This window comes from Microplitis demolitor, chromosome 4 (assembly GCF_026212275.2).
Source record: "Microplitis demolitor isolate Queensland-Clemson2020A chromosome 4, iyMicDemo2.1a, whole genome shotgun sequence".
Lineage (NCBI taxonomy): Eukaryota > Metazoa > Arthropoda > Insecta > Hymenoptera > Braconidae > Microplitis > Microplitis demolitor.
This window is the reverse complement of record NC_068548.1, coordinates 15,458,818-15,602,996: the sequence shown is the minus strand read 5'-3', so window position 1 is coordinate 15,602,996 and position 144,179 is coordinate 15,458,818. Positions and strand designations below refer to the sequence as shown.

The 144,179-nt window shown below is 29.0% G+C and overlaps 8 protein-coding genes across 14 annotated transcripts; 4 read left to right on the top strand and 4 right to left on the bottom strand.

Annotated features, from left to right (window-relative positions):
- The first annotated feature begins 9,308 nt into the window (after nt 1-9,308).
- LOC103577671 (minor histocompatibility antigen H13) lies at nt 9,309-18,341 on the top strand. Its single transcript, XM_014441499.2, has 5 exons — nt 9,309-9,561; nt 9,702-9,812; nt 9,886-9,968; nt 16,345-16,519; nt 16,593-18,341. The coding sequence occupies exons 1-5, from the start codon at nt 9,370-9,372 to the stop codon at nt 17,244-17,246; spliced, it is 1,215 nt and encodes a 404-aa protein (XP_014296985.1). The 5' UTR covers nt 9,309-9,369; the 3' UTR covers nt 17,247-18,341.
- Nucleotides 18,342-23,878: 5,537 nt separating this feature from the next.
- On the bottom strand, nt 23,879-49,714 carry LOC103577672 (chitin synthase chs-2). Of its 2 annotated transcripts, none has more exons than XM_008558424.2 (13): nt 49,624-49,714; nt 38,369-38,491; nt 37,554-38,302; nt 36,708-37,052; nt 34,819-36,393; nt 34,600-34,754; nt 34,007-34,312; nt 33,638-33,885; nt 32,934-33,249; nt 29,737-29,913; nt 26,831-26,998; nt 26,317-26,545; nt 23,879-24,291 (listed from the first exon to the last, which is right to left on the bottom strand). In XM_008558424.2, the coding sequence occupies exons 2-13, from the start codon at nt 38,473-38,475 to the stop codon at nt 23,975-23,977; spliced, it is 4,692 nt and encodes a 1,563-aa protein (XP_008556646.1). In that variant the 5' UTR covers nt 38,476-38,491; nt 49,624-49,714; the 3' UTR covers nt 23,879-23,974. The 2 variants fall into 2 exon arrangements, with proteins under 2 accessions (XP_008556646.1, XP_008556647.1); XM_008558425.2 differs by lacking the exon at nt 29,737-29,913 and adding an exon at nt 29,371-29,547.
- A 660-nt stretch (nt 49,715-50,374) lies between these two features.
- On the bottom strand, nt 50,375-56,608 carry LOC103577674 (uncharacterized). 2 transcript variants are annotated; one of them, XM_008558427.2, is made up of 4 exons: nt 56,122-56,608; nt 55,819-55,988; nt 53,604-53,852; nt 50,375-51,651 (listed from the first exon to the last, which is right to left on the bottom strand). In XM_008558427.2, exons 2-4 carry the CDS (start codon nt 55,982-55,984, stop codon nt 50,390-50,392), a joined length of 1,677 nt encoding a protein of 558 aa, XP_008556649.1. In that variant the 5' UTR covers nt 55,985-55,988; nt 56,122-56,608; the 3' UTR covers nt 50,375-50,389. The 2 variants fall into 2 exon arrangements, with proteins under 2 accessions (XP_008556649.1, XP_008556648.1); XM_008558426.2 differs by having other exon boundaries at nt 56,072-56,605.
- A 13,444-nt stretch (nt 56,609-70,052) lies between these two features.
- Nucleotides 70,053-77,423, top strand: LOC103577991 (UPF0746 protein DDB_G0281095). Of its 2 annotated transcripts, XM_053738034.1 has the most exons (6): nt 70,053-70,274; nt 70,414-71,250; nt 72,263-72,390; nt 72,490-72,797; nt 74,403-74,569; nt 74,638-77,423. In XM_053738034.1, the coding sequence occupies exons 1-4, from the start codon at nt 70,176-70,178 to the stop codon at nt 72,653-72,655; spliced, it is 1,230 nt and encodes a 409-aa protein (XP_053594009.1). In that variant the 5' UTR covers nt 70,053-70,175; the 3' UTR covers nt 72,656-72,797; nt 74,403-74,569; nt 74,638-77,423. The 2 variants fall into 2 exon arrangements, with proteins under 2 accessions (XP_053594009.1, XP_053594010.1); XM_053738035.1 differs by lacking the exon at nt 74,403-74,569.
- A 1,549-nt stretch (nt 77,424-78,972) lies between these two features.
- On the top strand, nt 78,973-101,619 carry LOC103573039 (transcription termination factor 5, mitochondrial). 3 transcript variants are annotated; one of them, XM_014441513.1, is made up of 7 exons: nt 78,973-79,364; nt 79,445-79,581; nt 81,935-82,256; nt 88,111-88,529; nt 98,007-98,228; nt 101,151-101,437; nt 101,531-101,619. In XM_014441513.1, exons 1-6 carry the CDS (start codon nt 79,110-79,112, stop codon nt 101,434-101,436), a joined length of 1,641 nt encoding a protein of 546 aa, XP_014296999.1. In that variant the 5' UTR covers nt 78,973-79,109; the 3' UTR covers nt 101,437; nt 101,531-101,619. The 3 variants fall into 3 exon arrangements, with proteins under 3 accessions (XP_014296999.1, XP_053594150.1, XP_014297000.1); XM_053738175.1 differs by lacking the exon at nt 101,531-101,619 and having other exon boundaries at nt 101,151-101,445; XM_014441514.2 differs by lacking the exon at nt 101,531-101,619 and having other exon boundaries at nt 79,441-79,581; nt 101,151-101,445.
- On the bottom strand, nt 101,426-103,915 carry LOC106693046 (AF4/FMR2 family member lilli-like). The gene is made up of 3 exons (XM_008551892.3): nt 102,976-103,915; nt 102,815-102,893; nt 101,426-102,734 (listed from the first exon to the last, which is right to left on the bottom strand). The coding sequence occupies exons 1-3, from the start codon at nt 103,415-103,417 to the stop codon at nt 101,852-101,854; spliced, it is 1,404 nt and encodes a 467-aa protein (XP_008550114.1). The 5' UTR covers nt 103,418-103,915; the 3' UTR covers nt 101,426-101,851.
- A 16,983-nt stretch (nt 103,916-120,898) lies between these two features.
- On the top strand, nt 120,899-123,774 carry LOC103573037 (uncharacterized). Of its 2 annotated transcripts, none has more exons than XM_053738261.1 (3): nt 120,899-120,987; nt 123,058-123,272; nt 123,345-123,774. In XM_053738261.1, the coding sequence occupies exons 2-3, from the start codon at nt 123,058-123,060 to the stop codon at nt 123,544-123,546; spliced, it is 417 nt and encodes a 138-aa protein (XP_053594236.1). In that variant the 5' UTR covers nt 120,899-120,987; the 3' UTR covers nt 123,547-123,774. The 2 variants fall into 2 exon arrangements, with proteins under 2 accessions (XP_053594236.1, XP_053594235.1); XM_053738260.1 differs by having other exon boundaries at nt 120,971-121,058.
- Nucleotides 123,775-132,108: 8,334 nt separating this feature from the next.
- On the bottom strand, nt 132,109-137,376 carry LOC103573036 (uncharacterized). The gene is made up of 4 exons (XM_008551888.2): nt 137,275-137,376; nt 136,932-137,185; nt 135,485-135,664; nt 132,109-132,285 (listed from the first exon to the last, which is right to left on the bottom strand). The coding sequence occupies exons 2-4, from the start codon at nt 137,183-137,185 to the stop codon at nt 132,276-132,278; spliced, it is 444 nt and encodes a 147-aa protein (XP_008550110.1). The 5' UTR covers nt 137,275-137,376; the 3' UTR covers nt 132,109-132,275.
- Between the last annotated feature and the right edge of the window lie 6,803 nt (nt 137,377-144,179).

The following is a 144,179-nucleotide window of genomic DNA, read 5'->3' as shown; positions in this document are numbered from 1 at the left end:
TAGCGTCACTAGAATCAATGCTAACGGTAGATGATAAACGAGGCAGCCCTCGTTTATTTTTAATAGGGGTGTGCGTATTATCTATGAGATACGAGTAATTTTCAGGGAATTTTTTTCTCAATATAAACAACAAAATTTTCTTGTGTCGGCTAGAAAAAAAAAATTTCGTTTTAAACGAAGCGGATTCAATTAGGAAATAATAATTCATTTATCGAATATTTTCTGATTAAATTCGACAGACAATTTTCAATCAGTTTCAATCGGATTCAATCGGAAAATATCAATTCAAATAGTATTGATAATTATTAAAATTTGGGCAGATATGAATTTCATTTATCATTAATTCAGCAATTTTTTAAATATCCGAGTATAGAATTTTATCTGTCTTTCGAATTTAATCAATTTTATAAAAAGTTAAAACAAGCATTTCTCAGGATTATATAAAAACTTTTTTTAAAAAACTGTATTGATTGAGCTTAAAACTATCACGAAAATAAAAGGAAACATCAATAAAAAATTATATATATATTAAGTTGGTTAAAAAAAAAAATTTTATTTTTTTTTTGGTATCCAAAAATTGAAAGTCTACCTAAAAATAAAAATTTCGGTACCAATCCAAGCTCTTAATAATAATACTACGGTTTGCGTTAATCAATTTTTCTATTTTCTATTTAAATAACACGGGAAAAAAACTTTTTATTTTTTAGAATTTTCTAACTTACAAGCCAATCAACGAATTATTATGCACGATAGATATTTTTGTAGGATATTGAATGCTCTACAACAAAAATCTCATCATTTTTTGATAAATCTAACTGTTCAAAAGTTATTTGAGCTTAAAGTCAAATTTACAAAAAATTTTGAGATCTTCTTACTTTTCCGACGAAACTATCAGTTTTATCAGAAAATCTCATGGAAACTTTTTTGTAGGTAATTTCATTTCTCAATTATTATTATAATTAAAGTTTTTCAAAATTTCGCTTTTTTTTCTAGTTATTTTCATTTCAATGTCAAGCTCTTAAAAAAATAGTTTTCTGATTGATTTTTTATAAATTCTAAAATATATTTTTTGTATTTTAACTTATATTTTTTAAATAAATTTTTTTCATGGGGGTGTTTAACGCAAGGATTGAGAAAAGATATATGTAGAGGAGAGAAAATTCACCAGTCCTAGGCAATAGCAGTGGGAGTAGTTCAGTGCTCGCCACTAGATAGCACCTACCACTTGTGAAGTGTCTCTGGTAAGAAACATAGTTCAGACGTATTAAATTCCAGACTTGGAAGCAATTCTGACACGAGCACTCCTCTGTTCTTTGACAGAGTGAAAAGTGCCATTTTTGGTGGTAATATAGTACATCCTACATTACTTCATGACATGAAATCTAATTGTCAATATAGATTCAACGTAGATTTTAATATATTTGATTTTTTAATCTATTACCATTTAATAATATATAAAATTATTTTTTCTCGGGAATCGGTAATTTTTGATTAATTTACAATCGAAACCTTCCGGAAATATCTGATTAAATCCGATTAAAACTGATTAAAAGTTAATCGGAAATTTCTGATTAACTTTCAATCGGAATCATTCGGAAGTTTTCGATTGAATCCGATTGAAACTGATTAAAAGTCAATCGGAAATTTCTGATTAACTTTCAATCAGAATCATTCGGAAGTTTCCGATTGAATCCGATTGAAACTGATTGAATGTCAATCAGAAATTTCCGATTAAATCTAATAGGACGTTTTCAATCAGTTTCAATCGGAGTTTTTAATCAGGGTGGCGAACAATTTTGAGAACTGCCTCAATTTTTCGCTAGATAGCGCCTAGTTTAAATCGAAGACAGTGCTTGTTTATTCTTATAGGGTAAACGTCAATTTTTTAAGGCCAGCTTTTTAATCCGAGATTCTTAATCTGCGACTTAATTATTGCTAGTATACTTGTATATTTTCATATGAATGTACGAGCAATAATAATCTAATCACGTATTAATAAAATTTTGTATTGAGAAATTACCCTTGAGTAAACGTGATTACATGTATAGACCGAGTTACTGATATTACATTTCGGATCAGTTTTTCAAACCGAGTTTATTATTAATCCGGGTTTTAATTATTATTACTGGCATGTCTATATATTATTAATACCAGCACTTTAATTCAAACTCGGATTACAACGAACCCAGTTTGAAAAACCTGGTCCTTAATAAAGTCTGCTTAACAAATGCTAAGAACAAATTAATTATACGTATATTCTAAAATATGTATGTATTGATGAAAATGTTTACAATTCATTGTGTATACTCATGTGCTAAGACTCGAAAATATACATACATACATACTAAAATATATATTGATGAAAATATACACAATTCATCAAAAATTAGAGATTTATAAATTTATTAAAATTATCAAAAACAGCGCAAGCAAAAATTTAGAAATTTAAAAATGATAACTCAAATATTAAGCTCAAAGATTTCTCATGGAATTGGTAGAGAATGATGAAAGATTAATAAAGAAATAGATAAATAACAGATTTAATTTATATTTATCTATTATTAATCAATTTAAATACGAGAGAGGTTAAACAGGCATAAAAGACACCGGTATAGAGACACAGTCGATTCGCGCCGCCACGTTCACACATATGTATATATATGTGTTTGAACGTGTACTTGGCGCAAGACACGACCGTGTCTCCGGATGTCTTATAAAATTAATATTTTATGAGATTTTAAAATAGCTTTGTGCTTGTAAAACTTATTAAATCTTATAAATTTCATCATATTTTGGGGTGTATTTGTCCACGTAAATACTCATAAATACTCACAGAATTTGAAATGAAATATTATCCATGATTTCTCATAACTTCTTCATAACTTCTTATGAGCTTATTTTCTTTCAATTTTTCTCATAGAATCTTATAAAACTATTATTTGGTGTTAAATTTACGAATTCCCATGAAATTTCATAAGTACTTATAATTAATGGAATTTCTCATAGAATCGCATAAAAAAAAAAAATATTTTTATGAGACTTTATGAGTTGACTCGCTCCCGATAAAATATTATAGAATTTTTAAGAGATAATTTTCTCATGCTCATACGCATATCAGTGGATCATAAAATCTTATAAAATAATTTTTGTTTTCTATATTAATTCATGAGGTTTTTCCAGCAGGGCTGTGAAGGATTAGAAGAATTAGACTCTTATAAAAATTCGCGAGGTTTATTTGCCAAACTATTCGTTAAAACGAAATGTCCAATAACTTTCTGGAGCATAGCTTTCGAAAAATATAGCAAGATTAGTACCTTAGCACAATCTTTACTAAATATAACAGCATGTACATTTAGATTAAATCAGTGTGATTTAAATAAAAATTTGTCGAATGACATAGCCGCGAAACTCACCCCTCCCGAGTCGAAATTAAAAAAATAATTTGAGCCTTTAAGTCCTAATAGAAGGCAAGGAGGCTAAAATTATTGTTTTAGACTATGATGACCTATACATCAGAACCATAATTTCGGCATAAACTTGGTACTTTTCTCCGCTTTTACCATGTTTAGGTTGAAATTATTGTTCTAAAATTATAAAATAAGCCTCTAGAGCCTAAATTTGTACCGTCAGAAAGATTTTTATTGGTTGATGCGAAATAGGCAACGAGAAGGAAGGGAAAGGGGAAGGAATTCAAACCAAAATGGCTGCCAGGAGCGGGAAAAATTGAAAATAAAAAAGTCATTCTTTTTAATAATTTATTAAAATTTTCAGGAATTACAGTAGAAAATTACTCAAATCATTAATTCACTAGAGTAATTTTTTGTTTATTACTTTCATTAATTTTTATTCAAATTTCTGAGAATTCTCACTATAGTTGTAATTATTGGAGATAATAATAAATAAAATTCTATATTATTTAATGGTTCAAATATTGATTCAATTACGTATTTTTTATTAAAAATCATTTATAATTTACTCATATTTTTTACGTAATGTTTATTTCTCATTTGTTAAAACGAATTTTAAAAAGAATCATAAAGTTCTTTTTTGTGTCAATGATTGAACAATTTTTTTGTATAATTTTAAAAGAATTAATATACAAAAGTGTTAAATTGACACATAAATGTGTCAAATATTTGACACAAAAATTTTTAACACAAAATTTTTTACTGTGCAAGCTGTATTTTTGCTCTATGCCAAATTATTGAAAATTAGAAATTTTGATATTGAATCAATTTAATATGCTAACGTTTATAAAAAATCACATGCTTATTGCTACTCACATGTCATATTTTATGATTCATTAACCAATTTTTGTAACATTAGATGTCTAAATTTAAACTCTATTTAAAAACTTACAATTTCTCAAATTATACCGCTTTAAAAAAATTTCTATAAATTAAGTGGATCTATTTTATAATTTTACTTGATAAAACATAGAAAATTATAATTTGTCACGGTTGGAAAAATTTTTCAAGTCCACTTTTAAACTTCAGAAATATTCAACTATTTCAAAATTTTTCCAAGTCTAAGAATGGACAGAAAATTTTTTCGACTGTGTCTATGTTCTATCAAGTAAAACTGCAAAATTGACCTACTTATTCTCACGGTAGGCTATAGAACCAAAAAAAAATTGTTTTGTGAGCGACGGTAGGCTTCGGAGGCTCAAAATACTGTTCTAAAACACTAATTTACGACTCTATACCCTATTTTAGGACATTGAGAGTTGAAATATTGTTTTACATTCAGCGGTAAGTACAACAACAAAGGAAATGAGTCTTTTGAGGCTCAAATTATTCTAATTTCGACCCGGGCTGTTTCGTACAGTTTAAAGTTTACACTGATAGAAGGATTTGTTTAGGAGTAATAAATTGATTTATTAAATTTTTCTCAACTGACTTTTTTGGATTTAACAAATATTTAGTAATTATTAACAATATTTATTATAATGAAATAAGTAACTTCTTTATTATTAAGAAATATTTTTAATGCTAACAAAGCCTTATTAACATGAAAGAAATATTTGTTAGCACCAAACAAGGCTTGTTAATATTTAATAAATATTTCTTAGACGAATTTGTCGGTAGAGGGCTACACACGAGCCTGTAGTGGTGTACAAGTATTAAAAAAGCTATATGTGTGTGTCGTTGCGACGTCATATTGTTTACTCCGTTCTAGCTTGCATTGTTGGTTAAACGTAACCTACAACTGAAGCTCTCATATACTTAAATAATATTTATATCAGAAGTATTTTGTAAATTGTCATCCATATTATAACTATGAAAATATGGAAGCCTTGTTAATTTTATTCAGTTCAATTTTAATCAAATATAAAACCATTAAAAATACATGTACTATCAAACGGATTTTATGTTATTTCTCAGCGTAGTTTAATATAAGAAATTTTAATTTGTTTATTCTAGTTATAGTGTTAATTACTATGAAATTGTATTTTGAAATTATAAGAACAGAAAATTTTATACGATGGTTGTTTTAGTTATTTTTGTTTATAAATACAAATATTAATGAATGTGTGTAGCTGCATGCAAAAACATACATAGATATATATTCTTGAACTGTGTGATTTTATGAATTAAATTTTAATAAATAAGTTAATAGATAATTTCTTAAATATAAAAAAAAAATTTGTTCAAATAATAAAAAATATATTAAATATAAAATATTCATTTATTAATTATTAAAAAGTGATTCATTAAATGTTAAAAAGTGATTTATTAAATACTAATAAATCATTTTTTAAATGGAAAGAAATCGTTTATTAAATATTAACAAATCGTTTATTAGATGCTAAGAAATATTTATTAAATACAAAAAAATGATGTTTAAGAAATGATTTGTTAAATATTAATAAATATTTCTTAAATAAAGCTCCGTTAAGAAATAATTTGTTAAATATTAACAAATCTTTTTTAATACTAAGAAATCCTTCTATCAGTGTATGAATACGAATCGAATGTGGGTCATTCTCAGTTAAGACGTAAATCGCTTATTGATAAAACGCGGCACGATAAAAAATTTGAAAATTTAATTAAGTTTTATAATGTTTCGACCAAAACAATCATTCTAAACGTGTCTGCAAGGCGGTCAGTCAATTTATTAATTTTATCTTGTTTTATAAGGAACCAGGGGTGATACTCAATCCAGGGGAGAGACTTGATAAACAGAGTAGGATACTTTGAGAACAGGAAAAGGATTTTAATGTTATTTTATGAAAGAAAACAACTTTTCATTTAAGTATTAACTTTATTCAGTCATTTTATAATTTTAATGTCAATCCTTAATTATTACTTAATAATAATTAGTCTTCAAATTTTCAAACAGCCTTCATTATATACTAGTGATAAAGTTTAACTTCAAAATGTAAATTATTATTTGAATTATAATCTTAGCAATAACATGAATTATTTTTGTATTAAAATCTTTAATTATTAATCCTTAATTATTAGTTAATAATAATTAGTCTTTAAATTTTCTGTAAAAAAAACATAATAATCGAGTTTTTTCAATGAACTATATTGTGAATATATTTATACGTTAAATTAAATAACAATATGCAACCTTTAAACGATAAAAAAACAGTAAAAAAAATTCTAGTTTGAAGTTTTCATATCTTCCCTGGATATCGTGTCTTTTCCTTGGAATGTACAAAACAGGGGAGATACACACAGGGGAGATACTTTTTAGTAACAAGAACAGAAGTAACGACAAATGTATTTATTGTACGCGATTAACCAAGAAAACTTAGAATCTATACACAACAAGAAGTAAGTATACAGATGAATTAACATTTTTAGATAAATATTTTAAAAATATAACTTACCAGGGGAGAGATAGAATTTAAAAATTCTATTTTTCAACATTTTATTAACATTTTAGAATAGCAGAAAGTTGACTTGGAACGGGCAACTAAAAGGTAACAAAAAGCTAGACTGGCCACTTGGGGTAAGATGCAGTTGTACAATTTTGTACGTGTCAAAAATCTTTACGATTTGTTAACTTATGTGCTTATGAAAAATGATAGTCTATATAATAAAGTATAATTTCATTTAAATAAAGTTATCATTTTGCTTTTATTCAACTGAAAATAATTGTTAAAATATTTTTGGTTCAATTGACCCTCTTGCCTTTTTTTTTGTTTTTGTATATTTATATACTTCAATTTTACCACTTTATTCTATCCACAATCCCTCCAATTTCCTTAACACTTTGCTAGCATTAAGTCAACATAAAAATATTTAATTTGTTAACATAAAGATTACATTCTGAATGTGATATGTCATATAATAAAAAGTTGTCAATTTGTCACCTTTTCGGTATCAAAAATCTAATTGTTATTTGTCAAAAAAACATTACAAAGTGTTATCAAAAAGTTGACAAATTGTTGTCGTAAAGTTATCATTTTGAAACATTACAACGTTAACTTTTGGTTGAACATAAAGTACATACCCAAGTGGCCAGTCTCGCTTTTTGTTACCTTTTAGTTGCCCGTCCCAAGTCAACGTTCTGCTATTCCAAAATGTTAATAAAATGATGACAAATAGAGTTTTTAAAAAGTTAACTTTTAAAAGTTTTCTTAAAGTTATCAATGAAATGTTAACAAAACGTAACATAAAAAAATGTTAGTAAATATTTATAATAAAATGATGTGATAAATGATAACTATTTGGGAATAAATAAAAGTTACCATTTTAATGCTGACAATTTGTTATCCGAAAATGTCAACTAAATGTTGATTTTTTTACGTTATTTAAAAGATAACATTGAGTTGTCAATATTTTGTCAACTTTTTTAGGTGAACATTTTGTTATATTTTAATGTTAGCTTTATTTTGACAACTGGCAACTGAAAAATGTTGCCATTGTTTATATCATTTTGTTACTTTTTTTTATAACTATCTTATTTACGCTGCTATTTTTTAAATGTTGTGTGTGTGTGTGTGTGTGACTCGTGTGTTCAACATGTCGATCGTTATACATCAAAGTGTGCTCAAGAAAACGATAAATGCCTTAAAATAACTTTTGGCTATATGTAATTTATATAATAAATCATTAAAAATACGTTTAAATATTAAAATTATATAATGTACATATTTGTATAAACCGATAGTAGACAATTAAGAGTTAGTAAATAAATGAAACACTAGTGCATTCCATATCTTATTGTAAAATGAGAAATCGTTTTCGCTTGTTTAATTTATAAAAAAAATTAAATCAAAGTAGTAATTATTTTAGTTTACAATAAAATATGCTAAGTATTTTGTTTTGGTTTATTTACGTACTCTACTACTATTCCACTACTATTTATCTTATCCACAGGCTCTCAAAAATTTAACAATTTGCTAGCATTAAGTCATCATAAATATGTTTAATTTATTAACATAAAGATAACATTCTGAATTTTATATGTCAACATAAAAAAGTAGTCAATTTGTTACCTCTTTAGTACCAAGAAGCTAATTGCTATTTGTCAACAAAATTTTACAAAGTGTTATCAAAAAGTTAGCAAAATGTTGAAAAAAAGTTGACAAATTGTTACCATAAAGTTATCTTTTTGAAGTGTAAAAAAGTTAACTTTTTGCTGGACATTAGTGGTGATATTTGTTGGACAAAATCTGCCTTTTTACATCACAAAATAAGTGCTAACATATTTTTTGTTTACTTTTTCGATACAAAAAAGTTAACATTTGGCCGCTTGAGATATCCTTAACACTTTGCTAGCATTAAGTCACCATAAAAATATTTAATTTGTTATCATAAAGATAACATTCCGAATCTGATGTCATAATAAAAAGTCAATTTGCCACCTTTTTGGTATCAAAAAACTAATTGCTGTTTGTCAACAAAACGTTACAAATTGTTACCAAAAAGTTGACCAATTGTTATCAAACAGTTGACAAATTGTTGTCATAAAGTTATCCATTTTAAAACATTACAAAGTTAACTTTTGGTTCAACATTAAGTATACTTTTGTTTTTGAAAAGTTGACTTTTTGAAACGCAAAATAAAATGTCTATACTTAAAATATCACTGTCTTGTCATCAATAAGTTAACATTTGGTCACTTGGGAGCGCAGTTATATGATTCTCACCTAAAGGTGGATATTTAACTAACCAGATTAGACTGCAATCGTTGCGATTGTAATTTTTTATAAACGAATCTTAGAAACAGACTTGAGTTTATATACGTGGTTTGTACCAGTGCGGCCAGATCGTGGGATATTTTTACCCCCTCCTGGCATTACACTCCATGCTATTTCACCACGAGAAGGGATAAAAATATCCCACGATCTGGCAGCACTGGTCTGTACTTTGCAGTGTTTAGTAACAGTAGTAGCCTAGTAAACTTCAAGATGGATGGAGTTATAGATGAAGTGTTGGCGCAATCCAATGGAAGTGTTGACGAAAATGCAAATGTCACATCAACGAGAGTCCCTTCAACCCCTGAAGGAATGGCTCTTGCATATGGCAGTCTTATAATCATGGCAATATTGCCTATTTTTTTCGGTAGCTATCGATCTGTAAAGCACCATAAGGAACAAAAGGTTAGGAATATTTATTAACATAGTATTTACTTACTATCGATTTAGAGCATACGTGGCATATTTTAATATTTTATTAATTTATTATTGATATCTATAAACATATTTAGCATCAAATTACTTAAAATTTTCTTATTTAACAGAAAGCATTTGAAGCTGGTGGTGAAAAACCAGAGACGATGTCACAAAAAGATGCGGCTATGTTTCCTTTAATTTCCAGCGTTGCACTTTTTGGACTATATATTTTTTTCCAAGTAATTATTATTTTAATTTCTTTTATCTCAATAATAAAATGAACCTTAATAAATATGAAAAATATGTTTTCAGATATTTTCCAAAGAGTACATTAATCTCTTATTAACAGGGTATTTTTTCTTTCTTGGAATATTGGCTCTATGTCATCTAACCAGGTAAATACACTACTGGAAAAAATTAAAGGATCAAAAAAAAATTCCAAATTTTTGGGTGATTTTCAACAGGCCGTAACTTCGAGAGAAATGGTCGTACAAGGAAGAACAAAAAAGGAAATTGTAGCTCTAAGTGTCTATTTTTTGGGTTAGAACTTTAAAAATTTTTAGCGTCAGCTGTTTTTGAGTAATCTTAGAAAAACCAGCGACAAAAAAATTTTCAAATTTTTTTTTTTAGTCTACGAGCGTGGGAAATTTTTTTTTCGCTTAACCACTATAAGGATCGGATAACTTCGTTATTCAGCTTTAATTTCATTCTTATAGACCTTGATACGTCCACTTGTCGCCGAGATATCGGTCTTCAAATGGAAAAGGATCCTTTTGTCTTTGATTATCGATATCTCAGCAACCAATGATCGCACAGAAAGTTAATGGTGGGTTTCAAAAACTTAAATAAATTTTCTTGATTGATTAGCCATTGTTCTTTCGAAAAAAAAATTTTTTCCTTTCATCACATAAATTTGAAAATGCAACAAAAGAAAGGCTTTTGGTGGTTTTTTGGAAAATCAAGCGCTGGATCGAAAATATTGTGGAACTCAAAATGAGTGTGCATTTTACAGTTCAATATGCCCACCAAAACCCTACAAAGAGCCAAAATTATCCAACCAGCCATTTTTTTGTTTCACTCGATCGAATTTTTGAAAAAATTAAAGGATCACGTTTTTTGCTCTGAAAAGCTCATGATCTTTAACAAAATGAAAAAAAAAATTTTCCGAGCTTCGTCCACATTTTCATTTCGAGCAGTGCTTAAATTTTGAAGAAATAAAAAAATTAAAAAAAAAATTTTTTTTTGAAAATTTTTTTTTTTTGAACAACTTTCAGAAATTTAAGAGACCAACGCCTAACCATTTTTAACACGTTTCCTTCGTTGCATTGCGTGGTCTCTCAAATTTCTTAAAGTCGTAAAAAAAAAATTTTTCAAAAAAAAACTTTTTTTTTTTTAATTTTTTTTTTTTGAAAATTTTTTTTTTATTTTTTGAAAATTTGAGCACTGTTTCAAACGAAAATGTGGACGGAGCTCGGAAAAAATTTTTTCTCCCCTCCGGGCGAAAAGCATCAACTTTTTTCCCGCTGTACGAAACGAAGTTGACGCTTTCCGCCTCCGTCGAGGAGAAAAATAGTATTGACACCTTGGGCAGTAAACAAGAAAGCCTCAGATCACATGTTTGTTGACCTCGGCTTCGCCTCGGCCAACAATTACATGAGTTCTGAGACATTTCTTACTTTCCTGCCCGAGGTGTAAAATATACTATTTTTTTCATTTGTTGAAGATTATGAACTTTTCAGAGCAAAAAACGTGATCCTTTCATTTTTTCAAAAATTCGATCGAGTGAAACAAAAAAACGGCTGGTTGGATAATTTTGGCTCTTTGTAGGGTTTTTGTGAGCATATTGAACTGTAAAATGCACACTCAACATTATTGATTTCCACAATATTTTCGATCCAGCGCTTGGTTTTCCAAAAAACCAGCAAAAGCCCTTTTTTTGTTGCATTTTCAAATTTATGTGATGAAAGGAAAAAATTTTTTTTTCGAAAGAACAATGGCTAATCAATCAAGAAAATTTATTTAAGTTTTTGAAACCCACCATTAACTTTCTGTGCGATCATTGGTTGCTGAGATATCGATAATCAAAGACAAAAGGATCCTTTTTCATTTGAAGTCCGATATCTCGGCGACAAGTGGACGTATCAAGGTCTATAAAAATGAAATTAAAGCTGAATAACGAAGTTATCCGATCCTTATAGTGGTTAAGCGAAAAAAAATTTTCCCACGCTCGTAGACTAAAAAAAAAAATTTGAAAATTTTTTTGTCGCTGGTTTTTCTAAGATTACTCAAAAACAGCTGACGCTAAAAATTTTTAAAGTTCTAACCCAAAAAGTAGACACTTGGAGCTACAATTTTCTTTCTTGTTCTTCCTTGTACGACCATTTCTCTCAAAGTTACGGCCTGTTGAAAATCACCTAAAAATTTGGAATTTTTTTTGATCTTTCAATTTTTTTCAGTACTGTATAACAAAATTATTAAGCTTTTGATGGGCATGCGATTACCATTGTCAAAAAAATCCATGGGGGAATCCAGCATAGATTCTTACGTGGTTTCTCATGGGAGTTCGCACTGCGAAAATTCAGATGGGAGCCTAGTTTAGAATCGATTTGGATCTGTGCAAGGTTTACCATGGAAATCCAGAAATTTATAGTTTCCCATATGGATTTCCTATATACTCTACCCTGTTTAGAAAATTTCATAAATTCCGATCAGGGTTGCGAATTCTTTAATGAGAATATTTGCAATTTAAAATTAAATTATTAATCCGTAATTAAAATTATATCGATTAAAATTACGAAATTAATTCTTAATTTAACAACTTGAATTGAAAAATTAATTTTAATTCAGAAACGTCAGATTAAATATCCAAAAATTAATTTTAATCCACGGACGCGGGATTTAAAATTTAAAAATTGATAATTAATTCGGGACGAGAGATTCAAAATTGAAAAATTAATATAAATGTACAGACGTGGGAATAAAAATCGAAAAACTAATTTTTAATCACACAAGTGAGATTAAATATTAAAAAATTAGTTTTTAAATTGATACGTGGGTTTAAAATTTCAAAAATTAATTCTAGTTCAGAAACATGGGATTAAAAATTAAAAAATTAATTGTTTATTCAAACACGTGGGATCAAAAATTGAAAATTACTTTCTTATTTAGATACGGTACGCAATCAGATAAGTAATCAAGACAAAAAATTTGACGGCACATAACAGGAAAGAATACTGTTTTACTTGACCAAGTTTAAATATTTTCAAACTTACTCTTGATCGTCAGATATAATAGAATTTGGAATAGAAAGATCATTCATAGTTGAGACATGTAAAAATTAAATTTTTTATTATATTTTATCATATTTTTTTTTATATTTCATAATCCAAAAACAACAAATTAAAAATGATTTTTTAATTTTTAATTTAATATCTTTGAATTAAAAATAATTTTTTAATTTTTAATCCTACATTTTTTAATTAAAAATTACATTTAAAATTTTTAATTCGTAAAGTAGCGTTAAAATGTAATGGATTAATTTTTTAATTTACGTTTTAAAATAAAACATTAAATGATCAATTTCAATTCGGAAAACCAGATTCAAAAATTTCTTTCTAATCTCAAATTCCATATTTAATAATTGAAAAGTAAATCAAAAATTTTAATTAGCCATAGCTAAAGGGGATTAAAAAACTACATTCCGTTTTTTGAATTTCTATTTTTGTATCAAAAATTGAAAAAAAAATTTTAAACTCCGAACATCGGATTAGTTTTGTTTTAATTTTAAATTCTCTGTTTACACTGAAAATTATTAAAAAAATTTAATTTTTACATGTCTCAACTATGAATGATCTTTCTATTCCAAATTCTATTATATCTGACGATCAAGAGTAAGTTTGAAAATATTTAAACTTGGTCAAGTAAAACAGTATTCTTTCCTGTTATGTGCCGTCAAATTTTTTGTCTTGATTACTTATCTGATTGCGTATCGTATCTAAATAAGAAAGTAATTTTCAATTTTTGATCCCACGTGTTTGAATAAACAATTAATTTTTTAATTTTTAATCCCACGTTTCTGAACTAGAATTAATTTTTGACATTTTAAATCCACGTGTCAATTTAAAAACTAATTTTTTAATTTTTTATTTTACTTAACTGATTAAAAATTAGTTTTTCGATTTCTAATCTCAGCGGTAAAGTAAAATTATTGATTTTTCTCTAAAAACTGTCACCATGTTAGGATGATATGTAAAGTATAATAAATGTAATATAATAATATAATTTAATTGTCCCAATTCTGAATAAAAAAAAAAAAAAAAAACAATAATAATAATAATAGTAATAATAAAAATCAAATAATATTAAAAATAAATAAATATACAAGAAAAAAAAAATTTTTATTTTAATTAATTATTAATGAAATAATTCAAGGCAATATTCCCTTGATTCAGATTACTGATTTTTTTTTACCAATGCAATACAGCAATTTCAAAGAATTCGATTTTTCATTGAATCAATTACAAGGACAGTTTTTATGGACCTACAAAAATATTATATTTAACACTAAAATTCATTAGCTTCGATAAAATTTAGACTTAACTGAAAATCCATGTCTTCAATCACCTCACAATTTACTTTAACCGATATTTTTAATTATTTTATACAAAACAAAAGTCGTTATTGTATCAACAGCATTAATGACTTAAACTAATTTCTATTTTATTTTTAATGAAAAAAGTTATTGAGTTATATCAAATACTATAGAGATAGTTCAAACGACTCGATACCTTTCCTCAAAAATCTGTCAGTAGGAGCAAAATACCCTCATAGCCACTTTAGCTTGAAATTGACGGTAATTTGATGTTGAAATTACCTGAAATTTTCTGCCCGAATTTGCCGACAATTTGACAGCAAAAGTTGAAAATAAAAATTTGCGGTTAATTTTTCTTCAATTTAAAGGTAACTTTTTACGAAAAAAAAAAAGCCGGTAATATTCATTCTTACCATTTCAGAAGGTCAGCAAATTTATACATCAAATTTTCTACTATTTGACGGTAAAAAAATACTTGACCATTTTTCAAGTCAAATTAACAATAAATTGACATAAAATATGCTTGAAAATTGACGACAACTTTCGAAGTAAATTTGCATTCTAATTCGGACTTAAGCCAAACGAATCTGATTTGACGTTAGGAATCTTTTTTTACAGTGTCCGATAGTTTCGCCTTGAAATATGAAGACTGAAAGAAAAAAACATAGGAACTATTTTGTAGGAAATCAAATTCTTGACAAGAAAGGTCATGGTCATTTTTGTTATAAAATGTGTATTTACGAAGATATTTAAAAAAAACTTTTTTAGATCTTATCAATTGAGCATTTAAAGAATTACGAATGTTAAAAATGATCGTTTTTTCTTAAATATCGACAACTTCGTAAATCGTAACATATCAATTATTAATTCTTGTTGTAGTTTCTATATACTTAGAAAAATGTTATTTTCAAAATTTGTAATCCTTAAAACGCTCAATTCATAAGATCTAAAAAAAGTTTTTTAAAAAACATCTTCATCAATACCCATTTTATAAAAAAAATGAATATGACCTTTTTTGTCAAGAATTTAATTTCCTACAAAATTTCCTGTGATTTTTTCCTCTAATCTGCATATTTCATGAGATATTTAAAAACAACCGCGATTGTATCGAAAAATGAACTTTGACCGTCCTGAGGCACGTGTTATTTTTACTTATGAAAAAAATCAAATTCCCCACGTATTTTTCACTAAACAGAACCTTTTTTGGGGCGCCTGAGAAATTTAATTTTTAACGACCACCTTAGGATATACGCAGTTTTAAACGTATGATTGAAAACTTAAAATTCAAAAATCTCGATTAAAAACTCTTCAAATATTTGTTTTGTATTTTTTTTCTGTAAAAGCCATCTAAAAACTAAAATTTCGAGAAAAAAAAAACATTGAATTTCGACCATTTTTACGAAAGTTATGATTAAAAAACCTAGTAAGAACGATGTTATTGAAAATTCGATATTTTTTGAACCATTAAACTTACCAGGAATCCTCTTCTGAGAGGTACTAAAAAGTACCAAAAAATGAAAAAAATCAGCAACAACAATTTTTTAAGCCGTCCGATTTGGCGTGGAATGTCCCATATGTATTAAAATACCCTGATCGTATATCAATTAAGGTACCGGCGGGTATTAAGGCTTAGCTAAGGGAGATTTTGAATAGAATCGAAAATATTGCATTTAATTATCGAAATCATTAATCTTTATTTCAATACATTAGCCATAAAGTGTAATGAAGTAATAGTAATATTTACCATAAACAAACAAAAAATTATACTTTTACAAAAACCATATAAGGCCTTATTTTACTACGGTAGGGTAATAAGGCCTACGGGTTAAACAAACTGAAATAGTTTAACTATACTTAATAAAATTGGTATTAGAGATGAATCATCACTTAAATTTAGCAACAATATTTTTCAAGAATCAGAAGACTAGATTGTTTTTTATAATTTCTTCTGCGCTACGACCGCATATGATGGATCATGAAATATAGAAGACAGGGAACGTAGTATCGGGACTCCATAAATTTATCGTAACATCTCTATGCAAGACCCTTCTACTAGAGTAACCTTTAGCGGAGGCGATTATTTTAAATATCATTTCTGTCACTTATGCCTTATTACCCGTGGGTACCTTAATTTAAAAATTAATACCATTAAATCCTAATTTTTATGTGAAATTTTCTAGCCCAATAATCTCGTCTCTGGTACCAGCCGCAATACCAAAAACCCAGTATCATATTCAATTTACTGAAGGTGAAGGAGATAAACTTGAGAGCATTATTGACTACAAATTTAATCTCCATGACATTGTATGTCTAATCTGCTGTTCTATGATTGGAGCGTGGTACTTATTTCAAAAAGTAAGTAGGACAATCATAATTAACACTTATAAAATTATTACTTAATACTAATTATGAAAAACAATTTTTTCAGCACTGGATTGCAAACAATCTCTTCGGTATAGCATTTGCTATTAATGCAGTAGAACTATTACACCTCAATAATATTGTGACTGGATGTATTCTTCTTGGGGGTCTTTTTGTATATGACATTTTTTGGGTGTTTGGCACAAACGTCATGGTAACTGTGGCAAAATCCTTCGAAGCCCCTATTAAACTTGTATTTCCACAAGATATGTTAGAACAAGGATTCAGTGCTAAAAATTTTGCCATGTTAGGCTTAGGTGATATTGTTGTCCCGGGTATTTTTATCGCACTACTGCTCAGATTTGACCATAGTTTAAGTCGAAGATCTAACACATATTTCTACTCGACATTCTTTGCATATTTTATGGGATTACTCACAACAATGTTAATCATGCATTTATTCAATCACGCACAACCTGCGCTTCTATATTTGGTACCTGCGTGTTTAGGAACTCCTTTATTGGTGGCATTGATTAAAGGAGATATAAAAACACTTTTTCTGTATGAAGATCATCCATCTAATGCATCAAATGATAAAGAAATTGTAACACAACCAATCGAGAGCTCGAATTTACTAGATAAATCGAAAAGAAAAGGAAAAAATACCGTTAAGACATCTGAAGAAAACGATAATCAAATTTATATGAAAAAAGATCAATAAATATTTAGTATATTCAATTTGTAAAAAAATCTATTTCGAGAATTAGGTAAAAATTTGTTTCGTTAGTTTTTTTTTTATGCGCAACCAGAGCAAAATCATTCCCAATTTAATTAATGTATTAATATGTTTGATTTCACATGAATATTTTTGCTTTTTTTTTTTGGCTTGTGAAAAACTAGTCATTAATCGTCGTGATTAATAAAAACAAAAAAATCGATTCATGTGCTAAAATCACCAGGTTTTTTCGATTGTAATTCTTTTATATTTAAAAATATTTTTTATAAAGTGACAATTAATTGCGCGCCATAAGTCAAACATCTTTTTTTTCTTGAATAAAAAAAAATAATTAATTTTTCATTTACACCAACAATAATTACTGTAATACAACAGTTTTTAATATTTTCGTAACTTTTCATTAATAAATTATGTTATTAAATTGATGTATTTATGAAGCTACTATAAAAAAAAATTTTAATATTTAAAAAATTGACAAGGTAAATGTCCCAATTATTAAAACAAAAAAATATATAAAAACATTATAATTTATTTATTTTATTAAATATTAATTAAATAATAAATAAATTTTCCATTTCAACGATGAAATTATTAACCCTTCGTCACACGCGCTATGAGCGTGGCGCCGTACTTTTTACATTTTCATAGTTTTTTATGGTTTTTACCAAAGAAAAACATTTCAAAAAATTTTAATGCTCTTTTTGAACCTTCTAGAAGAGATGAATATTAATGAATAAGAATGATTAATAATAGTTATACAGTTGTCTTAGAAATTTCATAACTATATATTTTTGAGGAGCGTCTCGCGAATGCGGCGCCACCCGTCCGGCGCGTGTAAGCGCTAGATCGCAATTCAAATCGCGCTGTTGCCAAGTCGTGTTCCTGCTCTTGATATACAGCTGTAAACAAAGTAACCTAACCCATAATTGTTAGCTAGTTATTATTAAAAAAGGTTGGTATTAAAAAATATTTATTTAAATTTTTATATTATAATAATAATTTTTTAATTATATAATTATAGAAGTTAAATAAATAATATTTTCCAATTTGTAACATTAATAAAGTATGTAATTATCTGTATGATTCTAAAATGAGCCGGTACTTTTAAAAATTTTTGGATTTTTTTTTTTGGCATAAAAAATTTGCTCCTGCAGAAACTAAAAAAATTATATGCAAGTTTTTGTTTATTTTCTCTTTTTATAATTAATTATGTGAAGAAAATTAAAAAATTGTTAAGTATCGGCTAATCTTGAGATTATTTATCCGTCACTACTATTTTTATAAAAATTATCAATACTGATAGATAATTTTTTGTCAAGACTTCTTCAGAAATATTTAAATTATTACTAAAATAACAAAAAAAAAATAATTTGTTAAAAAATTACTAATTAGCTAGATGTTTAATTTAGTGTAAAACTAAATAAAAAATATAATTATTTTCTAATGATAATATGCATGGAATATTTATTGGGTACTTGGCAACATCGCATGAAATTTAACATGGCAGCGCGGTGCTCATTATGCGTGTTACGAAGTTGGGTAAAAACACGCGTGTGACGAAGGATTAAATTATGCTATGAATTTAAAACATTCACCAATGCTTTTCATTCAATCATTGTGTTATGAATTATAAATATGTTTTTTGGGCGAGTATATAAAAAACAAAAGTTATAAGTATAAGAAAGTTTCATTACTTTTACAAAATAATATTGATAAATAGGTTTTCTTGGCGCAAGAAAAATTTTTCATTACGAAATAAAGACAAAAATTTTCTCAGGACTAGAAAATTTTTGTTTTCAATTCATATTGTAAAAAATTTTCTAGAGCGAGTCAAAATTTTTTGAGCGAAGGAATCCTTTTTTTCCTATAAAGAAAAATTATATAAACGAAAGAAAAAAAAAAGTATCTACAATTGGTGCACCGTAAAAAATATTGTGTCAAAATCAACATAATCTGTAGGGTGTTCAAAAAAAAAAAAAAAAAAAAACAATTTTTTTTTTTTTAATGGTGTTCAAAAATTGAAAGTATAACTAAAAATAAAAGTTTTGGTACCAATCCGGGCTCTTGATAATGATATAAAGGTTTGCCTCAATCCATTTTTCTATCTTCCATTTAAATAACACAGGAAAAAAACTTTGTTTTTTTTAGAAATTTCTAGCTCATAAACTAATCAACGGATTTTTATGAACAAGAAATATTTTTGTAGGAAGTTAAACGCTCTACAAACAAAATCTCTTATCATTTTTTGATAAATCCCATTGTTCAAAAGTTATTTAAGCATCAAGTCAAATTCATAGTAAATTTTTAGATTTTTTTACTTTTCCGTCGAAACTTTCAGTCTTATCGAAAAATGTCATGAGAACTTTTTGTAGATAATTTTATTCCTTATAAATTATCACAAATAAAGTTTTTCGAAATTCCTCATTGTTCACAAGTTATTTTTACTTCAATATTAAACTCTTAAAATCAATCAGAAATCTAATTTTTTGAGAACTTGACATTGAAATGAAGATAACTTGTGAATAATGCGGAATTTTGAAAAACTTTATTCGTAATAATTTGTAAGGAACAAAATTATCTACAAAAAGTTCTTATGAAATTTTTTGATAAGACTGATACCTTCGCCGAAAAAGTAAAAAAATCTCAAAATTTACTATAAATTTGACTTGAAGCTTAAATAACTTTTGAATAATGGGATTTATCAAAAAATGATAAGAGACTTTGTTTGTAGAGCGTTTAACTTCCTGCAAAAACATTTATCGTGCATAAAAATCTGTTAATTAGTTGGTGAGCTAGAAAATTCTAAAAAAATAAAATTTTTTTTCCTGTGTTATTTAAATGGAAAATAGAAAAATGGATTGAGGCAAACCTTAATATCATTATTAAGAGCCCGGATTAGTACCAAAATTTTTATTTTTAGTTATACTTTCAATTTTTGGATACCATAAAAAAAATTGTTTTTTTTTTTTTTTGAAACACCCTAATAATCTGTGTGTTCAAATTTCAACACATTACGTGTAATATGAGAAGTAAATTCTGCACTTTTTACATGTCAGTAGCAACACAAAATAATGTTAACTCTTACATTTTATTTTTATATCATTATTATTTAGTAAATATAATTCATATAATACTTTGAGGTTATAAAAAATGATAACAATGCACAATTACTTAGCATTTAACTAGTTTTTGATAGTATACAATGTTTTTTAGAGTCTAGATATAAAAAAAAGTCACGTAAGATTTCATACCAGTTCTAAATAATAAATCAGTTTATTTCTTTAAAAAAAAAAAAAAAAAAAAAAAAAAAAAAAACATTTTTATTTAGCGAAAAAATAATTATTACATTACATCCTGATTAAACAACTGAATTCAACCGAATTTAAAATTTTGATTCTGTTATATTCTGCCGAATTTTGCAAAACAGAATTCAATTGAATTGAAAATTTGAATTTGAATTAAACAGAACAAAACTGATTTAAAAATTTCAAATTCCTTTTAATTCAGTTTAATTCGAACTCAGAACCAGAAAATGGATAATTATTTTCGAATTAATCATAATTAATCCGAATAATTTAAATTCATTTTAATTTGGACAAATTCTGGTTTTTCTGCCGAATTAGACAGAATTCATTTTTAAGTTAGGTATCGAATTAACAGGATTTATCTGAATTAAAAATTTAATTCTGTTTAATTCGATCGAATTCAGTTGTTTAATCAGGGCATACAATAATTCAAAATTATAACTAAATCTTTATGATTGGTATGACAAACGTTCCAGCTTATAATAAATGGTCAATTAGAAATGAAAAGTTTTAAGCTGAATTGACATTGATAAAATGTCGAATCCACTTTCTTAATTTTAACAATTCTTCCGTGACTATCAATTGAATTTTGAACATCAATTTTATGTTAATTTTAAAATAAAACTTAATAAATGTTGGTGGTTTAGATTTTTCTACTAGGTAATATTCTGAAAGTGTTAAGTAGTGTATCGATTTAAAATTTTAAAGAAACACAGCCTAATATGTTGATTCAACACGAAAAATTTGACACGGTCCGCTTTTAACTCATACACAATATTTTTTATTGTGTACTGTTTCAAAAATTGGAACATCTGCCTTATGACCGGCTAATCATAATTTCACGATCATAAAAGTAAGCACAATTAAAATTATAGTACATTATGTGACGAGGGGTGAAATAAAACAATTTCAGACCAGGGTGAAGTTTGCTACCATAACCCGCAGTCTGAAATCGTGTTTCATTCTGCGAACACACTATTTTGTTTATGATTACCTGCATTAGAACTTAAAGTTTCAATGTCAGCAGTCAGTCATAAACGAGTTTTTAAGGCCAATGGTCCGATCAACTATTAGCGCAAACGTAAATTGTAATTTGAAATTTATACATAATTAATGAGGGTCTACAGTAATTTTTGTCCAAACTTTTCTCCCAAACAAAAGCTCTAAACGCAACATTAAGAGTAAGGCTCGATAAATTACTCTATAAGCTAGCAACCTACGTTTTAACTTTTAAAAAATATTCATTTATTCAAGAGAAAAACGTGGACAAAGTTTACATTTACTGCGCAAGTGCAACAAGGATAGTACCGTTCGTCGACTTGAAGATAGAGAAAAAAGTTCAGACCCCTTTTAAGCAGAAACTATAAATACTATTTGTTATTAACTCTCATTTTTATAAAACTTAATCACAAAGTCAGAACTGCCTTATTTAGTCAGTAGGCTAAAACATTATTAGTTTCTTCTTAAAGGACAAAACACTTTTCTTTTTAGCCCGCTGACTGAAGGCATTTACTATTGACGCGTTTGCTAATATTAGTTGACGGTATTGGACTGAAATTGGCTTGTTTCGACTGGCTGTAGCCATTGAAACTTAAAGTTGATGCTGGTATCATGAAAAAGTTATTACGTAAATTTTATTAGATGATGGTGGCTGTAACAATATCCTCAAATTGTTTAGGTATATTCCAGTTTTTATATTAAATAAAATAAATTCTAGTAATCATTTAGTGAAGACAAAGTAGAAAAAATTTTCGATAATTTACTTATAAAACAGATGAAATGAAAGTCATATATGTCATGTATGAAAATTAGATAGAAATGTATTAAGTTTTATTAATTCATTTATAGATCTATCGACAACTTGCTAAAAGAGAAAATTGAAACAGAAAATATTTTATAATTTGTATAATCTTCAAGTGATTGAATTATGCAAAAGTGGACTCAAAATTGTAAAATGATTTGTCGCACAAAAATTTTATTTATCTTCCTAATAATGTGGAATATTTGTTCCAAAAAAACCAGCTTCGTCCTTAACTTATAAAAAAAATTTGTAATAAATTCAAATAATATGAAAAAAATTATAATAACTTATATGATAATAATTTAATATACTGTCAAAATAAACTTAAATGTCCATAAATTTTACTATAACTATAAATGTTCATTTAACGTCTACACTGATAGAAAAATTATCTTGATTCAAGAAAAATTTTTTCTTCAAAATGTGGTTCTTGTTTCAAAATTTTTAATTGTTTTAATTTAAGAAATAAGTCTTTGAACCAAAAAATTGAAATTCTCGGATAGAGAAAAAAAATTCTTCATTTGAGGATTTTATTCTTCGATGAAGCCTTTTTTTGTTTTGAAACAAAATTCTGACATATTTCGCTTAAGAATTTCTTGCTCTTGGATTAAGATAGGCAAAATTTAGGTTTAAGACATTACCAACTTGTTTCGAGAATGGCGCGATTTTTAAATCAAGATATCAATTGACTCAGCTTGAAAAAAAACTTTTTTTTTATTTTAAGAATAAAAAATTTTAAAGTGATTTTTTAGGACTACATTAATTTACTTCAGATATGTTAAAGTAGAAATTTATTTTAGAAAAAATTTTTTTTTCATTACTTTAAAAATATTTTTCATCAAGGAATTATTACTTGAACAAAAAATTTAAAGTTTTTAAAATACTACGACATTTTTAATTGAAGACAAGTGGTCTTGCTTGAAGAATTCAATAGTATCGATTGAAGATATATATAATTTATATATATATATATATATAATTATGGGTCAAAACACGAGAGTTATCCACCAAAGATACAAAATCTTTAAAGCCAAGAAAATCTAAATCAAGACAAGAATTTCTTGAAGTAAGACAATTACTTTTCTTCAGAAATAAATTCTTGACTCAAGAAAATATTTCTTGAATCAATATAAAATTTCTATCAGTGTATCGAACTTGAGACCAGACTTGTTCAAACCTTGAACAAGATTGTTTTATGGGTATAGCTGCATGTATAAGGCCTATACAACTATAGCACTACTCATAGAACTCATTCATTCTTATAAAATCTCTATGAGAATATCTATTGGATTCTATGAGATTATTCAAGTAGGGAAGTTATTAATAACAAAAAAACTCAATCAATTACAACATTTTCATTTATGAATAAATTGTTATTTCGACTGTTATCATACTGCGATTCAAACTTTATGTGTTTCCAGGTGAGTTTTTGATTATAAATAGCAAGGTAAATTAAAATGAAACAATTTGTCATACGGTTTATATAAAAATTGAAAATGCAGTAGAGTAAGTTCAGTTATAAAAAATATTATTAAGGCAAATTTATTTTCAAGTCTTATTTTTTAAAATTATCTATAAATATCTAAATTAAATGTTACACGGTTTTTTTAAATTTTTGAATTGCTTTCTCGCCATGCATTTTCTCCCATAGGTTGAAGTTTTAGACTATTTCGTGGACTATTTCCGACATCGAAAGCGATATTTACATGACCAGTATCACCAAAAACTTCTTTTACTGAAATTTGGCTACTGCGAGTAGGTCGAGGTTGTATTCCTAGCGGGTTCCCAACACCGCCATAAATATTATTTGCTCCTAAAGTTTGCATTTGAGATTTTCTCCTAAGAGCCATAATGCTGTTACGTCGTCCCTCGAACGCCTTGAATGCTTTTGTTGATCGACGAGTTGACATATTGCGAGGCAATCCTAAGAAAAATAAAATAAGTCAAATTATATAATAATATATTTATAAAATCCCAGGAATAAATGATTTTGTCTAATCGTATATTGTAGGCTGGGCCAAAAAAAAATCGACAACTTTTTTTTTTCTCGACACTGTGAAAATATTATTTCTGATGACCAAAAATAATTATTGTGCAACTTTGAGCCCTTAATATTGATATTAAGAGGTATATCGTTACGACTATTCGTTTTTTGTCAGAAATTTCATTTTTACTTAAAACTCGTAAATCATCTATCTGAAAAATTTGAACAATGTATATGGGGCATTCCACGCCAAATCGACCACTTTTGACCCCGACCCTTTTCGATTTGGCTGAAATTTTTTTTTTCTTTTCTATCCCATTAAAATCATTTCTCAGGAAATTTAAAAATTTTTTTACCTAACCCGAAAAAAGGTATGAATTTTTCAAAAATGAGGCTTTTATTTTTTTAAATACCTATAACTTTTTCAAGAATTGGCCAATTGGGGTGTTTTTTTTTTCAAAATAATTATTTTTGAATGTACTTTTCAGAAAAAAATACAAGAAAATTTTAAGATGATAAACTCTATGAAATTTTTGGCTTTTTTGAGCTATTTAAATAAATAGCTATTTAAAAAAAAAAGCCTTATTTTTGAAGAATTCATATCTTTTTTTGGGTTGGGTAAAAAAATTTAAAAATTTCCTGAAAAATGATTTTAATGGGATAGAAAAGAAAAAAAAATTTCAGCCAAATCGAAAGGGGTCGGGGTCAAAAGTGGTCTGTTTGGCGCGGAATGCCCCATATTCTTAAAGGAAATTTAATTCCCTACAAAAAATCTCTCTTAGTAAATTGACGTAAAACGAGCCGTTTCCTTGTAACCGTGCTTTAAATATTGATTTAGTTTTTAAATTCTTTATTTCTATTTTGAATTTTTGTAACTACTAGAAATATTAAAATTGTTTTCAATCAAGATACATATTTTTGATGAAAATTTAATGCTCTACAAAAAAAGGTCTCTTAACATTTTTTGCTAAATTCACTCCTCCAAAAGTTATTCAAGATTGAAGGAGTCAAAACGACTTTAATAACCTGAATAACTTTTGAAAGAGTGAATTTAGCAAAAAATGTTAAGAAACCTTTTTTGTAGAGCATTAAAGTTCCTTCAAGAATATGTATCCTGACTGAAATAAATTTTAATATTTCTAGTAGTTACAAAAATTCATAATGGAAACAAAGAATTTGAAAAAAAATCAATGTTTAAGGCATGATTACCAGGAAACGGCTCGTTTTACGTCAATTTACTAAGAGAAATTTTTTGTAGGGAATTCAATTTCCTTTAAGAATATACATTGCTCGAATTTTTCAGATAGATGATTTACGAGTTTTGGGTAAAAAATGAAATTTCTGTCAAAAAACAAATAGTCGTTACGATACATCTCTTAATATCAATATTAAGGGCTCAAACTTGCACAATAATTATTTTTGGTCATCAGGAATATTATTTTTACAGTATTGAAAAAAGAAAAAAGTAGTCGATTTTTTTGGCCCAGTCTAGTATATATAATTAGATACGATCGAATCTGGCCAATTTTTTGGATATGATTGTACATAAGTGATTATATATAATTATATATGATCAAACAAAATCATTTTTTCCCGGAATACTGAAGTAAATACGAAAAAGATTATTTCCAAGTGATTTTCAACAGGCTGTAATTTAACGAAAAATAATCGTAGAGCCATAGAAAAGTCGTTGGAGGTATTAGAACTGAAGAGATATAAGTGACAAAAAAAAACTTTTCAGCTAAAAGCGATTATGAGCTCAAAAAATTCTGCTTTCTAGAAAAAAAAAATTTTTTTTGTCACTTGTATCCCTTTAGTTTAACCCTTTCAGATAACTGAAGCTTAAAATCTTTAGTCATGCCACTACACAAATGTTACACTGTGGATATCATTTACATTTAAACATAGATAAAAATCTTTGACATTTCATGATTTACAGTAATGTTTTATAATTTCATTAATTACCATTTTCTTCGACCATACTGAAAAATCGTTGCCGAAATGCAACGTCCAACGTATTTATAGCTTGTGGTTTTCTTCTACTTTTTTCGAGGTTTCTTATAGTTTTTCTTCGACCAGGGCCATTTCCACTTCCTTCATCATAATCTCCTTCCATTCCATCAAGCCTTTGTAGATCTCTGACGATTTCCACCGCATGTTTAGACAGCAAGGCTTCTTCTGAGAGATCTTTTGTCTGTAAAATACAAGTAATAACTTACAATAACATCACTAAAAATTATTTTTCTCCCCTCCGGGCGAAAAGCGTCAACTTTTTTCCCGCTGTGTGAAACGAAGTTGACGCTTTCCGCTTCCGTCGAGGAGAAAAATAGTATTGACACCTTGGGCAGTAAATAAGAAAGCCTCAGATCACATGTTTGTTGACCTCGGCTTCGCCTCGGCCAACAATTACATGAGATCTGAGACATTTCTTACTTTCCTGCCCGAGGTGTAAAATATACTATTTCTCCCGCCACATTACCTTTTTACAACAGTACCAACTCAGTGAAGTGCTGGCTAAAATATGAGCAAGTGTTCCGAATCGATGGAACAACATCGCACCAAATTGAATAACCAGAATGAGAGCAAAGAAGAAAACAAAAACTAAACCAATTGGTTCAAGTTGTAAATATTCCTTCGTGATATGTACCTGAAATAATAAATTATGTGTTAATTATTTTCAAAAATTAATTTTACTCATATGTTTATAAATACACCCAAATTATAAACATCCACTTGATCCAAAAATATAACTTTATATACATTTATAAAGGCATTCATCACGATGTTATTCAATTTGTGAAAATTCTATTATGTGCTTTATTTCTTAATTATACCGTAGCACCTCGTATGTTATCATTATTTATCACATCATTACCCAAGTAACACATGCTTGAGCAAGATTTTCGTGCCAGTACCTTAAGCAAAACTTCTGGTCACTAGTGCCTTTTTCTAAGTATGGATTTTGCGCAAGATCGTGTAGCAAGAAACCGTCATCGAGACTTGTGTATGACTTATTCAAAGCATTGTACACAAGAAAATTGAAGATATCTTGGATACGGTGCAATTTAGGGTTGCGAATTCTTTATTGAGAATATTTACAATTAAAAATTAAATTTTTAATCCGTAATTGAAATTATATCGATTAAAATTACGACATTAATTTTTAATTCAACCACTTGAATTGAAAAATCGAAAAATTAATTCTAATTCAGAAACATAAGATTAAATATTAAGAAATTAATTTTAATCCAGAGACGTGGGATTCAAAATTTTAAAATTGATATTTAGTCCGGCATGAGAGATTCAAAATTGAACAATTAATTCAAAAGTACACACGTGGGATTAAAAATCGGAAAACTAATTTTTAATCAGCCAAGTAAAATAAAAAATTGAAAAGTTAGTTTTTAAATTGACACGTGGGTTTAAAATTTCAAAAATTAATTCTAGTTCAGAAACATGGGATTAAAAATTAAAAAATTACTTGTTAATTCAAACACGTGGGATCAAAAATTGGAAATTACTTTCTTATTTAGATACGGTACGCAATCAGATAAGTAATCAAGACAAAAAATTTGACGGCACATAACAGGAAAGAATACTGTTTTACTTGACCAAGTTTAAATATTTTCAAACTTACTCTTGATCGTCAGATATAATAGAATTTGGAATAGAAAGATCATTCATAGTTGAGACATGTAAGAATTAAATTTTTTTAATAATTTTCAGTGTAAACAGAGAATTTTAAATTAAAAGAACACTAATCCGTTGTTCGGAATTTAAAACTTTTTATTTAATTTTTGATACGAAAATAGAAAGTTAAAAAACGGAATGTAATTTTTGAATCCCCTTTAGCTATGGCTAATTAAAATTTTTGATTTACTTTTCAATTATTAAATATGGAATTTGAGATTAGAAAGAAATTTTTGAATCTGGTTTTCCGAATTGAAATTGATCATTTAATGTTTTCTTTTAAAACGTAGATTCGAAAACTAAGTTATTCCATTTTAACGCTACTTTACGAATTAAAAATTTTAAATGTAATTTTTAATTAAAAAATGTAGGATTAAAAATTAAAAAATTATTTTGAATTCAAAAATATTGAATTAAAAATAAAAAAATCATTTCTAATCTGTTGTTTTTGGATTATGAAATATAAAAAAAAATTGTAATTGAAGCACTAATGTAATTATAAATTTAATGCGCTATTTGCAACCCTACATTGTACAAAGAAAATTGAAGATATCTTAGATAGGTTGCAGTTGAAAAGTTTCTGGCGCATTTTTTGCACCAGTAACTTACGGTAGATACTTACGCATGGCTTGCTCAAGATCTGCTCAAGGCTCAAAGTTAATTTTGAGTTTTGCGCAGATCTTGAGCAAGCCAGGCACAGCTATTTTCAACTGTAGTCTTCCTCCAGAATCGAGTTATAATCTGGCACGAATTTCTGGTGTAAGGCTTGCCCTAGACTTGCTATTGAATTCTAGCCATAAGTATCTGCAGCAAAGACATAGGTAGGAAAAGACACTATCGTCTATCATTGAGACCAGGCTTGCTCAAGCCTTGAACAAGATTGTTATATGGGTATATTAAAGTAACCCCTCCGTGAGATTCTATCACTGTTTGTGCCTGACCCAAGTTATAAGTAAGCAGTTTCGTACTGCAGCCATTGATGGGATTAGATTTTTATTCTAATTAAAGTGAAATTATTGTTCCATTATACATTTTATTAATTTCGTTCAGTTTCTATTATATATAAATCAATGTGAACTTTGTGTTTTAGTATTTTTTATTAGGAAAAATTGTAAGACATTTTAACAGGAATATGTGTTGTACATAAAAGAAAGTTAATAGTTTTTAATTGCTATTACACTCAAAAACTGTGCAAATTGGTGATTCCTAACATTAGTTTTTTTTTTTTTTTTTTTTTTTTTTTAAGACCCGTCTGTGTAAAAAGAAGAATGCAGTTAACCCAATTATAATAAACATTAAATTGTGTATAAGAGACCGGGTTGCCGGTACCTCCGACGTTTCCTCTACGAAGGTGATGTTTGTCTTGACCCCCAACGGCCACACAACGTGTAGCTGATCTTTGTTTAATTGTAGTAAAAATACGATCAATACAAATAATGCATTGAACATTAAAAATGCAAATACACTCTTGTTTCGCAGTTCAATTAAATCCGCGGCGATCCGTGCCTGTTTGATTCCAGACAAAAGAAACAAAAACTACGAATTAATTAAATAATAGAAAAGCCCCGCTAAAGTCATCGTACTTAACACTCATTGGAGATACAAAACGGATAGATCCTAATGAAAATTTTTGTTAATCGTAAGAAAAAAACTCATTTTAAGTGAAGTACGTGACAGAAGCGGAGCGGTGTTTACCTCTTGTGAGCTTTCGTCATATGTGATATTAGTCTTGATACCAAATGGCCACTTGACATGGAGCAAATCTTTGTTTAGTTGTAGTAAAAAAACGATGAGCACAAAAAGTGCATTCAACATAAAGAATGCAAATACACTCTGGTCTCGTAGATCTTTCAAATCTTTTGCTATTCTTGCCTGAATTCAGCATTAATTATTAGTAACAAAAAAAATAAATAGAATCATTTCGAATTTCTTATACACGGAGGAAAACGGCCCAAAGAATATTTCTAAAAATAAAGTACTTGAACAAACTTTTGTGATAGCATATCAGATAATAATAAATTAATATAAGTTATAATGCTAGCATAGTAATTTTTCGTGTAAATTTTTATAATTCCTATAATCTTTCTAGAGAAAATATAGTACAGAGCCCGTATGAAAAAACAATACATGGTTAAAATATATAAAATCATATATCGCGTTACAGATGCCATAAGGGCGTATAAAAATTTTTTTTTCGAGAATTAACGTAATTCGATCCAATAAGTATAGAAGAGACAAAAAAATTTATTTTACAGGAATCGACGTGATTATGTTTTAAAAGTATGATACTAAAAAAAAGAAATTCTTTTCAAATTTTCATTTTTTTTTTATAGTTAGAAAAAAAAAATTTTTTTTCAAAATTAAAATTTTTTTTAAGTAACAAAAAATTTTCTTCTAAATTCGAATATTTTTTGTCAGCCACAAACTTTCAGATCAAAATCACATTGGTTCTAGAAGTAAAATTTTTTTTATACACCCTTATGGCTCCTGGCGCGGGTACCGGGAGCCATAAGGGCGTATAAAAAAATTTGATTTTTGAAAAAAAAATTTTTCGTCTCTATTATACTTATAGAGCATAATTACGTCAATTTCCGAAAAAAAAAAAATTTTTGATACGCTCTTATGGCTTTTCAGCGGTATATTTTGCAGGTATACGCCCTTATGGCATCTGTAACGCGATATGTTTGCAACAAAAAAATTTATGATATAGTATAAGGTACCGGCGGGTAATAAGGCCTAGCTAAGGGAGATTTTGAATAGAAACGAAAATGTTGCATTTAATTATCGAAATGTATCATTAATCTTTATTTCAATACATTACCCATAAAATGTAATCAAGTAACGGTAATTTTTACCATAAACAAACAAAAAATTATACTTTTACAAAAACCATACGAATTGGCCTTATTTTACTATGGTAGGGTAATAAGGCCTACGGGTTAAACAAACTGAAATAGTTTAACTATACTTAATAAAATTGATATTAGAGATAAATCATGACTTAAATTTAGCAACAATACTTTTTAAGAATCAGAAGACTAGATTGTTTTGCTCAACAACACTTGAAATTATCAGTATTCTTTTTAAGAGTCAGAAGACTAAATTGTTTTTTATAATTTCTTTTGCGCTACGACAGCATATGATGATGAAATATAGAAGACAGGCAACGTAATATTAGGACTATAAATTTGTCGTAACATCTCTATGTAAATCCCTTCTATTAAAGTAGCCTTTAGCGGAAGCGGTTACTTTAAATATCATTTCTGTCACTTAAGCCTTATTACCCGACAGGCCTTATTATCCGCGGGCACCTTATTGTATATTATAAAAAATCATGCAGCGATTTTGGCCGATTTAATATAAAATTATACACAGTAGCAAATATATGTATTCCATATATGTAACTTTTATGTTTTTTATATTAAGCTATACATACATTTATATTTACCTTATAATATATTGTATTGATATATTTCCGTTTATATTCAAAAAATATAAATTTTTTATATGAAATGAAGTATGTAGTAGCATATAATTTATATTATATATGGCACCATACATTTTCTTTGTTATATTTTAGCATATATTTTATTCGGTGTATGTATATTAGGGTGCTTTGTTTCCGGCAAAAGTATTTTTTTTGTTGCTTTTTAGTTATAGGAGTTTTAATAATTTAAAAACTAAAATAGCAATTGCCATTTATTTTTTAAATTATTAAAACTCCTATAACTCGGAAACTATGGACTTTAACGACTTGAGTCATAGGGCATTTTTTAATGGGAATAAAATTTCCTATAATATTCCTATTTACATTTTTTGTGTGCATTCATTGGTTTACGTTCTGCAAGCCAATAAAGGTCAATTTGATACGAAAAATGACTTCCGCAGCGGACATCAGTGAAACAGCTAGAATTGCAGCTAAGTTACTATGGGCACTTTTGAATAACACCAAATGCCCTACAATTTGCGACCAAAACCGCGTCGATATCATAAAACGCAGCTGAGTATTAGAAAGTTAAAAAAAAAAGTAATTTAATTTACGTGTATTTTAAATGGGAAATCTTTGAAATCAAATGGAAAGTACTTAGGATTGGAATGAAGAGCTTAAACTTGGCAGGAATTTTTGTTTTAGCATAAAAAATAATATTTTGCTTGATGAGGAACAAAAAAAATACTTTTGCCAGAAACGAAGCACCCTAATGTGTATGTATATGGGTACAACTCATTTTCGCATCAAATTAATTAATTTTGAGAATTTTATCTGCAATTTAAAGAGTATATTAAGATTTAGATCTAATTTAATTGGAGTTGGTCATACGAATAAGAAACTTTTTTTTCCCATACACAGTATAAATATATGTTTTTATATATGATCAGAATATATTTTTCATATATGATAGAAATATATATTTTTATGTATGATAAAAATATAGTTTTCGTATTAGTTTCGTTTTAGTAATATTTTTTGTATATGATTGACATATATATTTTATATATGATGAATATTATATTTTTTAATTTAAAAAAAAATATAGTTAAATTGGCCACATATATTTTCTGATATTTATCATATATTTTTACATATATTTGACCATATATGTTATTTTCATACGGCTTAGGCAGGGTTCCTTAAACGGCATTGAAATACACTTTTTTTATTATTTTTGAATTACAAATAAATTATTTATATCATGGCCTGCTTCAAGATTGGTAGACTATCATAATAAAATTTTCTTTATTTTTTGTTCTTCTTTCATGTCTTTGTGAATCTCATTTCTCTCCGTGTAAAATTTAAATGATCCCATTGAAAACCATCAAAAAATGGCTTATAGATTTCAAAATTTATAAATAATAAAGAATAAAATAATGATATTAGATATTTTATACTTTACCTTTTCAGCTTTATCTTCATCAATAGGATAAAGATACTTTTCTAATAAATCTTTCCAAAATTGTTCTTCCTGCATAGATAAAACTTCGACTTCTCCTTTTTTCAAACCTTCGTCATGAAGCCAATAAGGCTGAGAATTAAAATTGACATCTCGATTTACATCATGGGGTTGACTAGCCTCTGTTTCAGTATCACTGACTGAATCCATTTGATCTTTACGAGATTCTTCTTCTATTGGTCCAAGATGTTCTGGGGCTCTAGAACTAGTTGAAGATGCTCGTCTTCGAGCCAATATATGACCTTGAGGGTCTACAGCTCTAAAAAATTTCATAAAATATATATAATAATTTTTAAGGATAATAACTTCCCTAATTTTTGAAAATTTTCAATTTTCTTAGGGGGAATTTATTGGTTTCGGTCCGATTTTTGAAAAAACTTTACACACTACCATTGAATTATCATTATCATCATCATTAAGGGATTTAAACTTTCAGTGCATGAATAGTAAAAAAGAAAATAACGAATTTGTTTCCTTTAAACAGGACAGGAATTTGAAATTTCAGTGCAGTTATAGTGAAAAAGTATTTAAAATAAAATTTATCAACTTATTTAAATCCTTTTTAATCATACTTTCAGAACTTAAAAGTATTTAATTGTTATTTGAATTTTAAACTCTTTTTCTTAATCAATAGGTGTTCAGTATACCTCTCAATAATTTCTAAACGTTTGCCCAAGTGATCTAAAGAGTCAGCAATCGCAATTAGTTGTTGTTTTTCATCTGAAGGTTTTCCATGAGTGCAAAGCAAACATTTGAATAGACCAGCAAAAGAGATTTCTATTGAACCTTGATCATCATCATTGGAACCGGCACCATTTTGCAGAAATCCGAGTAATGAATTTTGTTTTGCTTTTCGTTTAGCTTCTTCAGCTTCTTTTTTCTCTTGTTCTAGCTCCTGAATAATTTTTAAATATATAACAAGAATTGATTTAATTTTCCCAAGTAATTGAAACATATTTTCCGCCCAGTTTCAATGATATTTTTACAAGAAAAAATTTTAGATCAACTTTACATACCTTCTTTGTTTTTTTAACTTGAACTTCTCTTGTTCCCCAGGAAACGACGTTTAGATTGATAATAGAATATAAAATCAGAAGTAAATACATAGAAGGGATCGATAATAAGTAAATGATACCAGGTACTATGCACCAAAATTCTTGAGGATGAAGACAAGCGGCTATAAGAAACGAATTTGTTAGCGATATTAAGAATATTGCAGAAGGCGAACCTATTCCATCTTCTCCAAGTTGGAGTGCTGTACCAACAATTACAGCCATCATTATCATCGCATATGCAGTAGATAATATTTGCGCACACAAAAGCTGAAAAATTAAAAAAAATAATAATAATATTTGAAGATAATTAATAATGAAATATATAGTTGACTGTCCATCATAAGCCTGGTCTCGGAGCTGTAGGGGAAATTTTTCTTATAACGGGCTGTTTAGTACGAAACTCCTTAGAGTAGGTAAGTGGAGGAAGCTGTTTGGACTCAGTAACTGCCGACTGAGGGGAAGGCTTATTACGGGCAGGCATACGACGGGAAGTGGACTGTATTATCCAATACACCATAAAAAAGTTAATAGTTTATAGTTTAACTAGAACTTACTTGAATTTCAGCTTTACATGTGAAACAAATCAGCATAAAAAGGAGGATCGGTATTATGTTGTAATAGAAGCTCGTCCAATTATCAATTTTAAAAGCTGCTACAAATGCTCCCACCAACATAAGGAATATCGTTCCAGGCCCAAGAATAGTACCACCTAAATAATGAATGGTTTTAGTGATTGTAATAAAAATATTGTAATACACAATCATTGATCATACCCATGAGTAAAATTTGATAGGAAATGTATGGTAGTGAAATATTATCGTTAATTTTGATTGTTCGTTTTGCATCCATAAGTAAATCCATAATATTGGCGATAGTTGATGGGACCCAACGACGACGTTGATTGAAAAATTCATTGAAACCTTCAGGAGCGTGAGTGTACGCATCGCTAGCAGCCGAATATTCTACTCGATATCCCCTTTGAAGTAAAAGAGTACAAAGCCACCGATCTTCGCCTTGATCATATTGCACATAATGTCTTGCATCTTCAGATTTTGTTGTATATTTTTTCATAACATTGTCATCCATAAGTGCTTTTCCTCGAAAAAGTGAAAAACATCCGGGACTACAAAGAACGCAACCTATCATATGTTCAGTAGCTTTTTGTAACCAATGACCGATAGCATATTCAAACATTTGATACCAAACCATGGGACCAGACCCTACAGGATGAATTCGACCGCAAGCAGCACCAAGATTTTTATTTTTCTTCATTAAATCGACTAAAAGTTTAACAGCAGCTGGTTGAAAATCGATATCCCCATCAAGAGTTAAAAGATACGTATTTTCTGCAATCATTTCTTTACGATCAACGCTAATAGGCAGCTCCATGAGACGGTGACCAAGTAAATAATACATGTACATAACTTGGCTCCAACGTTTTCTATGACGAATTTTATTTTTATCTTTTAGATGTGCTATCATTTTCGTTTTTCCTGGTAATGTCCAAACAAGTCTACCACCATATGGGGTTGGGTATTTTTTGGGTGCTCTTACATGCATTCGAGTCTGATGTACATCGGAAGCAGCTTCATCCAACGTTCCTACCAAGAGTTTGACAAAGCGATTTACTTGAGTTTCATTTTCATCATGATCTGCAAGTTCAAAAGCATCATCAAAAAAGATATGAGTTTCAAATTCATAATAATCTGGGTCAACCACTTTTAAATATTTTTGGGCAACACGACGAGCGCATTGATCTTCATCTAAGCGAAGAATACTTTTCAAAAATTCTATCATCTCCTCTTTGTTTTCATGCCACATAGTTGCACATGCATAAATTCTAGTAACGTGGTCGCTGCTCTTCACTGCAGACGGAGGAGTTGTTGAACCATCAGTTTGTTCATAAATCGTCTCATAATCGCCGTCACCTTTTTCTCGCTCAATTTCAGCTAAATCTTCTACTTTAACTTCTGGCTGATCATCTCTCTTTCGGTTTAAACCAAGCGATTGATCAATCAATAAAGAATCGTACATAGGCACAACGAATAGTTTTTCCGTTGCTGCCAGTCTTTCGCATTTTGGAGTCCATATGTGAAGAGTAATCCAAGTTTGTGAAAGTAACCAGAGAAGCCATACCCAGGCATATTGTTTAGATATAAAATCATTGAGAAAATAAGGCGGTGGTGATTCATAGAAAAGGTAATCTGGAATTGTACCATGGAAAAAACAGGGATCACCATTGCGTAACCCGCATGCAGTGATTAGAAGTGAAATAAGAACGGGAATAGTCAGACTCACGGGAAATGCGTAACTGAATGGTTGTATTAAGATTTTGCAACCAAATTTACCTGTAAACATTATTTAATTATAACTCTTATTAAAAATATGCACTAATAGAAGGATTTCTTAGCATTTAAAAAAGATTTCTTAGTAAGAAATTATTTCTTAACCCTTCGTCGGTCGCGTGCATTTTCCAGCCGAGTTAGGTCGCATGGTGAGTGTCGCGCCGCCGTATTAAATTGAACGCGTTGTTACCAAATCTCAAACTGCGCATTTTATATGAAAAAATAATATTTAAGAAATAACTTCTTAAATACTAAGAAATCCTTCTATCAGTATAGGCATTTATTTATTTATTTATTTTTTTTTTTGAGAAACCTACCAACGATATATGTAAAGTACGATCCAACTATTTGAATTAATAAGACATAAACGATAGAGTTTAAGTCGGCGGAAATAGTTTCAGTATCTCCTGTAGGTAGTATTTCTGAAAGATCAGGTACAGTTCCTACGACTGATTGACGTACACCAGTGACAGTAATTTTGTGCTCTCTAAATGCAGATCCAAACATTGAAAAAAAGTGCCCGACATTTTCACCTTTCAAGTGAAAAATAACCAATGAACTAATAAAAAACGCTATTATTTTCCAAACCGAGATAAATAGGTATGTAAAATATCGTGTCAATCGTAATTCTTTTTTGACTCGACCCAAGGTGCGAATAAAACCTGAATAAAAATTATTATTATTCCTTATAATGATTAAATAATAATAATAATAATTTCCATGATACCAGCATCGAAACTTCAGGTTTCGAATACCTGCGTTAATATCCGCGACAAAATATCCTTCGAAAAAATATCCCTGGATAAAATGGTTACCTGACAGTTGGTCCGTGAACGTTCCCAACTAAAATATCAGTTAGTCCTTCCAGAGAGTAAGTCACTCCCGGTATCCGTCGAAAATTTTCGGTTTGTAATGATAATGCGTAGTAACAACGCGAGATCTGACTCGTTTTCTAACAGTGGGTATTGAAATTGACGGTGACTTACTTTTTGGGAGGACTGGCTGCTGACACTGAACCTTGAAGTTCCGATGCAGGTAATCATGAAAAATATAGTGTGTGACTCAGAATGAAACATGAATTCAGACTGCGAGTGATGTCAGCCAACCACCCTAGTCCAAAATTGTCTTATTTCATCCCTTGTTACACTATTTCTTATACATACCAATCGAACTTTGCATCGATACATAATTTTCCCACCAACCACAGGACACAAGTATTAATGTTGGTGGAATTAGCCAGAGACTACGTTTGGAACTATCAAGTAATGGCCAAACAATGAAGCCACTTGCTTGAGCAGCTAAAGCTGTGAGATCAACAAGAATAAGTACAAATCTTCTGGATTCATCTTTGCTACCACTCCTTGATAATAACCCAAGTAATCCAGGTATAAAGCAAACACAATTAGTAATCATTGCAGCTTTTATTGCATCTATCTCTGGTAAAACCGCAAAGAACATTAGCGCAAGCCCCACAACACGGAATGTTTCCATAAAAAACACTAACAGAAAATGAGAAGATAGCGGTTTTTTCCATGATTTGAATATACACATTCGACAACTTCGGAAAAAAGTTCCGAATTCAGGAACAGCGTAGGCAAAAATTATACACCAAGTCCATGCTATCCTTTGTTCATCTGGTAATGTGACAACAAATTGCTTATCACGTCCTAATTCTTTGTTACAATAGACTATCACACGATCTGGTTTGAGTTGTGAAGTCATGAAAAGAATAGTTCCTTTAGAAACAACTCCACTAACCAGAACTATTATAAAAACTAGAAGATAAACGATCACTTTTATTATTTGAACAGTCGCATCAAGACACTTTTGATTTGCCATTGAACCTGAGTCAATTTTCGGTGGAGGATCTCTAAATACATCCCATGCTTTCGTTTCAACAATTGTCCGCTGACTGTAAAAAAAAATGTTTATGAATTTTTATGACATTTTTGAATACAATTTATTGTCAATAATTTACCTCTCTCCATACTCATGTGCCAAAGGAGTTGTGTCATCATCGGAGAAATCATTTGGATCATTTACACCCATCATAGGGTTCTGTTGATGATTTTTGGAAATTGGCATTTTGGTAATTGTTGGTCTAAAAAATCGTAAAACTTAATTAATTGATTGATGAACCGACGATAAGAGACTGATAAATTCTGACATCTTAAAATAAAAGCATTTATGAAAATGGTCAAAACATCGAAATAGCATTTTCCTATTAATTTAATAGCTAATCTATACAACAGGTCGAAAAAGTGGCATTTCATGGTATTGGTTATTTTTTTAATGAGCCGATCAAAAGAACTGTATTCATACAGTATATTTACAATAGAAATACGGTAAATTAGCGGTGCTTTACACCGAAAAGAAATTTAAGAAAATTTAATTAATTCATTAATTTTACTAAAAAATATGAGAATAGTTATTAAATTTGGCTAGTATTCTTGAAACGCTTAAGATTTATATGAAAAATTCATAAATAGATAAGCGTATTTTACAAGTCGTTTAGTAATGTTTCATATACTAGCTATGGAAAATCTCCTACACTGCATATTAATTTGTAGTTATATTTAGTAAATTTTACTATCCCTGTTTAATAAATTTTACTATCCCATTTAGTGAATTTTACTATATTAGAATGGAAAAAAATTGAATTAAATTCTTATTAGCTTTTAACTTTTTATTATTATAGCTATCATTTTGATTATTATTGTTATTTATGTCATCTGTATTGGTGTTGGTGTCGATTTTTGTTTTTTAAAAAATGACTTGTTTCAACCGAGATTCGAACCCTGATCTCCTGCACTCGAGTTCTTTCCTATTTCTGACGGCCCAATGTCTCCTTGGACAAAAGTTTCAGAACTTGTAATACATATTTGTATATGCTATCCCCAACAACTTTTAATTTTATCTATGCATAGTAGAATTTACTACACAGATAATAAAAAAATATAATCGCGTTAGCAAAAAAAAACATTGCGTATAGTAATTTTTAATATTTTGTATAGCAACAAATCCTATGTTGTATTAGAAAATTAACTTTTTTAAATTTGTATTTATTAATAGTACTTAGAGTGAAATTTACTATACAAATAGTAAAAAATATAATCGTCTTAGCAAAAAATACATTACGCATAGTAATTTTTAATATCTTATCATCTAATTATTACTAGCTAGAAAATTTGACTATAGTATTGTAATTTTTACTCTACTTTTTTCTCCGTGTACTTTCTCGAGAATTAAACTTTTATTTACATTTTGTAATTTTTACTGTTTGAGTATGTCAACCAATATAAACTGCATTAGTAAACCTACCTACATGTTTAGTGAAATTTACGATCCATTGTAGTACATTTTACCATCGAGTTTAGTAAATTTTACTATATTTGAATGAAATCAAATAAAATTAAATTTTTATTTGTATTTTAATTGATTATTATCATTATTATTATTATTATTATTATTATTATTATTATTATTATTATTATTATTATTATTATTGTTGTTGTTATTATATGGCATATGTATTAAAGGCAATGATATAAATCTAACCAATTTTGAAACCCAATAAAATAAATATACAGTAATTAGATTCTTAAAAAATTAAAAAACCTATTCAATATGAATTAGGAAACGATATTTAAATATAACCAAAACATTACTCTGAAAAGTTTGACCCTTTAAGAGTTGCGTGATTTTTTCGAACTACTTAAGTTGCATAGTAAGCGTAGTATTAAGTATTGTACAGCAACTAAAAATTACTAAACGGCTTGTAATTTTTCCAAAGCAGATCGATAAAATTAAAATTTTGTAGGGATAGCATATACAAATATGTATTACGAATTCAGAAAGCTTTGTTCAAAGGAGACATTGGACTTTCAAACTTAGGAAAGGACTCACACGCGGGAAATCAGGGATCTAATCTCGGTTATATTATATATTAGATTCAAATTAACTAATTTTGAAAATTTTATCTGTAATTTGAAGAGTATATTAAAATTTAGATCTAATTTAATTGGAGTTTGTCATACAAACAAGAAGCTTTTTTTTCCATACACAATATAAATATATGTTTTTATATATGATCAGAATATATTTTTCATATATGATAGAAATATATATTTTTATGTATGATCAAAATATAGTTTTTGTATATGACAAGAATATATATTTTTATATATGATGAAAATATATTTTTGGTATATGATTGACATATATATTTTTATATATGCTAAACATATACGGGCTCGTATATGATGAATATTTTATTTTTTAATATAAAAAAAAATATATCAGAAAATATAGTTAAATTGGCCACATATATTTTCTGATATTTATCATATATTTTGACAATATATGTTATTTTCATACGGGGAGAAAATAATTGAAACTTAGAAAAAGGGACGCCACATCTATTGTGCGACCTTCGAATGGTTAATACATTAAAAAAAAATCAATTGAATTCAACTTTTAATCTTAAATCTCTATTTTTAATTAATAACAGGTTTTAGAAATTGAAGTAGATGCTACTTAAACTTAACTTAAACCAAATCTAAATGAAACCCATTATAAGCGCGTTGACCCCACCCGCTAAGGAACCCTGGATAAAAATACCGATTGAAAAGAATCGAGAAGCGGTCACTCCATGCGAACTGTATATCTATACATACAAATAAAAGAATTTGAATTATTGAAAAGAATTCGAGTTTCATCATTTTTAATTCTTTTCAATTAATATTTTTAAATGGGGAATGCTTCAAATATTCCTCAGTTTAAAAACCATTCAGTGTAAAGTAAGTGTCCAAACTCGAAATAAACCGTACTAAAACTTTGTTTAAACTGAAACCCAGATAAGAAGAGAAAAGATCAAAATAAACCTCACAAAAAAAAAAGTGATTAAGTTTCCTTTCACTATAACTACTTTTTTTAGTCACCAAGAATGAAGTTTTCAATGTCAATATGATCGATTCATCAAAAGAGCGAAATCATAATGTTGGGCAGAATGAGTCTTTTAAACATAAAATCATATTTAAAGAAATTTACTTTTCGAATTTCTCGTGCCTTTTGTGCAAAACATATCAAGAACAGCCAGAAATAGTTATTGACAATTTATTCAGCGCAACCGGTATTAAATTATTGGAATATGAATCATGACTTTGATATGTTTATGAAAAAAGAAATTAATTCATAATAATCTTTTCGAACTGATATTAAAAACAAATTATAATCGCTTGTATACAGAATATTAGTCAAATGAAACTGCAAACGAATTGGAGAGTGGTTCAAATATAAAATAAATAAGGTATCGTATAGTAAAGCTGCAAAAAAAAATAAGGTATTGTGACAAGCCTTGAGAGGCCTTACTTGCGAACCATGAAGTTTCAGCGGTCGTCCTTGTTATTATATGTTATCTGTTTTATTCTGTGCCTTTCACTTTCAAGAACCAAAGAACCAGTTAAAAATCTTTCACTCTCTCCCCCCTTTACCTTGTATCTGAGAGAACAAAGCCATACTTGATAAATTTTCCTGTATGAAAATGAAAAATCTCGACGACTTTAAATCCTGGTTGACTAATTTCCGGTGGTATTTTTTTTAACTCATCAAGTAAAATTTTTTTATACAAGATGAAAAAATTATTTCCTTCAAACTTCAGCCCTTAATTTTAACTTTCGATGTTTTGTATGTACTTTTAAAATTTTTCTATTGTCTTGATGTATAAAAAATATTGTTTGGAAGCATCGAAATTTTCAATTTCAGTTTTTCTACAGCCAGTCAAAACAAACTAATTTCAGTCCAATGCCACGAATACATATTAATGAATACGTAAATTGCAACAGACTTCAGTCTACGGGTAGAAACATTCGTGTTTCGTCCCTTGGAAAGAAACAAATAACGTTTCTGCCCACTGACTGAAGGCATTCGTAATTTTCTCTAATATTTGTCATAGGGCGAAAAAGGTCAAGCACACATTAATGGGCGCCAGTCCTGCAAGTACCGCCCTTTCCGTGGCTTTCGCTATTAGTACCTCAACTAATACAGCCTAAAAGCTGAGTGCCTCTGCGACCCTGCCAAAGAGTGGTCTACACCCCACCTTGATTGTTTTACAAATCATGGTGCCTAAAAAAGCTCTAAAATTAGATAATCATTCAGTGATTCATGAGGGCAAGTTTGTGACAATGACATGTCTGAAATTCAAATGATTATAAATAGAGGAGACCCTTTTTGGAATTTTGAGAAGCTGCGTCTCGCCATTTTAACTTGAAACAACCTGTGGACCAGTACAGGGAACTGCTGCCACGGAGGGCCTCTCCAAGCCCTCTTCGGCTAGATTCTCTTTATTTTCTGAGAGGTCCGGGATGTGTGACCCACAGAGGTACGTACTTGTGGTGACAATGGTCAGATACCACGCGCAATGAGGATTTTCAATCATACCTCCGGTTAACATTCACCCTTAATCGTCACTCGATTATATTTTTCGACTAAAAGTGTCGTCTGGGGAGGAAGTAGGGGCATTGCCATAACGTATGTTTATCTGAAAAAGTGAAGAAATAGCCTCCGTATTGCAAGGGATAAAACACGATTTTAAACGTCGATGATGTCAGCCTTCGCCTTCAGTTCGGGCAGTCAACTTTAACCTCGCCTGAAAACCATCTAGTTTCATCCCATACCGCGCAGCAATATACTATTAATGCTAACAAGAAGCCAATCACTACACAGAAAAACGGGCCTTGAAAATCTATAGAACATTTGAATTTTTAAACTCATTGGTTCTAAAATTTTTGTCGCGTTAGATAACGAAACATTCAAAAAGCAACAATTATCTTCATTTTTTTTATTATTTTCAGTTTTTTGCATTTTCGTGTATTAAAACAAATCATAATTTTTTCGAGCGTGGAAATGCATTCACGGCACAGTTTCTGAATTATTTAAGTGAGAAGTTTTTGGGCTGGTCCACAGGATCTACTGTTTTTCTGTTTTTTTTTTTTTTTTTTTTTTTTTTTAAGCAGGCCATTTGTGTTTTATGTAGGATATGCATCTGCATAGATGAGATTCTACCTTGAATCCCAAAGTGGTAAAAACGAAAATGTAAGACACTGGGATGGGTTCAAAATGTGGGCTCTAATTTAGCATTGAAATAGACTACTATAAGGACTTTATTTTAGATTTTGTCTAACTTTAAAATTATTCCTCTTATATTTCAAAATACGATTTTAGCGATTTTCATTTTGTAGAAACTCAAAAACTAACTTACCGTACGCATAAAATACTCTACAAAATGAAATGATTATACTCATACAATACTCATTAAACGAAATGAATGAAATAGTATTGAGTATTACACAGCAAGCAAAAGTTACTATTCAGACTGTAATTCTCTGAAAGTAGATAGGAGAGCATGGGGTCGCCCCGGTCACCCAAATTTTGAAAAGTCTATCATACAATAGACTATGAATTTAATTTTATATACTCTCATTCAATTCAAAGTAATTAATGAGCCGTAACGCTAAAAATGAATTACTTATTAATAATAATTAATAAATATAAATTTGATCGACATTTGATCAAAAATCAAGGACATTATCATAAGATTTGTTATATCTTTTACAAGAAGAAAAGAGTTTATAATTGATGTGTATATAATCTGTAGAAATTTCTTAATCCATTTTAATTTTTATATAAGTATGATTATCAATACTCTTTTTTTAAATTCAGTTTATTTTCTCAAAACTTAGTTGGGGTTGTACTGGTCAAAACTATGGGGTCATAACAGCCAATTCATTCACTTGTTTTTCTACTGACAATTCGTATGTTTGTTTAATAAAAACATTAACCAATATTTTATTTAATAAGTAATTAATTAATTAAAAGGTAAGCTTTTTTTAAAATTGAAGCTAAAAATTTTTTGCTCATAATGGGCATTTTTTTAATTTCTGAAATTCACTGATTCAGCTTATAATTTTTAAGTTCTCCCATAGTAAAAATCTCGAAATATAAGTGGTAATGTAATTCTACATATAGCAAAAATTATAAATTTTCAATATAACTTTCACATCACAATTTTAATCTACCCGGGAAAAAATGATCAGACCTGATCATGCCTGTTCATGTATGATCAGGCCTGAAATTAGACCTGATCATGCGTGTTCATGTATGATCAGGTCTGAAATCAGACATGATCAGGCCGGATCATACCTGCCCATGCCTGTTCATGTCTGAAGCGTTAAATACACTCAGGCCTGATCATACCTGTTCATGTCTGTTCATGGCTGTTCATGGCTGTTCATGTATGTTCATGGCTGTCCATGTCTGCTCATAGATATAAAATTTTGTTGACCAAGAATCTATCACAAATAAGATTTTTATTACTTAAAGTTCATACGAAACTTACTTTTCAACTAAATCTCTTAAGTCAGTGGGTAGCGTGATAAACTTTCAAGCGCAAGGTCTACGGTTCAAATCCTGCACACGCCCGAATTATTTACTTTTTTTTTATTTTTATAGCAATAATTATATATAATGTAATATAGTCATACATAATTATATATAATTATATAGGGCCATTTTTTATATATAACTTTTTTTCCCGGTTGGGCATGAACAGACATGAACATACCTGATCAGACCTGAACATGCCTGATCAGGCATGGCCATTTTCATGTCTGATCAGGCCTGAAGACTCATGCCTGTTCATGTCTGATCAGGTCTGATGATTTTTTCCCGAGTATATATACTAATATATAAATCCATATGCTCTGGATGTACATAGTGTTTTTATTTCAAATTACGTCAAATATCATTTTTATGACCCACTCATGCTATATGTATCCTTTTTGGAATTTTCTTCTGTGTGTTTCTCGGTCTGCTCGTACTTTTATAACTATTAAACCACTTATCTGATTGAGATCAAATTTTTTATACATATACACGATACTGTCACTTGAAATATAGGCTACTTTTTAAATCAAGTATAAATCAGAATTCGGGTATATTTATTTTTTTTTTCAAAGTATAATATAAAAACAGATAAATTACAGTCATCAATTGTTTTTATTCCATTAGCGTCAATTGTTTTTTATATAGCACGTGTCAATTTTTTTTTTATAGATTAAATTTTGTTTTATTTATTAATTGTTTCTGTCAATTGAATCGTATATTACATTTTATTAAACAGTCAAAATAAGAGTCTCTAATCTGACTTATTTGTAACTAAGTAAGAATGTAAATCTATTTAATTTAGTATCTCTGGAACTGTAAGGCATATGGACTTAAAATTCAGTGTGAACGTTTGTTATCCCTGATTAAAAAAAGCGATTCAAAAATTTCAAACTTTTTCGAATCAAATTAAATCTTTATACGATATTTAAAAGTATGTAAAAAGATTCGGAATTTCAAAATTCAAATACTTATAAATCACTTCGACAATTATAAAGTGAAGTCATTCGGAATCATAAAATTTTAATACTTTTAAAGTCAGTTTTGATATTAGGAAACATTCAAAGCGATTTAAGGGGATATGCAGTGGGACGTTAAACGTTAATATATTCTGTTTTTTTTTTAATTTATGTATTAGAGAGTTTAAATTCGACATGAACGTTTACTATATCATATAGAAGTCTCTCATAAAACGGATTTAATAAAATCGACTTCTTAAGGAATTTGCGGGAGCGTCAAACGTTAATTTACTCCCGTTTTTCAAATATATGTGTTACAGAATTTAAATTAAGTATGATAATTAGCTGTGTCTTGTACTTACATACTCAAATGGGTTTTAAACGTACGATATCAATTCTTTATACACTCTTTAACTGAATAACTTCAATAAATCTATGTTTAAAATAAAAATAAAATAAAATAATTATATTTCAATCAAAATATTAAGAACTTTCTCTTTTATCCGAGATCTGATGAAAAAAACGCGAGTATTTTTTATTCAAAAAAAAATAAATAAAAATGAGTGAATTTTTTTCGTCCCGTCGTTATGATTCTGGTGTTATTATTTCTGATTGCTTTGTGTCATTAGTTCTTTATAGCTTATTACAATTATATCAATACGACTGCTGAGGAAGTTGCAGGTCAGAACCATAGTTATAGAAATAATTTTAATCATAAAAAAAAATCATCACTTAACTTCCCGAATGAAAATAATATATATGGTCAAAATATATGATAAATATCAGCAAATATATGTGGCCAATTTAACTATATTTCCTGATATATTTTTTTTATATTAAAAAATATAATATTCATCATATACGAGTCCGTTTATGTCTAGCATATATCAAATATATATGTCAATCATATACAAAAAATATATTTTCATCGTATTTGAAAATATATATTTTTGTCATTTACAGAAACTATATTTTTATCATACATAAAAATATATGTTTCTATCATATACGAAAAATATATTCTGAGCATATATAAAAACATATATTTATATTGAGTATGGAAAAAAAAAGTTTCTTATTCGTATGACCAACTCCAATTAAATTAGATCTAAATTTTAATATACTCTTTAAATTGCAGATAACTTTCTCAAAATTAGTTAATCTGAAGCGAATATATGATATACCCATATACATACACCGGAGATGATATATGCTAAAATATAACAAAGAAAATATATGGTGGCATATATAATATAAATTATATGCTACCATATATTTCATTTCATGTAAAAATTTTATATTTTTTGAATATAAAAGGAAATATATCACTACAATATATTATAAGGTAAATGTAAATGTTTATATGGCTTAATATAAAAAATATATAAGTTCCATATATGGAATACATATATTTACTACTGTATATAATGTTATATTAAATCGGCCAAAATCTCTATATGATTTTTTTATAATATACATTATAATATTTCATATATTTTTTGGTTGCAAACATATGATTTTATACATTCTAACCACATTTTGTTTTTTCATACGGGTTTAATTTACGCCTAGCAAAGCGGGCGGGTAACGACTAGTTTATTAATAATTTTTCCCATATTTTTAAGTAAAGTTCCCTCAATATGATTTTTTATATTTTCTTTGTGAAATTAGAATAATCAGTTTAATTTTCCAAAATATCTCCTAATAAATATTTTTATTCTAAAGAGTTAAAAATCTTTTATAAAAAAAGTTTAGCTACTGACTTTATAGGCTGCTTGCAGCTCACATTTCCACCTATTCGCATTTCTGATCTGCTCTAATTCTTCAAAATTACCTAATACGATTGTGATATCGTAGAACTCAAATTACAAAAAACGTTTGTTTTTTGCATGTTTAAGCGCATTCTCACAAAATATTCCCTACTTTTTAAAAATTTTCAATGACCTTGAACTGTCATCTTATTAAAATTTGATTAAGTAATTAAAAAAAAAATTAACGCATTAATTTAAAAAATGACAACGTAGGTAATATTTCACGGAAATAAAGATTTAAAAAAAATTACTCCTACACTGTAAAAAATTGGAGGTGAAAATGGATTCTATTTCAATCCGCATTTACTCAGATTCATCGTTTTAATATTGAAATAAACACCTTTTCGGAGTGAACTTCATTCTAAATCGGAGTTTTAATATTAAATTAAACTCCCCTTCGGAGTAAATGTCACTCCGAGGGGATTAAATAAATAAATAATCACCTGCTCCGCATTCACTGCCGGTTTAATCCGCATTCCCTCTAAAAATTTTTGACAGTACAGCTATTATCAATTAAGAATTAAACGAAATTTCATAAGCAAATATCAGTAAAATCAATATGTCAATATGATTCGAAATGTCAAATTATGTAAGCTAAAATTTATTTATCAAATTTCGTTTAACTCCTAATTGATAACAACCGAAAGTAATTATTTTTTAATCTATATCTGGGCGAAATTTTAACTACTTTGTTCTTTTTTAAATTAATGCTTAGAATTTTAACTTCCCGCTAAGAAAGTTGCAAATTTTCAAAAATTCGGGATATTATTGGTTTCGGTCCGATTTTCGAAAATCGAATTTCTAAGAGATCTTGACGTTTTGAGGTCCTAGGAAACTATCCTGACTAATTTCACGATGATGTCCGAGTGTATGCATGTATGTATGTACGTACGTATGAACGTAAATATCTATAACTTCTGAACGGATGAACCGATTTTGATCGTCAAGATGTCGTTCGACGCGACTTGTCAATATCTAAAAGCTGGAAAAAATTGAGCTTGATTGGTAGGGCTCATTCAGAGATAATCCAAAAATAAACTTTTTTCAAAAATGTTTTTTTTGGATAACTTGTAATGTGCTCGATGGATTGATTTCAAAATCAAATGGGCTCTGAAGCTTAATAAGCCGCGTCGAATGCCACCTCAACCATCAAAATCAGTTCATTCGTTCAAAAAAAACCGTTGTCGAAAGAATTAAAAAAAAAATTTTTTTAGTATTTTCGAAATTTCTCAAAAACGACTGCATAAATCAATTTTAAAATCTGATTAGTTATAGTATTCAATAAAACGCGTCTATAGCCACCTTAACCGTCTCAATCGGTTCATTTGTTTGAGAGATATCGTTAGAGAAAAATAGTAAAAAACGTTTTTTTTTTCAAAAACAAAAGTATTTTCAAGCTCGAAGAACTCGAAAATGTATTCTTAACAATTTTTTGAGCTCAAGGAGCTCGAAAACGGCGGGAAGTTTTGGGACTGGTCCCCAGGGTCAACTGACAGACCGATTTTTTTTAAATAATAAAATTTCAACACGAATATGACAGTTGAAAGTCATCGAATATTTTAAAAAAGTGGGAGCACTGAAAAAATTTAAACTACTTGAAAGTGACGTACACAGCATTTATTTTTCGAAAGAAATTGTTCTGTTTATAAGAAATATCATTGGTTCAATCGGAACTCAAATTTTTGGCGCAAAATATCAGTATAAAAAAATTACAGTTTACTCTATTCAAGAAATCCGCATTACAAAGAAAAATAATAAAGTTTTCAATAAAACTCTCTACTCGATAAACTTTATACATTGTCCATTTCTTTTTCTAATTACCACATTATCGTACTTAAAATTTTTTACATTTGAAGTTTGTGAACAAAGAAAACTTTATTTAGTTCATATTATTACAACATATTTTTTTAAATCAATTTAATTTATATAGATGTGGTTTGAGTGTGTTGCAGTAAAGTAAAAGTTGAGATATTATTATGATAAGTATATGAATTATTGTATCATAAGTATTAGGAATCGCTTACCTTTTGCTGCTCCAGTGAAATTTATTTTAAAAACTTCTTCAGCTTCGTACTTTTTCATAAAAAAAAATCTTCATTTTTTCACTTAATTTTACATTTTCCTCTTCACTTTTCATAATTTTCGCGCATAATTACAACTATATTTTGCTAGTATCATTAAAACATAATATTGTTAAAAAAAATAATAATTGAGTTAACAGGTAACTAATACTTGACCATAATTATTTATAACACAAATAATTTTTTAATAAAATTTATTAACTGGTAATATAAAATACAATATTGAATTGACAATCACCAGCTCACGTAGGTGAAAGCCAAGTAGAAGGAGAAGAGTGTTACCACGCGACTGGCTGATTCAACGACAGAAGAAAAGGAATGAACGGTTTTGTCCCTCCCCAACACACTTCCTTCTAACTATGTTACTTTCACAAGAATCTTTCAGGTCGTGGTAAGGCCGATAGACTCAAGAATCTGGTTTCAAGTTATGTTGACCCTAACTATGTTACTTAAATACTTTTAAATCTAAAATGTAACATCAATGAAAAATTGATCATACTTGTGAATGAGGAAGTGAAGAAAACAGGTGAGTGTACTCACTCATACTATTTATTTTTTTCAACCGATCTCAAGTAATTGTATTCATTTTAGATTCCTGAAAGCCTGTCATTGATATACACTTTTTAAAACTTTTCATCATTCATTTTTAATGCAGATATGCAGTTCCAATGAATTCTGCGTTGAGCAACGCATAAAAATCCGGAGATCTTTATGACCGATCTTTAGAAAGATTCAATGATTCACTTGAGTCATTAATTGCTGAGGCTTGATGAATTTTTCCATGCATCATTGACATGTCAAGCATTGCTCCAAAATCCGGTCGAACGCTTGATATTGAAAGCTCATCAGCAACAGAAAAATTAGTAGGACGTTTTGATTTTATCCCATCGTTTGTAGGTTCTAAAGGTTTCTTACGATCTGCTAGGTTATCTACTCTACATGAGTCTAGGTTGAAGCAAGACAGTGGAATGCTTTCATTTTGTGTGTATTCATTCTTTCGATCAATTACATCTTTTGTTGAATTAAGAGAACTATTTTTGTTAATAGGGTTGAATAAGTTAGCAATATTTCGATTGTACATGTTCGATGAAACTTTAGTCAACTCGTTTAAAGGGAATGCTGATAGTTTAGCAAGATCAGCAGGAGAAAAGTTTGCTAATTTACTTAAATCTGGCAGTGGTGTCATTTGTTGTGACAAATCAGGAAGAGAAAAATCAGAAGATAAGCTTGAACGCATCTTATTCAATGCTTCTATAGAGAGTGGACTCGTAAGTTTTGAAAAATCTAGTGACGTCGGCTCAAACTCCATTTTATTAACAGTTTTTACGGAAACTGTAAGCTCACCTGATCTAAAAGTTGGTGTAATATCAGATTTTTCTATTTTAGTATACAACCGATTGTCTTTAATTGTGTCATCGATTATTTCTTTTTTACAATCCCGAGAAGATGTCGATGGCTGAGAATCAAATTTTTGTAAAGGTGTCATGATATTGTTGTCTGGCTTAAAAGCTACGGGAGCAAGGAAAACATTATTGGTATTTAATCCAGACGTAGTCTGAGTTAATGATTCAGACATGCCGAGAGGTGGGAATTGTACGGTAATAAAAGCATCTGATCTAGCTTCGATTGGTGAATCTGGAAGAATCATTTTTTTAATTACTTCCCAGTACCCAGTATCATTTCCTCGATTACGTCCTGGTAATTTTGATGCAAGGGAATTTCGTAATCTTTCCAAATATGTTGTGTTGCTGTTGAAGTTCATTTTAAAGTTAATACCTCCTTCACTTCTATAATATTCGATGCATTTTTTAATTTCGTCGAGTGCATCTTGTGACAAAAATAATTCTTGTGATATTGTATAACTGAGAAGCATTGGACGAGGATACTCATGGGGTCGATTTTCAGGTGGTGGCATTGACCAGAAGATATTAAAATTTGACTCATAGCAATTGCCATCAGCATTGTATGGTGCTTCAATAGAAGAAAAAAAATTTTCATCTTAATCATTGAATAAAGAAGAATGGCATTATGATAAGTCACTCCAAAACATCTCTATCTAAAACAACTTTCCTCAAACTCAAGCTTTACTCCGAAACTTCTATTCAATGCCAAGGCTATCCGGAATAACACTACTCACTATAGACTGAGCTAAAAAAAACATCGGTAATTGAAAAAACATGTGAATTTCTATGTTAATTAACATATCCCATAGAACAATCGAGCAAGCCTGGTCTCAAGTTCGATAGACGTTAGTGTCTTTTCCTACCTCTGTGTCTTGCTGCCAATACATGTGACCAGATTTCAATAGCAAGTCTAGTGCAAGCCTTACACAAGAAATTCGTGAAAGATAACTCAATTCTAGAGGAAGACTATAGTTGAAAATAGCTGTGCCTGGCTTGCTCAAGATCTGCGCAAAACTCAAAATTTACTTTGAGCCTTGAGCAGATCTTGAGCAAGCCATTCGTAAGTATCTGCCGTAAGTTACTGGTGCAAAAAATGCGCCAGAAACTTTTCAACTGCAACCTATCTAAGATATCTTCAATTTTCTTTGAACAATGTAGGGTTGCAAGTAGCGCATTAAATTTATAATTGCATTAGTGCTTCAATTACAATTTTTTTTATATTTCATAATCCAAAAACAACAGATTAGAAATGATTTTTTAATTTTTAATCCTACATTTTTGAATTAAAAATTAAATTTCAAATTTTTAATTCGTAAAATAGCGTTAATGTAATGGCTAAGTTTTTAAATTTACGTTTTAAAAGAAAACATTAAATGATCAATTTCAATTCGGAAAACCAGATTCAAAAATTTCTTTCTAATCTCAAATTCCATATTTAATAATTGAAAAGTAAATCAAAAATTTTAATTAGCCATAGCTAAAGGGGATTCAAAAATTACATTCCGTTTTTTAACTTTCTATTTTCGTATCAAAAATTAAATAAAAAATTTTAAATTCCGAACAACGGATTAGTGTTCTTTTAATTTAAAATTCTCTGTTTACACTGAAAATTATTAAAAAAATTTAATTCTTAAATGTCTCAACTATGAATGATCTTTTTATTTCAAATTCTATTATATCTGACGATCAAGAGTAAGTTTGAAAATATTTAAACTTGGTCAAGTAAAACAGTATTCTTTCCTGTTATGTGCCGTCAAATTTTTTGTCTTGATTACTTATCTGATTGCGTACCGTATCTAAATAAGAAAGTAATTTTCAATTTTTGATCCCACGTGTTTGAATAAACAATTAATTTTTTAATTTTTAATCCCATGTTTCTGAACTAGAATTAATTTTTGAAATTTTAAACCCACGTGTCAATTTAAAAACTAACTTTTCAATTTTTTATTTTACTTGGCTGATTAAAAATTAGTTTTCCGATTTTTAATCCCACGTGTGTACTTTTGAATTAATTGTTCAATTTTGAATCTCTCATGCCGGACTAAATATCAATTTTAAAATTTTGAATCCCACGTCTCTGGATTAAAATTAATTTTTTAATATTTAATCTTATGTTTCTAAATTAAAATTAATTTTTCAATTTTTCAATTCAAGTTGTTGAATTAAAAATTAATTTCGTAATTTAATAATTTCAATTACGGATTAAAAATTTAATTTTTAATTGCAAACATTCTCATTAAAGAATTCGCAACCCTAGTTATATCTATAATTATTAGTGTTATTTCAGATAGTCTTGGCATTGAATTGAAGTTTCGGAGTTAAGTTTGTACTTGAGGAGAGTTGTTCTGGACAGAGATGTGTTAGAGTAACCAGTTCAGGGATTAGTTTTATTTTACGATAAACATGTTTTAGGTTGAGAAATGCTATAGAGCTGCATGTGCATAGAGTGATTTTGAAGCGGCTTGTCATAATGTCAGAAAATTGGCGATGAAATAAAAGAAACTTCCTAAAAATACTTACAACAAATCAAGCCTACACAAGGAGTATATCCATTATCACTAGGTCCTTTCATTTTTATTTGATAGTCAAGCTGATAATCGACATCTCTCAACGATGGTGATGCATGAGACCGAGGATGAGAGTGATACCATCCTACTAAAGTTACTCGTTGCCATTCCATAGCCCTTGCTATTTCGGCTTCAACCATTCCAGCAGCTGTTTTATCTTTTCCAGCATATCGGCAAGGAAATGCGCTTGTAATTGCCAAATCTTTCGGTGATTTTAATTATTATTATTATATAACAATCATAGACATAAGTGCTTATCCTGATTAAGAACAGTTTTAGAAAAGATTTTCTTTAAATTTGAATGTTTTTTAATCTTTTAGAATTCTTTATAAAAAATGAAAAGTATTTGAAGCAATTAAAAAAATTTTTTATATACAATTGGATAGAGGTGATGCATAATTATATAAAAATTTTATATAATTGTATACAATTATATAGAATTGTATATAATTATATAGAATTGTATATAATTATATATAATCTATACGAAAACATTATGTGATTATATACAAATAAGGTATAATCATGGACTAGACTGTTTCAAATTAGGGGACTATTTTTATTTTTTTGATGAACATTAAAAAATCGAAAGGGTATCTTAAAATATGGTAACAGTTAATATTTGAGCTCTTAATATTGATATTTAGAGGTGGCTATTGATCATTTTCATTTTCCATTAAGTATCATGGTAAAAAATACATAACTTCCGAAGAAATCAAGATACAAAAAATCTCTCCTCAAACATTTTGTAGCAAATTTACTGATCTGCAAAAAAGATCTTTTATGATTTTTGCAAAAAGTCAACCATTCACAAGATATCCGACGTCAAGGTTTGATACAATTCGAAGAACTTGTTTTTGCTCGTTCTGAATTTTATACCATGCCAACTAATAAGAATTCAGAAATTCTCAATACAGTTTTTTGTAGGAAATTGAATGCTCTACAAAAAAAGTCTCTTATCATTTTTTGATAAATCCATCTGTTCAAAAGTTATTAGAGCTTGAAGTCAAGTTAGAGTAAATTTCGAGATCTTTTTACTTTTCCGGCGAAACTATCGGACTTATCATAAAATGTCATGGAATTTTTTTTGTAGACAATCTTATTTCCTAAAAATTATTTTTGATAAATTTTTTGAAATCCCTTCTTTTTTGTAGTTATTTACATTTTAATGCCAAGCTCGTAAAAAAATAGTGTTCTGATCGATTTTAAGAGCTTGGCATTAAAGTGGAAATAACTAGAAAACAATGCAGAATTTAAAAAAAATTTGTCAGAGATAATTTGTAGAAAATAAAATTGTCTACAAAAAAAAATTCCATGACATTTTATGATAAGTCCGATAGTTTCGCCGGAAAAGTAAAAAGATCTCGAAATTTACTCTAACTTGACTTCAAGCTCTAATAACTTTTGAACAGATGGATTTATCAAAAAATGATAAGAGACTTTTTTTGTAGAGCATTCAATTTCCTACAAAAAACTGTATTGAGAATTTCTGAATTCTTATTAGTTGGCATGGTATAAAATTCAGAACGATCAAAAACAAGTTCTTCGAATTGTATCAAACCTTGACGTCGGATATCTTGTGAATGGTTGACTTTTTGCAAAAATCATAAAAGATCTTTTTTGCAGATCAGTAAATTTGCTACAAAATGTTTGAGGAGAGATTTTTTGTATCTTGATTTCTTCGGAAGTTATGTATTTTTTACCATGATACTTAATGGAAAATGAAAATGATCAATAGCCACCTCTAAATATCAATATTAAGAGCTCATCTTTTAACTGTCACCATATTTTAAGATACCCTTTCGATTTTTCAATGTTCATCATAAAAAAATAAAATAGTTTCCTAATTTGAAACAGTTTATTATGTACGATTGTATACAAATGGATCGGGTCATTTTTTCTATCCAATTTATACATAACTTTATACAATTGTATAAAATTCTTTTTCACCAGGTACGTGGACTCATATTATCCTATCGATGAAATATGAACGTAATAGAGTAATTTCAAGGCCAGAAAATCGCTCGACCTTGACGTTCTTGAGAGTAGAGCACCCTCAAACGCATCGCGTTATGAGACGTGCAAAAGTATTAAGAAATTTTTTTTTTTTATCTTTCCAAATCGCTTTTTTTAATCAGGATAATTTGTAAATGCATAGTGCTACTTACTATGAGCATTTATATCCCAATGTCCACCTAGATAACCGCAAACTTCTTTGTCAGTGAGATGACAATGTAAGTCTACAATTAAAGCGGCAGTAGTAGAAATTGTTACTAAAAACGGTTGAATTTTCCCGAGGGTGCTGAATGACGTAAGCTCCACCATGGTACTCATATCCCTGTAATAAAATACGAAACCATGTTAGTATTTAACAATTATAATTTAAAAAATATTAAACTGATTCTTTGTTATTCAAAATACATTGCGTGACTTCTGATTCCTAAATTTGTATGTTTGACAGGAACTCTTACAATTAAAACAGAATTAGACAGTTGGGGTTCCTGTTTTTCATTGTTTGTGTTGCTCACTAAATCCATTTTAGCTAGTCACTTATAGTTTATAATTAAATGTTATATATTTTTGTTTATATGGTCTTAAAAAGTTTGAAAAGGTTTGTTTACACTTGCTTTGATTTCACTCCCACTACCTTCATAATGTAACACTCTTTCTCATATCCCCACTATTTTTTCTAAACTCATATAATTATTATGGTATTTGTATTGTGTACTATTTTAATCATCGGCGTAAAATATGGACTAAACCACCCCGCGTATGGAATGTGAAAATGTATGTATGTACAATACTGGCTAATAATTCTTGAGCGGTAGCATAGAATCGGTAAAAAAAAAATGTCGCAAAATAGAAATGTATGTGACTACTTTCATACAAATGTAAAAATATAAAAATAAAAAGTTGTAAAAAAAATTAAATATTTAAAAATATATGTATATTAATAAAATGTAAAATTATAAATATGTATTGTAAAATAAGTGAATAAAAAAAAGTCCCTATAAAAAAAAATATCTAGATTTATAAATCACTAAGAAAAAGTTACTATAAAAAGAAAAATTCTACAAACAAACATTTGCATAACTAAACATCTTTATAAAAAAATTATGTAAAAATAAACATCTCTACAAACAAAAATCTCAATAAATCATGACATCTATAATCAAATATCTAAAAAAAGTATAACCTCCAGAAATGAAAGAATTTCACCACGTGCTCATAATATCGAATAAGTTTATGTTGTCATATATAATTATTAATAATAATAAATTAAAAATAATAATAATAATAATTATGATTATTATTGATCTTAAGACAAAATAATAAATAAATAATTACAAAGATAAATTCAAAATTCAAGAAAAGATAAATAAAAAATTTGAAAACCGCCTGACCCTGCGAGCCATCCCCAAAACTTCCCGTTGTTTTCGATCTCAGAGAGCTCGAAAACGTTATTACGTAAATTTTTGAGCTCTTCGAGCTAAGGCTTGTCAATTAAATGTTTGTTGATTCTTAGCTCAAGACTGGTAAACCGAGGCTCGTCACTTGAACGTTAATCGAGCTCAAAAATCTGTTAAGCTGGTAAGACATACCTTTAATGAAAAAAAAAAAAAAAAATCTAAGCGTCGGTTAGCCTTACGGGCCAGCCCCAAAACTTCCCGCTGTTTTCGAGCTCAAGGAGTTCAAAGAGCTCGAAAACATAAGCGTAAATATATTTTCAAGCTCAAAAATCCTATTACATGCAATTGTTTTTTATTAGCTTTTCAAGCTCTAACAAGTTACGTTCTATGCTAAAGTTATTAAATTTTAGAATGTCAAGAGACTAATATTATTTCTGTCATTGATACAATATACCCACTTCTACCCTCCATAGATTCACTATTCACTTCACAAGCGTACATATTACATTACGTTTTAAATATTTATGGGACTCGAATGAATAAAATTTTCCGAGAAAGTTCGTGTTATGCATTTTTATAGAAATCTAAATTTCGATAATTTGTTAGCTATGGCCCAATCTTAAATAGGTTTCTATGCTGATATATCAATAAAAAATACATTTATATTGTAAAATCATTCCTTGAAAATTAAACTCTCTGAAATATATAATTCTATTTAATATAAGTATTAGGGTGTTTAAAAAAAAAAAAAAACAATTTTTTTTATGGTACCCAAAAATTGAAAGTATAACTAAAAATAAAAATTTTGATACCAACCCAGGCTGATAATGATATTAAGGTTTGCCTCAATCCACTTTTCTAGTTTTCATTTAAATAACACGGGAAAAAAACATTTTTTTGTTCAAATTTTTTTTAGCTTTTTTTTTTAGCTTGCAAACTAATCAACGGATTTTTATGCACAATAAATGTTTTTGTAGGAAATTGAACGCTCTACAAAAAAAGTCTCTTATCATTTTTTGATAAATCCCATTGTTCAAAAGTTATTTAAGCATCAAGTCAAATTCATAGTAAATTTTTAGATTTTTTTACTTTTCCGTCGAAACTTTCAGTCTTATCGAAAAATGTCATGAGAACTTTTTGTAGATAATTTTATTCCTTATAAATTATCACGAATAAAGTTTTTCGAAATTTCACATTGTTCACAAGTTATTTGCATTTTAATGTCTTAAGAAAATAGATTCCTGATTGATTTCAATCGTGGAATATCGTGGAATAATAATTGAGTCCTTGTGATATGGTTTTCATTTATAGGTAACATTTATTTATTATATATTTCCTTTTCTTATTTGTTTATCGAGTATGCATTTGTTTATAACCATATTTACTGTTAACTATAGAACAAGGGCCTATTTATGATTTTTTTGCGTGTGTTTTTTTTTAGGTTTTAAGTATCGGGTGATAGGACACGTTCAAAACCACTCAAACTGTAATTATATTTCTTTGGATACAAAATAAAAATTTATTTATATATTTATTCAAAGTTTCTTATAATCTAAATATATAATTTAATAAGTATGTGCCACGATGATTTATTATCTAAATTATAGACCAACTACTGATAAGACGCAATAAGTGTTATAAGATCTCAATATATAAATTTCAAATGGAATTTGAATGCGCGCCTATTTATGTATCTCAAGTTCACTAATTAATTAACAGGTGGAGGCACCTGAGGCCACTGACGACATAACAGTTTAAATGGCAAATAAAATAAAATGATCGACCGTTTTTGAGATTTTTTTTAAATGAACTCTGGTATTTGATAATAAGCAATCATTAGCTTTAAAAATATTTTTAAAAATCGGAACGATTAAATTTTTGAAAATTTTGAATATTTATTTATCTATCCAAATAGCCAGGGCTGTTAAGTAAAAATTTGCTTCCGTTTGCTATTAAATACCGGCCACAGATTTCAGGTCTACTGAATTTCAAATTTGTAGAGCTGATTCCCTCTTAAATTAACAGCAAATAGACCTCAGTTTGTTGTTCAGATTGTTGACTATAGGATGTATGAGTGCAGCATTCAGTGCAAATCGACGTAAATTTTATTCTTTGGCTTTAGCTTTTTTCAACTTTTGTTGACAATTTGCCGACCAATACCGGCTGCAGATTTTGGTCAGATTGAAACAGATAACTGGAGTTTCAGCGCAATTTTTGAGCTGAAACTTTTGTCATCTCAGTGACGTACGGTACACATAAAAAATTTTAATTTCAACTTTTGAGCTCTCTTTGACGTCGAATTTCACATAAATTTGACGTAAGTTTAAAACTGCTATTTGACGTCTGTGAGACATCAAAATTTGAGACGCGACAAATGACGTCAACATGTGACATCAACAAGATCTCAACTGGAGATATATTTTTTACTTTTTGATTTTTGAATTTACTTTGTTGAATAGTTGCTAGATGTCACGAGCTGACTATTTTTCAGTATGTATTAAACAGTAAAATCGAATCTAAACAATTTAGGTCAATTTGAGCTTCTACTGCAGTCAAATTTTGCTACTCAATTTTTGATGTCTCGAGTACGTCAAATAGCCGCTTCAATCTGACGTCAAATTTACGCGCAATTCGACTGTTGATTGAGCTCAACTGGCTATCGGGGTACTTTTTAATGCTTTTGAATACTTTAGAATCGCCTTTCTTATGGACATTTAACATTCCAAATCGTTTCGAATCGTTTCTTTTAATCAGGGAGAAGTTGTGCTTTATAACGGACTTGTCAAGGTCACGCGATTTTTTTTATTATTATTGTGGTTTTATTTTACTGTTACCATTTTTTTAATGTTTAATTGTTATTGAAACCAATTTTAACAGTAAAATTAAATCACAAAAATAATAAATTGTAAAATGAGAAATTATAGTCTACATAATAAATTATAATTTCGCAAAAAAAAAAGATATGATTTTGCTTTTATTCATATAAAAAAAAAAAATGTTAAAGTATTTTTGGTTCAATTGACCCCACTCTCCCCTAAAATTAATTGTAAAATAAAATTTAAAATTCATATTTTCAGTTTTTTCAATTTTCAAATGATATTGTTGAACAAAAAATCCAACCGTTGCCAACTGTCTGCTACCTTCAGGATCATTAAAAAATTAATAACTAACTTGAATATAAATTAAATTTCTAAATGATAATTGAATACACGATAAATTTGATAAGGAACTAAAGCAAAAAAAATTAATTGTTAATAAACAATTATAAGTAATAAAAAAAAGTGTAACTACTGAAAAATTATAAATTTCTTATGTTAATAATAATATTTAATAATTTAAAATTAAGCTTTTTTTTAAACTTCCGATTTCATTCTATAGTTACGCAGCTTATATGTAATTTTTATAATAAAAAAAAAATTTGATAAAATAATTATTTATTAATTATTTATTTATTAACCATTTCAATTTTACTTAATTATAACTTTATTCTTTCAGACACAGGAATTTTATCATTCGTTTTTTTAACTCTCAGGTATAAGTTATTTGATATAGCTAATTTTTATTACCGATTTTGGATATATGTCATGGATTCTAATGATTTATCTTGTGGCAGAAGAAATTTCAGACAAAAATTTTTCTATTTTAATTGCAGTTACATCATGAGACTAATAAATAATTAAACTTTATGGATATAATTCTATTTCATATTTGATATTTTGTTTTGAATTTTATAAAATTAAATTATTTGAAATACTGTTCGTGATAACAGCATCGAAACTCCGAATTTCAATGTCTCTACAGTCAGTCGAAAGAAGTTAGAATAATAAATAGTATTTATAGTTTCCGCTTAATTATAAATTGCAAATGACTATTAACGCTTACGCTAAAAGTTGATCACACCATTGGTCTTAAATTTACTTTTTTCTGACTGGCTGCTGGTGCTGAAACTTCAAATTCCAATGCAGGCAATAAAAGCGGATGTAGCTGAATGCTGGATTGTTAACATGACTTCACACTTACCTGTTTTAGAATCTTGTTTTCTAAATCTTGACTGTAATCAGCAAGCTTGTTTTTAATTCTTATTCTTATTTAAAAAAAAAATCAATCGTCAATAGAGACTTTGATTTATAATTAATTGTTATTAATGAAATTTAAAACTCATGACTATATTTTCTATCGCTTATTATTATTTATTAACAAATACTACAACTATTCCAATTTCTAGTTTAAATTTTGCAAATAAAAGTTTGAAATATTTATTTAAAAGTGATGTTTGAAATGATAATGTAATTGTTCTTTTTTTCAATTTAATGATTCTATTCTTACTTTACTTATTTTATTTTAAAATACTTAGAGAACAACGAAAATAAAAATCAAATTTAAAACAATTGCAGAAATTCGTAATAAAAAAATAAATAAATAATAATAATTAAAATTATAAATAATTAAATATTAAAATAAATTGTGACAATTACACAAAATTAAAAAAATATAGTGATTTATTTTTCATATATACAATATTCATATATGTAATAAAAATAAATTAATTAAATTAATAATTACAATTTTAAATTACGACTTATGGACTACGAATTTATTAAAAGTAACTTATATATTAAAATTTAATTTTAGAAACCAAACTAAAATTAATATTTTTTTTATTTTACAATGACTATATTTCTTTTGCATCAAAGAATTAAAAAAAAAGTATAAATAATAAAAACACAACTTAATCTATTTGATTACACATGTGTGCACTTATAAGTGAAACATTTAATGTTATATACGTATTAAAAATAAATAAATTAAATAAGTAATTATTTGACATTGCTACTAATAAAGACCACAAATTTATATACTTATTAACCCTACACCTATGAAAATGTTTCAAAATGTTACAGACTTAATAATATTAATTAAAAATATTCCTATAAATATATCACTGTAATTTTTCCAAATCTTTATTAGTCAGTAATTTCAAAATACTCCTTGTAAAAGTACTTGGAAGTTGAATGTCATTGAAAATATCATCAATTACACTAATAGCATTGGATAACAATTTTTTCCGTCCTAATGCTTTTCTTAAACGATAAGCAATCATTCCACCGTATAGTGGAAAAAAAGATTCAATGTTCAAATTTAAAATAAAACTATCACTAACATACTTTAAACTTAAGGCTAATTTGTGTTCACATTTATTACATAGAACATTATAAAATGTAACATTACTCTTACCAATATATGTCATCTTCAGTTTTTCAATTTCGCTTATGCACTGACCGCGCAATTCACCAAATTTTCCACTATCTACGACTGCTAAATTTTCTTTATCAATGGAACAATTCGTCGCACTGAGTTTGGCAATATATTCAGTAATTATGTCTTTAACTTTTTGTGAATGATTCTGTTGTAAAGCAAATGCTGTTTTACCACTAGCGTTTTTTAGATTAATATCAACACCAGCATTAAGCAGTTGTCTTATGATATTATCGTCGGTCGCGAAAAATGCGTAATGAAGCGCTGAATATTTATACGCTGTCACTATATTTATATTAACCATGCTATGTGTTAAGATTAATTCTACTGCTTCCGAACTTTGGGATTGTACAGCAATATGTAGAGGACTTTCTTTTAAAAAACCGCTTTCACTTACACTATTAACATCTGCACCGTATGCCAGAAGAAGCTCCATAATTGGTAAGTTTTCTTTAGTAATAGCACATATTAGTGGTGTTTCAAAATGATGAGTATCAAGGTTCGGATCAGCATTATTTTTTAAAAGTAGTTCTACAATTTTTTCATTACCTCGATCAACAGCAATTTGTAACGGTGATTTGCCAAAACAAAAATCATAAGTTTCCAACATCACAGTCTCAATGGCATGGTTTTGTAATAAAAACTCAGGATTTTCTTCAAGATTTGGCTCAGCTCTATACAGGTAATGGATCAAATCAGAGTCCTGAATTAGCAGAGTATTAACGTCTGCTCCGTAGTTGATGAGGATTTCAATTATACCCAAGTTCTCCATTATAACAGCAATGTGAAGAGCTGTACCCCAGTATTTACTTCTCGAATTCACATCAGCTTTCTTGCGGAGCAGATAGTCCACCAATTTTTCATCATTATTGAAAGCTGCTATATGAAGCAGCGTAAAACCACCCATGACTGGAACCACTGTATCGATATTTTCGATATCTACTTGTTTGATTAAGTTGTGAACGTATTCGCAGTTGAATTTTGAACGGATTGATTCCATCGTAATGAGTGATGCAATTAATAACTGTCGACTTTTAAATAATGAACTTTTAATTTGATTAACTTTGACACTTTACTGTGAGAGTAACTGTTCACTTAGTAATAACTTCAAGTTAAAATCATTAACGATCACTGATTTTATGTTCGTAGTTTTGGGTGGAGATTGACTGTACGACTGTTCGTCTCAAGATCGAAAACGGTTTTGAGTGATGTTGTCTATGGTACCTTCGACCTTAACAAAATCGCCCCAGATAATTACTTTTCTCCCCCACTCTTAAATATCTGTGGTCATAGTTCAGGAAGGGAGGGGTAAAAGGGAGTACTTAAGGAAATACTGAGTTTTTGGGGGCTCAAATAGGGGAAGAAGGGAGGGGGATACTTACTTTTTGTGTCAATATACCACATTTATTGAAAATTAAAAATCTTTAAATTTTGGGCAAAATGAGTCGTGAAAAAAAGATTTGACATTTGCTCTTTTTACCCCTTTTATTTCTGCTAGTTTTCTACCATGTGTTCGTCATTAAAATGCTCCAACAAAAAAAATTTTTATTTGGGGCAACATGAGCCCTCTGAAAAATCTACCAAAATTCGGTTATTATTTTATTTCATCTGAAAGCTACTAATTAATAAATTTTTCAGAACACTGAATTTTCACGCTTAATTATTTTAATGTTTTGCATACAGATACATTGAATGGATTATGACATACACGAACTGCAAAAAAAAAGTTTCATTTTTAACTTCCCGCTAAGAAAATTGGAAATTTTCAAAAATTCGGCAAGTTATTGGTTTCGCTCTAATTTTCGAAAATCGAATTTTTTGGGGGAGAAATGGAGTACCCTTTAAAAAAGGTGACAAAAGAAGTTCTGGAAATTGAATAAATTTGATAAAATAAATTTTTTTTATAAGTAATTTACGTAAAGAAAAATTATATTTCACATAATTATTAGATTCAAAGGAAAAAAATAGTTAGTATAGTTTTTGTTATAAAACCAAAGTCATTAACATTTTTCGACTGGAATTCTGAATTTTTTTTAAATTTTAACGAAAAAAATTTTTAAATAATGCTCAATTATACACTTATCCAAAAAATTAAAGGAAGTAAAAATTTTATTAATTTTTTAGTGATTTTAAGAAGGCTGTATTTTCGTGAAAAATGATCGTGTTGAAAAAATAAAAAAAAAAAAAAAAAAACAAATTGAAACTTGAAATCTCTAGTTTAAAGATCTGTCAGCTTAATAATTTTTTGAGCCACGGTTTTTGCAGAATCGTAAGAAATAGATCGAGACAAAATTTTTCTAATTTTTTTGATTTTGTTTTTAAGGTTTACGAGGTCGGGAAAATGTTCTTCGAAAAAACCAATTCATGGCTCATTTAGGAAATTTATTCTACAATTTATTGCTTTTTTTGTTTCTCTGTAGGACAATTTGCTGCTGAGATATCAGCCTTCATATATGAAAAAGGATCCTGTTGTCTTTGATTATCGATATCTCGGCAACTAATGGTCGCACAGTAATTTCAGTGGCAGTTTAAGAAACTTGAATAAATCCTCTACAAGTACCATTTTCGATTAAAAAAAAAAATTTTTTTCTTATCAATATCAATTTGAAAAACCCACAAAAAATGGCTATTTTCTGGGTTTTTAGTCAACTCATCGCTACTTTGCAAATATTGATGGAAAGGTTAATGTTGTCAGGTGATTTTACAGCTTAATTGACCCCCAAAAACCCTGACGATTTTCAGATTGATCCATTGAACCGTTTGTCCGCGCCGATTGCTCAAAGTTTTACAAAACAATTAAAGGAACAAATTTTGTCCCTTAATTTGAGTAATCATTACCAAAATGAAAAAATTAATTTTTTTTGGATTTTCTTTCATTTTCGCGTTAGTTATTCAGTACATATGGCGTAAGGAAAAAAAAAAAATTTTTCCAAAATGCGAGATAAAGCAGGAATTCTTTTACTTTATTTTTCTTTTTCATGTTTCACTCAGGGTTTTTTTTTCCTTTTCCCTTTCGGGAAAAATTGTTTTTTTTTCTCTACCTCACATTTACTGAATAATTAACGCAAAAGTGGAAAAAAATCCGGAAAAACTTAAATTTTCATGTTTGTATCGATTACACAAATTAAGGAACAAAACTTGTTCCTTCAATTGTTTTGTAAAAGATTGAGCAATCGGCCCGGACAAACGGTTCAATGGATCAATCTGAAAATTTTCCGGGTTTTCGGGGGTACATTAAGCTGTAAAATCACCTAGCAACATTAACCTTTCCATCAATATTTGCAAAGTAGCGATGAGTTGACTAAAAAATTAAGGATAAAATTTTTTTAACTTCCCGGTAAGAAAATCGACGATTTTCAAAAATTTCGGGAAGTTATTGTTTTCACCCCGATTTTTGAAAATCGAGTTTTCATCAGATGTCGACGTTTTGAGGTCCTAGGAAGCTATTCTGACTATTTTCAGAATGATGTCCGTGTCCGTGTCCGTGTGTGTGTGTGTGTGTGTGTGTGTGTGTGTGTGTGTGTGTGTGTGTGTGTGTGTGTGTGTGTGTGTGTGTGTGTGTGTGTGTGTGTGTGTGTGTGTGTGTGTGTGTGTGTGTGTGTGTGTGTGTGTAAACTCTTTGTAACTTTTTAACTAATGGATCGATTTGGATGGTTGAGGTGGCAATCGAAAGAGCTTGTTGGCCATCAACTTTTCTGAAAATTTCAGGTCATTTGATCAAATAGACTCGAAAACATTTGCGAATTACGAAAAAAAAAAATTTTTTTTTTAGTTTTTTATTGATTTCTCATAAACGACTCATACGATCGACTTCAAAATCTAATCAGCTCTAGAATTCAATAAAACGCGCCGATTGCCGCCTTAGACATCTCAATCGGTTAATTTGTTCGAGAGATATCGCGGGAGAAAGAAATGGTGGATAATGGTTTTTTCCAAATATTTTCGAAATGACTGACCCGATTAATTCCAAATTTTTTTTTTAGTATTTTGAAAGTATTTCAAAAACGACTTGATGAATCAATTCAAAAATCTGATCAGTTATAGAACTCAATAAAACATGTCGATTGTCGCCTTGAACGTCTTAATCGGTTTATTTGTTCGAGAGATATCGTTTGAGAAAAAATCGTAAAAAACGTTTTCTTTCGAAAACAAAGGCATACAAAAGTATTTTCGAGCTCGAAGAGAAAATGTATCTACAACAATTTTCTGAGCTCAAGGAGCTCGAAATAGGCGGGAAGTTTTCGGGATGGCCCGCAGAGTCAGCCGACAGACCGATTTTTTTTATTCGTTAATCGAAAATGGAACTTGTAGAGAATTTATTAAAGTTTCTTAAACTGCCCTTTAAATTACTGTGTGACCATTAATTGATGAGATATCGATAATCAAAGACAGGATCCTTTTTTATTTGAAGGCTAATATCTCAGCAACAAATTGTCCTACAGAGGAACAAAAAAAAAACAATAAATTGTTGCTGAATAAATTTCCTAAATGAACCGTGAATCGGTTTTTCCGAAGAAAATTTTCCCGTCCTCGTAGACCTAAAAATCTAAATAAAAAAATTTAGAAAAATTTTGTCTCGATCTATTTCTTATGATTCTGCAAAAATCGTGGCTCAGAAAATTATTTGGCTGACAGATCTTTAAGCTAGAGATTTCAAGCTTCAATTTGCTTTTTTTTTTTTTCAACACGATCATTGTTTACGAAAATACAGCCCTCCAAAAATCACAAAAAAATTTATAAAATTTTTTAATTTTTTTAATTTTTGGATAAGTGTATTCACGAAAGTAATTTTGGAAAAATTTCCCCATAATAAAGATAAAATTATTCAAAAGTAAGCCCATACTAGACATTAAAAGTTCTTAAGTTGCCCTTAAAATTATTTTCTTTCTATCAAAATTAATTATCCATTTAACAATGGGGAATTCCCAATTGGACCATTGTCTCGACTATGGAGATGATATACTCTCCATCGTCTCGATTATTATAGTAATCCAGTCTAATTCTCATTTACTTTCTATAATTATCTTATAATCTTTCTACTCTTAAAATTTAAATAATTTATGACCCATTATTGACGATTCTTTGTTATAGAAAAGCTTATACAAACGTAATTACTATTTATTAATGACTTTTATGAAAATGTGGGTCATTAAATACTACATATTGTACTATGGAACAATTGTATGTAACTGTAATTACGATAACCCAAGTTTAAACATTAAGGTTTTCTGGAAACAATCCCAATAGTAAATTTCTACCTGAGCCCTAGTGAGTGTCGTCAACAATGAACTTGACGTTAAAATGAATCAGATCAAATTCAAAGGGACGGTAATCCCTCGACTACCTGGTGTGCTGTCTCGTAGCGGCAACTTTCCTGTTAGCCAGACCTTGCTGCAAGTTCTGCAGAGCAACATTTTCGGCTAACTTAATGAAAAATTTTCTGGCAAACCTTGGCTGGGTAATACTTTCCTTTAAATTGGCTTCAGAATATGGCAGTAGCTTGAATGTAACTTGACAGAAAAACTTGCCGTCAATTTGAAGTGAGACTTTCAATCAACTTAACGTCATTGTCTGACAGTAACACTTGTAGTCAAATTGAATTCAAGTTTACAGACAATTTACTGTCAACTTAAAGGTAACTGCTTGCTCTACAACACTTTCCTTTAAGGATCCAGATAACTAGAATTTCAGCGCAATTTTTGAGCTGAAACTTTTGTCATCTCAGTGACGTACGGTACACATAAAAAATTTTAATGTCAACTTTTGAGCTCTCTTTGACGTCGAATTTCACATAAATTTGACGTAAGTTTAAAACTGCTATTTGACGTCTGTGAGACATCAAAATTTGAGACGCGACAAATGACGTCAACATGTGACATCAACAAGATCTCAACTGGAGATATATTTTTTACTTTTTGATTTTTGAATTTACTTTGTTGAATAGTTGCTAGATGTCACGAGCTGACTATTTTTCAATATGTATCAAACAGTAAAATCGAATCTAAACAATTTAGGTCAATTTGAGCTTCTACTGCAGTCAAATTGTGCTACTCAATTTTTGATGTCTCGAGTACATCAAATAGCGGCTTTATTCTAACGTCAAATTTACGTGCAATTTGATTGTTGGTTGAGCTCAACTGGCTATCAGGGGAATTTACAAATTGACGACAATTTGCAGTCAAAGTAGTTCCCCTAATAGCACAGTTTGCTTGAGCAAAAGTTTCGTTGAATTTTTCGTAAAATTTCTGTCAACTTCGAACTTTTTCATTTTTTACGACAATTTATAAGCAACTTGCAATTGAATTTGAAGTAAATTTACTGCCCCAGTTAGAATTCAAATTTACTTCAAAAGTTGACCAGAAAAAAGTTGTCTTAAATTTTCAGGCAAATTTTACGTCAATTTATCGTTAATTTAACTTAAAAAATTGTTAAGTATATTTTTACCCTTAAATTGTAGATAATTTTGTGTATAAATTTGCTTACCTTCTGAAATGGTAAGAATAAACATTATCGACTGTTTTTTTCGTAAAAGTTTACCTTTAAATTGAAGAAAAATTAACCGCAAATTTTTATTTTCAACTTTTGCTGTGAAACTGTCGGCAAATTCGGGCAGCAGATTTCAGGTAATTTCAACATCAAATTACGGTCAATTTCAAGCTAAAGTAGCTATTAGGGTCATTAAACAACCAGGGCGGTGTTGATAAGCATTAGGGAGCCCTGATAGCCAAGTTGGCGAGAAACTGACGAGAAACTTGCAGCCGCAACCGGACATCAAGTTGACCGCCAACAGTTGGTACCTCCAATAGTTGATAGACATTTTCTGAGAAAGTTGGTGGCAAAAGTTGACAATAATAAGTTGACGGTAAGTTTCTTTTCAATTTTCTCAGAAACTTGCATTCCAGTTGCGGCTCCATACTGGCGCCAACTTTCTGAGAAAGTTGGCAGTAACTTGTAGCCAAAAGTTGCAAAAGCTGAAGTTGTCGATAACTTGTCGTCAAGTTGGTCGGAAACTAATGAATGACCAACTTTTTCACGATCAACTCGTGTTATCAGGGAGTATTCAAGTGAGAATGGGGTTTCGTTTTTGTCAAACTAGGCCCAGGGGGCAGCATCATAGCTCATTCAATGGCGCGCAAAAATTTAACGTTAAAAATAATTTCTTAACTTATCTAACAATATGGATACAAATAATATTAAATATTTCACATGGAATGTTGCACCGTTAAAAGGATCACTCAACTATTTATTTACCTGTGTAATAGCTTTCATTTTTTTCAACAATAACATCCTTCGCGAAATGGTTAGGACATAACCTCGGCGATTTCGAAGACCAAAAATTTACATTTATAGTCTTTTCCCAAAGGGCCCGACGGTTTCAATCATTGGGAAAAGTAAAAGGTGCTTTTCATTTACAAAAAGGAGCACATCACTTACTCATATTCTGTAAAATTTTTTAATTTCTCTGATATCGAATATATGTGATGATTATGCGACACTAGTAGCTCCTCCAAAACACATATTTAACTGACAAATATACTGTATATTTATTATGGTCTGACATTTATATTATTTATCGAAAACATCATACAATTGATTGTAAAATTGAAAATTTCTTGGGTTTTTTTTCCTAAATAAGTCTAGAACAAATTTTTTGTCTTTTTAAATTTGACATTTAAAAATTTGCGCTCGACCAAATTCGCTATTATGCTGCTCTCAAGCGGAGGAGTTTGGCAAAACGGAACCCCATAACATAATAGAGTATCGAAAAATTACGAGCAGGCTTTATTAAAAATATTTCTAAAAATTTTTAAGAACAATTTAAATTATTTTTTATTAAAGACTTAAATTACAGAAACACTATGGCGAGAGTTTGCACTGTGAAAAGTTGCCCAAGTGGCCGGAAACGTAAAAAAGTAGTGAAAGAAACATCTTGTCCTGTGTCTTTTTTTCAAGCAAAAGTATGTATATACAAAATCATAGTTCAGATTAAACTTTTTAATTCGAAAAGATAATAGTAATATTGGTTTTGCATTAATGAATAAAATTAATCAATTCAAATATATTAATCATTACTATTATCTTTGCATCAATGTTTAGACCCCAGCCAGGTTACGACATTGGTCCAAATCTTTGGGTATAGCGTTGAAAGCATCCGATTACATTTGTCAATTTCACTTTAAGGAAAAAGATATAAATATGTATACTAAGATTGTCATTGGAAATGAAATCCATTTACATTCTTTAGCCAGAAAACAAATTTCAGAAGAAGCTGTGCCGACGATTGAACATCAGTTGCAGCTCAATCCTGAACATCAGAAACAAGAACAACAGCAACTAGAACAAGAACAACAACTAGAACAAAAACAACAGCAATCAGAACAAGAACAACAACTAGAACAAGAACAACAGCAATCAGAACAAGAGCAACAATTAGAACAAGACCAAGAGCAGCTAGAACAAGAACAACAGCTCCTAGAACAAGAGCAAGACCAACTAGAACAACAGCAATTGGAACAAGATCAAGAGCAGCTAGAACAAGAACAACATTTACTAGAACAAGAACAAGAGCAGCTAGAACAAGAACAACATTTACTAGAACAAGAACAAGAGCAGCTAGAACAAGAACAACAATTAGAACAAGAACAACAGCAATTGGAACAAGATCAAGAGCAGCTAGAACAAGAACAACATTTACTAGAACAAGAGCAGCTTATACAAGAACAACAGCAACTAGAACAAGAACAACAGCAATCAGAACAAGAACAAATACCAGAAATTATGGAGCCAATTTCATCTTTAATGGAAAAGTTTTCCATATTACCCCAGTATTGGTCATACGCTGAGAAATCCAACACAATAGAATTTTTCAGGTTTGATCCTGTGCAAATGCGGATTCAAAATCATATAGCTTGGAATGAGGATCTTTCTATTTCGGTATCTATTCATTAGAGTGATTAAAAAAAAAAAATTTTTTTTTTCTTATGGCCTCAAAAGTTAGTCATAGGTATAAAAAAATCCTCCCAAAAGAGCAGCTCGAAATCTCAATTCTACTAAGAGCTCAACGAATATTCATTTTCCCATTCAAATTGCAAGTAAAAAAACTTATTTTTATTTTTTGAAAATAAAAGTATTGAAATTTTTTTTTTCAAAAATCGAAGTACATAGTCTTAAAGGAAATTAAATTTTCTACAAAAAAGCGTCGGAGTGTTTTCTCCGGAAAACTAACAGAAAAAAAATTATGAACCTTTAAATTATATTAAATAATATAACTTCATGTTTTTATTATATTGAACAGTTTTTGGATAGAAATTTAGGTTTTTTCATCTGAGCTAATGTAATCTGTCAATTTTTTTTTGAACACATGGGAAAAATTTTTCTTACTTTCAACACAGAACTTTCTTTTTAATTTAAAAATACAGAAAGAAAATGAATTTTATTTCTTAAAAAAAATATTTTTCTTTCGAAATTTATACGGGAAATAAGTAAGATCTCAGAAATCTTTTTAATCCACCTTACTGATTATACATAGCTTATAGATTCACCATATAAACATGTACACGTAATAAAATCCAGAAATTATCTTTACGTTAAGTTTTTCAATTCACTTTTGTTTTAAGCTTCATAACTTTTTTTTCTGTGAGTTGTACGAAGAAAACACTTAAGGGCTTTTTTGTAGAGAATTTAATTTTCTGCAAGACCATGTATTTTGATTTTCGAAAAAAAAATTTTTAAGTACTTTTATATATAAAAAACAAAAAAAAAATTTTACATGTAATTCAAATGAGAAAATAAATATTCGTTGAGCTCTTAGTAAGATTGAGCTTTCGAGCTACTCTTTTGGGAGGATTTTTCTAATACCTAAGACTAACTTTTAAAACCATAAGGCTTGAAAGAACCAAAATGTTTCTTTTTGAATAAATTATTTTAATAAATTGATATTTTACAGGTAATTTTCCCAAATAATAAAAAGCTAAGTTTAGTTGATAGACTATGTTCGCTAGATGAAATCTATGACTACTTAAAATCTGTCGAAAAATGGCCATTATGTGTTGGCTCACTAATCGAGAGACAAAGGTAACGTAGATGTATACTTAGGGAATATTTTAATAATTTTTATAAACAAATGTAAACTGTGTTTTTACTTTTTTTTTACTTTTTAACTTAATACTTTAGGTATTCAAATGAATGCAAACGAGTAATCATTGGCGATGAAGCTTATCAAAGGAATCAAATGAGTCCTAGGTGTAAATCTTGTCGGGTTCTCCGTAGACGATTACAGAATTCCAACAAAATTTATAGAAAAAAAGAAAATTATGTACAACCTAACATTAAATTTTAATAAATAATATTTCAGAGATATATTAATATCTAGGAATTATTGCTCCTGCGAAATTAATCCACACAATTGGATTGAATAATTAATAATTATAATTGTTCTTTGAGATTGATGATGATAGCAACTACAAATGAGAATATACAAGGTATAAACTACAAATAGAATATAGAAGGTATTGAATACCAAACGTAATAGCTTTAGTGTGAGTTGCATTCGTAACGTATAGTAACTGCGCACTTAATTTTTTTGTATGTTACCAAATTTTTTTATAATACTATCTAAAATTAGTAATTGATTGCATTGAATATTTTAAAGAAATATTAATATTTGAAACTAAAATTACACAGGGTTGCAAGTAGCGCATTGAATTTATAATTGCATTAGTGCTTCAATCACAATTTTTTTTATATTTCATAATCCAAAAACCACAAATTAAAAATGATTTTTTAATTTTCAATTCAATACCTTTGAATTCAAAATAATTTTTTAATATTTAATCCTACATTTCCGAATAAAAATTAAATTTCAAATTTTTAATTCGTAAAGTAGCGTTAAAATGGAATATCTAAGTTTTTGAATTTAGGTTTTAAAATAAAACATTAAATGAGCAATTTCAAATCAGAGAACCAGATTAAAAAATTTATTTTTAATCTCAAATTCTATATTTAATAATTGAAAAGTAAATCAAAAATTTTAATTAGCTATAGCTAAAGGGGATTAAAAAATTACATTCCGTTTTTTAACTTTCTATTTTCGTATCAAAAATTAAATAAAAAATTTTAACTTCCGAATACCGGATTAGTGTTGTTTTAATTTTAAATTCTCCGTTTACACTGAAAATTATTCAAAAAGTTTAATTCTTAAATGTCTTAACTATGAATGATCTTTTTATTTCAAATCCTATTATATCTGACGATCAAGAGTAAGTTGAAATATTTCAATCAGAAAATAAAAAATATTTTTTTCCGATTGAATCTGATTGAAATTCAATCGGAGGCCTCACACGCTCCCGAACATTTCTGATTGAAAATTCGTTTCCGATTGAAACTGATAGAATTCTGATTGAGTTTCAATCAGATTCAATCGGAGTTTTTAATCAGGGATAAGTGCCGTTAAATTTTTTGTTTTGATTACTTATCTAATTGCGTACCGTATCTAAATTAAAAAGAAATTTCCAATTTTTGATCCCACGTGTTTGAATTAACAAGTAATTTTTTAATTGTTAATCCCATGTTTCTGAACTAGAATTAATTTTTGAAATTTTAAACCCACGTGTCAATTTAAAAACTAACTTTTTAATTTTTTATTTTACTTGGCTGATTAAAAATTAGTTTTCCGATTTTTAATCTCACGTGTGTACTTTTGAATTAATTGTTCAATTTTGAATCTCTCGTGCTGGATTAAATATCAATTTTAAAATTTTGAATCCCACGTCTCTGGATTAAAATTAATTTTTTAATATTTAATCTGACGTTTCTAAATTAAAATTAATTTTTCAATTCATGTTGAATTAAAAATTAATTTCATAATTTTAATCGATATAATTTTAATTACGGATTAAAACTTTAATTTTTAATTGCAAATATTCTCATTAAAGAATTTGCAACCCTGGTGTGACACAGCAATTTATAATTACATTAATTTATAAGTACTTGTATGATTTTGTGATGAAGTAAATGATTCACATTATACTTTTGTTGAATTTACTAAAATTCGACAAATATTGAGCTGACAGTTTTTAAATTTTTAGAATTTCTTAAAGTTTGAGAAAAGTTTGATTCCATACCAGTCTCTAAAAGTACTTTAATTGGTTTGAAAGTTACTTTGCAAGCGACACTACAAATACTCGACGCACTGCGTATTGAATGCAATTACAGCTATTTGATGACTTCAATACTTTCGCAAGATCCTTTAGAAGTAATTACATTAACTATCTTATTGTTCTCATAGAAAAGAATTTCCTTTCATAAAAAATTTTTTTTCAGAGATTATGCTAATAATCATCCAGACTCTACAATGTTTGCTCAAGTATATCATCTGGCTTATTGTTTTTCACTTATAACGCCTTCCGAAGGATGTAATGTCGATGGAGTTCAAATTCCAAAGACATTACTTGGGACCAAGAACATAATAAATAAGCCAAATAAATCAAAACAAGGATGGTTGGAAAATATAGATAGCTGGCTACATTGAATGAAGACTTATGAAAATGTTTAAATGTCAAGAATGCTTGCAAACTTTGGAGCTCTATAGAAACTTTAGAAACCATAAATGAAAAAAGGGCAAAAAGTCGTAAAAAATAATCACTGTTGGGTGTTTTGAGCATCAGAGATTTGATAAAGAAAGTAATCGATTCATACGTGGTCATTAGGGTGGTCGTTAAAAATTAAATTTTCTCAGGCGCCCCAAAAAAAATTTCTTTTTAGTGAAAAAATACGCGGAGAATTTGGTTTTTTCTTTTTAAGTTAAAAGAACACGTTCCTCAGGACGATTAAAGTTCATTTTTTGATACAATCGCGGTATTTTTTAAATATCTCATGAAATATGCAGATTAAAGGATAAAATCACAGGAACAATTTTGTAGGAAATATAATTTTTGACAAAAAAGGTCATGTTCATTTTTGTTATAAAATGTGTATTTACAAAGATATTTAAAAAAAACTTTTTTAGATTTTATCAATTGAGCATTTAAAGAATTACGAATGTTAAAAATTATCATTTTTGCTTAAATATAGACAACTTCGAAACTTGTAACATATCAATCATTAATTCTTGTTGTAGTTTCTATATACTCAGAAAAATATTATTTTAAAAATTTGTAATCCTTAAAACGCTCAATTCATTAGATCTAAAAAAAGTTTTTTCAAAATATCTTCATAAATACACATTTTATAACAAAAATGAACATGACCTTTTTTGTCAAAAATTCTATTTCCTACGAAATTGTTTCTGTGATTTTATCCTCTAATCTGCATATTTCATGAGATATTTAAAAAATACCGTGATTGTATCAAAAAATGAACTTTAATCGTCCTGAGGAACGTTTTCTTTTTACTTAAAGAAAAAAAAACCAAATTCCCCACGTATTTTTTTACTAAAAAGAAATTTTTTTTGGGGCCCCTGAGAAAATGTAATTTTTAACGACCACCCTAGTGGTCATTTGAGTACATTTTTTGGCCAAACCTGAAGACAAATGCTATGAAACTGCCAAAGAAAGTTAAAATGAATCGAAAAAATGCTAAGTTAATAAGTAACTTAAAAGCTAGTCATTACTCTTTTAATTATTATTTTACCTTGTTTTTATTAACTCGCTTTCATGTATGTCTGTTCGGGTGGAATTTTGTAATTGATTTTAAAGTAACTTCTCGATGAGCTAGAGACTTGAAATTGGGAACAAAGCTCAAAATTAGATGACAATGCAAGAAAATGAAAAAAAAATTTTTTTTAAAATGAGAAGGAGAAGCATTAGAAGAGGAAGAAAAAAATTAAAAAAAAAAAAAAAAAAAAATAGAATAAAAAATTCATATTCGTTTGTTTGTCTGTTCAGTACGAATTTTTTATAATTAATTTAAAACTAATTTTTGGACGAGTTATATTCTTGAATATAGCTCACAACTGGATGACAGATAAACAAACACCGTGTAATGAAAATACAATGAAGGCGATGGAAAAAATGTGACGACTAAGACCTCCAGCACCATAAATAGAGTCATATATTCAAAATTTTTAACTAAAAAAAATTTGGCTTTAATTTGTTTTAATATTTTGAAGTATAAATCTTATAAAAAATGAGCTCATTGGTAGGTAGAAATAGCGATTTTCTATTTCAGATTTGATTAAGTGAAAAGAAACTGAAATAAACCTGAAATTTGTCGCATGTCTCCGTCATTATCTTATCCAGGCCTTTAAAATTGATTTCAAAATTTCACTCACACAATACTAAAAAGCAGAAAATAATTATCGAAATAAAAAAAAAAATTTAATATACCACGTTTTTAAAACGAACTAAAAAGTATAAAATAATATTTCTCATTTTCATGAAGATTTAAAACCACATACAAATTCCGAACTTCTTACAGATAGTCCTGAAAATTTATAATTGTGAATTTTTAAGAGTTATGAAAATACTTGTAAGATTTAAAACGAAAAACGTGGGGTGCATGCAACAGATAATTGATGCATTAATAGTTCAACTAACAATTTTAATGCATTGCAAATAATATGGACTGATTTGTAAGTTTTCTCATTGACAGCTCTTCTATACATTTCTTATAGTTATATATTGCATGCGCCCCACGTTTTTCGTTTTAAATCTTGCAAGTATTTTCATAACTCTTAAAAATTCACAATTATAAATTTTCAGGACTATCTGTAAGAAGTTCGGAATTTGTATGTGGTTTTAAATCTTCATGAGATTGAGAAATATTATTTTATACTTTGTAGTTCGTTTTAAAAACGTTGTATATTTCAAATTTTTTTATTTTGATAATTTTTTCTTAAAGTTTATTCAACTAATACGAATATGAACTTATGTTATTTTTGAAATTTGTTACATGTTTAATTTCAATATTTCATTGTTTTAATCATACTTCGACTAGTACAACGACTAGGCAATCGAGTTTCAAATTTGTATATTAATTTTTTGAAATTAATTATTTTTAAATACGTGTAAGCAATTTTTTATAGATGTTGAGTATCAATAGCAATAGCATATTCTACGACAGATTATCATGTTGTAATGCTCTATTTTGAAAAAAATTTATTTACTTGATTTTGGTTTTAATTATTTAAAATTATCAAACCCTCACAATCAGTTGCTTATGCGCTCACTCTCTGTCCGCCACCCATATAAAAATCTTTTATAATTCTGGAGTAAGTCTACTCTCAAGATCAATAGGTGCTAGTGTCTTTTTCTACGTATGTGTCTTGCTGCAGATACTTGTGACCAGATTTAAATTGCAAGCTTACACCAGAAATTCGTGCCAGATTATAACTCAATTATTCTAGAGGAAGACTATAGTTGAAAATAGTTACACATGACTTGCTCAAGACCTTCTCAGGGCTCGAAATTGACCTTGAGATTTGAGCAGATCTTGAGCAAGCTATGCATAAGTACCTACTGTTATAATTAAGAATTACGAAAACAAAAATGTTTTTTTTTTTTATTTTTCTTTTAATTTCTCAAAAACAACTCGATCGATCAACTTCAAAATCTAATCAACTCTAGAACATAATGAGATGCGCCGACCGCCACCTCGAACATCACAATCGGCTTATTCGTTCGAGAGATATCGGAGAAAGAAATGTTAAGAATCAGTTTTTCGCGAATATCTTTAAAACGACTAAATCAAACGCTTTCAAAATTTAATCAGCTCTGAAACTCAATAAAATACGTCGATTTCTGCCTCAACCATCAAAATCGGTCAATTCATTTAAGATCCCAGATAGCAAAATGACGTCTTGATGAGTTCTGAATGAGTATCTATTTATGATTTGGACGTCTCATCAACATTTTAAAGAAGTTTTTAAGAAGTTCTCAAGATGTCGAATGAGCCACCTAGCGGACTCAGTAAGACGTCTTGTAAAAGAGTTCTCAAAGAGTTATTTTTTCTGACTTCGCAAATAAGACTTCATTATGAATTTACCATGACGTCTTTAAAGATCTTCCAATTTTGACTTCATAAAGAAGTTTAAAAATGAATACATTTAGACATAAAAAAACTGACGTCTTATTTATGGAGTCTTCAAGAACTCTTAATTAAGAGTTCTTAAAAATGACACTTTTAAGAAGTTATCATAAGACTTATTGATGACTCCTTCAAAAAGACGTCGTAGAGCAGTCATTTCGACTTGAATGCTGTCTGGAGAGATATCGTTTGAGAAAAAATGGTAAAAAACGTTGTTTTTCGAAAACAAAGGCATAAAAAAGTATTTTCGAGCTCGAAGAGCTCGAAAATGTATTCACAACAATTTTTCGAGCTCATGGATCTCGAAAACAGTGAGAAACTTTGAGGCTGGTCCGCAGGGTCAACTGATAGACCAATTTTTTTTTTTTGTAATTTATCGTTTTTAAAAAAATTAGAAAATTATTAGACGTCAGCTAAATTCAGTATCATGGTGAACTGCAGTATCATAATTTTATTCCATATCCGTAGATCATTTTGTGAAAATAAAAATTTTCATTTTCGGAGTTTTTTATTTTAAAAAATTTTCACTAACGCTGTCACGCGGCTTCAATTTAAAAATTACCCCCACTCTGGGATAATGCCTATTCGTACGACTATACCGACCGTGGTATGTTTATATTGTCAGTACACGTGAGGTATTTACTTCTATTTGTAAGAATGTGACGATGGACTTCTACAATAGTATAAATATTTGCTTATATTGTAAAACTATTCATGCATAATTAACTTTAAAAATAAGTAGTCTTCGAATGTTTTTAAAATAGATAATAATGCTGATGAAAATTAATAGAATTGTATCTTTTATAAATAAACAAAATTATTGTTGGTTAGCTATTAGATTAAATTCAACGATAGCATGGAAGCAACCGATTACTACAAGAAGTCAAAAATTTAAAACTTATAAGCAACTAATCATTGACAATATGAGCTTGGGTAGTGATCAAGCTACATCTCTTCTAAATAAGAATACTAACATCTTTGAAATACCAATAGAAAAAATCATAAGAAATTGTTTAGTATGTAGGGTAAGTACTGTAGTTATTGTTTTTTTTTTTTTATATTAATTATATCGTTGTTAATAACATGCCCGATTTATTCAAGATAGTATCATAATGTTGATTTTCAACGTGTGGAACGAACTAACTGCAGATTTTTAGAACTGACTGAAGAAGAATTAAAAAATAAAATAATTATATTGGAGGAAATGGGTGCTAAATTCATTGATACTCTAATGTTGACGAGGTATGTAATCTAAATTTACGAATACCAAAATTATTCCATGTTAAAATGACTAGCACGTAACAGGGTTGCAAATAGCGCATTAAATTTATAATTGCATTAGTGCTTCAATCAAATATTTTTTTATATTTCATGATCGAAAAACAACAAATTAAAAATTATTTTATAATTTTTAATTCAATATCTTTGAATTCAAAATAATTTTTTAATATTTAATCCTACATTTTCGAATTAAAAATTAAATTTCAAATTTTTAATTCGTAAAGGAGCGTTAAAATGGAATAGTTTAGTTTTTAAATCTACTTTTTAAAATAAAACATTAAATGAGCAATTGCAAATCAGAGAATCAGATTAAAAAATTTATTTCTAATCTCAAATTCCATATTTAATAATTGAAGAGTAAATAAAAAATTTTAATTAGCCATAGCTAAAGGGGATTAAAAAATTACATTCCTTTTTTTAATTTTCTATTTTCGTATCAAAAATTAATTAAATATTTTAAATTCCGAACACCGGATTAGTGTTGTTTTAATTTTAAATTCTCCGTTTACACTGAAAATTATTCAAAAAATTTAATTCTTAAATGTCTTAACTATGAATGATTTTTTTATTTCAAATCCTATTATATCTGACGATCAAGAGTAAGTTTAAAAATATTTAAACTTGGTAAAATAAAACACTATTCTTTCCTGTTATGTGCCGTCAAATTTTTTGTTTTGATTACTTATCTAATTGCGTACCGTATCTAAATTAAAAAGAAATTTCCAATTTTTGATCCCACGTGTTTGAATTAACAAGTAATTTTTTAATTTTTAATCCCATGTTTCTGAACTAGAATTAATTTTTGAAATTTTAAACCCACGTGTCAATTTAAAAACTAACTTTTTAATTTTTTATTTTACTTGGCTGATTAAAAATTAGTTTTCCGATTTTTAATCCCACGTGTGTACTTTTGAATTAATTGTTCAATTTTGAATCTCTCGTGCCGGACTAAATATCAATTTTAAAATTTTGAATCCCACGCCTCTGGATTAAAATTAATTTTTTAATATTTAATCTCATGTTTCTGAATTAAAATTAATTTTTATTTGCAAATATTCTCATTTAAGAATTCGCAACCTTGGTACGTAAGCATACAAGAAAATTATTTTGAGTTTTAGTTTATACAGAGAAAAAAAATTAAATTCAAGTAATCATTTTTATTGTTTTCATGAATACGAAATATAAGTAATTTTTTATTGAAATGAAATTGTTAATTCTTATTTTAAAAAATTATTGTTTCACTTTAGTAATAAATTTCTAGAAACATCAAATCGCCTGCCCAATATCAAAAGACACGGAGAAAAAAGTATAGTAAAAATTATAATATTGTAGTAAAATTTACTAATAGATATGAAAAAATACATTCTGTATTGTAATTATTACTAAACGTTTAGTAACATTTACTAGTTAGTAATTATTACATAATTAGATATTAAAAATTACGATGCGTAATATATTTTTTGCTAACGAGATTATATTTTTTACTATTTGTATAGTAAATTTTACTATAAGTATTATTAATAAATACAAATTTAAGAAAGTTAATTTTCTAATACAATATAGGATTTGTTACTATACAAAATATTAAAAATTACTATACGCAATGTATTTTTTGTTAACACGATTATAGTTTTTTACTATCTGTATAGTAAATTCTACTATGCATAGATAAAATCAAAAGTTGGTGGGGATAGCATATACAAATATGTATTACAAGTTCTGAAGTCTTTATTCAAAGAAGACATCGAGCCGTCCGACATAGGAAATGAATCGCGCGCGGGAGATCAGGATTCGAATCTCGGTTGAAACAAGTGATTGTTTAAAAAACAAATATCGACACCAACACCAGTACAGATGACATAAATAACAATAATAATCAAAGTGATAGCAATAATAATAAAAAGTTAAAAGCTATTAAAAATTTAATTTTATTTTTTCCATTCTAATATAGTACAATTTACTAAACGGGATATCAAAATTTAGTGAATATAACTAAAAATGAATGTGCAATATAGGAGATTTTCCATAGCCAATATATGAGAAATTACTAAACGACTTGTAAAATATGCTTATCTGTTTATGAATATTTCATATAAATCATAAGCGTTTCAAGATTACTATCCAAATTTAATAATTATTCTCATATCTTTTAGTAAAATTTACTTAATTTTTTTCTCCGTGTAGCTTAAAATAAAGTAGGTGTTGCTATTTTGTAGGAAATATCTGACGGAATCAAGTAAATTCTTAGCGATGGAATAATTTTCATACTATTATAAATTTTGATTCAATTTAATTATATTCATTTTTTCTTTAGTACACTACAAAATATAAATATGATGGCATTCAAATCGTATAGCAGAATTCCAAAAAATGAAGATGTTGCCAAAAATTTATACAGGCATTTGCATCAACCTCCACCAGAAGTTACTCCTTTGAAAACCTTAAGTGACAATATGGAAGTAATCGAGTTTCGAAGTAATTGTTTACATCATTATCTTCAATGGAGATTAGAAATACCAGCCTCAAATTTTAAGTTACTAAATAAAATTGGAAAAAAATTAATAAAAAAAAATTTTACAAGTTTGAAACAATGTTTCGATATTCTGCATAATGACATTGGGTTATCTATTGATCAGGTAATGATGAGCATAATTTTCGCTATCACAAATATATGTATTATGGTGGCCCAAAAAAAAACCAACTATTTTTTTTTCGAGTCTCTTATGAAAATTTGTTGGTTTACGATGTTTTAAGAAGCCTCTCCAAAAATCAGCTCGATAAAAAATTTTCAAGAGGTCGCTCACGAATTTTGAAAATATCAAAAGGATTGAAATTCGAATTTTTAATTTCTAAATTTTTTTTTTCTCGTGGCAGCAACAATTTATACTTGTAAATTGATGACGATGCTGAAAATTTCAGCTCAAAATTTAAATATTTAAACGGCGCTCAAGAATTTTGAATATTAACTGATAATATGTGACTAATACTTTGAATTAGATTTTGAATTTTTTTATAACTCAATTATTGTCGTTTTACTAAAATATAACTTTTGCATAACCAAAAATATACAGCACAGTCTTAAACAATAAAATTTTGTAAGTTTTGAATAATCGAAAAAACCTAAAAATTGAATTAAAAAATAAAAAAGTATGTAAATAACTTATTATTTCCATTTCTCGGGTTATATTTTCATTCATTGTGATACAAATTGATGTTGAAAAAATCAACAAGCTTTATTATTAATATTCAAGGGTCGCTCGAAAACGTTTAAAAGACAGCACTCGAAAACATTCAAAATTCTTGACCGAGGTTTAACCCTCGCGGTTTGCGAAGTACCGAAATAATACCGGAATTATACGGTATAAATACTGCATAAATATGGTATTACTCGAGTTATTTTAGCCAGTTTTTTTACCGCATTATTACCAAAAATTTACGAAATAAATTCCTAATATTTACGGTAATAAAACAGAAAAAATACGGTATTTTCACAGAATTAAAACAGTAATTATACAGCATATTTATAGTATATTTTCGGCATTTTTGCAGCATCAAACCGTTCTACCCGTAAAAAAATGTATATATAATTATATAAAATTTTATTCAGTTATGTATAATTTTATATAATTATATAGAACCTTATAAAGTTATATATTAAACAACTGTCATGAAAAAAAAAAAAAATAATAAAAACACCCGTTAACTCGTGGACTCGATCCCGAGACCTATTTGTTCAAAGTCTGATCTGGTAGCCATTATGCCAAATCACTTACTTGAAAGATTTTACTAATTGTATTCAGATGGATACAAACAAACTTAAGAAAATTGAAAACATCAATTTTCACAGATAGTTATTTTCACTTACATGTTTTTGTTTGAGTAAGAATTGTGTGAACCAATAAAATAAAATAAAAAATATTACATTTTGCACATTTTCGATGATTTTGAATGCAGAAGCGAACAAAAAATAAAACCATATTTTTTTACAATTTTCTATTTTATCAGCGTAAATCTGGCGAAATTGCAGGATACTGACGGTATTATTATCACAAAAACAACGATTTTATTATTATAACATTATCGTATTATAGTTTTTATACAGCATTTTATTGGTAAAAGTTCGGCATTTTTACAGTTTTTTTACAGCATTTTTTCGGTAAAAGTTCGGCATTTTTATAGTAATATTACTGTAGTAATCTGGTAACTCTACAGCATAAGTGCAGTAAGTATATGGCATAATTCCAGGAAAAAAACTGGCCAATATAACCATATTAACACCAAATTATTACGGTAAATTTACGGCATGTGCATAAATGCCGAAAATTTACGGCATTTTTACGGCATTCGCAAAACTGCGAGGGAAATATTTAAATTTTGGGCTTATATTTTCAGCGTAGTCATGATTTCACAAATATTAACTATTGCTGCCACGAGAAAGAAAAAATTTAAAAATAAAAAATCCAAATTTCGATCACTTTTGATAATTTCAAAATTCATGAGCGACCTCTTAAAAATTTTTTATCGAGCTGATTTTTGGAGAGTCTTCTGAAAATATCGTAAACCAACAAATTTTCATACCAAACTGATTTGTTTTTTAGCGACGCCCCCTCAATTTTTTGTTTATGGCCTAAAAAAAATTATCAGATCCATATAAGCCCTTAATATTCATATTAAATCGTGCCCCAAAGACATTACATATCCCATTTAAATAACATGGGGTTTCGGCGCGTTTTACATTTAATTTTTTTTCTCCTAAGCTAGTTAATCTACAGATATCAGAGATACATATTTTTGTAGGAAATTGAACACTCTACAAAAAAGGTCTCTTATGGTTTTTCGATAAATTTACTGCTTCAAAAGTTATTCAAAGTTAAAGATAAACTTATAGTTAATTTTTGATTTTTTTACTTTAAACGCAAAATTATCATTATTTTTGTGAAAGTAAATTTTTTATTGCGAAAAATCTTCAATTTTAACTGTGATATTGAAAAAATGACCGTCAAAAATTCAGATAAATAACGAATAATATGAGTGACGTGTTGAGTTAATTACAAAATTTTTCAATTTAACGGAAAAAATATGACAGATTAAATAAATTTTTTTACATATTCATCAACACTCTATTTCATTAAATATTCTTTGGTGGAATTTGGAAATTTATATTTGAAAATTGTTAAACACCTATAAATAGTCATTGATACTTCAGAAAGAGCTGTCAAATTGACTGAAAAATATATTAATACTTTAGTCAAGAACGAAGATCGAAAACCATATGCCACCAGGGTCAAAAATAAAACTTGATTTAGACTTAGTTTACCAAATCGAAATTTGGAGCCGTTTTTCACAAGACAAACTCGACTTTTTTCACGAAGATTAAAAATAAATTGAATTTTCGCCTTGGTTTAGACTTAACTGGCTTACTTAGTCACGATTTAAGACGAAAAAGTTGCAATCAAGTTGAAACGGACTTGATATAGACTTATTCGACTCAAATGATAAGGCAAAAAAGTCAAAACTAAGGTGAAATAATTTTTATATACTAAGGCGAAAGAAAGGCGAATAAATAACATTTTTTCGACTTGGTTTAGCAAATCAAAAGTAAGGTGAATGATTATCGTGTTTGAAGTTAAGACGAATAAGTTCAAACTAAAACCAGAAAATACAAATAAGTTGAATCTAAAACGAAAAAAGTTCAAAAGTTGATAGAAATTAAATTTAAGTCGAAAAAGTCAAGATCTTATCGAAAAATTGTCAGCAAATCGATAACTTCAAAAGAAAATAAGGTGAAGTGAGCCTGAATTAATTTTTATTTTTGATCCAGATATTTAGATCGTATAGTAACTTTTTCTATAATACAGTTAAAATTAAAGATTTTTCGCAACAAACAATTCACTTTTAAAGAAATAATGATAACTTTGCGGTCAAAGTAAAAAAATAAAAAATTAACTATAAGTTTATCTTCAACTTTGAATAACTTTTAAATCAATAAATTTATCGGAAAACCATAAGAGACTTTTTTTGTAGAGTGTTCAATTTTCTACCAAAATATGTATCTCTGATATCTGTAGATTAACTAGCTTAGGAGAAAAAAAATTAAATGTAAAACGCGCCGGAACCCCATGCTATTTAAATGGGAAATGTAATGTTTTTGGGGCACGATTTAATATAAATATTAAGGGCTTATATGGGTTTGATAATTTTTTTTAGGCCATAAACGAAAAATTTAGGGGGCGTCGCTAAAAAAAAATCAATTTGGTAAATAACGGACACCCTAATTTTTATTTATATTACTATATAATCTGTAGGCTCTGTCTAAACAGGAAAAAAGGATATCTTGAACCAAGAAATTAAATTTCTTCAAAGTTTGTCCTTCCGGCCGATTCGGGCTATCCATATTTATCTCAATTTATTTATAGACTTTTTATTGAGAAGGTTCCTATTCTATCGATCAAGGACAAATCAAAATTTTTTATTTGATTGAAAAAAAAAATTATTAGGATCGAGAAATTATTTACTTTGCGGAAGATATCATTTTCTTAGTCTGAAACAGTAATTCATTGAACCGGAAAAAAACTTTCTTAGGTCAAAAAAAATTTCTTTTCATGATACCAGCATCGAAACTTGAAGTTTCAGTGTCTCTACAGTCCGTCGAAACAAGCTAATTTCAAGCTGATGCTGCAAACAACTGCTAGCGAATTCGTAATTCACAAATCCCTTCACAGCGGGCAGAAACATGCGTGTTTCTTCCCTTGGGAAGAAACACAATTGTTTCTGCTCTGTGCTAGTTATATTTAATGTTCATTTGCAGCCTTATTACTCTCATTTGTTTACTTGTCACTTCAGTTTACTCATTTCATTTTTTGAGTGACAGTTTCAATTAACCAAATAAAATTACTAAAAAATGAGTGAAAATAATATTTTTGTATTATTTACTATTTAATAAATGGCTGTAAATCACATATTTCTCATTCTCTAACAGTTCTCCGCATCATCGGCTTGAAATTAACTTGTTTCTTACTGGCTGCTGACACTGAATCTTGAAGTTTCGATGCAGGTAATCATGAAAAATATAGTGTGTGACTCAGGATAAAACACGATTTCAGACTGCGGGTGATGTCAGCCCTCGCCTGCGGCTTGGGCACCCAACCTCACCCTAGTCTGAAATCGTCTTGTTTTCTACCTTGTCACACAATATACTATTTTAATTGTTAAAAATTATACTCAAATCAAAAATTTAAATGCATCGAACAATTGTTTGCTTGAATCAAATATATCAATTTAAAAAACAAACATTCTTGAATCAAAAAAATTTTTATTATTTATACTAATATTCTTAGGTTAAGTAAATTCTTGTTGATTCAAGTTGGCTTTTTTTCTCTGTATGAATATGAAAGATTTGTTCTAGCCTATTTTTTTTTTTTTTTTAGTGGAGACAATAAAATTTTGTTATTTATGTTGGGAGAAAAATTCCCTGAAAATTTCAGTTCTTAATTTTAAAGTACTTCCTCTCAAGCATTAAAGTTTTTCCATTTAAAAAGCATGGAAATCGAATAACTTTTCTGTTATATTACTATAACACTTAGCCCGGTTTTGAGCTATCGTTTTGAAACCACTTCTTATTTGAAGAGTAATTGTTGCTTTTTAAAAGTGTATAAAACGGTTTAGGTCTAACGCGATCCATGTCAATTGTATCAGCTCCGAAAGTCAATTTTTCACTTTTTTTAATTATTTTTGTTAATAGTGAAGAAACGGCTCATCTTACAAAAAATATGCAGAGGACCAATCTTTTAGGAAATTTTATGCTCTACAAAATTGCTTATGACACTTATATTGCTGAAGTGGACTGTTCATGAGATACATGCATTTTAACATTTTACAATAAAAAAGATTAGTACCATAGTAAGCTTACAATCTTTTTTACTGTAGCATGTTAAAATGCATGTATCTCATGAACAGTGGATTGTAGCAATATAAGTGTTATGAGCAATTTTGTAGAGCATAATATTTCCTAAAAGATTGGTCCTATGCATATTTTTTGTAAGATGAACCGTTTCTTCATTACACTGATAAAAAACTATCTTGATTCAAGAAAAATTTTTTCTTCAAAATTTGATTCTTGTTTCAAAATTTTTAATTGTTTTAATTCAAGAAATAAGTCTATGAACCAAAAAATTGAAATTCTCGGATAGAGAAAAAAAATTCTTCGTTTAAGACACTACCGACTTGTTTCGAGAATAGTGCGATTTTTAAATCAAGATATCGATTTATTCAGCTTGAAAAAAAAACTTTTTTTTTATTTCAAAAATAACAAATTTTAAAGTGATTTTTTAGGACTACATTCATTTACTTCAGATATGTTAAAGTAGAAATTTATTTTTAAAAAAAATTTTTTTTTTATTACTTTAAAAACATCTTCCATCAAAAAATTATTACTTGAACCAAAAATTTGAAGTTCTTAAAATTTTATTCTATATAATGTTTCTATTACAGATAAGAGATCATAATTATATGGAAAACTGTTCACCAGTTGAGATGAAAAAAATTTTGGAAAATATCGACTCAGTTTGTGGAATTCCTATGCGAAAGTTATATCATTCTGCACCTATACTTTTTCAAATCAAATACGATGATCTTCTTAATGCTAAACAAATTTTAGAGCAGTATCAGTTTTCAGAGATCCAACTGGAAAATTGTTATGAAGTCTTATTATTAGAAAGAAAATATCTCGAATCTGGATTAAAGATCGTAATAGATACACCGGAGTTAAGGATTCTGATGAATCATCCCAAGATATTACAAATTCTTTTAATGAGAAACAAAATAAGGCAAAAAATAGCATATTTACATTATTTGAAAGTAAAAGACATTACTGTTAGTGCTCTAATAAAATCAAATCATACGTTTGAAAGGTAAGTTTTAAAATTAAAATATTACATTATTGACGCATAATATCTTTCTAATTCTTCTGAAATTCCAAAAATCTATCCATGCTTATTCTTAAATCTACTTGGCGCCCTGTCATTAACAGTAATTTTGTACGAAAATTATACTATACATAGAGAGAATTTCATGATGAAAATTAGTCTGGAATTTCGAGTAATCCTAAGCCATTCAACAAATAGTATATTACACACCGAGGGAGGAAAGGAGGACATTTTAACCCGCGTGTATAATTGCCTACCCGAGCCAAAGGCAGTAGTGTTTTCCTCCGTGGTGTATATACGATTTTTCACCAAACCTGCACCTGAAAGTTTAAATTTTTGCTTCTGTTTATACGCGTAAAAAAATGTGTAGTTCAATTTACTACAAATGGAGTTCCATCTACTACATTGACTAGTAATATCATCTGATTTTTTTAAAACCCAAAAATTAACAATTTTTAATTTTTTTTATTCCGCTTGTTCTTACGGCGCATTTATGATAAAAAATGTCGTGAGAAAAAAATTAAAGATTTCGATAGCTTTTTTGCCTTTAAAAGTTGGAAAAAAAATTGGCTTTCATGTTTTGGATAAAATTTCTATTTTATCTTTTTTGATAATATTGATGTATTTTTTTTTAAAGTACATAAAACAATGAACAATTAAAAAAAAATTGATCAATTTGATCAAAAAAAATTTAACATGACCCAGCATGGGTGGACCCTATTTGTAAATAATTACCATGTTTAGTAATACAAATAACTCAATAAGTGATTTTTAAAAATAATTTATAAAAATTTTAGGTTATATACCGTTCATTTTTCGTAAGCGCATATCGAGTAAATTGAACTACAATTGGAGTTACAAATACCGCATGCTGTGGTATATCTTACTTTTTTCGATAGTTGACGCTTAACTACAATATTGTAGTAAATCTAACCACAATTTGGAATTATCACATGTCATACTACAGCCTGTGGTAAATGGAACTCCAGTTGTTGATGCCATTACTACAATTTATTTTCCGTGTATTAATTAAATATCTGTTAGTTAACGATCATTAGTTTTTATGATATTGAAAACGTTATAAAAATATGAAATATATCTTACATTCTTCGGACTTACAGTTTATCAAATTAAAATAATATAAAAATGAATTTATTAATGAATAACTTGGAATTATAAGGACTCAAATTGTAAAAGCCAACTTTTTATCAATGCCTGATAAGGATAATTTTAAAAATATATTTATAATCTATGAATTCTTGTATAAGCATAAACTTTGAACAATTAAGTATTAATTTTTATTAATAGAAAATATAAAAAACATCGTTTTAAAAGTTATAATTCCCATAAATAGCAAATACTCAATAAGCAATGATTTAAAAAATTGCGTTTATTTATAACAAATGTATCATTCATTCTTAATTGTATATATTATTATTTGTAATATTTTATATTATTTATAATATCAAATGCACTGTCACGAGTCGAGGTTTACCCACAGAATGGAGTAAAAAATCGGTCTGTCGGTTGACCCTGCGGGCCAGCCCCAAAACTTCCCGCTGTTTTCGACCTCAAAGAGCTCGAAAACATTAGTGTAGATATATTTTCGAGCTCTTCGAGCTCGAAAATGCTATCACATGCAATTGTTTTTTTATGATCTTTTCAAGCTCTAACAAGTTACCTGTTATGCTGAAGTTTGAAAATTTAAGAATCGAAAATCATCAATGAAGCGGTTTTTAAAATTTAGTTCCTGATTTTGTTCAGTAAAATAAGTGTATTGAGGCAGAAATCAATGTCGGAGATCAAAATCAAGATTTAAATAAATTTTGACTCATGTAAGAAACAATAAAATATGAAATATCCGATAAAAATATTAAAAACTACGTTTTATCGATTTTTTTGTTGATAATATGATTTAAACTAAAAACCAAGTTCGATGACATTATATGATCGAAAAAAACCATAAAAAAGATGAGTTGGTATGATATCAGGCACATTTTAGTACGTTATATTCTGATTTATCCGGAACAAATAACATAAAATGTTATTTTTTTAACTTTTCAACGCCGATATCTTTTGAACTAATCAATCGATTTTGATAGTTGACGTGGCAATCGGCGCGTTTTATTGATTTCTAGAGCTGATTAAAATTTGAAATCTATCGCGTCAGTCGTTTCGAAAATATTTAGAAAAAACCGTTTTTCACCATTTCTTTCTCCCGCGATAACTCTCGAACGAATTATCCGATTTTGATGTTTGAGGTGGCAATCGACGCGTTTTATTGAGTACTAGAGCTGATTAGATTTTGAAGTCGATCGTATAAGTCGTTTTTGAGAAATCAATAAAAAACTAAAAAAAAAATTTTCTTTTTTTTCGAAATTCGCCAATATTTTCGAGTCTATTCCATCAAATGATCTGAAATTTTCAGGAAAGTTGAAGGCCAACAAGCTCTTTCGATTGCCACCTCAACCATCCAAATCGATTCATTAGTTCAAAAGTTACAAAGAGTTTACATACATACACACACACACATACACATACATACACACACTCGGACATCATTCTGAAAATAGTCAGAATAGCTTCCTAGGACCTCAAAACGTCGACATTTGATGAAAACTCGATTTTCGAAAATCGGGGTGAAATCAATAACTTCCCGAAATTTTTGAAAATCATCGATTTTCTTAGCGGGAAGTTAAAAAGTTGTAGGTAGAGCTGTTATTTTCTTCTTTCGATCATTTTACCACACATTAGAGTAGATTGTACAAGTAATCTGGTATTGTATACTCCAAAAATAGTTACAGATACCAATTTATATAGAAATGTGTGGTTCCAAAAACCACAAAATAAGTATTTTGTACTACATTGAGTAGTTGTGAAGCCTACAAAATTTTACCACATTACAGTAGTAAGCAGAACTCCTATAGTAGAGAAATATCACTATCATGCACACTGTGACTTATGTTACTACAATTGTCAATGCGACGACCACAAAGTGTAGTTCAATTTTTACTAGTTTGGTGTGGTAAATTCAACTTCAGCATTTTTTTACGTGTTGGTTTCGAACCCCAACGCCACCAGATTACAGCCGGACCTCGTTATAAGACTATTTACTATTTCTTTTATAAACTAGGTATAACGATAGTTTGAAAGAGAAACTAATAGTTTTAAAATGATAATTTCAATCAAAACCTAGTAAAAATGGATGAAGTTACTAAGTTTAAGTTTAAATTATTACTTAGAAATACAGATCGTCATAATCTAAAATAATATTTTTAACTTCTTTGCCCTCGTGTCAGATTTGGAGGCTTAAATTACTTGTTTAATTTTAAATTCCTTTAAAACTGTTTCTTCATTGTGTCCTCTGCTTGTTATTAAATAAAAAATTTAATCATTTCTTGTACTAAATTCTTAAATATTGGGTAGGGAGGGGCCAGTTAATCACTTTTTGGTTTGAGCTTCTATAATTTTAAGACGCATCGGATTTAATCAACTCATGTGCTGTTAGGTTCGTAATTTAGTCTTTTTCAAAAGGTCTAGTGACACAAGAACGATCCGAGTGTAAATTTATAAGTTCTTCCCAGAAATGCACGAGTGCTCCAAATTGCTCAATGTTCCCCACTAGTGAAGGGCAGAATTTCCAGGAAATGTTCGCTCTTCTGTAGACTAGCTGTCCGAGTTATTGGAATTCAATTGTATAGCATAGAATTTATATTTCATTCATCATTGTAGTTAATAAACATCAAATAACGTTATATATTGATACAACAATTTGAATTTTAACTATGATAATAACCCATGTATATTTTAATTCTAAACATAAACAATCATAAAAATAATATCTGCCCTAGTTTCAGTGCTGCCAGAACGTGCGATATTTTTACCCCCTCCTGAGGTGAAATAGCATTGAGTGTAATGGCAGGAGGGGGTAAAAATATCGCACGTTCTGGCAGCACTGCCTAGTTTTAATTAAACCACCATTAATAATTATTCTGATTACTAAAAGCGTTTAGTGTTTTAGTTGCTTACACGGGAAAAAAAATATTGTGTTCATCACTCAACGGTATCGTGATATTCACTCTCCTCGGTTGGTTATACTTTGCATACGGAAAGTGTTGGTCTATCGGATCGTGATTATCGCGATCCAGGCGGATCCCGAAATCATAAGATCGTTTTGCTATAGTAACGATCCGTTGTTATAATAATGGCAAATGCCCATAAAAAAATTTGAGGTTAAAATAGATGAATTTTTAACTTTAACTTCATTACAATTTTGTTTTTAGTTGGAATTAATAATTTCATGTTGATAATTCTAATAAGTGCAATAAAAAATTATTATTTAATATCAAGAAATGTAATCAAGTAATAGAATATACGTAAGCAATTGATGTAAATTTTTTAATTAATAATTTGGTTATGAGTGGTGGCGCTTGAGAAGTAGATCGCGATAATCACGATCCGTTTTGGTATGATATGGATACGTTAACTGACGATCACTATACATTTAAGTACATTCACAATCCGATGGATCATTATAATAAGTATCTAGTGTTTCATTCATATTGATATATATATCGTGAAAATTAAGTAACAATTTCGTACTAATCACGATACAACTGTCGCTCTCCGTTGGTGAGCGATAAGCGCAATATTTTTTTTTCCGTATAAGGTAGTTCCAGCATGAAACCACTTTTCGACAGATTCAGCTGAAATTTTTTTCACAGGTTTAGAATAGCTCTATTTATGAATTCCTAAAATTTCATAATTTTTGACCGTTTAGATCGAGAGATATTTGAAGACAAAGTTCGCAATTTTGAGGGTCATGTCCCATTTAAAGTTTGTAAATGTTCGGTCCCTCCAACTATTTTTTATTTTATTAAAAAATTCTCTCGACAAAATTGGAAAAAAAAGTAGGAGAGTGTTGAAAAATGTTTTTAGAATAAGTTAAAAAAATAAAAGTAGCACCTCACCGTTTTGTTATCAAGATATAATAATTTTAAAAAATAATTTTCGATCCATTTCCAACCTGTTCGCTTAACAAATTGTAGTGATCTGGCAACGCCTCGCGCAACGCTCTCTGAAATAGTGTAGAATAAAAAGCTGGAAATTCAAATCTTTCACGGCTTTAGTAAAATTCAGCTGCGTAACTAAAATATTAAAATCACTATTTAAATTAGTTATAAATAAAAAAACGATTAAATAAATAAATAAATATGATACTTTTGTAAAAGACAATTTTTGCCGTAATTGCTTGGGCATCATTTAATTAAATAATAGGTACTATTATTAGAAAGCGCAATACTATTTGTATATACTGAGACCATAAACAAAAATACATACACACTCAGAGCAACGTTGTCAGATCACTGTAACGAACAATATGTAATTGTATGTGTGAACGTCTGTGTGCCAAGGCTTCTAAATTTTGTTTATAGTAAATACTCTGACTATAGTGTACTACGCTGGAACTACCTTAAGGGGGTTTCCCCGCGTGATGGCCTGTTCTTAAGGTAGTGCTTTGTGTAATTTTACTTCCGTAGTATTTATATTTGGCAACGCCGCGTAAAATCAAATGAGGTAGAAGTATGCTTACAGTAACTCTGTTCCATTTAAAATATGAGATTATGCGCAAAAATCTATTGCGCAAACATCTATTATATATAAGTTATTGGTTTCACATGTTTGCTTATTAAAATAACATGTTGTTTTATTTAATAATGTAACTGGATTAATAAAAAATTTGTCGTATGTTTTGTACTAAAAATGTGTATAACACTAATACTTCCACATACTACATTTGATGTGTTCGAATTTCGAACTTGTCATAACCTTTTTGGCGGCGTTGCCACATGTAAGTAACATGGCATATTTTTCTTATTTACTAATTACTCTTATCACAAGCTCTAAAGCTCGAATTCTGATTAACCAAAATGTTCTAAACATTTTTTTTTTTCCGCTGATACCACTTTCATCGAAGTTTGAACGTCACTTTTTGTAAAATAAATTAAACTCGGTGATTCCTCATAAGAATCAATAGTAAAGTCAAATATTGTTTAATATTGGTATCTTTTTTTCAGTTCTCTGTAGACTTATAAAAATTTAACTGGTTTATTATCTTATCATAATATACCAATATGCCTAGTTTCATTAAATTCTGAACGTCAATTCGAAAATCGATAGTACTACCTTAAAGCCTTTTTTGGGAATTTTTTGTGACAACCAGTGAAAAGATAGAACTTCGAGTTTTTTATCGTTTATTTATTAATATTTCAAGAGTATGTATAACAAATTTTAACTAAAATAGTATCTTACACATCTACGGAAGTAAAGTAAGAAATGTCTCAGATTACATGTAATTGTTGGCCGAGGCGAAGCCGAGGTCAACAAACATGTGATCTGAGGCTTTCTTATTTACTTCCCGTGGTGTGTATACTATTTTTCGCGTCGACGGAGGCGGAAAACGGCAACTTCGTTTTGCACAGCGGGACGAAAGTTGACGCTTTCCGCCCGGAGGTGAGAAAATCTTCATTACAACATGAGTTGTACCACTCTGAAGCCACCCGCCTCGGAACAAAGTACGCTTACTTCCGCCACGATTTCGGCTCATCGGCTTATCTGAAAAAAAAAAAATAAATAAATAAAAAAAAAATCGACGTGTTATAATCTGTAAGCCTAAATGCATCAAGTAAATTAGAATCATTTGCAAATATTGAAAATTTGATTTTCGGCAGACTTAATAAAAAAGTTTCAAATTTCATGACTCTTTAACTTCCCACGAAGAAAATCAAAAATTCGGAAAGTTATTGGTTTCGGTTCGATTTTCGAAAATCGGATTCTTATCAGATCTTGACGTTTTGAGGTTCTAGGAAGCTATGCTGACTAATTTTAAGATGATGTCCGAGTGTATGTATGTATGCATGTATGTGTATACGCACGTACGTATGTAAATATCTGTAACTTTTGAACGAATACCGATTTTGATAGTTGAAGTGACATTCAACGCGGCTTGTCAATATCTAAAAGCTGCAAAAAATTAAAATTGATCAGTACAGTGCGTTCGGAGATATTCTAAAAATAAAATTTGTTCAAAAACGTCGTTTTTAGATAACTTGTAATGTGCTTGATGGATTGATTCTAAAATCTAATCAGCTCTAAAACTTTGAAAGCCGCGTCGAATGCCACCTCAACCATCAAAATCGGTTGATTCGTTCAAGAGAGACCGTTGTCGAAAGAATGCAAAAAAAAATTTTTTTTTTAAATATCTCAAGAACGATTAAGTAAACCAATTCCAAAGTCTGATCAACTTTAGAACTCAACAAAACGCGTCGATTGCCACCTTAACCGTCTCAATTGGTCAATTCGTTCGAGAAATATCGTTGGAGAAAAAATGGTAAAAAACGATTTTTTTCGAAAACAATGGCATACAAAAGTATTTTCGAACTCGAAGAGCTTGAAAATGTATTCAAAACAATGTTTTTGAGCTCAAAAACAGCGGAAAGTTTCGGGGCTGGCCCGCAGGACTAACCGATGCCCAAATTTTTTTTTTATTTTTTCGTTAAGAAAAAAATAAAAATACTCAGAATTCTAGGATGATTCTTGTTCACTCCGTGAGTCTACATGTACTGGGTCTATCCTATAAATTTCAAGTTAATTGGTGTAAACGTTTTGAGGATATGATGGAGGAAAGTTTGAAAACACAGTTTTGAGAAAAACGTGTTTAAAGTTTCAGGCTTGGTTAAACTATAAAACTATGAAAATCTTAACTTACCATTAATATGCAATGCCTGGTCCATAAAGTAATCGTTTCTCTTCTTTTCGGAAGTCTGTCAAAATGGATCGCTCTACTCTTGCTCGAATTCTGGCTTTTTTTAGTCACCACAATAGGACCAGCCTTCTACCACTCAATTCATCAGCGTTCCGAATATCTGCTTCTTCTTGAGAATTGAGAAGGTTTGCATGTTTTAGGTTTCCACTATATTAAATTGGTGTTAATACCGTACGATGGACGGTGTGGCTCAATAAGTTATAGATCAAATTGAACGGAATATAGTATAGTGCCGGATAGCTCAACTGGTAGAGCACTCGGCGCGATACTGACATGGTCTTGGTTCGATTCCCAGTTCGGGCTATCTATATTTTACTCAATTTATCTATAAATTGTCTTATTGAGAAGGTTTGCATGTTTTAGGTTTCCACTATATTAAATCTTCTAACTGTTGTATTTTTATAACGACAGAATTAAAAAAAAAACACTTTACCAGCATTTTCTACTCATGTTGAGGAATCAATTTATCCAGAAAATTAAAAATCGATTTTTTGAACCCATCACACGGGGGAACTTCCTTAACCTTTCAGTCGCTTACAGTACTCGTCTACAAATGCGCATGTCTTTTCCCATTAATTCAGCAATGAGTGGGGCCTCAGCGATATTGTGGTTACAGTTAAAACACGGTAGATTTAAGACATACGATAAGTTAATTTTTGTGATTCTATAGAATAAAGATCGGTAAAATCGTATATAAAAATATCCGAGGAAATATTCAAAAGTTAAATAAAATCTAAACTAAAGCAGTGTATTTCGTTTTGCAGCCGTGGACTCTCAAAGAAAAGAAAAATTTTGAAAATTTTTGTCTGGTGGTATTTCTCATGTTTGCGCAATGGTTGAAGGTCAAAAAAAATTTGATGAAAATACGTCGAAATTAGAGATTTCAAGCTAGAAAATGTTTTTTTTTTTATTTTTCGATACAATTTTTTTTCACGAAGTTATACAGCCTTACAAAAATTACTAAAAAATTCATAAAATTTTTCTGTTCCTTTAATTTATGGCATGAGTGTATGATGAAAATATTTTTTTTTTATATGATTGACATATATATTGTTATATATGCTAAATGTATACGGACTCGTATATGATACATATTATATTTTTTTAAATAAAAAAAAAAATATATCAGAAAATATAGTTAAATTGGCTACATATATTTTCTGTAGTGTGTAGCCACAGATATTTATCATATACTTTTACATATATTTTGACCATATATGTTATTTTCATACGGGTGGTATAGTTGATGTGTCATATGGCAGTTTGTGACTCAGTGGAATTATATTATTTTTTCGCAACTTTTTATAAAAAGTTTTATTATCAGCTGCTTATAATTTTTAAAAATCATTTCTCTTGAATATATAGAAAAGAAGCTCATTATTAATTTCATACTCAATATAAATGTCAAAATATCAAAGACCTAAGTTCACTATGTAATAGTAATTTTTTTTATAATTAATATTTTACGAAACTCCCATTCGAAGAAAAATTCATTCTGAAAAGGAAGTGAGTAAATAAAAAGTCATTCACTCCGCAAATTTTTTCAGTGTATATTTTTTATTTTTTAAGACTAAGTGTAATTACCGTTATATATTAAGTATAAGAAATGTAATATTTTGAAAATTTTTATTTTTTAGAGTTTTCAAAACTGAGAAGACAAATAAAAGAAGTAACGAATTAATTTGGTCACTGTTCAACTATTCACGAGTAGATGTTTCTACAATCAAAAACAATTTTAGTAAACATCCTCATTGGAAACATATTGACTTTTTAACGATTCATGATTCATTGAAATTTCTTGAAAGCTTATTCGATGACATTGATATTATTAATAATATGACCTTAATTTTTTATCCTCGGTAACAATTATAAGATCGATCCCTGATTAAGAAAAGCGATTCGGAAAGATTAAGAAAAATATTTTTTTTATACTTTTTCATTCTTCCATAAACTGCACTCTTAATTTTTAAGCATTAAATTCTTTTGAAAAGTTCTAAATCACTCGTCACTCAATAATTTGGGAGTTAAATTATTCAATTTTCTAAATACTTCACAATAGTTTTTATTCACTAAATAGTCGAATTTTCTAATTGTTGAAAGACTTAGAACGATTCGAAAATACAAAATTTTTTAAATACTCGCAAGTACTTTTTAATCACTAAAAAATAATTGAATTCCATTTTATATGGAGATTAAAAAAAACTAAAACATTACAATTTTCAAATACTTTCAAATTTTTTTAGTAGCTAAATAATACTGCAAATTTTATTCATAGAGATATTTAAAGAAATTCAAAATTACTAAATTTTTTTGAATAAGGTACCCGCAGGTAATAAGGCCTCAGTGACAGAAATGATATTTAAAATAACCGCCTCCGCTCAAGGCTACTCTAGTAGAAGGGTCTTGCATAGAGATGTTACGGCAAATTTATAGAGTCCCGATACCACGTTCTCTGTCTTCTATATTTCATCATTCGTCATATGCTGTCGTACGGCAAAAGAAATGATAAAAAACGATCTAGTTTTCTGACTCTTAAAAAGTATTGTTGCTAAATTTAAGTGATGATTTATCTCTAATACCAATTTTATTAAGTATACACAGAAAAAAAGGTTGATTTGGCCCAAGATAATTTTTGCCTTCATTTTTTATTCTTGGGCTGAGTAATTGGGTTTTTTAATCCGAGAAAATTTTCTTCGACTAATATTATAAAAATATTGTATCAAGAATAGTTAAATTTTAATTCAAGTTAAATAATCTTGGTTTAAGAATATTTTTCTCGCCTCCGGGCGGAAAGCGTCAACTTTCGTCCCGCTGTGCAAAACGAAGTTGCCGTTTTCCGCCTCCGTCGACGCGAAAAATAGTATACACTCCTCGGGAAGTAAATAAGAAAGCCTCAGATCACATGTTTGTTGACCTCGGCTTCGCCTCGGCCAACAATTACATGTAATCTGAGACATTTCTTACTTTACTTCCCTAGGTGTGTAATATACTATATTTTAAGTCAAATTTATTTTGTTTCTAACCAAGTAAAAAAAACTATCAAAACAAGATACTTTTCTGTCCTGGTTGGTGAGTATAGTAAATTGTCACAATCTCACAATGTATATCAACATCTCAAACCAAGAACTTTTTTTTGCGTGGCAGAAGAACATTTACTCTCAGTTTGAGAAAACTACATTATCGACTCAAGACAACGGTCTATTGGAATGAGAAAATTTTAATTTTGATTTAAATAAATTATAATCTTAACTTAAAATAACTTTTCTTGAATCATACAAATATTTACTTTACGGAAGACATAAAATTCTCCCATTGATGATTTTTTTTCTTGACTTAAAAAAAACGTAGTCTCGATTCAAGAAAATACATGACTCTACTTCAAAAAATATATCGACCTATATTTTTCAGTAAATCTAACCTAATATAAATATTAAATGTTGTCAAGCAGGAAAGTGTAAGTGTATATTCAAAACATCACAATACAGCAGTAGAGAGATAAGGAATAAACTCTCTCGATTAAATGGCTTATGAACAATTAAGAAAAATAAATTGTTTACTCATGGTAGGAATCGAACCCAGACCGATTCAGTATCACGCGAGAGCTTTACCAGTTATGCTACCCGACCATTTCCTGCACAGTCATTCACTTTACCCATATCCAGTTATCACACTGTACAATGTAGAGTCTAAACTACCGCCAGTTTAGTATAGTACAGTTAGCTTTCCCAAGAGAATTTTTGCGTTGAGCCGTGAGCACAGTTGCTGTTGGTTCAAACGTCTACATTCACTTGCCGCAACATAACAAATACTTAAGCCAAGATATTTCTTACCATTGAGTCGAGTACTTTTAATTCTTGACTCGAGTCACAAATCATCTCGATTCAAAAGAAATTATTCTTCAAAAAAGAATATTTTACTTTTCGGACAATTGATTATATATCGGGGCAAAAAATTTATTTTTCTCACTGTAAGAAAATATTTCTTACAGTGAGAAGGATATATTATATCGGTTAAATAAAAAAAAATCTTATGCTAAGATGATTAAATTTAAGAAAATATTATTCTTGAACCAAGAAAATTTTGGTTTTCATTAAAAATTGCAAAAAATACTCTTGCGGCAAGAAAAAATTTCTTACGCCAAGATATCCTTTTTTTCTGTGTAGTTAAACTATTCCAGTTTGTTTGACCCGCGGGCCTTATTACCCTACCGTAGTAAAATAAGGCCTATTCGTATACTTTTTGTAAAAGTATAATTTTTTGTTTGTTTATAGTAAAAATTACCTTTACTTCATTACATTTTATGGGTAATGTTTTGAAATAAATATTAATGATTTCGATAATTAAATGCAATATTTTCGATTTTATTCAAAATCTCCCTTAGCTAGGCCTTATTACCCGCCGGTACCTTACTTCCAAATACTTTTCAATCACTAAGTATTAGCTGCTTTTCATTTTATCAAGATCTGGAACGACTTCAAATCATTAACGTTTTTTAATACTACCAAATTTTTTCTTATCGTTAAATAATAATGAAATTTTGATACCTGAAGAAATTCAGAATTTAGAACGATTCAAAAGTACTCAATTAGAACAGTTTTCAATCACTAAAAAAATTTTTAACCATTTCAAATACTTTTCAATTTTTATTAAGAATTCTAAAAGATCTAAAAACATCCAAATTTTTTAAAAATTTTTTCTAATCACTTTTCTTAACCAGGAATAGTTATTAATTCATGTAATTTAGGTTTATTCTATAATAATCTTATCGATTACTGTTGTAGAGAAATAATTCACCGATCATTGATGAAAGTAACTGAAATAAATAATAAACTTGATCCATTAGATCGTTACTCGGCATCTCAAATGTTGGCTCTGTGTGAGTATGAAATTGAAAAGAATTATCATTTCAGTGGAGATGGAGTGTGGCAAAAAACTGAAAAAAAATCACGAAAAGCTCAGGAATTAACACATTTTGATATTAAAAAATGGAAAAAGTTTCAATGTAACGATACAATAGATAATGTAAATAATTTTCAGTTTATTGATACAAAGAAAATAAAATCTTAAAGTACTTATTTTATTTTATTTATTTATATAACGTAAAGTAAAATGATATTATATATTAACATCCATTAATGAGTAAATTTTAATGAAATTATAGCAGTAATTATTAACAGTCATAATTCTCCAATATTAATAAGCCCTCAATACCACCACTAATTCCTAAGAAGTCAGACTCCATGTTTGGGTAACAAAATTTTACCTAACCACCAACAAAAATATATTTTTCATCGATATATTGCAAGAAGAAAATTGTGTCAATGCACTTGAGGGCTTAGACTCTAAGGCATATACAGTAATGAAATATTAAGAATAACAAGGCACGTAAAAATTTAAATATCCACATTAACGTGAGTAGTTATAAGAAGAGCACTTTATTGCGTTGAAGGATTATATCTAACTCGGAACCTGAGGGTCCGAGTTAATTCAAAAAAGACGGAAGTTGCACGTAACTCTGTTGACCAGAAGGTTCACTTTTAACAAGAACTTGATCTTTTATAGTTTGACGAGTAGAAGGTGGTGATGAAGGCATACCGTATTCTTGCTTTTGATGAGAAGCTTCTTGAGATTGCTGTTGATGATGGTGGGATGTGTAGTCCGATTGATCATGGTGATATTTATCAGGTGGACTTAGACCGGTTACATATTCAAGTTGTTTATTTTGCTGGTGCTCATCTTCCGACATGGAATTAACATTTCCAGTAGAACCGAGATGATTTGAATGTTGAGGTGAATGCGCTGCCACTATACTCTGATAATCAGCTCTAATTAAAGCTGGTGGTGGACTATTGTTCGTTGTGTTCATGTAATCTTGATGAACACGCATTGTGTTGTTTGAAGGGGCAGAAAACAGAGATGTGTCGTGCTGTGGTAGCATCGTTGCATAAGAATATGCAGATCCATTATTACTTGGACCAGCGAAAGAACTCGTATACGGTGAATTTGAAGGACTAAGAAGATTGAGATGAGGTGTAAGATCATAAGCTGGAGAGTACGCCCAGGCGTCTGGTGGTGTCGCAGTTGCAACGTTTGTACTTGAAGCAAAAGGGTTAAGGCTATTGTTTAATGATGGAAATGAACCTGTCAGTCCAGGACTTGCTGAACCAGCAGTCATATACCCTGCAGTTTTGCGAGGTGGCTCTCTTTTGCGCCATTTAGCGCGGCGATTTTGGAACCATACTTGGACTCGTGATTCTGAAAGAGCGAGCTTGAGTGCAAGCTCTTCTCTAGCAAATACATCTGGATAAGGAGCGCGTTCAAAAGCCCGTTCCAATTCTTCTAATTGATACGCAGTGAAAGTCGTTCTAGAAAAAACATTTTTCTCATTTCATTGTTCATTAAGTGAATCAAAAAAATATATTAAATATCGTAGACTAAAATATACCTTGTTTTCTTTTTTTTAATCCCATTATTGTCCGTTTTTTTTTTCGAATCTTTCTTAGGAGGTTGAGATTCACTCGTAACTAAAAGTAATATTAACGTCAATATTGTTAAAAAACAACAATAAATTAACTCGAAGAAGCAAAATAAATTTTCTTTTCTCACCGTGTGTCATTGAATTGATGGAATCGTCGGGTTTCCGTTTAAGCGAATTGTTTATATGAAGATTTTGTTGCAGAGCTGTAGAAGTAGATGTAGGCGAAGATGCAGTTGAAGTGGTGACGTCTTGAGTTTGTGTTAACGGTGAATAAATTCCTGAAAGTTCAAGTTCTTTGAGCTCTTTTTGTTGCTGTTGTTGTTGCTGTTGTTGTTGTTGCTGTTGTTGTTGCTGCTGCTGTTGTTGCTGTTGCAGATGATGGGAATTTTGATGATGAGTTGGTGAACCGCCGGACGAGTCAAGCTTGTGTAAATGGCCACCCGGTGGTATTAGATCTGAAGTATGGGCTGCTCCGTGTAATCCTAACATCACTTGAATGCTGTGTACGCCTGTACCAGTACGACCTCCAAAGTCAGAAAATAGTTGATCATCAAAAGGACCACCTTCCATAATTTTGTCAAATAACAAATTTTTAAAACTCAGTTTGTTTATTTACGCCAAAATAATTATCAGAATACTTTTTCAATGCTTCACAACTTCACAAATAATCCATGAAAATGAACTAGTTGGTATAATTAACAAAGTCCGTAAAAGTAAAACTCCACTTAAACTGTATGCATAAATAAAATAACTACGTTGCTATTATTCGATAAAAATGATTCATTATTCGATACTGTTATGTAATAATACAAGAATACTCAATTACGATTATTCGGTAGATACGTTTCAGGTCGACGCGGTAATAAAATCTCAACCAATTGCGATCAATTATTGTTAGTTATGATCAATTTCGATTAATTTTAAGCAGTGTTAACGAAATGAACTAGTTGTGATAGACCTTGGTGAACGACTGATGAGCTTGTCAAGCTTGCAGAACGGTCAGTCGTCCGAACTAAGAGAACTGAGCTAATGATACAACACTCACACACGTTTATATTTAAAGGACGGTTTGTGGCGCCGCCCACGATGTCCGATGAATGATTGGCCAATGGGGATAGCTTGTAAAGATGAGTCTAAAGCACGAGAGGCTAGCGATATCAAAAGATATACGGGTATGATCCTGCCTACCGTAGCTAGCATTAAACGAGCGAGATTTTTTCTTAGCCTTATGTTTATTTTTCTCTTACAATAACCCATTTTTTTCTATGGTCATTCGGTTTCGTTGCATTTCCAACACTTGCTTTTCCATGTTACTTATCAAACCTCAGTCAATGTAAGTTACGCTGATGTTTGATTGCTATTAGACAGGTGTGATTCATATAATTTGATTTCTCGAGAGTAACAAGCAATGGTGATCATGGTAAGAAACCATCTCGTGTGGACGACGGACAGCCTGCTACTGATGTCGAGCACTTGATTGAAGACCGCCTCAATGAAAGCAAGTAATCGTCAGGAATTGCCTCGAATTGGTCCAATCAAACTACCCCCATTCTCTTCGTATTTATCTATGGATGTACGTATTAATTTGATAACTTTTAATTAAGCTAACAGTGATCCATTTCAAAAGCACATTTATTCAATGATATTTAATTTTATCATGAGGCCATCGTGAATTTTAGTACACATCCTATAAGGCTTAACAACTAATATCGTGCATGTACGCATAAGAAAAAATCAGGTTGATCGGTTACTCCGGGCAGTTCTGTACGATATATACGGGAAGAGAATACAATAAGTCAGCAACTTAACTGGCATAAATGGCTTTAACTGGATGTGATTTTACTGGTGAACCACTAAATTGAACGAATATGAACTAAACTGAACTCAACTAAGCTAATCATATCACATTACTGGTTGTTATTAGCCGAGGCACGATATAAGTGAAGGTTCGGTGATGCCAGACTGCAGTACCGGGTGGGTCGCGTCTTGCACTGACCCTCGTTCTATCTCTTTTGCTCCTATTTTTCATCGATTTTTCATACAATTTACACGACATTATAGTAGTCTTATTTCGTACAGTTTACCAAATTTATTGAAAATATCAAGTGCCAATTTTTCAGTTTAATTTGTCCGACCATCGGCTAATAATCTTATCAGGCATTTAACGCTTTCATCTGCATATTTTAATTGCAATGTTGAATTTGGTGCGTCAGTGGATTGTTGCAGAGTGGAATAACTATTTTAGTGATAAGATAAATTTACAGTGTATTGTTATATTCCTTAATTGTTTAATATATCACATTGAAATAAAATATATTTTATTTTATTTGTCGTGTTAATAAGCCTTAATTTATATCCAAATTGTATACTTTTCTGTTTCGTGCGAAAATCGTCCACGCATTTACAGCAATTATGTTTATGAGTTAAAATAGCAGCACATAAGTATCTCCCACTTAGAAATAGAGTAAGAGGAGGAGTATACCTGGCTCCTCCTCTTATTGTTATATAGATCTATTGGTGCCGTGTGCACACTTAATCTTTTTGTTATTTCCTCTCAACGATTTTCATTTCATTTTATTTTATTGTCAAAAATAACTATAATAATATTTAATACTACGGCGCTTATTGTTCTTGCTGAATAATATTTTTTTAGTAGTTTTTTTATGCAAGTGATATGAAATTTATATACAATATCTTAAAAAATGTTATTTGAATACTGATTATACACCTAAAATTATCAGTACATTACAAGGTCTTGAACTTTGTAAATATTTTATCATAAAGGCGCATAAAAGACTTAAAAAGTTTTTAGCTGTCGTGAGTAAGAGAATCATAAATATGTACCCGCATAGTTTGACCGGACTTGTCGACTAATTTAGCTAGTTAAACTTAATTGATCTCAATTGCTTCAATTGAACATAATTGTACAAATGCATGGGGGAAGTTTCGTTCGAACTATAACCATTCGTATTATTCTTTATATAACTCTTCAAAGCCAGAACATAAATACTCTATTACTTCTCATGTTAACATATTTGTTCATTTGAAAATGATGTTTTCTGGATTTTTAAATTTCGAGGCAATGTTTATGAGTTTTGCGATATAATTTAATCAGGGTTGCAAATAGCGCATTAAATTTATAATTGCATTAGTGCTTCAATTAAATTTTTTTTTATAATTCATAATCCAAAAACAACAAATTAAAAATGATTTTTTAATTTTTAATTCAAAATAATTTTTTAATTTTCATTCCTACATTTTTGAATTAAAAATTAAATTTCAAATTTTTAATTCGTAAGGTAGCGTTAAAATGTAATGGCTTAGTTTTTAAATCTACGTTTTAGAAGACAACATTAAATGAGCAATTTCAATTCGAAAAACCAGATTCGAAAATTTCTTTCTAATCTTAAATTTCATATTTAATAATTGAAAAGTAAATCAAAAATTTTAATTAGCCATAACTAAAGGGGATTCAAAAATTACATTCCGTTTTTTAATTTTCTATTTTCGTATCAAAAATTAAATAAAATATTTTAAATTCCGAACATCGGATTAGTGTTTTTTTAATTTTAAATTCTCTGTTTACACTAAAAATTATTCAAAAAATTTAATTCTTAAATGTCTCAACTATGAATGATCTTTTTATTTCAAATTCTATTAGATCTGACCATCAAGAGTAAGTTTACAAATATTTAAACTTGGTCAAGTAAAACAGTATTCTTTCCTGTTATAAGTGCCGTCAAACTTTTTGTCTTGATAACTTATATCTGATTGCGTACCGTATCTAAATTAAAAAGTAATTTCCAATTTTTAATCCCACGTGTTTGAATTAACAAGTAATTTTTTAATTTTTAATCCCACGTTTCTGGATTAGAATTCATTTTTGAAATTTTAAACCCACGTGTCAATTTAAAAATTAATTTTTAAATTTTTAATTTCACTTGTCTGATTAAAAATTAGTTTTTCGACTTTTAATCCGACGTGTGTACATTTAAATTGATTTTTCAATTTTAAATCTCTCGTGCCGGACTAAATATCAATTTTTAAATTTTGAATCCCACTTGTCTGGATTACAATTAATTTTTAAATTTTTCAATTCAAGTTGTTGAATTAAAAATTAATTTCGTAATTTTAATCGATATAATTTCAATTACGGATTAAAAATTTAATTTTTAATTGCGAATATTCTCATTAAAGAATTCGCAACCCTGAATTTGATTCAAAATGAAGCGTATTCAATAAATCGACAATAAGTTGGAAGCTAATGTAAAGAATATTAGAGTATCCCACGCAAATGCTACAGCCAACATATGAGTATGTACATACACATAATCCGTGAGAACGCCCGCACTATATAGACTGTTCTACCATCATCATCCGTATAATTCAATTTCTCACGATGCTACATTTTTGATCAACCCAAAATTTTCAAATAGGAGTACAAGAAAAAAATATATCCCGCATCACTTACGTGCATCTTTTACTCTACGGTCATGCGTTGTTGGGTACATCCAAACTCTGGCACTGCGGGCGGTCACTTCGTAACTTAACTTGGATCTATCTATACACAAAAAATTGACTTATATATAAATCGATACCACAATTGCCATACCCCTATCATTTTATTTGATTTTATACACCAAAAATTTAATGTTTTTTTTAAAAAGGGAAAAAATTATATGAGGGAATTACTGTCTCATGATATACTTTAGATTGATTAATTATAACTCCAATATTTTGTTTTCCACTGTTCAAAGAGTTTAGTGAAACTTACATTTTATTGAATGTTGCAATGAATCGTATAAATAATTTTCATGCAGCCGAAATCGAAGTAGATTTTTCATTATTTATTTAATTATTTAAATCTGTAAGATGGACGGTGGCGTTTAAAGGTTCATGTAAAGCTTGTAAGGTCAATTATATTTATGCTTGCCAATATTAAAAAAATACTTTATGTATACTTTAATGTTGAGATTTTAAAAGTGTTACACAGCAGGAATCAGAATTGGACCAGTTACATGAATTTATCAAAAAGTGGAAGAACGAATGCAACAGCTAAATTTCAATAAATAAATAGCTAATTTTCGTTGAATATAAAAAAATACTACTGAAATATGAAGCTCGTTAGATAAGCTACATAAAAATATTAACAAGATTCAACTATTATGTATTACTTGAAAGTTATTAAATGAGAAAGTCAAAAAAAATGTTTTTTTCTATTTTTCTGAAAATTTTGAAATTCATCAAAGTATTAGAAAAAATTATGAAAAGAGTAAGCAACATAGCTTAAATTAAAGCAAATCGAATGAACATGAAGATTCAATCACCAAAAATAGATTATCTTTTTAGGATCAAAAGTTATTTGAAGATAAATCAAGAAAAGTTGAATTTTTTGAAAAATTAAAAAATCTTTAAACGGCTACAACTTCTAAGCTTTATAGCCGATTTAGCTCATCTTTGAACTGAACCGAGCTCTTTAGCTAAAAAATATGTAAAAAAAATTTTATTAAGATCGATATAGAATTGTGGACGCTATCGTGGGAGAACCGCGCGTTATATCGTATATATATATAAACTTTTTCACCAATAGAATTTTCGGAAGCTACTTGACTAAAATAAATAGAAAATGTTAAAATTTTCATAAAATTCCGTCATGAGGACAAATACAACAGTTAGATTTTTATAAAATCTAATAATTTTATAATTTGACAGAAATATATCATTTATTTGTGGTAAATAATTGAAGTATATTTGTGATAAAGATGTTAAATTTGTGACAAATAACCTAAAATTTGGCAATACTATACATATATTTGAAGCCCTTATTTATTTGTAGCATTTGGATCATTTCTTCACTACGAATAAATCACTTATTTCACGCAATTAAACTACTCATATATGTTATTTCTTTCTCACAATTAAATATTTATTTGGCCATATCCTAATATACAATACCTTTGGCTTAAATAAATCTTAACCGGCTCAAATAAATCTTTTTTTCAATGTAGTATAACAACAATGAAAATCATATTTTAAAAACTGAGTGGTCTAAGTTGTAAAAGTTACAACTTAGTATAATAAATATGATACTAGTTAAATTTATCTTTACATTCAGCATAACATTTTTTATCAAGTTGTATTTATTTTTTATAATGCCAGCATATTAAAAATTAGTAAGCTATATTTCACGAGAAAAAAGAGAGTGGGAATGAGAGAGAACTTTGTCTCTCAACAGAAGACCTCACTAGTTTAGTGACATGATATAAGGATTGAATTGTCAGGTTTCGAAGTTAACTTTTTTTTTTTTTTGCTGTCTAGGGAGCGACCACTGATCCTCGTACTTCGTTGGCGACCCTATTTATAAAAATTTAACATCATCCTCTTTCTTTTCTTCTGATGGTGCATCCTAGTAACTGAGACTTTTGTTGCACATACGTTCTGAGAGAAATAAACTATTTTCCGCTGGCTTCTCCTACACAGAAAAAAATGATGCTCAAAATTTTAATAGTTTGTAGTTTATTTTCGACTTAAAATTAGTATATTCGATACTAATATCAAACCAGGATCATTATATATATTACAAAATGGCTATTATTATTATTAAAATTTGATACACAGCGAAAAGCAAAATTTATAATTTCGTATATTAAAATTAATATGAAAAAGAATAAAAAAATTGCTATCTACAGTTATTAATATTCAAATAAACATAGAAAAATTTTAAAATGATCAACCGAAAAATTAGTAAACGTACATATTAATATTTAAAGATCTAGTATACGAATTTTTCATTTTATTATTTACCACTTATTCGATATATGTATATAATAAATTAATTTACAATAACGAATAAATAACATTTTATATTAACTATTAGTCAATGGGATAGAATTTATAAAATAAGAGTTAAAAATTTTCGGTATTTTTATAAGCAAAAAATCAGTATCTAGTATACGAATTTTCCATTTTATTATTTACCACTTATTCGATTTATGTATACTGTAAATTAATTGATAATGATGAATAAATGATATTTCAAGCTAATAATTGATCAGTGACATCGAATTTATAAAATAAAAGTTTGTAACTTTTGCAATTTGTCGGCTGTAAAAATCAGTATCTAAGATAGCAATTGTTAATTTGACCAATCATTACTTTCTAATAGATTATACCATAAATTAATTAACTGTCACTAATAAGTCACGTATTATACCTAAAAGTATTAACATTTAGTTAGTTTTTGAAATAATTGATAGTAGTTTTTAGGACTCTACAAAAATTAGTAACCCGGGTCAAAAAATTTTATCTGATTTTAGTCTAATTGGACTGTATTTGGACTACTTGGTCTGTTATTGAACTTCTATCAAAATTTTAATCTGTTTTTGATCTATCCGGACTGGAAAATTTGATCTGATTTTACTCTAATTGGACTATTTGATCTGTTTTTGACCTTTTACAAAAATTTTAAGCTGTTTTCGACCTGTTATTTTAAAAAACTATTGCGTTACGGGCAGACCAAACTAAATTAATTCTTGAACTTTCGTTCTAAAATTTTAGTTCTGAAAATTTGCAATAACAAAACTAGATTAAATCATGGACTTATGAAATTTTTATTTATGGGCAATATTTATAAAACAAATATTAAGTTACAGAATTGATTATGTTTTGTTTACTATTTATTCAGTATCTTATGTTTGAATATGTCGGCAGTTAATGAAAGTTTGACAGCTTAATTTTTAGTTGTCTTGAATGAATATTTATAGCATTGAATAAAAGTGATAAAATAACTCTTAAAATGTTTCAAAAATTTTTCTTATTTGCCGGATAAAATCGAAAATATTTTGGCATTCGAAAACATCAAAATTCTTGTGACATCTTATTACGGAAGCGCATTAGCGTTTCAAACATTGATAAAATTAAAATAAATTTAAAAATCTAGATTATTATTTATATTTTTAAAAAAGTCCTGTCTTAGATCTAGAAGCCATCAAAAACAGGCTAAAAATTATAGTAAATAAAGTCTGTTTTTGTCCTTGAAAACAATTGAACACAGACCAATAATTATAATAAAAAACTCTGTTTTTAGTCTAAACCCGATTTAAAACAGACTAAATATCATATGAAAATAAGTCTGATATAGGCCTGGATAAGGAATAGTACGGGCAAAAACGGATTAAATTCCTATATAAAATAAATACGATTTATAAATTTGAATTAAAGAAAAAATATTTGAATTTATCATTTATTTTAAAACCGATCTAATTTTTTGACCCGGGTAAACTACTTTGTATTAAGCACATAATAGTGCTGATTATTGATAACAGATTCCACTTTTTACTATTGTTTATTAATCTTTAATATTCTGTTTTTTCCGTGTACCTCCAACTCATTCAGTTCATTATTATCATCTGTTAGATATTTTTTTTATAAATATAGAAATTTATTATTAAAATTTTATATTCAATATGAAAGAGAATTTGAATTTAAAGAATAATTGGTGAAAACCTTGCCACTAAAAAAAAAATTATTCTAAGAAACTCAAAGATTGTGCGACACTGAGTAATCTTAATTTAAAAAAAAAAAATCACGCGAAAAAATTTTTTTTAAATTCTATGCTTCATTAAAAGCATTATATAGAAACAATAAATTTAAGTTCACAAAATAATTTTAAAAAAAATTAATATTTCCATTTATGGTGAAAATTAGTTACTATTCCATTAATCACTACATTATTTACTGAAAATAATAAGAATGAATGAAGATCAATTAAACTTACTGCTCATAAGAAGTGATCCGGGAACGTCTAGATATAAAGGATTATTTAAATTTTTTTGATATTTAAAATAGTCTAGGAGTCAGTGAGCAGATACCTGTATGTATTTGACATTTGTCCCGACCTGAGCTTTTGTAGATAGAGGCCCCTATACCTACTGTACATAAGATGGGGACTCACTAAGCCCAAAGTGATGGACGCAGCTACTGCGTAGGTAAGACAGGTATCGACTTTTGGCTAATTATGAATGCATTTGACCACGTCTGCCGTTTTGATATTTCAAAATATATTATTATTAACGGAAAATGACAATAGCAGATCTTTATCTCGCGTTCAACATTGTGGCAGACAGTTTTGAAAATGCAGAAAAAAATTATTTTGAAAGTAATTGACCAGATCTGCCATTAATACATTTCGTTTATTAAAGTCTTAAAAACTTATATTGATTACGGCAGACGTATTCATGGTGGACACAGATCACCAGATGAAAAAATCTAGGCGTCGGTTGGCCCTGCGGGCCAGCCCCAAAACTTCCTGCTGTTTTCGAGCTCCTTGAGTTCGAAAACATTAGTGTGAATATAGTTTCGAACTCGAAAATCTATTACATGCAGTTGTTTTTTTTATGATTTTTTCGAGCTCTAACAAATTACATTTTATGCTAAAGTTTGTAAATTTAAGAATCGAAAATCATTAATAAAGAAGCGGTTTTTAAAATTTGAATTCCCGATTATGTTCAATAAAATCAGTGTATTGAGGCAGAAATCAATGTCAGTGATCAAAATCAAGATTTAAATAAGTTTTGACTTATGTCAGAGCAATAATATAGGAAATATCCGAGAGAAATATTAAAAGCTGTAATTTTTTAATTTTTTGTGTTGATAATATGATTTAAACTAAAGAACAAGTTAAATGACATCATATGATGATCGACAGAAACCATAAAGAGAAAGAGTTGGTATGATTTGAGACACATTTTAGTACTTATATTATGACTTATCCGGAAAAAATAACATCAAATGTTATTTTTTTGACTTTTCAACGCCGATATCTTTTGAAGTAATTAACCGATTTTGATGCTTGAGGTGTCAATTGGCGTATTTCATTGAGTTCTAGAGCTGATAAAATTTTGAATTGTTTGGTTAAGTGATTTCAAAGATATTCGCAAATAACTGTTTTTTACGATTTCTTTCTCCCGCGATATTTCTCGAACAAATTAATCGATTGAGATAGCTACGGCAGCAATCGACGCTTTTTATTCAATTCTAGAGCTGATTAGATTTTGAAGTCGATCGTTCAAGCCATTTCTGAGAAATCGCTAAAAAACTAAAAAAAAAAAAATTTATTTTTTTCGTAATTCGCAAATATCTTCGAGTCTACTTAATCAAATGATCTGAAATTTTTAGAAAAGTTGATGGCTTACAAGCTTTTTCGATTGCCGCCTCAATCATCCAGATCGATTCATTAATTAAAAAGTTACAAAGAGTTTACATACAAACACACACACACACACACACACACACACACACACACACACACACACACACACACACACACACACACACACACACACACACACACACACACACACACGGGCATCATTCTGAAAATAGTCAGAATAGCTTCCTCGGACCTCAAAACGTCGACATCTGATGAACACTCGATTTTCGAAAATCGGGGTGAAAACAATAACTTCCCGAATTTTAAAAAATTTACAATTTTCTTAGCGGGAAATTAAAAATTTGAGATACTACCCGGTCAGATGTCTATTTAACCGTCTAATTAACTGCTTTTTTTTTTTTTTTGGTGATTGATCAAAGTTTTGCTAAACAATTAAAGGAACAAATTTTGTTTCTTTAATTGTGTAATGGTCATAAAAATGGAAGATTAATTATTTTATTACTTTTCTTTCATTTGTGCGTTTGTTACTCGGTAAATGTGAGGGAAAGAGAAATAAACAGAAAATTTCCAAAAAATGCCAAAAAAATTTTTCTACCACAAAAAACAGGTTTCAATTGTTTTGTTTTCTTTGACTTTATTTGACATTTGATTAGCAAGACTTTGATCGATCACCAAAAAAAAAAGGTTCGATAGATCAATTTAAAAATTCACTGGGTTATTGGGGGTACATTAAGCTAAAAAATGCGCTGGTAACATTAGTCTTTTCGTCGATATTCACAGAGTAGCGGTTGATTTATTAAAAAACCAAAAAAAGTCATTTTTTTGTACTTACATCTAATGGATGTTCAGAGTAAAAAATTTTTTTTTGTTAAAAAAATGATGACCGGGTCTTGTTGAGAATTTATTCAAGTTATTAACGGCACCCTTAAATTTACTGTGCGACCATTGGTACCTGAAATATCGATGATCAAAGCCAAACGGATCATTTTTGGTTGGAAGGCTGATATTTCTGCGATAAATTGTCGTACGAGCTTAAAAAAAAGTCAAATTGAAACTAAATAATTTCGCTAAATGACCTATACATTGGTTTAGTTGAAAAAATTTGTCCACGGTCCTTGGGCTCTTTGGAAAAAAAAAAAATTTTTGAAATTTTTTGTCTCGCGGTATTTCTAATGTTTGCGCTATAACCGGAGCTCTTAAAAAATTTTGATAGAAATACACCGAAACTAGAGATTTTAAGGTATGAAATGTTTTTTTTAGAATCTCAATACAATCATTTTTCACAAAGTTACAGCCTTCCAAAAATATTTATAAAATTTTTCTGTTCCTTTGATTTTTTGCACTAGCGTATTTATTTTTTAATGCATTCATGATTTTTTTCTATTTATCTGATATTATAAATTTTGTATTAAATAAATAAAAATGAAAAATAAAATACAAATTTAAATTATTTTTTGTTATTGGCAGTTTACTTCAGTATTTAAGATTTTTTCGTAATATATCTCCTTTTTTTAACGTCAAACTTTTAAAATTTAGTATATAGACTACATAAAAAATATTAATTTCGACAAATTCAGTGATTAAGTAAATTATATCGAAGTAAAACAACTATCGTAATGCATAGCCATCTGACCGGGTAGTATCTCAATTTTTTTTATCTGGTGATCTGTGTCCACCATGAATACCTCTGCCGTCAGCAATATAAGTTTTTAAGACTATAATAAATAAAATGTATTAATGGCAGATCTGGTCAATTACTTTCCAAAAAAATTTTTTTTTTGCCTTTTCAAAACTGTCTGCCACAATGTTGAACGCGCGATAATGGTCTGTCATTGTCATTTTCCGTTAATAATAATAACATATTTTAAAATGTCAAAACGGCAGACGTGCCCTGATAGCACGAGTTGATCGTGAAAAAGTTGGTGATCCGTTACTTTTCGGCCAACTTGACTACAAGTTGTCAACAACTTTAGCTTTTGCAACTTTTGGCTACAAGTTACTGCCAACTTTCTCAAAAAGTTGGCGCCAGTATGGAGCCGCAACTGGAACGCAAGTTTCTGAGAAAATTGAAAGGAAACTTACTGTCAACTTATGATCACCAACTTTTGCAAGCAACTTTTGCCACCAACTTTCTCAGAAAATGTCTATCAACTATTGGAGGTACCAACTGTTGGCGGTCAACTGAGTGTCCAGTTGCGGCTGTAAGTTTCTCGTCAGTTTCTCGCCAACTTGGCTATCAGGGTGGTCAAATGCATTCATAATTAGCCAAAAATCGATACCTATCTTACCTGCGCAGTAGCTGCGTCCACGACTTTGGGCTTAGTGAGTCCCTACCTTATGTATGGTAGGTATAGGGGCCTCAATCTACAAAAGCCCAGGTCTGGTTTAATACATACAGGTATCTGCTCACTGGCTCTCAGACTATTTGAACTTTTTTTTAAGCGGGAATTTTTTTTTTATTTTGTAGATAGTTTTTCAGGTAGGACAGAAAAAAAAATATTGCCTAAATATGAAACGCTTTAATGAGGATATATTGAAAACAACAACTTAATCCAACAGTGAAAAAAAGAAATATTTCTTCCAAATAAATCAATTTATTTATGGCTTTTTTGAAAATATTTTCTAATAACAAATTAATATATATGGTACAAATAATTATGATAGTTGATTCAAATAATTTCATAATTTGACTGAAAGATATCGTTTCTTTGTGTTTAGTGAATGATATATTTGTGGTAATGATATTAAATTTGTTACGAATAACAGAAAATTTGGCGATACTTAAAATATATTTTAAACACGTGGCCCAACTAACATTTATTTGCTACTTATGACTGGCCAATCATTGGTTCGCAACGTTGGGCCACTGTTGGTGAATCAGTGGTCCATGATTGATACTTGTTAAATGAAAAAATCTACCAATCAATTATTATCTATTCAAATAACTTATTATTATAGTTTTCTTTAATGGCTGAATCGTGGGTGGGTATGCTTCAAATATATAACAGCATGTCTCGCAGCACACTACTATACCTAACCCGCATTTGGTGTTTCAGACCTGGGCTACTCGAGAAACTCGAAGCTACCTACATAAAATTTTTTAAAAAGCCGTTCTCACTTCCAAAATGCACACCCGGCTATGTCCTAAGAGTAGAGCTCAAAAACTGTTGGCAGCATCTAGGTGTCATTTTGAATCATATCGGGGAAGAGGGAGTGTTGGATAATCTAAGCGCTAATTACTGGAGCGCGCGCAAGGCAGAAATCATGAGTAAATATCGTCGCCATCTGGCGCTGCAGGATTGAGAAAGGTATTCACAATCTCATGCCTGCCAAGTTATTTTGCCAGTGCCATTATTTGAAGGGCTTCCTGGCTTTATGAGAGGCGTTTCTCAACACCTGGTAAAACCCTACATACAATTAAGATTAGCCAAAAAATTCTCTTGCTTCTTAACAATCGGCAGTGAGTCGACTAGCCTATCTCCTCTGAAGGACTGTGCTTTCTGCGGCTCAGGAGCCAAGGAGACAATCCTACATTTTCTCGTCGAATGTCCATATTACAACGAACTACGAACTACAACTTAAGTTCATGGGCCATCAAAAGTTGCTTATGACTGACCGTTAATCATCATACATCGCCCGGTGATGGGCCATTCAAGGGCCGGTTTCCAAACTTCGTATGGGTAGCTTTGTTTTTCATCAACTTATTTTGAGAGAACACTAGAACAAGTTTAAATTGTAAAATATGATGTAACCTTATGAGTTCGGAATTATTCTTTAATTTAAATTGAATAAATTAATGATTTTTTTTTTTTCCATAAAAAAATTCTATAAACATAAGCTATGAGACACTAAAAATCAATTTTCATGAAATTAGTGTCTTTTCAATACATTAGATAAATATAATATGTTTTTTCAATTACTGATTGGACCATCATCAAAAAAAACGTTACAATGTCCCTTAGCCAGCGGCTTACTAGTATTTATAGATCCTAATTTATTTCATCAACTTCAACTTATTTTGACACGTAATACAATAGCCTATTGATGTGATGATGAAGGTCGTCTTGAACAGTTATTTTTGTTTTATTGAATTATTATTATTATTATTATTATTATTATTATTATTGTTATTGTTATTATTATAGAAAAAAACAGAACTCAATTCTCTAATATATATATATAGATGCACGGAGGAGATTGGAGGGTTTATCTATCGTGGGGAATTGCCTTCCTAGTTCGGATTTGGCAATCTTCCGTGTCATTCTTTCATATAAAAATATTCGAAAATAATATTTTATTTTTCAATTGGTAAAATTTTTTTAATAATGCAAAATAATCTGTAATCTAATAAATCAAAAAACACGTTTTTGGAGATAAAAATGATGACAAATAATAAATATAGAATTGTTTTGTTTTATTCAATAACAATTAGTAATTAAGCTAATCAAGGAGGAACGATTCACCTATTACACCTAAAAAAATTTTTTTTGAGTATTATAAAACGAAAAATAACTGTCAAGAGAAAGAAATCCTTCGCAGTTTTGCGAATGCCGTAAAAATGCCGTAAATTTTCGGCATTTATGCACATGCCGTAAATTTACCGTAATAATTTGGTGTTAATATGGTTATATTGGCCAGTTTTTTTCCTGGAATTATGCCATATACTTACTGCACTTATGCTGTAGAGTTACCAGATTACTACAGTAATATTACTATAAAAATGCCGAACTTTTACCGAAAAAATGCTGTAAAAAAACTGTAAAAATGCCGAACTTTTACCAATAAAATGCTGTATAAAAACTATAATACGATAATGTTATAATAATAAAATCGTTGTTTTTGTGATAATAATACCGTCAGTATCCTGCAATTTCGCCAGATTTACGCTGATAAAATAGAAAATTGTAAAAAAATATGGTTTTATTTTTTGTTCGCTTCTGCATTTAAAATCATCGAAAATGTGCAAAATGTAATATTTTTTATTTTATTTTATTGGTTCACACAATTCTTACTCAAACAAAAACATGTAAGTGAAAATAACTATCTGTGAAAATTGATGTTTTCAATTTTCTTAAGTTTGTTTGTATCCATCTGAATACAATTAGTAAAATCTTTCAAGTAAGTGATTTGGCATAATGGCTACCAGATCAGACTTTGAACAAATAGGTCTCGGGATCGAGTCCACGAGTTAACGGGTGTTTTTATTATTTTTTTTTTTTTTCATGACAGTTGTTTAATATATAACTTTATAAGGTTCTATATAATTATATAAAATTATACATAACTGAATAAAATTTTATATAATTATATATACATTTTTTTACGGGTAGAACGGTTTGATGCTGCAAAAATGCCGAAAATATACTATAAATATGCTGTATAATTACTGTTTTAATTCTGTGAAAATACCGTATTTTTTCTGTTTTATTACCGTAAATATTAGGAATTTATTTCGTAAATTTTTGGTAATAATGCGATAAAAAAACTGGCTAAAATACTTCGAGTAATACCATATTTATGTAGTATTTATACCGTATAATTCCGGTATTATTTCGGTATTTCCAAAACCGCGAGGGATACATTCTTAATGATAAAAAAAAATTTTTATCATTTTTTGGAGTAAGACCTTTCTGTCCCACAAAAAAAAATTGTTTTCCTGCCTTCGTATCCACCAATGATGCGAAATGTTATTTTTCTTTATGTATGTAACGTATAAAAAATTGAATTTAATGAAATTTGATCAACTCTCAGAATTTTTTTTTTTTTTTCAACTTTTTTAAGGGGTACCCCATTTAGCCCGCGAAGAATAAAAATTTCATTTTTTAACGGCATGAGTAAGTGGACCACAAAGTTGACGGTAATTTAGTTTAGGCAAGCTCACTAAAGTATATCAGAAGAATGGGTTCAGAAAAACTCTTGACATTTTCACATTTACGCCATTCTATAAACTTATTGTAAGCCGCTTCATATTTTGGTCTCGATACTTGAGGAACTAAATTATTTATTATTTCATTGGCTTTCCCATACAAAGTTTTAAAAACGCCCTATATCGGGCCAAGAATGTCGATTAATGGCTCGGCAATGGCAATTTTTATTGGCCGATGAACGGCTTATAGCCGGGATGATAACCTCGGCCCATCAACGGCGCTCGACTATCGGCCGATTAATGGTAGCTAGCAATCAGCGAAGCAAGCAAATTAATTAAATTTTAAAAAAATATTATTTTCATTATCTTAATAGAATTCATGATCATTAACATTTAAACTATTTAAGTGGGGTAAATGATGTAAGAAAAGCTCGGTGAAAATTCTGCTGGGCACTGGGCGCGAACTACCATCCTTCTGATTGCTGGGTCTGAACGCTGGCTGCAAATTAAGCTGTTTCGGCCTTTTTTCGACCTATTTTCGGCCAAATATTTTCACCTGGGTTTTGCAACATATCACATTATAATATTCATAAATTTTAAGGTAGTTCCAGCGTGGTATACTATAGTCAAAGTATTTACTATAGACAAAAATTAGAAGCCTCGGCACACAGACGTTCACACATACAATTACATATTGTCAGTAACAGTGATCTGACAACGTTGCTCTGAGTGTTTATGTATTTTTGTTTATGGTCTCAGTATATACAAATAGTATTGCGCTTTCTAATAATAGTACTTATTATTTAATTAAATGATGCCCAAGCAATTACGGAAAAATTGTCTTTTACAAAAGTATCATATTTATTTATTTATTTAATCGTTTTTTATTTATAACTAATTTAAAAAGTGATTTAATATTTTAGTGACGCAACTGAATTTTACTAAAACCGTGAAAGATCTGAATTTCCCGCTTTTTATTTTACACTTTTTCAGAGAGCGTTGCGCGAGGCGTTGCCAGATCACTACAATTTGTTAAGCGAACAGGTTGGAAATGGATCGAAAATTATTTTTTAAAATTATTATATCTTGATAACAAAACGGTGAGGTGCTACTTTTATTTTTTTAACTTATTCTAAAAACATTTTTCAACACTCTCTTACTTTTTTTCCAATTTTGTCGAGAGAATTTTTTAATAAAATAAAAAATAGTTGGAGGGACCGGACATTTACATACTTTAAATGGGATATGACCCTCAAAATCGCAAACTTTGTCTTCAAATATTTCGCGATCTAAACCGTCAAAAAGGATGAAATTGTCAGGAATTCATAAATAAAGCTATTCTAAACCCGTGAAAAAAATTTCAGCCGAATCTGTCAAAAAGTGGTTTCATGCTAGAACAACCTTAAATCAGAATAGTTAATGCTTGAACTAAAATATATTTCGAAGACATGCAACACGTTATGTTACTGTATCTCTATTTCTCCCTAATGTACTCTCACTTTCTTTTTTGTATTTAGCATCGAATATTGCAATGGATGGGCACAGTTGTGTCATATTGCATGCCGTTAAATGTATAAGCTCGTGTCTAGAATGACAAAATAAACTGGTGAAAATTGAATGAAAGAGAACAAAATGATTGAGGTTTATTTTATATGGAAAGTGAGTACGCACGAAATCTACGTGACTTTCACAATCGTTACTTTTGTTTCCTAGTAATAATCAAATGCATGTTCAAATTTTAACTTTATCGCAAATAATTTGACGTTATTTTTTAAAGTTATATCCTCTCTTTAACAATATATTCAGTAAGTAGGATCATTAGCAGTTTTCGAACGAAAGTTGCCTGTAGAGTCTAATTAGTTGTACAAATAAAGTGAATCTTACACTTAAACTTTCATTGTCACTAAAAGTACGTTTACGAGGGCAACAGTGAATCGAAATCAAGAATTAGTTGTCGCAACCTACTATGCCCATCATACGTGTTTGATTATTTAGTTACGATTACGCATATGTACTGTAAGGTAGGGGTAGCAATGTCGAGTATATAAAATCAAGTAGTATTCGTCTTAATCATAAACACTCAGTAACAAGTGCAAGTGTAAGGTATACAAATAAATTAAATAATTTAAGTTTATGAATGGACAATATTTACTGAATAGAAAAATCTACAAAACGTTAGTAAAATTATCGCGTTAACATAACTGTGATATTTAATATAATAACTACAGGGTTGCGAATTCTTTAATGAGAATATTTGCAATTAAAAATTTAATTTTTAATCCGTAATTGAAATTATATCGTTTGAAATTACGAAATTAATTCTTAATTTTTAACAACTTGAATTGAAAAATTAATTTTAATTCAGAAACGTCAGATTAAATATTAAAAAATTAATTTTAATCCAGAGACGTGGGATTCAAAATTTTAAAATTGATATTTAATCCGGCACGAGAGATTCAAAATTTAAAAATTAATTTAAATGTACACACGTGGGATTAAAAATCGAAAAACTAATTTTTAATCAGACAAGTGAAATTAAAAATTAAAAAATTAGTTTTTAAATTGACACGTGAGTTTAAAATTTCAAAAATTAATTCTAATTCAGAAACGTGGGATTAAAAATTAAACAATTACTTGTTAATTCAAACACGTGGGATCAAAAATTGGAAATTACTTTTTAATTTAGATACGGTACGCAATCAGATATAAGTTATCAAGACAAAAAATTTGACGGCACTCATAACAGGAAAGAATAGTGTTTTACTTGACCAAGTTTAAATATTTTTCAACTTACTCTTGATCGTCAGATATAATAGAATTTGAAATAAAAAGATCATTCATAGTTAAGGCATTTAAGAATTAAATTTTTTGAATAATTTTCAGTGTAAGCAGAGAATTTAAAATTAAAACAACACTAATCCGGTGTTCGGAATTTAAAATATTTAATTAATTTTTGATACAAAAATAGAAAATTAAAAAACGGAATGTAATTTTTGAATCCCCTTTAGCTATGGCTAATTATAATTTTTGATTTACTTTTCAATTATCAAATATGGAATTTGAGATTAGAGAGAAATTTTTGAATCTGGTTTTCCGAATTGAAATTGATCATTTAATGTTTTATTTTAAAACGTAGATTTAAAAACTAAGCCATTACATTTTAAAGCTACTTTACTTATTAAGAATTTGAAATGTAATTTTTAATTCAAAAATGTAAGATTAAAAATTAAAAAATTATTTTGAATTCAAAGATATTGAATTAAAAATTAAAAAATCATTTTTAATTTGTTGTTCTTGGATTATGAAATATAAAAAAAATTCAATTGAAGTACTAATAGAATTGTAAATTTAATGCGCTATTTGCAACCCTGCTCCAAACTAGCATTTGTTTATGTGGGCTCTTAAGTAAAAAAAGTCGAAAATACTCCTACGGGAAAGTGTTATAAACTTGCTATAGTTATAATAACTATAGCAAGTTTGTAACACCTTCCCTTAGGAGTTTTTTCGACTTTTTTTACTTAGAAGCCCACATGAAAAAATTTTAGTTTGAAGTACTTCAAGAGTCCTCTTTGTTTCAAAAATTTTCTAGAGGTCGCTCAAGAATTTTTAAACTTTCGAAAATCAACAAAATTTTTTTTTTTTTGCACAACTCATTTGCGAAGCAATGAGATGTGTTCTGCTAACGCTTTCTCGTTCTGAGCTGATTCACTCCCGTAGAAAACATTTTATACTCGTTCAAATATATTTTTTAATTTTTGGTTTCTTACCAGTTCAATCTTTTCTCTGCAGGTCGTAGAGAGATACATTAAAATTTCAAGTCAAAATATTACTACTTGACAGCCGGTAAATATGTTTGAAAATAAATTTATCCAATTTTTCAATCGTTTTGAATGACCTTTGAATATTAAGATTTTGACTTAGAATTATGTTTCTCTGCGACCTGCATAGAAAAGATCAAACCAATGATTTTAAAAATAAGGAGTTCGTTTTAAGAAGGAGTTTTTTTTTCTCAAATTTATTATTTATGTCAATGTTCGATAAAACACGAGTTGTCAATTTTTACTTGAAATCATGAATTAAGAACTTATAGTGACACTAATTTTGATAAATAAATTTTTCTATTGTTTCATTGGTTTCATGTATTTGGAAGTAATACGTGATTTGTTCTTGCAGATGAACATTTTACCAATCTTTATCCTTATAAGTTTTTGCTGGGTCAGTGCTCGAACCCAAGCACTGCCTGTGAATGAATTGGAGAATTCACCTTCGAATCCACCAGCTGAAAGTGGCTCTAACGAACTTCACGTTCGACAGAAAAGAACATTATTCCTTAAAAAAAAGCTTATTGGTGCGGGACTATTGGGACTTGGTCTTGGACTTGCTAAAGGGTAAAATATTTAAAGTGCAATAAAAAAATGTTTATTTATATCACACTGTAATATTATTTTCTCTTTATTTAGATATAAAGCTGGTTATCATCACTCACCAGAAGTTCATCACGTTTACGTTGCCGCTCCACCCCCCATAAGATATGTCGAGTACGTTGAAAAACCAGTATTCGTAGAGAAAATAGTGGAAAGACCAGTAGCGAAGTCATATCTTGAGTACGACAAACACTGGTCGCCACAACATGAACCATTATCCATTTACGGATATCCGTAATTTTTTAGAGAAATAGATTTTAAGAACTGATCAGTTTCTTTTTATACTCGTTGTTGAAATTTTTTTTTAAATCTTAGGTGTTGAGATATACTTCAACATTTTACATATACTAATATTACTGTTAAAATGAATTTTTTATAAGTTAAGTTGTATATCATTAGAGAAAGATGGAAATTATGTTAAGTGTTGAAAAAAAAAATGTTACAATAAAAATATAATTAAAAATCAGTGTATAGTTTATTAAATAATTTTTTATATGTAGTAAGAATTGCTACATGATTGGGGGGAGGCGCAAAATAGAACACTGAGGCCAAATGGTCCTTCCAAAATTTTTAACATGAAAAGTGTTCAGGGAGGGGGGGGGGGGGGCTGCCTAGACTTAGAAAACCTACGAATATTTTTTAGCCAAACAGGTTCTTAAAAATTTTTGAGTTAATCGAATAGTAATTCAACAGAAAACTTCAAATTTAGTTATGTTAAGGTCCAAATCTTCACTATCAACTCTTTTTTATACTAAATACATAGCAAAAAGTTTCAAAACATAAAACAAACGAGAAACATACATTGAGTTTTGTTGGGGGGCCACTTTACCCAACTTTTCAGGATGTTTTAATTTTGATAGAGACAATAAATTAACACCAAAAACTCAGCAAAAGGAAAAAAAGTGAAACAAGCTGAAAAACACATTTTAAAATTTTTTTTAGGGGGGGTCCTCCATTCTGCCCCACATTTTTTAATTTTTTATTTTTAATGGACAGAACAAATTAAGGTCGAATACTTGGCAAGGGAGTAAAAAAAAGTAAAACAAGTAAAAAAACTGAGGATTTGAAAATTTTTTCTTAAGGAGCCCATTTTGCCCCCCCCCCCCCTTCCCCTACTCTGTATTGCAGTGCTTGTTAATAATAATAATAAAACAATTTTATTTTTTACATATACAAAATATATCTACATTCCTATACATTATTATCTATTCACATTATCATCAGTAATCCTATTGTATTAATAGATTTAAGTTTAGTCTGAATAAATATTTTGAAGTGTTCACACAGTAAATCGCTCGTTCTTCTTACACACTTATCAATATCCATCTCTTTTACTAACATTCGTTATGGGCCCAGATGGATGTTGAGGATATAGCCGTGATAAGAAGTCGTCAGAGTAAAATGATTTTTTTTTTTTGATTGAAGTTACAAATTTTTTTTCGTTCAAGCATGGCAGAGAGTCTTTCGATTGCCAAATTAAACAACGATAATTATAGTATGTGGAAATTCAAAATCCACATGCTACTGATGAAGGATGATTTATGGTCAGTCATCGAGGATAATGCACCCACAGATAGAACAGCGTTGTAATCATGGTTGAAGGACAACAGCAAAGCACATGCTGTAATCGCTTTGTCAGTGAAAGATTGCCAAGTGAATTTGATTAAGAATGCGATAACCGCAAAGGAAGCATGGACAACATTAAAAAAGTACCATGAAAAGGCTACTCTGACAACCGAAGAAATTATTTTAAAACAACTATGCCAATTAAAGTACGCAGAAGATAAAAATATGGAACATCATCTAAACGAAATAGACAATTTAATCAAACGATTAACTAGCTTGGGCCGAACAGTTCCAGAAAGAATGAAGTTCGCACTGATGCTGTGCAGTTTACCGGACTCGTATAACCCTCTAATGACAGCTTTAGAAGTTCGCCCAACAGAGGATTTAAGATATTGCATTGTAAAAAACGCAATTATAGATGAATATAAAAGACGCGAATCCCAGCTAAAATCCGAGGAAAATGATGAAGTTGCGCTCAAGGTCAATAAAGGCAATAACGGAGAAATTTTTTGTTATTTTTGCCACAAAATTGGACATATTAAGCCTAATTGCCCCAGGTATCAAAAATGGAGAAGCAAGGTCATTAAAATGAGAGTTAATGCAGTCCAGGCATTAACCGATGAGACAGACTGCAGTGAAACAGAATCTTTGCTGGATTTTGCCTTTATCACACACAAATATACAAGGCAAAATACCTAGTATTTCGACTCTGAGGCAAGCAAACACATGACAAACGATATAAGTGTCTATTCAGAATGAGGTAGTAATTATAGATCGTCTGTACATGTAGCAAATAAACAAACTAGCAAAGTTTTCGGTGTTGGCTGTGAAAAAATAAAATGCGTGAACAGTCAAGGACAAGAAAAAGATTTAGATCTTAATAACGTATTATTTATGCCGGGTTTCGATAGTTTTTTAATATCAATCAGTATGCTCGACAAAAGTTGCTTCAAGGTTTCCGTCAACGGTAAGAAGATGAAAATTTTTAAAGACAGTTCTTAAGTAGCCATCGGTGACGCGCGAAAACGCATGTATGAGCTGAGATCGATTCAAAATGTCGTGGCAGTTGGAAACCTCCACAAAGAAAATCGCATCAATCAGTGGCATAAGCGCCTCGCGCATCGAAATCCAAGTGCTATCCGACTCCTAAAAAAGCATAACTTAGCTGCTGGTATTATTAATACAAGCGATTGCCTGGTAAAGTCACATTGTGAGAGCTGTATACAAGGGAAGATGTCCCGATAATAATTTCCAATGTAAACAAGCTATAAAACCACAAGATAACGTCAACTAGTCCATACAGTAATCTGCGGTCCGATGCCTGTCAAAACACCAAGAGGTCGACGTTACGCTAAAACTAAACCAACGTTCCGTACTCGAAATGTTTGTAAGCAACCGGAGTACGATTTGAAGTTTAAATTTCATGGCAAATTCCATCAACTAAAAACAATCACCAAAATTTACTCTAACGGAAGGGCTGCTAACTAATCATACTGTACCATTGATTTATCAACTAAGAAGAGCTGAGAGAAGAAATTTACAAAAAGTTATCTGTTCCGTCAAGCCTTCAACAGTGGAAACAAAAGTTGCAAAAAAAAAACTGGATATTAATTTGGCGAAAAAAGAAAAAAATCATCAGTTTAAATAGCAGAAGTTCTTCAGAGAGCTAAATCTGAAAAATTAGCTGAGAATAATCGACACACTGATGACGGTGCTGTTATCATTTTAAAAATGAATCCGTATGATTCAGATCATCTGTGCATTCAACATTTTTTTAATCCACCATTCATAGTTATTTGGCAATGGAAGAGCTAATTCAACTCCTGATTAATAGAAGCAATTTGGTGCTACACTTTGATGCTACCGAATCAATTGTCGGAAAACCTTCTCAGAAATCAAAAAGAGTATATTATTGTGCCGGTGCGGTTAACATTAATCATAATATATACCCTTTGATTGAAATGATTACGAACGATCATTCAGCTGATTCAATTACCAAATGCTTAAGTTATTTCAAAGATTTGTGGGTGTTGAATAAAACTACGATGGCTCTATTTAGATATGTTGTTACTGATTAATCATGGGCTAGTATAAACGCTATCATGAAGTCCTGGAATAATTGCACTGTCCTTGACTACTTAAATACGCCATACAATTATATGAAAAAGAACCAACACCTACCTGAAACAATCTCGCCGCTGTTTACTTGCTATTTTCATCTTATGAAAATGATTGCTCGTCATGAAAAAATCGTCGTATCATGAAAAAATTTCAGAAGACAAAAAAAATTGATGAACCAGACAATGATCAATCACTCGACGCGTGGAATCGGAACCGTTTGAAAAGGAAAATCAGTCTGAATAACATCTACTTGGTCGCCATTAGAGGTTCTATTGTTTATTTATTGTGTGTATGCCAATAAATTAGTTATCGTGGATCTCTTACGACAGCTGTGCTGTGCTGACGTTATTGAAGGGCTAAAATAAGGTACAAGCAGGTCATATATTATTATTTCGAAGATTTTTGCCAACACAGATATTATCGCGATTGGTCTGTAGTTATTAACTGTTGTCTTGTCACCACGTTTGTGGATAGGGCAAACCTTTGCAGACTTTCATGCGTCAGGAAATATGCCTTTAGCTAAACACCGATTGAATATTATACCCAAAGGACGCAGGAAGTGTTGGACACAGTCCTTTTCCACGGTGCAGAGTACACCATCCATTCCCGTTGTCTTCTTATTCGGTAGTTTATTGATACATCCCAAGATGTCCTATTCAGAGATTAAGTTACAGTTACCGAGTAAGTTCGGGCACCAGAAAGAAAGATGCGGATGATTGCTGATTATTGTAGCGATGCTATACCTGATCACTATCTTCAGATTCTTCTCTCCATCTGCTCTGCGACGTTGAAGCTCCAATGATATTTCTTTCTGATACGATCTCTGCAGGGCAGTGCGGTCTTTAATTATTGCGACATTCTCTAGGATTTGAGGTAATGGTGGCTGACGCCTCATTTTTCCTAGAGCCATGATTATTTGTTGGACATAACTCGAGTTATAGTCCACTTGATTTACTCTTAAGCGTTGTAGGGGGAAATTAACTACTGGATTTTTTTTTATTGATAATATGTAAAAAATTCCGTAGATCACGAAAATAATAATAAGAAAGCTCAATTCGGCCGCGTTTTTTAAATAAATAATAAAATAACAATAGGGAAGCCGAGACACCGTGTACTTTCATTAAAAAACTTCTATCTATTAATGTAAAACCCTATGATGACTGGTATTAAATTAAAGGACGATAAATTCTAAATAAGAAATGTCAAAAACCAATCTCCTGGGGCTTATTATGTTCGCGAAAAAAATTAATTAAAAAACAAAATAATTAGTTGTTTACATTTTGTCACGCTGTCGGTAACAGAGCTGCAGAAACTGAGCTAGAGGGGGCGTGCAAGCCCGGGCTCAGTGGTTGTCATCTATTGCAATTTAAAATGTTCTCACCATTCCGTGTTCATTCTTACATTAACATCGTAATAATAGTATTCGCGTGGAGTTATTTTTTTTATTATTTATAATTAAATTTTTTGAAATAAAAATTGAATTAATAAATAATAAAAAAAAATAATAATAATTTCTATAATACAGAATGGTGAGAACATTTTAAATAATCTTTTAAACAACTCTAAGAAATTTAAGAAACCACGGAATGCAGCAAAGGAAACGTGTTAAAAATGGTTGGGTGTTGGTCTCTTAAATTTCTTAGAGTTGTTCAAAAAAATCATGTTTCAAAAAAAAATTTTTTTTTTTTTTTAAATTTTTTTGATTTTTGAAAATTTCAACACTGTTAGAAATGAAAATGTGGACGAAGTTCGGAAAATTTTTTTTTTTCATTTTGTTAAAGATTATGAGCTTTTTATAGCAAAAAACGTGATCCTTTGATTTATTCAAAAGATCGATGGAGTGAAACAAAAAAACGGCTGGTTGGATTAATCTGGCTCTTTGTAGGGTTTTTGTGGGCATATTGAACTGTAAAATGCACACTCAACATTATTGATTTCCACAATATTTTCGATCCAGCGCATGATTTTCCTAAAAACCACCAAAAGCCTTTTTTTTATTGCATTTTCAAATGTATGTGACGAAAGGAAAAAATTTTTTTTTCGAAAAAACAATGGCTAATCATTCAAGAAAATTTATTTAAGTTTTTAAAACCCATCATTAACTTTCTGTGCGATCATTGGTTGCTGAGATATCGATAATCAAAGACAAAAGGATCCTTTTCCATACGAAGACCGATATCTTGGCGACAAGTGGACGTATCAAGGTCTGTAAAAAATGAAATTAAAGCTGAATAATGATGGTATCTGATCCTCATAGTGGTTAAGCAAAAAAAAATTTTCCCACGCCCGTAGATCAAAAAAAAAAAAGTAAAAAAAATTTGAAGATTTTTTTGTCGCTAGTTTTTCTAAGATTACTCGAAAACCGCTGACGCTAAAAATTTTTGAAGTTCTAATTCAAAAAATAGACACTTGGGGCTACAATTTCTCCTTTTATCTTCCTCGTACAACCATTTCTCTCGAAGTTACGGCCTGTTAAAAATCACCCAAAAATTTGGAATTTTTTTTTTATCCTTTTTTCCAGTAGTGTATATATAATTATATTTGGCCATTTTTCATATATGATTATATATAATCGAGTTATATATAATTAAAAAATATTTTTGAAAAAAAAAAACAAAAAGTTAAATACCGAATTTTCGACTTTGCTACTAACGCGTGAACGCATTACAAATTTAGAAACAAGAATTGATAGCAGTCAATGATGAAAAAATCCTGGACGTCTGCTGGGTTCGAACACGGCTTGTCTTGACTGGTAGTCCTGAACGTTGATCACTCGTCTACATCACGAGAGTTCAAGACATGTGCTTAATTGATGTATTTAGAGTAAAATGCCTGCAAAGACAGATTTCATAAGTTTTCGTGATGGATTTTTACAAAATTTAAAAAAACTCCATAAACTTATATGAAATTTCATAAAAACAATATTTGTCGGCCTCGATGATAATTATATAAAATGTTATTAAGTGACTTCAAATTTTTGAATTTTCCGTTGTGAAATTAAAAAAAACTTATATAAAATTTTGGGAAACATAAAATAATTTCACAAAATTTTATGAAATTCAACCGATTGAAAAACTGGGTACTTTCAACTTTTGAATACCATGAAAAAAAAATTCTTTTTTTTTTTAAACACCCTAATGATTGTATACAATTATATATGGGTATATGTATAAGATTATATATAATTATATGCATGAGAACATTTTCTCGGAATAGTATTATATATAATCATATATAATTATATATAACCGTATACAATTATATATGGATATATACAAGATTATATATAATTATATATGATCATATATAGTTTTATATAATTATATATGTAATTTAGTTATATATAATTATGTATGATTATACATAAACATTTTTTCTCGGGTAAGTTGTCCAGAAGTTAGTTTTAAATTCATTAAAAAAATTTATACCGAACAGACAAACACCATGAATACGAATTTTTTATTCGATTTTTTTTCATTTTTCCTTTTTTTCATTTTTTGCATTTTCATCTAATTCTGAGTTATGCTTCAAATTTTACTCCAAGTTTTTACTCTCAAAAAATGAAATTCCTCGTTTTGGGCTTTATATGGGGTCTTAAATTAGAAACTTTGGGTACATATACGCAAAAGTTGAGAAAGATTATTTCCGATAGGTAAAGTCAAAGGCTCAAAATTGAAATAAAGTATTTTAGGACATTTCTTTCTTAAATCATATAATTATTTGAATGATTTTGATATTATTTTATTTTAACTCTTTATATGTTCTGTTTTCAGTTTTTAACGTCCAATACGTTCAACTGACGATATTCCAACGTTCATTGCGTCCGACTTACGATTCAAATTTTCACTCGGGCATAAAATAATTTAGTCGTCTATTAAATAAATATTTCGCGTGCCAAATGCCAAAAGGGCGTATTACAGCAGTTAGATAGGATTCCATGCCAAAAGGGCGTATAAAAAAATTTTTCTTGCCATTCTTTATAGAATCGCCCGAAACGTAAAGATCTACAGAAAAAAAATTTGACGTACTAACGCCAAAAGGGAGTATCTTAAGATATACGCCCTTTCGGCTTTGAAAATTTTTTTTCATTTATTTCTAACTGTTTATTAAAAATTACTTATTTTCATTATAAATAAAAAAAAAAATTTTTTTTTTTGAAAGACTATGAGATTTTTTCTCATGGCGAAAGTATTAATGGATGGAAAATTCCATTCTTCGCTCCTATTCGGGCCGTCGTTCGGGTAATTCCGCTGTACGGCAGCGGCCATGTTTGCTTAAATTTACAGGCACACACATGTATCAGTGTAAAAGATTGAGATCAGTTGTATTATTTATTTTAAAAAATCTCTTTACTTGGAAAAAAATAAAAATTGTTATTTTAATTATTCAAAGATAATAATTAAAATACGTAATGCTTTTTATGGAAAAACACTTTTGGAACTGTGATGCGCATGCGCAGAAGCTGTGAGATTTTCTTTCATGGCGAGAGTAAAAAAGGTGAGTCAAATAACGTGAATACTGAAGGGTTAAAGTATTGAAAATTTTTTTTAATATAGAAACGCGCATCTTTTATGGTTTTAAGTCTTAATAACTTATGCATTACACATTAGAATCTATTTCCGTCGAATTTTTCTTGTCACTAATAAAATAATCTTTTGATTTGTTTGCACTGAAAGATAATATTTTGTTAATAGTAATACCGTTAGGTTACAGTAATCATCTAAAAATTACATAAACATTGTAAACTATGAATATAGCAATATTTGCGTAAAGTTTATATTAGTAATTACTTAGTTCTTCGATAAGAAATTGGGGCAATCCTTTCAGCCGTGTTTATATTGGTTTAGTATGTTATTATCTATCCAATGTTTTGTCAAATTAACTATCTGAAGTTCGCTGAGAAAGTAAGTCGTTGTCCTTTTTACCCCCACCCCCCCTCCTCTTTGAAAACGAGCCTAATTTCATACCATGACTACAAACTAACATGTATCACAAGATATTCATGTACGAAATTAACTTATTCGATCGGTTAATGAAGATGCTTAACTCTACTTTCATTCTCAATTTTTTTCATTGCCATCAATTTTAATAGCATAATAATAACCAGTTTAAAAAAATCATGGATTTTGTTTTTATTGATGGTACATTAATTAAAAAAATGTTTAAAACATATTTTATAAAATAATTATAAACTAAAAAGAGTTAATTAAAATTTCATCTAATTGACTTGTAAACTTCATTAAAGTCCAATTGGCAGCAACATTCTATGGATGTGATGCACTAACACAACCTGAAAAAATTGTATTTAATTAATCTTAAAATATGTTTAATCAGTATATTATTTAAGAATATAAATGCCTTACAATTGTGAACTTCTAACATTAAATGTATATTTTTAAAAGTAGAGGAAAAATAGTTAATTTAAGTATTTCAGTTACTTAAATATAGAGTGTCAAGCAATTATTTTCTTCAATCACATTGAATAATTACAATATTCAAGGATTTTACTTGCTTAATGCTAACAGAAAAAATTGATTTTGTCTAAAAAATTTTATTATTAGACATGTTTTTTTTATCTATTGTTGTTTAGATAAGTTTTGTACACGGAGAAAAAAGTATAGTAAAAATTACAATATTATAGTAAAATTTACTAACAGATATGAAAAAAAACATTCTGTATTGTAATTATTACTAAACGTTTAGTAAAATTTACTAGTTAGTAATAATTACATAATAAGATATTAAAAATTACGATGCGTAATGTATTTTTTGCTAACACGATTATTTATTTGTTACACGGAAAATGAATTGTAGTAATGGCAATAACAACTGGAGTTCCATTTACCACAGGCTGTAGTATGACATGAGACAACTCCAAATTGTGGTTAGATTTACTACAATATTGTAGTTAATCGTCAACTATCGACAAAAGTAAGATATGCCACAGCATGCGGTATTTGTAACTCCAATTCTAGTTCAATTTACTCGATATACGGTTACGTAACCCTGACGGTTTTAAATCAGCCTGGAATCAGCCTGGAAACACCCTGGGAGTGGAAACACGGTGGAATCATGGTGGATCCAGGGTGGTTACAGGGTGGGTTTGTGCCATTTTATCACCGTGTATACACGGTGGTTACTTGGTGTTTTCACGATGGTAACACGGTGTACCCATCCTGATTCTACGGTGTATTCACCGAGATTCCACAGTGTATCCACGGTGATTACGCGGTGTACGTGGAATCACAGAGGGTGCACCGTGTAACCACCGTGGAATCACGGTGGGTACACCGTGTAATCATCGTGGAATCACGGTGAATACACCGTGTAATCACCGTGGAATCACGGTAATAAAATGACAAAAAACCCACCGTTCAACCGCCGTGGATCCACCGTGATTCCATCGTGTCTCCGGGGTGTTTCCAGGGTGAATCAAAACCGCGAGGGAAAAATAAACGGTATATAACTTAAAATTTTTATAAATTATTTTTAAAAATCACTTATTGAGTTATTTGTGTATACTAAACATGGTAATTATTTACAAATAGGGTCCACCCATGCAGAGTCATGTTAAATTTTTTTTGATCAAATTGATCATTTTTTTTTTAATTGTTCATTGTTTTATGTACTTTGAAAAAAAAAAGTACATCAATATTATCAAAAAAAAAAAAAAAAAAATAGAAATTTTATCCAAAAACATGAAAGCCAATTTTTTTTCCAACTTTTAAAGGCAAAGAAGCTATCGAAATCTTTATTTTTTTTCTCACGACATTTTTTATCATAAATGCGCCGTAAGAATAAGCAGAATAAAAAAAAATGAAAAATTGTTAATTTTTGGGTTTTAAAAAAATCAGATGATTATTTATGAGACGCTCTAATAATTGAATATACACAAGTACTCCTTCTGTAGTACTCTCAACTCCCGCCTGGAGTATTTGTTACTGCAGTGTGCAATAGAATTAACCGCAAGATAGAAGTAAATTCAACTTATTAACTTAGTAAAATTTGTCGCATATTTAGTAACTTTTTATCATTTATGTGGTATTTTTAACTACAAACACATTTACTGCAACCTTGTAGTAAATCATACTACATATTATTTTCCGTGTACTATTCGTATAGTAAATTTTACTATAAGTACTATTAATAAATACAAATTTAAGAAAGTAAATTTTCTAATACAACATAGGATTTGTTACTATACAAAATATTAAAAATTACTATACGCAATGTATTTTTTGCTAACACGATTATATTTTTTTACTATCTGTATAGTAAATTCTACTATGTATAAATAAAATTGAAAGTTGGTGGGGGTACCATATACAAATATGTATTACAAGTTCTGATATTTTTGTCCAAAGGAGACCTCGGGCCGTCAGATATAGGAAAGGACTCACGCGCGGGAGATCAGGGTTCGAATCTCTGTTGAAACAAGTGATATTTTAAAAAACAAAAATCGACACCAATACCAATACAGATGACATAAATAACAATAATAATCAAAATGACAGCAATAATAATAAAAAGTTAAAAGCTATTAAAAATTTAATTTTATTTTTTCCATTCTAATATAGTAAAATTTACTAAACGGGATAGTAAAATTTACTTATTTGTTTATGAATTTTTCATATAAATCATAAGTGTTTCAAGATTATTATCCAAATTTAGTAATTATTCCCATATTTTTTAGTAACATTTGCTATATTTTTTTCTCCGTATATAAATTTTGTGCCCTAGAATCCTATGAAATTCTATCAAATTTTACAGAACGTACTATTTCACAAACCTCTATAACATGAAGAAAAAATTGTTGTGAGCACGGAATTTAAATTTTCATAAAATCATTATTTTCTATACTGGCCTCCAATTTATGAATGTCTATAAAAATTTATCGAATTTCTAAAAATTTCATGAAATTTTATAGTCTTATAAAATCCTATAAATTCTATGTAAAATTTTATATAATTCTACAAAATATTACAGAATTTTATACAATTTCTTAGAAATTTATGAAATCCTATAAAATTTTATAAGAAGATTTTTTACGGGTCTTCATTAATCCCAACCGAATACTCATTAAAAAAAAGCCCAAAAATAACCGAAAACAAAAGTAGGTAATGCACCACTTTAAGTATTTTATTCTTTTAACTCTCTAACTTATACAAGGATCAAGATTTTAACGTTTTCTGCTTCGCATCAATCCACTGAATTAAAAAAAAATTGAAACCATAAATTGATCAAGTTCTGCTACTAAATTTTTACCGAATCGACGTGTTAGGTTAATCAAAGTCAGTGAAATCTCTATATCTCTAACTATTACACTCGCCAGCTTTGAATCCCCACCATTTCGTACAAAGAAGGAGAGAAGTGTCCGTCTACTGCCATGCAGTCTGTAACTTTGACTCCAGGAATTTAATGCCTCATTGTCAAAGTTAGAGAGCTTTCACTGTAATAACTATTAGATATATTATAATAAGTTAATTTACCCATTAGATCCTTTGGTATAATAAGGTGGGCCGTAATTATTCGGAGGATAGGAAGGATATGAAGGATACAAATTTGCTTCGCTTCCACTCTGGTATCCGTATCCTCTTTGGGGGACTACATAATTTCCACTGTATCCACCAGGATATCCGTATCCTCCATAATAACCGTTAGGAGCGTGCCTGAAAAAATGTTTTAAAAAAATTATATGAATGCAGGGTTGCAAATAGCGCATTAAATTTATAATTGCATGAGTGTTTCAATTAAATTTTTTTTTATAATTCATAATCCAAAAACAACAAATTAAAAATGATTTTTTAATTTTTTTAATTTTTAATTTTTTTTACTTTCAATTTTTTAATTTTTTTTAATTCAATATCTTCGAATTCAAAATAATTTTTTAATTTTTAATCCTACATTTTTTAATTAAAAATTAAATTAAAAATTTTTAATTTGTAAAGTAGCTTTAAAATGTAATGGCTTGGTTTTTAAAATAAAACGTTTTAAAATAAAACATTAAATAAATAATTTCAATTCGGAAAACCAGATTCAAAAATTTCTTTCTAATCTCAAATTCGATATTTAATAATTGAAAAGTAAATCAAAAATTTTAATTAGCCATAGCTAAAGGGGATTAGAAAATTACATTCCGTTTTTTAATTTTCTATTTTTGTATCAAAAATTAAATGAAAAATTTTAAATTCCGAATACCAGATAAGTGTACTTTTAATTTTAAATTCTCTGTTTACACTGAAAATTATTCAAAAAATTTAATTCCTAAATGTCTCAACTATGAATGATCTTGTTATTTCAAATTCTATTATATCTGACGATCGAGAGTAAGTTTGAAAATATTTAAACTTGATCAAGTAAAACAGTATTCTTCCCTGTTATAAGTGCCGTCAAATTTTTTGTCTTGATTACTTATCTGATTGCGTACCGTATCTAAATTAAAAAGTAATTTCCAATTTTTGATCCCACGTGTTTGAATTAACAAGTAATTTTTTAATTTTTAATCCCATGTTTCTGAACTAGAATTGATTTTTGAAATTTTAAACCCACGTGTCAATTTAAAAACTAATTTTTTAATTTTTAATTTCACTTGTCTGATTAAAAATTAGTTTTTCGATTTTTAATCCCACGTGTGTACATTTAAATTAATTTTTAAATTTTGAATCTCTCGTGCCGGATTAAATATCAATTTTAAAATTTTGCATCCCACATCTCTGGATTAAAATTAATTTTTTAATATTTAATCTGACGTTTCTGAATTAAAATTAATTTTTCAATTCAAGTTGTTAAAAATTAAGAATTAATTTCGTAATTTCAAACGATATAATTTCAATTACGGATTAAAAATTAAATTTTTAATTGCAAATATTCTCATTATAGAATTCGCAACCCTGCATCAATAAAAATAAAGCAATAGTAAATAAATGAGTTACATACGATTTGAGTTTATAGACTGTAGCACCTGCAAGGCCACCGCCAATAAGACCAGCTCCAGTGCCTAAAATAAGAGCTTTTTTTGCAAGTAATGCTCCTCCCAAAAGCCCTGCTTTAGCTAAAAGCAATCCACGCTTCTGCCTAGTATGTTCTTGCAAGCTGTTTACTTCTTCTCCCTCAAAAATTAGTGGTTTAACAGAAGCATATCCCACTGCCAGGAATGTAATGAGCAAAAAGACTATCCGTAAAATCTTCATCTAAATTATATTATTTGTTAAAAAAAATTTATTTAAAATATCATTGTTATATTTAAAATACAGTTACCATAGATAGAGACGATACAGACCTTTATGAACTTATAGAGACGTACAAAAAAATGACGAGTTTAGGAATTCATAGGTGGCTTTTATAGAATATGCTCAATGTCCCTTCCACTCTGTGAATCAACAAGTATAAGGACGAGTGTGACAAGATTACCCACATACTCGATGCGATTCTACAACTTAACGTTAAAAATGAGCCATTCAACTTCATAACTTGATAATTCTCCCCACTAATTTTAAAACCGAAAAGTTCTTTCTTGGAATTTCAGGGCGGTCTATTAGATCCGGTCTTATATGAATTCATACTATGAATAAATTTTAAACAAGTTGATGTTAGTTTATTAAAAATTATCAATACACTGATATAATCACTATCTAACTTGGAAAATATTAATTAAAAAAGGCCTTCGGCAGCCGAAATGGAAGTAGATTTTTCATTATTTATTTAATTTTTTAAATCCGTAAGGTAGTCGGTGATGTTTCAAGGTTCATCTAAAGCTTATAAGATCAATTATATTCATGCTTCTCAATTTTGAAAAAATACTTTATGTATACTTTAATGTTGAGATTTTAAAAGTGTTACACGGTAGTAATCACAATTGGAACAGGTACACGAATTTATTAAAAAGTGTAAGAACGAATGCAACAGCCAAATTTCAATAAATAAATAGCTAATTTTCGTTGAATATAAAAAAATACTACTGAAATATGAAGCTCATTCGATAAACTACATAAAAATATTAACAAGATTCAACTATTATGTATTACTTGAAAGTTATTAAATGAGAAAGTCAAAAAAAATGTTTTTTTCTATTTTTCTGAAAATTTTGAAATTCATCAAAGCATTAGAAAAAATTATGAAAAGAGTAAGCAACATAGCTTAAATTAAAGTTAATCGAATGAACATGAAGATTCAATCACCAAAAATAGATTATCTTTTTAGGATCAAAAGTTATTTGAAGATAAATCAAGAAAAGTTGAATTTTTTGAAAAATTAAAAAATCTTTAAACGACTATAACTTATAAACTTTTTGGCTGATTTAGCTCATCTTTGAACTGAACCGAGCTCTTTAGCTAAAAAATATGTAAAAAAAATTTCATCAAGATCGGTATAGAATCGTGGACGCCATCGTGGGAGAACCGCGCGTTATATCGTATATATATATTAGGGTGTTTAAAAAAAAAAACAATTTTTTTTTTATGGTATCCAAAAATTGAAAGTATAACAAAAAAAAATTTTTTTTGGTACTAATCCGGGCTCTTAATAATGATATTAAGGTTTGCCTCAATCCATTTTTCTATTTTCCATTTAACTAACACGGAAAAAAAATTTTTATTTTTTTAGAATTTGCTAGCTCACAAACCAATCAACGGATTTTCATGCACGATAATTGTTTCTGTAGGAAATTGAACGCTCTACAAAAAAAGTCTCTTATCATTTTTGGATAAATCTCATTGTTCAAAAGTTATTTAAGCTTCAAGTCAAATTTATAGTAATTTTTGAGATTTTTTTACTTTTCTGGCGAAACTATCAGTCTTAACGAAAAATGTCTTAAGAACTTTTTGTAGATAATTTTATTCCTTACAAATTATTTTGAATAAAGTTTTTCGAAATTCCGCCTTGTTCACAAGTTATTTTCATTTCAATGTCAAGTTCTTAAAAAAATAGATTTCTGATTGATTCTAAAAGCTGATATAAATACAAATTTATATACATATATAAATTTTTTCACTAATAAAATTTTTGGAACCTACTTGACTGAAATAGATAGAAAATGTTAAAATTTTTGTAAAGTTCTGTCATGAGGACAAATACAACAGGTAGATTTTTATAATATCTACTAAAAACGGTTTTTAAGTATCACGGACATAATTTTATTTATGATTTAATACAATCTTAATATAAGAGAATTATAACTATAATTATCAAGTTCATATATTTCTAATATACAACTTACATCTAGCGTCAAGAAAAATGTTAAACGGTACCCCCCAGCCCATTTGTTAAGAACACTGAATTCATACTTTTTAATTTAAAAAAGAACAATGTAGTTGAGATTTCGTTGGGATATATATTTACAAAAAAAAAATATATATATATATATATATATATATATATATATATATATATATATATATATATATATACTTGCAGTCTTAAATTACAGTTTTAAATTACCTGTTTAGTAAAATTTGTTAATTAAGTTTTATCCGCATAAAATTTAAATTTCGAATTATAAATCTTAGCATCAAGATTATAATCTCGACATGAAGATTTTATGGGAGTTTATTTATTAAATAACGTTTAATTACACATTTAAAACAACTGTAAATACATATATATAATTTTCTTTTTAATCTATATCCTAGCGAAATTTTTGTGCCACCTGGCTACACCCGGAATAAAAAAGTACATTTCTTATTTCAATCAATTTAAAAATTTAATTTTTCGGAGAGTTCATAAAGAAATTTACATATTGTATTTCTCACTAGTACAGAAATTAAATTTCAAGGTGATTTTACGACAGTATTCAAATAATAATTTATGAGTGTTAATTTTTTTTTTTTTAGTAGATTTCATAAAAATCTAACTGATGTATTTGTCCTCATGACGCAACTTTACAAAAATTTTAACATTTTCTATCTATTTTAGTCAAGTAGCCTCCGAAAATTCTATTGGTGAAAAAGTTTATATATATATACAATATAACGCGCGGTTTTCCCACGATAGCGTCCACAATTCTATACCGATCTTGATGAAATTTTTTTTACATATTTTTTAGCTAAAGAGCTTGCTTCAGTTCGAAGATGAGCTTAATCGGCCAAAAAGTTTATAAGTTATAGTCGTTTAAAGATTTTTTAATTTTTCAAAAAATTCAACTTTTCTTGATTTTTGGTGATTGAATCTTTATGTTCATTCGATTTGCTTTAATTTAAGCTATGTCGCTTACTCTTTTCATAATTTTTTCTAATACTTAGATGAATTTCAAAATTTTCAGAAAAATAGAAAAAAACATTTTTTTTGACTTTCTCATTTAATAACTTTCAAGTAATACATAATAGTTGAATCTTGTTAATATTTTTATGTAGTTTATCTAATGAGCTTCATATTTCAGTAGTATTTTTTTATATTCAACGAAAATTAGCTATTTATTTATTGAAATTTGGCTGTTGCATTCGTTCTTACACTTTTTAATAAATTCGTGTACCTGTTCCAATTGTGATTACTGCCGTGTAACTTTTAAAATCTCAACATTAAAGTATACATAAAGTTTTTTTTTTAAATTGACAAGCATAAATATAATTGATCCTATAGGTTTTAGATAAACCTTTAAACGCCACCGCCTACCTCACGGATTTAAATAATTAAATAAATAATGAAAAATCTACTTCCATTTCGGCTGGCCAATGGCCTTTTTTTTAATTTACCGCTGCCACTATGTCTACTGGGAAAATTCTTGTTTAAAATTAGATGTTTATCTTTCGAAATTTCTAACAACGCAACTATGTAAACTTTATTACGATCTTACGAAACCAATTATCATACCTTTGGAAAGCCATAAAAAATAAACGAATCAATCAAAAATAAAGTTATAACAGTAAAAATTAATACTTATTTCATAAGCTACAACATAAATTTTACGATATTGAGCTATGTCATCATTCAGAAGTAATTATGATAAAACTGCGAAAGTAAATTTCTTGGATGCTTTTCAAACTTTCAAGACCATCAAATGTTTAAAAGAACTCATTGAAATAATGAGTAATATAGCGGAAGTTATAGCTAATCGCATAAAAGATAGAATCCATTTCACAAAATTTAGTTATAACTTCCGGTTTAGAATTTATTCAAGGTTAAAGTGATGAAAGATTCTTTTTATGGAAATAAAAAAAAAAAATTTCAAACAGCCACAACTTCTAATCTAATCGACCGATTTTGTTCATCTTCGAACATGATCAAGGTAATCGCCCAAAGAAAAACTGGACCAAATTTTATTATGTTCCGACCAGAATTGTACACGTGAAAAACAGAACATTAAAAATTAATAATTAATAGTAAAAAGTTGAATCTGTTATCAATAATTAGTACTTTTATGTGTTTAATGCAAAGTAGTTTACTAATTTTTGTAGATTCCTAAAAACTACTATCAATTATGTCAAAAAGTAAGTAAATATTATTACTTTTAGGTATAATACGTGACTTATCAGTGAAAGTTAATTAATTTATGGCATAATCCATTAAAAAATAATGATTGGTCAAATTAAGAATTGCTATCTTAGATACTGTTTTTTACAGCCGAAAATTGCAAAAGTTACAAACTTTTATTTTATAAATTCGATGTCACTGATCAATTATTAGCTTAAAATATCATTTATTCATTATTATAAATTAATTTACAATATACATAAATCGAATAAGTGCTAAATAATAAAATGAAAAATTAGTATACTAGATCCTAATTTTTTGCTTATAAAATTACCGAAAATTTTTAACTCTTATTTTATAAATTCTATCCCATTGACTAATAATTAATATAAAATATTATTTATTCGTTATTATAAATTAATTTATTATATACATATATCGATTAAATGGTAAATAATAGAATGAAAAATTCGTATACTAGATCTTTAAATATTAATATGTACGTTTACTAATTTTTAGGTTCCTCATTTTTAAAATTTTTCTACGTTATTTAAATAGGTAATCGAGCATTGCAATAAGGTGATTGTTAATATCAATATTAAGAGCTTAAACTTCAAAAGTTTCTATTTTGTCATCTTGAACAAATCTTGCGTAAAAATTTTTTTTTGTGATAGACACTTGAAATCTACGACATTTAGCGCCTATCTGGCAGCTAAAGATATTAGATAAGATACAGCTGGTAAAAAAGATACCTAATCGTTCTAATAGTGACGTCATCATCGGATCAAAAAATATTTTTTGGTTACATGTGCGATAGCAAACGACCAAAAAATATCGAAGTAACTTAACGAGCCATCTTGTGACAAAATTTATCATCATTTAAATTCGTCCACTTACCGACTTCTCTTTAATTTTCAACAAATACTTAAAACAATCTTACCAAATAAATAAACGCAGATTTATAACCTGCCATTTATAGGCACTGAATGTAGTAAATTTCAAATATCTATCACAAAAACTAATGTATTTATCTAGTACAATCGAGTCTAAGACGCTCGTACTCGATAGATAAACTACTATTTTGTGTTGAACTATGATTTTTTTCACATGCACTTAAAAAAAAAATTTTGCTCCAAAATGACGCACCTTAATATATACTTTTGAACCGAGGGTATTGCTTGGCATTTCTTGACAAATTAAAATATATTGTAACAAAATTTTTGGAAAATCGTGACATTAAACCTTCTGCAATACATACATTTCTAAGGAAACTTACCTGAAAAGATTGTCTTTTTACGAATAATGCTTGCATTTTTTCAATCAATTAATAAAATTTTTAATACGATTATGGCGCCATAATGACCTTGAGTTGCGCAGCTCAAGGTCATCAGATGAATTAAAAAATTGAGAAGGGGGAGTACGGTCTAAGAACACCCTCAATGAACTAAACTTGGTACATAAAATGATAAAAAGAGATTCATAAAAAAATATTATATTTAGTAGCGTTTTCGATGATCTCATCTTATATATGCCGAAGGTAAATGACCGAAGAAGTATCCGAATATTTTAGCTTTATTCATCGACATTGAATTTCAACAATAAAAATGAATACGAATGAGTGATTTTACATGGGTATTGACTAGAGAACACCTATACCTGTACACCAAACTTGTTTTTTTTTATTTATTTAATATCAGAGATTCGAGTTTATTATGTCGCAATATCTATGACATCACTGTCATTTATTTTTTTTGTTTTTTCGATTCAATTTTACAGTCATTAAATCATAATTTTTCATTGTTTTTTTTACATTTCTGTCAGCGAAAAATCCTTACGACAGACAAGCAAAATTTGAAAACCAGAAAATAATGAAAAAGAAAAAAAATACAAAACAGGGTGAGAAAAATAAAAAAACAATATTGACGGAGCAACAATATTTAAATCGAGAAATTATAATGGCCATAAAAAATATAAAGCCTTCTTATTGGAATTGGAAGAATATAATTATGAAAGTAAAGATGCTTGAGAGGAAACACAACATCGAGGTCATTAAAAACACGTTTGACCACGCCCTGGACATGAAACAGTACCGGTAAAAATACGTTATTCAAAAAAAATAAAAAACATTGTAAATAAAATTTTTATTTTCCGCATTCTTAACATCGTAATTTTTGATGATAAAAAAAAAATTAATATAAACGCAGGGTTCCGAATTCTTTAATGAGAATATTTGCAATCAAAAATTAAATTTTTAATCCGTAATTGAAATTATATTGATTAAAATTACAAAATTTATTTTTAATTCAACAACTTGAATTAAAAAACTGAAAAATTAATTTTAATTCAGAAACGTCAAATTAAATATTAAAAAATTAATTTTAATCCAGACGTGAGATTCAAAATGTAAAAATTAATATTTAATTCGGCACGAGAGATTCAAAATTGAAAAATTAATTTAAAAGTACACACTTGGGATTAAAAATCGAAAAACTCATTTTTAATCAGACAAGTGAAATTAAAAATTAAAAAATTAATTTTTAAATTGATACGTGGGTTTAAAATTTCAAAAATTAATTCTAATTCAGAAACGTGGGATTCAAAGTTAAAAAATTGATTGTTTATTCAAACACGTGGGATCAAAAATTGGAAATTACTTTTTAATTTAGATACGGTACGCAATCAGATAAGTAATCAAAACAAAAAATTTGACGGCACTTATAACAGGAAAGAATACTGTTTTACTTGACCAAGTTTAAATATTTTTCAACTTACTCTTGATCG

Excerpts from the sequence above, each read along its gene's own strand:
- LOC103577671 (XM_014441499.2), top strand. The coding sequence starts at position 9,370 with ATGGATGGAGTTATAGATGAAGTGTTGGCGCAATCCAATGGAAGTGTT. Across the intron at positions 9,813-9,885 it reads GACTATATATTTTTTTCCAA|ATATTTTCCAAAGAGTACAT; the intron begins GTAATTATTATT and ends ATATGTTTTCAG. Across the intron at positions 9,969-16,344 it reads GCTCTATGTCATCTAACCAG|CCCAATAATCTCGTCTCTGG; the intron begins GTAAATACACTA and ends GAAATTTTCTAG.
- LOC103573036 (XM_008551888.2), bottom strand. The coding sequence starts at position 137,185 with ATGAAGATTTTACGGATAGTCTTTTTGCTCATTACATTCCTGGCAGTG. Across the intron at positions 135,665-136,931 it reads ACAGTCTATAAACTCAAATC|GCACGCTCCTAACGGTTATT; the intron begins GTATGTAACTCA and ends ACATTTTTTCAG.
- LOC103573037 (XM_053738261.1), top strand. The coding sequence starts at position 123,058 with ATGAACATTTTACCAATCTTTATCCTTATAAGTTTTTGCTGGGTCAGT. Across the intron at positions 123,273-123,344 it reads GGTCTTGGACTTGCTAAAGG|ATATAAAGCTGGTTATCATC; the intron begins GTAAAATATTTA and ends CTCTTTATTTAG.
- LOC103577991 (XM_053738035.1), top strand. The coding sequence starts at position 70,176 with ATGGCGAGAGTTTGCACTGTGAAAAGTTGCCCAAGTGGCCGGAAACGT. Across the intron at positions 70,275-70,413 it reads TGTCTTTTTTTCAAGCAAAA|ACCCCAGCCAGGTTACGACA; the intron begins GTATGTATATAC and ends ATCAATGTTTAG. Across the intron at positions 71,251-72,262 it reads ATGAGGATCTTTCTATTTCG|GTAATTTTCCCAAATAATAA; the intron begins GTATCTATTCAT and ends GATATTTTACAG.
- LOC106693046 (XM_008551892.3), bottom strand. The coding sequence starts at position 103,417 with ATGGAAGGTGGTCCTTTTGATGATCAACTATTTTCTGACTTTGGAGGT. Across the intron at positions 102,894-102,975 it reads CATCAATTCAATGACACACG|TTACGAGTGAATCTCAACCT; the intron begins GTGAGAAAAGAA and ends TATTACTTTTAG. Across the intron at positions 102,735-102,814 it reads ATTAAAAAAAAGAAAACAAG|AACGACTTTCACTGCGTATC; the intron begins GTATATTTTAGT and ends TGTTTTTTCTAG.
- LOC103573039 (XM_014441513.1), top strand. The coding sequence starts at position 79,110 with ATGCTGATGAAAATTAATAGAATTGTATCTTTTATAAATAAACAAAAT. Across the intron at positions 88,530-98,006 it reads TCAAATCATACGTTTGAAAG|AGTTTTCAAAACTGAGAAGA; the intron begins GTAAGTTTTAAA and ends TTTATTTTTTAG. Across the intron at positions 98,229-101,150 it reads ACCTTAATTTTTTATCCTCG|AGAAATAATTCACCGATCAT; the intron begins GTAACAATTATA and ends TTACTGTTGTAG.
- LOC103577672 (XM_008558424.2), bottom strand. The coding sequence starts at position 38,475 with ATGCCAATTTCCAAAAATCATCAACAGAACCCTATGATGGGTGTAAAT. Across the intron at positions 33,250-33,637 it reads CGTTTAGAAATTATTGAGAG|AGCTGTAGACCCTCAAGGTC; the intron begins GTATACTGAACA and ends GAAATTTTTTAG. Across the intron at positions 24,292-26,316 it reads CAGTATGGTCGAAGAAAATG|GATTGCCTCGCAATATGTCA; the intron begins GTAATTAATGAA and ends TATTTTTCTTAG.
- LOC103577674 (XM_008558426.2), bottom strand. The coding sequence starts at position 56,187 with ATGGATTTAGTGAGCAACACAAACAATGAAAAACAGGAACCCCAACTG. Across the intron at positions 55,989-56,071 it reads GGAATCAGAAGTCACGCAAT|GGATATGAGTACCATGGTGG; the intron begins GTATTTTGAATA and ends ATTTTATTACAG. Across the intron at positions 53,853-55,818 it reads TTGGGATATAAATGCTCATA|ATTTGGCAATTACAAGCGCA; the intron begins GTAAGTAGCACT and ends AATCACCGAAAG.